Below are 105,777 nucleotides of genomic sequence, written 5' to 3'. Positions count from 1 at the left end.
AACCTACCAGCTGCTTTCAGAAGAAAGGTGAGGCTCTCTGTTATTATAAAGGTTATCAGTCCCAGAAATCCTAGGGAGTTTTATTCTGTTCTGTATGGTCACTATGAGTTGGGAGCAACTTATATTAACAAAGCACGTTTAAGGTATTGATATATGAAAATCAAACTGAACCATAGGAAAGAAAAAAACTGGGCAGATGAGCAGACATTTACTGGGGCTCAACTATAGGCCACAGTAGCCATGTGGTGCAATGGTTAAGCGCTTGGCTGCCAGCTGAAAGGTTGGCAGTTTGAACCATCCTGTCACTCATGGGAGAAACAGTGACAGTTTGTTCTCAAAAAGATCTACAGCCTTTGAACTTCTCTGGGGGCAGCTGGGCTGCTATGAGTCAGAATCGATCCGACTGCAATGGGTTTGGTTTGAACTAGAGACCATGAACTTTGCCAGACACGGGAACACAGATGATACAAAGACACAATTGTCCTTTCAAAGAATTCACAATCCTGGAGCAGGTACCTGGAATGCAACTCAAAGAAAAGTGATTAAAAACAAAAAAGACAATATTCAGAAGGGGGGTGAATGACTACTTCACATGTGAGGAATAAATTCAAACACATTTTGACTTAAATTCAGAAGTGGATTCTGATGAGTTAAATAGGAAGCCGTGATTGTTTAGAGTTAGGCATAGCTGGAGCCCTGGTGGTGGAGTGGATTATGTGTTGGGTTGCTAAGCACAAGGTCAGCAGTTCAAACCTACCTCCCTTTCCTCAGGGGAACAATGAGACTAATGAGCTTTTCCATTTCTGTGAAGACTTACAGTTTTGGAAACCCACAGGAGCAGTTCTACTCTGTCGGATAGAGTTATTATGAATAGGAATCAAATAGATGGCTGTGTGTGTGTGTGTGTGTGTGTGTGTGTGTATTTAATTGCTGGATAATCTGAGGGTGAAACTAGGAAAATAAAAGAACCTGAGTTAGAAAAGGATTGTAATCAAGTAAATAACACAAGCCGAGGCTATCTGTGCTTAGCTTTTATCCTGAGGGCCACATCACCAGGCAGCTTCTATCATAATATCATCTCCAACCCATATGAAAAAAACATTTCCTCCTCGAAGAGTTCCTTTCCTGCTTCAAGGTCATAGCTGTTTTCAAGCCCAAAACTTGACATCTATTTTTATCACCCTCCGCCTTTCATTTCTAGTCTCTGGATGTTTCTCCCCTGCCCACCCTGACTTGCCGTTGCACCAGAACACTCACTGCCTCTGGGGCCACACTCTTCTTTGTCTCCTTCGCCTCCTTCTTAGAAGAGCATAAATGCCTTTGGTTTTTCGGTCCACCTGGCTAACCCAGGATGGTCTCTTCATTTTAAGATACTTCATTACATCTGCAAAGACCCTTCTTCCAAATAAGGTAACATGCACATGTTTTAGGGATTAGGATGTGGTCATCGTTTTTGAAGGACTTCATTGGACCCATTACGAAGATCATCCAGTCTACCCCTGCCATCTGTGTCCAGGGTAACCTTTTAAATTATTTATTAATAAATCATTTTATTGGGGGCTCTTAAAGCTCTTATAACGAACCATGCATCAATCGTATCAAATACATTTGTACATATGTTGCCACCATCACTTTAAAAACATTTTCTCTCTGGTTGAGCCCTTGGAATCAGCTTCTTTTTCCCCTCCCTCCCCTAACCTCCCTCTCTCGTGGACGCCTGATAAATTATAAATTATTATTTTCATATCTGACACCATCTGTTGTCTCCCTCTGCCCACATTCCTACTGTCTCCCTGGGGTGGTGGTGGTTACACATTCATCATTGTAATCAGTTCCCCGTTCCTCCCCCTTCTCCCTCCACCTTTCCCCTATCCTCATGGTTTCACTACTCCCATTACTGTTCCTGAGGGGTTTATCTGTCCTGGATTCTATGTGTTGAGAACTCTTGTCTGTACCAGTGTACATGCACTGGTCTAGCATATTTGTAAGGGAGAACCGGGGTCATAATAGTGGGGGTGGGGTGAGGGTGGGGAAGCATTAAAGAACTAGAGGAATGTGTGTTCCATCGGTCGGTGCTGGCCTGGCCCCTGGCTGACTCAGTCTTTCCTGTGACCCTTCTGTGAGGGAATATCCAATTGTTTATAGATGGGCTTTGGGTCTCCACTCTGACCCCATCATTTGCATCAATATTTGTTTGTTTTGGGTCTTCTGATGCCTGATCCTATCGACACCTCATGATCACACAGGCTGGTGTGCTTCTTCCATGTGGGCTTTGTTGCTTCCCTGCTAGATGGCCGCTTGTTGTTTATCTTCAACCCTTTAAGGCCCCAAACACTATATCTTTTAATAGCTGGGCATCATCAGCTTTCTTCACCACATTTGCTTATGCACCCTTTTGGACTTCAGTGGGCATGTCAGGAAGGTGAGCATCACAGAATGCCAGGTTATTCGAAAAAAGTGTTCTTGTGTTGAGGGAGTACTTGAGTAGAGACCCATTGTCCGTCTGCCACCTTAATATTTAGCATTTAAATATATGTACATAGACCTATACCAGGGTAATCTTTCAATGCTATTTCCACCACATCATGCTTTTATTAGAACCATTCATGGTTTCTCATTTTCTATGTCATCAAATCTTAACTCCTCTACCTAGCAATGCAAGGCTTTCATGCTGGCTTATATAACTCAAGCTTAATAACTCACTAACAAATTACAAATGCCTACTTATGTGCAAGATACTCTTCTCAGCTTTTAGGGACACCAAGGTGGATTACAGGCCACCCCAGCTCTCACAGTGTGTGTGGCTCAACTGCACAGACAAATGCACACGGAAATTCTGTTATAATTATGGTTCTCTGTCAACTTAGCTAGACAATGATTTTCAGACACTAGTGAACACCGTATGATGAACTTTAACACATTCCCCATTTTTTACCAGGCCAACCACTACAATACATTTATTCCTACTATGATTCTAAATTTCATTCATAGTGTGTCACACAGTTTGGTGTTTAATGACATTACCATACAACTTCATTACTGTATTAGTTTTTAATGTTCTTCCCACTGGCTCCCAAATGTTTCTTAAGCTTTTTTTTTTTTAACTTTTACAAGGGTTGATTATAAAAGTGCTAATAATAATGCGGAACATGCCTTTGAATGAGCCTTTGCTGAGATTAAGTAGCTTATTGCACTTGAATTCACTCGCTGAATATGGGAGCTGACCCTGTGAAGAAAATTTAGAGAAAATGGAAGATGTGATGAAGGGTTTTCTACCACCCTTTTAAGCAGTGGTGGTTATGGAGGAATTGGATGCTGGGCATCCCCTCCATTTCCTTTTACACGATTGCAGCCAGAGCAAACCAACCGACAGTGGGGAACATGGCTCAAGGTCTGTGAGTGCAGCTGACAGAATTTCATACTTATGACACATAGCACTTAGACTGCATAAATAACTATGGAAGATCATTTTATTTATATATATTGAAGCTTTAAACACACCAAAGTCACATATAAAGAAAGGTTTACCAAATATACAAAGAGTAAGAGAAAAATACATATCTTTGGGAAGTGAAACTAAGAGTGACGCTGTTTTACACTTAAGTTTGCAGGAATTTATCTCAAATTTCTCAGGATAAGCACTTTTAAGAATCTTTGAATTCACAAAGCTACAAAGATGAAACTTTCACAAGCAAATCTGTAAACCTTCATTCTAAGTCAGACCAGGTTGGAGTGTCTCTCCCCATAGGGTCACTGTGAGTCAGAATGTACTTAACGGCAGTTTGTGATGGTGATCTCACTAGTATTTTCTCACCTATGCTTATATTTGCTATATATTTATTTTAAAATAGCAAAAGCTACCCTATTTTTCATACTGTTTGGTAGCTAATTTCCTTACATAAAACTATTTACTTTGATAACATTCTTATAAAACTTACATTAATTGTACAATAGTTCATTTTCTAATGCACCAAAATTTAATGAATTTATTGCTATATATTCAGATTATTTCTATTTCTTAATAGTATAAGTAATGTTACAATAGTAATCCTTTTACTAGGAGCCCTAATGGCATAGTGGCTTTGTGTTGGGCTGCTAACCACAAGGCCAGCAGTTCAAAGCCACTAGCTGCTCCATGGGGAAAACATGAGACTTTCTGAACCTGCAGAGAGTAATTTACAGTCTTGGAAACTCACAAGGGAAGTTCAACTCTGTCCTATAGTGTCACTATGATTTGGAATCAGTTTGATGGCTGAGAGGATCAACTTTGGAAAAAAAACAATTGCTTGGAAAAATAATAAAGTCCTTTAAGAGTTCCTTATTAGAGCGATCCAAAGCATTCCGTGTACATCAGAGCAATATACCCATTGTCGTCGAGTTGATTCCAGCTCAGTGCGACCCTAGGATAGATCAGAACTGCTCCTTAGGGTTTCTGGGACGAAGTCTCTTGCAGTAAGCAGTGCGTGTAGTGGGCGTAAACTGCCGAACTTGCAGTCAGCAACTCAAAGCGTAACCCACTGCACCATAATACATAACTTCACCATCGTGCATCCTCTAAATCACAACCCCACTCCTAAATCTTGTCTTGATCTGTGGTCATGTTTGAGAGGCACCATATGCAGAAACGTACAAATTGACAGGGTCCAGTATGAGAATGAGGCCCTGTGGATGTCCAGGACAGAAAATGAGAAGATATGTAGAATTATTTTAATTGTTTAACCATTCCCATTATTATTTAAATGAATTAACATTAACACGTGTTTTTCAGGTCTCCTTCCTCCCCCAATAGTTTTTTAAAAGTAGAAACAATCTGCAATATTCCAATTGGGAAATGATATTTTCACAAGCTTTTGGAAAAGATTACCCTAGTTGAGTGCCATGAAAGTTTGACTATATTTAGGTGCCTCCATGTGAACATTTCAGTACTTCTTGCTACTTTTATTCCCTTAGCACAAGTTATGGTCCTAATGAGAAAAGAGAAACAGAATTACAGACTTTATTTTGAAAAAATCTACTTTGAATTATTTCATAAATGTTATAATGCAGTTAAAACCATTCTTCTCCCCCTTTGGTGATGTTTGTCCATCTGTTCCTTTAATTATGAAGTCTCTGAAGATTCAGAACTTGGCAGCATAATCTTCAATTATGTAGGAAATATTTTTTAAATGTAACTATATATTTTTTCCAATAAGTACTTGCTTCCTAGCTTCGATTAAATGCCGTTATTGAATGCATTAGAAAATATTAACATCTCATGTGATCACAGTTCACAAGCGCTTTGCTCCAGCCTGAACATTGACCATGGAGAAGTAGATGCCTTTCTGCGCCAGCAGCTGCTGGTGCGTGCCGTGCTCCTTGATTTTGCCATTCTGGAACACCACGATCAAGTCTGCGCTCTGGATGGTGGAGAGGCGGTGGGCGATCACAATGCAGGTGCGGCCTTCTCGGGCTTTGTCCAGTGCCTCCTGGACAACCTGTTCAGCAATCACAAATTAATTCTGATGCAGAGAGCCCTCTCCCTTTAATTCAGCCTGCAGAACGAGCTAACAAGCATCAAGCTCAGGAAGCCTAAATAAAGGCTAATAAGAGAGGAAACATCTCGCCATGTTTGATCACCTCTCCTGCTTTGTACAAGTTGTTTGTCTTTGAGCCATCTCGATGCTGCCTTTTCTTGACCTGGCACAGCCACATTTTTAAGATGGACTTGCCCTTGACCTCATTTCTATATGGCTACTGAGCAGACACCGTCCATATCAATAAGGAGGCCTCCTGAATACAAATTCTTAGACCAACACAGAGAGATCCAGGGCTCTCTGAGGGTGCTTAAGTGCTACAGAACCTAACTTTTTTTTCATGGCAGCTATAAAAAAGTTGTTTCAGTATAAATTGTACTGAAACATGACATGTTTAACAATCAACTTATCTGACTAAATTTTACCCTCTATTATAGAAGATAAAGTTATAAACTAAAACCTTTGAACGATAACAGATTCAAACTGTGGATGAGTCTAATATACATCCTTACCTTTTCACTCTCTGTATCCAGAGCTGATGTCGCTTCATCCAGAAGCAAGACCTGCGGCTGTCTAACGAGGGCACGGGCTATGGCAATGCGCTGCTTCTGGCCACCAGAGAGCTGTGTTCCTTTGTCTCCCACTTTGGTGTTATATTTCTGTAAATAAGGATTTGGTGTTGTTAAAAGTAAAACTGAAGAAAAGTAGGGTAACGACATCCACAAAAAAGATAGATTCCGTACCTAAAAATGGGCTGGCTTATAGAAAGTTAAACTATGAAAAAAGCTTTCACATAGACTGTTCAACATTTTTCTTAAAAATATGTCTGAGCCTTAAAAGTATATATTTTAGTGAAAATAAGCCAACGCATTTATGAAGAACATCATTGCAATGCTTGGCTCTCTTGGAGATCTGGTTTCTGATGTTTGGGAGAAAAGTTAACACATACAATAATAGAAGACCCTTCTACCTATAACCAGCAGGTGGCACTCTTTACCTTGTTTGGAAAGGAAAGGAAAGGAAAGGAAAGCAAGCAGTCTTGGGATGTAGAATCAGCCTTCAGTATCTGTTTTTATAAACCTATCTCCAGTGCGTAAGAAAGTTTACTGAGTGGGGGAAAAAATTCTATTTTGGTATATAACTCTAAAGGCCTTTTTCTTTAACTTTTAGAATTCCTCTTGAATGTCTCATAAATTATGGGCTGGGGCAGCGTGTGTAACCTAGGAAGCACTACTCTCTTCTTTTAGTTGTTGACAGGCTGAAACTTTAGCAAAATTGTGGGCTCTGCTTCTCACACCCAGAGACTGACTTTAAAATCTTCATGTTGTTGTTTGGGGCCACGAGTCAGTTCTGACTCATCGTGACCCAGAAGGCACAAGAGAAGGAAACATTGGGACCCGCTAGGACAGGGTAGTACTACCCCTGCGAGTTTCCCAAACTGTCACTGTCAATGGGAGTTAGAAAGCCCTGTCTTTTCCCCGTGGACTGAGCAGTCCCTGGAACAAGACACCATTGGGAAAGAGGATGCCCCTCAATGAGACGGACTGACAGAGTGGCTGCCACGCGGGCGCCGACATAACGCTGCAGAGGATGGCGCAGGACTGGGCAGTGTTTCCTTATGCTGCGCCACAGGGTCACGAGGAGTCAGCCTCGACTCCATAGCAATGAGTTTGGTTTTGCTTGCTGTAAAGAACATCTTCTTTACAGGGTTGCCTCTTTTTAGTTGCTACTTCTGGCAATCCTTGTTCTATGGCACTTAGACTGAGATCAATACTTGTAGATGGCACGAGAAGATGCTAGGTGACTCTGGCTGATGCACAGGCCTGGCTCTGTCTAGAGCTGAGGTGGCTTGAGAAGTCAGGAGCACCAACGGGGGACAGTCCTAGTTGCTGGGCTGTCCTAGCACAGATACCCGGTTGAGGCAGGTAGAGCAGGGCTATAGCCTTGTAGGAAGGTTTCCAGAGCAGCCTTCTGAAGACTGAGGTGAATTCTGACACTACTCTCTCAGGAGAAGTGATCTTTAGAAGCAGGACATGGGGGAGCTTCCTCCTGAGAGGGAGGGTACTGATGTCTACAGGGGTGTTCTGGTGATGTGTGCAGTCTGGGAGCCTAGGACACGGGACTGGGAAATGGGTGTGGTGGGGAAATGCTAGAGGACAACACGCCAAGTTTAATAAGCAAGATTGACCATGACTCTTCGTGTGGGTCTTCTGTTACCTCGACAACAGGTGCATTTATTGAGTCAATTCCAACTCAGGGTGATGCCAGGTGTGTCTCGGGAGACATGTGCTCCACGGGGTCTTCAGGGACTGGCTTCTGAAGTGGATTACTAGACTTTTCTCCTAAGATGCTCCTTTGTGAACTCATTCCTCCAACCTCTTGGCTAATACTGATTGCCTCGCCCAGGATTGCACTCGTTAGCCGAGAGGTTTGCCAATGTTTAGTCGGCAGCACCCAAGGACTTGTTAAAACCGTTTGCTTCACTGCTGATTCACCAGGTCTGGAGAAGAACCTGTAAACGGCCGTTTCTCAGGTCTTACTGGCATGCTGAGCCACACCCACACATGGAGGCATGGATGGGACCCACTGCCAGGTTGTCGTTCCTGACTCAGGGAGTGACCACAAAATTCACCCGCAGAGCTGTTACACGGTTCCCAAGGCTATACATTTTTACGGGAGCACATAGCCTCATCTTGCTCCCTCAGAACAGCTGGATGTTTTGAACAGCTGACCTTGCAGTTAGCAGTCCAATACTTATACAACAGCACCACCAAGCTTTATGAGAGAGAAACTCTTGGTCTCCTTCCTAGCACACGGGATTGATTGGAGCTTTGCTGTGTTTCACGTGGTCCAGCCTCCACCAGGGTTAATTATCTCAATTACTTACAGGTGGGCTAGCGCGCTGGGGCCGGGAGGACAGTGCCTGCTCCCCAGGCATGAATGATACAAGCAGACTGGAAGGAGAAGGTGGATTTTAGGCAGCTGTGAGGCGCCTGGTGTTGCCGCTCTTTCCTGCCCTCCCCCTGCAGCACGGTGAGTTCCTTTTCGGGCAGGGGTTTCTCCGGGCACTAAGAAGCACACTGGGGAGCGGACTGGAGACGCACTTAACACACATGCACGCAACCCCTCACCTAAAGCACCCTAAGAGAAGGTGAGGGGCTACTTTCCTAGAAGCTTCTTAGCGGACAGCTAAGAGACAACCAACGGCTCAGAGCCGCAGGGAGACTTTCAGCAGTGAACTCAGAAAGCAGGGCTTGGGGGGCCACCAAACATGTCATTCCATTTGCCACGACAGATGCCGCGTCACTCCGGTGGCTCAGCTCTATTGAGAGAGCTTTTTTCTGCTGGGGTGCTGCTGCCTGGCCTCACTTCAGATTGGGTTTGGGGTTCAGGGGAGAGCTTCAAGGGGGTGGAATGAAAGTCTGGAGAGAAGGGCTAAAATGGCCCTGCCAGTTTCCGCAGGAGACCGGGGGCTGGAAAGTGGGTGGAGAGGTGGGGTCTGAGAGGGAGAAAGGCCCCCAGGCCAGGCCAGCTTTCCTCACATCTGAAGGAAGACAGAGCTCCCAACGCAGAAGCCTGGGCCTGGGGGCTTCTTCCTCCGCTGCTCCTCGAAGCCCCTGCCGTCCATGTCTGAGTGGAGCTAATACTCCCAGCCTTCTCCCAGGGAGAGCTGAGCAAGAGGGTAGACAGGTCCGAGTGTGTAGCTGCATGCTCGTATACGTGAGGGTCTGTTGTGGATTATTTCCCTCTTCTCCGTCGGGAAGTCGGTCCTTTAGAACTGAAAGGATAAGGCACTGAGGGATCCTACTTTGGGAGAGACTTACTTCAGGCAGCGTCTCGATGAAGGGGTGGATGTTGGCTGCTTTGGCTGCGCTCACAATTTCATCGTGGGCTACAGCGCGGCTGTTGTCTCCGTAGGCGATGTTCTCGGCAATGCTGCAGTCAAAGAGGATGGGCTCCTGGGACACAATGCCCAGTTGCGCTCGCAGCCACTGCACATTCAGATGTTTTATTTCTTTGTCATCAATGAGCTGAAAACACAAGTTTATAGATCGACTTTGAGTCAGGACACTAAGGAAAATTAATGGTATTTCTCTTATATATTAAAATTGCCAAGTTACTGTGATACAGAAGACAATTTTGGTTTTCTCTAGTCTGGCTTGGCAAGGCTCCTCGGACTGGGTCACAGCATTGATGACTGGACGAGTTCCCCAGGTTTAACCCTAGTTTCCTGAGAGATGCATGTGGTGGACAGAATTAAGTCTCCCTTTTCCTCCCAACATAATCCATGTCCCAATCCCTAGGATCCCAAATTAAGGAAACAACAGTTCACAATAGCAAGAAGCTAGAAAGAGTGCAAATGCCCATCAGTAGAAGAACGAACCGAGAAACCCCGGTACAGACACCCTGTGGAATATTATGCATCCATGATGAGACCATGGGGTACGTCATAATATGGAGGGGCCTGGACGCTATTATGCTGCGTGAAGTAAGTCCATCACGAAAGGACAGCTACTGTACGAGTCCATACTATGAGATCAACACAAGAAGAAAGCAGGCCACTGCTCCAGAACATGCAATCTTCTCACCTGGTCTCTTGAGCAATGAGGGAGAAAGCCTGCCTAGTGTCCATGAAACACATGTCACCTCCTCTACGATACAGACATGTTAAGAACCACATTGACAGGGGGGACCTCAGCTGGGGTCAGAGAGAGAAGACCAGTCGCTGCCATACCAAACTGTGCTAAGATCACTCCACCAGGGTGATCAGGAAACCTTGCTGGCAATTCCCGTCACCACAGGAGGGGGACCTGTACACCGCAGAGAAGGCAATTACCTTTCTGTTAGTAAGAAAATGGGGTGGAGCAACCTGCCATCTGGAAAACGCTTAACAATGTTTACATAGAACCCAAGGGGATAATATGCCTGGTACCAAGTTCCTCATTAGATACTTTTAACCTAGTTTCTATCCAGTCCTTGGTGACCCAGGCTGTGTGCTACAGACTACCGGGACTTTAGACTCTGTTCTTTCAAGACATGCAATGTCCTTCATAGGCCAGACCAGAAGGACTCAATATGGAAACCCCACTGAGTGAACCGGACTTGACCTCACACTCACCTGTAGCTCTTGGTTTTGAGGGTAAAACTCCCTAGTGTAAGAAGCAGCAGATAACGGCCAGCCCAAAGACATAGAACCGGCAGAAGATGGACGTTGGTTCACAGTGCTCTGTCTCGAGGGTGCCCAGTGAGTGGAGGCCCGGAATCACCATCCACGTACTATTTTAAGGCTCTTCTTGCAGCACTGTGACATGTGTCAGTCTAACAAGCATGGCTTTGCTCTTGTGAATGATGATTACTGCAAGATTTGCCCTGTCACCAACCCCATTACTTGTGTAAACAGTGAGTGCCCAGTCACTTAAGAGTTTAATCTGTACAAGTGGACAATTCATGTACTGCAGTTCATAGCTGGGTGAGCCCAGCGTCATCACAGTTCTTAGCTGGGAAGGAGGGAGGGAGGGAGGGAGGGAGGGGACCGAGTGTCTCCTGCAATGGAATGGCCAGTGCTGACTTTGAAGATGAAGAAAGGGGCCCTGAACTAAGTATGTGCACAACCTTCAGAGCAGGGGTTCTCAACCTTGCTAATGCTGCGACCCTTGAATACAGGTCCTCATGTGGCGGTGACCCCAACCATAACATTATTTTCATCACTATGTCATCACTGTAATTTTGCTACTCTTATGAATCGGGCGACCCCTGTGAAAGGGTCGTTCAATCCCCAAAGGGGTCACGACCCATAGGTTGAGAACCACTGCTCTAGAAGCTAGAAAAATGCAAGGAAACTGATGATCTCCTGCAACCTCCTGAAAGGATCACATGTCTGGTGCCACCTTGCTTTTAGCCCAGTGACCTGTAAGAACTGTAAGATAATAGATCTGTGCTGGTCTGAGCTACTTAGCTTGTGTTAATCTGCTACAGCAGTGAAAAACAACAACAACAACAATATAAAATGCTTCCAGTGAGATATGCCCTAAAAACCTCATTTTTACATCTCACTAGGCCACCAGAAACGTGTCCAGGGTTGGAGTGGAAATAAACAAGAGCTATGGTCACACACTAGATAGGAAGTTCAGGTTTCTGATATGACTTATGTTCATTAGGTAAGATCAGGTTTTGAGAAATCAGTAAGAGTGTGGGAGAGTGACTGCAGTCTAACAAGTTTTTGAACTTGGGATACTCGAATTCCTCTAAGACTTGGTTCCTGGTGTGTAAAACGTGAGTGATGGCGAATGCTCAGCACGCAGATTGGAGCATTAAAAGCTGTACTTTTTACACATTGATAAGATACCCCATTTAGTCAATGCCAGGCATTCAGTAACTCCTCAAGGATTATCAGCGATTTGTAGCTGTGTGTATGATATAACAATTGAATATGTGGATGGGTGGATAAAATCAGGGGCGGGTATCTAGAATTCTGGGCCAAACGAGTGAGAAGAGGGTGCTGTTCTTTCTCAGGCGACCTGGCTCTCTGAATTGTCCCGCAGCCTGAGGACTGTGCTTACAGCCTTCCTCTCAAACGTCCTGCTCTCTGATGGTGACATGTCTGCCTAATAGCTCCGTGCCGCCACAGAACGTTGGCATTCGAGTGAGAGAGCTGCTCGCCACTGTGAAGGAGACGCCACTGACTCAGCATCACCTCGTTAGGCACCACAAACTGTTTTCCCTGGGAAGGGCGGTAAGCCAACATGCTCTTTGGATCCTGGGTGTGAGGCTGGGTGCCTCTGGGAGACAGCTGGCCAGGGTCAGGGTACAATCTGTGAGCAGTCACAGAGCTTCTGTTTGTGAAGCTGACAGATGCAGGGATGGAAAACACAGCCATCACCTTGCTAGTACCAAGCTCAGTTGCTAAGGAGACTATTCTGAGCATCTATGCTCCAGGCTGCTTTACGTCGCTAATGAGTGAGAGGGAAAAGTAGAGGGGGAGGGGGGAGAGAGGTGGTGACAGCCAGACATGAAGTGTCTGCGCTGCAGATCTTAGATGGAATGCTGAGGTCGAGAAATGGAAATCTGAGGGGAGAAAGGAGCTGGTTTTTATTTTTCCAGGCACATATCTCTGGGAGGGAAACAGACACTGCTAAACTAATAAAATCAAAGACAAGTCTGAATTAGCCTAGCAAGTTTTCCTGAGCTTCCACATCACATTTGATATGATGCCACTTCGAGCCTTTCTTATCCCAGCCTGACACACTTGAACGGCAAGCTGCAGAAAAACCTGTGCTAGTGAAAGCACCCTTTATTCAGAGAAAGTACACGGAGAAGCCCAAATGTAAAACAGAAAAGCAGAAGTTCTTTAGCCAGCGTGGGGGTGGTGGTCTAGGGTGGGATCCAGGAAAACCACTGAAAAGCCACTGGCCTAAATGAAGACGCACGTGATAAGTCCTACATTGATAAGCATTCTGTTGCTTCATCTTTACATGTCCTGGGAGATGGAGAGTATTTCCATTTTCATTTTGCAGATAATGAGATGAGCTGAATTATATAACTTCCACAGGGTCATACAGTAATTGTATGATCTAAACATTATGAGTCGATTTTAGGAAACACAAAAGTCTCATAACGGCTATGTATTGTCTGTCTTCTTTCATAAGAGTGCTGTTGGTCCAGGCATCCATTGGGTTATATTTACGGTGACAGCAGACTTCTAATTATGTCCTAAAGAGGAAGATGGCCCTGACAGTGGTGTCTGAGATGGACCAGAGAGGGATGAATGGGAAGATTAAGGATGACTCAAAGGAAGGATGTAACAGTGAAGCTATATAAGTACTAGGGGTACAGCAGTGTTCTGGGTCAGGCAGGTGAGCAGGCTATGATCAGGAAGCTCTCCCACTTAAGCATTTATGGTAAATTGCCTACAGCAAGTGCCTAGGAAAGGAATGGGTATCTGTATGCTTCCAGTATTTTGTTGTGATTTCTCCCCCATTCTGTGTTGAGTATTAGGAACCCTGGTGGCATAATGGTTCCCACAAGGTAAGCAGTTACAAACCACCGGCCGTGCTCTGTGGGAGAAAGACAAGACTTTCTCCTCTCATAAGAAGTTACAAGTCTCCACACAGTCATGAGCCATGACCTGTCAGTCTTGCCCTGACTGTCTTGGTCAGAAAGCCCTGGACTGATCTTGTAAGCCCTTCTCTCTAATAGTGTTGGTGTCTCAATCATGGTCCTGTTCCTGCTTCTGTAGTCTCACCTGTCACTGTCATGTACTGAAGTGCCACCAATCATGAGTTTACGACAGTTTCCTTTGTCCCATGCCCTATGTTTCTAGCATCTCGATTGTGAATCCTTGGACGCCATTTTGACCTCATGCTACTGGCCTCCCTCATCCGGATGATGTGTCTGTGTCTTTGTCCCTTTAAGACTTAATAAATGTTCTCCTTAAATTATTAAAAAAAAAAAAGCCAAGGTCTCAGCAACTCACATGGGTAGTTCTACCACCTTGCCCCCTAGGGCCATTATTAGAATTGACTGGATGGTGGAGAGTTTTTTATATAAGTATTAATTTTTATACTTAACTTTAAAATTCCTACTTTTACTAAAAATAAAAAAATAACAACAAAACTGTACCGCCTTTGGATCCCACACACCTTGGACCTTCACCTTCTCGTATATAGTTCAGGTCTTTTGTTTGGTTGAAGACTCTCTACCATTTATCTCAAATGTCTTCCTCCAAACCTTTAGCTCAGTTGTTTTCATATGATGGTTAGCTTTAGAATTTCTTGGGGGAAATTACAAGAGGAAAAGTCCAGGCCCTAATCCGAGTTAGGATGACTGTATTCTGTACAGGCTAGTTAGGCTATTATGCTACCGACCAAGTTTGAGGACCCCCCACTCCAGGCCAGTGTTTCTCAAAATATGATTCAAGGGCCCTTTTTGGTTGTGAGGATCTTCCTGAACTCAGGATGGTCCTTAAGGTCAATTGCTTTCATTCTTATTACGAAGATTCTTTTTTTTTCATGATAATAATAACTAATTCTTAGCAACTAAGTAATTTATCAAGGGTTATTAATAGATATTCACTAAAAATTTGGTAGACTGAGAAATGGGAATTTGCGCATTGGGACCATTTCTGTTGATGTTGTCGTGGGCTGTGCTAGGCACTGAGCTGCTGCCTACATGATCAGCGGTTTGAACCCACCAGCTGCGCGGAGGGAGGAAGAGAAGGTTGTCTACTCCACGAGGATTCAAAGGAAACCCCAAGGGTTGTTAGATGGCAGTGAGTTTGGGTTTGAATCTGCTCCATAAATCAAGTCACGGTGCACCTTCTTGGTAAATATTTCAAAGTTCTACTGAAGATACACAGGAGTAATAATGGGTATTTTGCAATAGATGAGATTTCAATATCAATGTTTTCTTGAGATGGCTATTTTTCCATATTCTTTTGGGTCTCTGGAAACTGGAGGGCTAAAAATATTTCCCAGACTCCCTTATTTCTAGAACTAATTTATGTTCTACCAGTGAATTATGCAGGGAGGTAGAAGCTAATCCTCTCGTAGAACCAGTGCCGGCTACCATATAGCCTCTGGAAGATGGGACTGTCTGCATTGGCAAGAAGATTCTGGTTCTGTTTCTTTGGGTTTGGAACAGCTATGGCTAGAGCAGCCAGTCCACAGAGAGAACAACATGGCTGGCCCTAATATGAGACATGATGCCCCTCAGTGACTAAGGGCGATACAGGGGACAGCACCGGAGACAGTGTGGGAATTGCACCTGACCTGATCCCACCACACCGAGGCAAATCACTGGGGGAGTGCAGCGGAACAGCAAGGGAATGGAGTGGCAAGGTCCCCAGGGAATGCTGAAAGTGGACTTTGGGGCCAGGGCGTGGTGCCCCAACAGACTGGACTGGAAAACGCTCCTAAGGACCAGCAAACGATCCCTGAACTAACTACAAGCTTTTCTCTTGTGAACTGTTTTGTTCTGTTCTTTGTCAGTGGTTTGTTTTTGTTGTTTTGTTGTCTGGTTGTATACTGTTGCTTTGTTTTCCTCTGTCTAGTTTTCGTGCATGTTAGTGACTCCACAGGTCTGTCTGAATAGGACAGGCTGGATGAACTATCTGGAGGAAAAACAATGGGACCGACAGTTCTGGGGGGACTTGGGGTGGGGGGGTAAGGAAGTGGTGTTAACAAACCCAGGGACAAGGGAAAAACATGGGACCCCAAATGGTAGAGAAGGGGGAGTGGCAGACCTGGTGGGAAATGATCAAGGGTAAGGTTGCTTAGAGAAGAGGTATACTCTAGCCCAGGTGGCGATGAAGCATGGTAGTAGGGCAGGAGGAAAGTCAATGGAACAGCTATGGCTGCAGGTTCTGTGCTGTGGTCTTACCTTGTAAGAACAGCCCTCCTCTTCCAGTCCTTCCAATGCTTTTGTAGGTGCTTGATTTTCCTCAATACTTAACAGCTCAAAATGCCTAATCTGTTTCCTTATTGTCCATGCTCTTAATTATGTTCTTCTTGTATTTAAGTATTTGTAGGACAATTATTAATTGTTACCTTTATGTTTGTGTACTGTTTATCAATTTTATTTTCAATTTTAATATTTTACTACCACCAAGTGATTTTCAGCCAGTAGAAAGTAATTATGAGTGCAGAACAGTCATGAAATTTTTTTTGACTTTTTTTTCCATAGATGGGTTATGATCACAAAAGTTGAGAATACTCAAATTTCCTATTTCAGTCTAACTGACCCATTCTCTGCATTGTAAACTAATCACTTACTAACTGCAGCTCTTGCAAAGAATGCCTTCTTGAAGGCTCACCCTCCTGTAATTATTTTTCTTAAGAATCAGTTCTGGGCTCACCGCTTTCTTTAATTAAACTCATGGAAGTCTCTCTCCTAGTCCGACAGGACCTCCTCACTCATTTGGCAGGGAACAATGTTGGATGTCATACACGGGGGTACTCAAAAAGATCCGGATAAAGCTCCACTGGGCGGAGCTTTTATAGTATGCATTTTTTCCCTGCTAGGCGGGCATCCAGTGCACCCAGTGGCATCTCCAGGGAAGGTTCTCTCTGGTCACAGTGAATTTTTTCATGAAAGCAGTTTCCCTTGAACCTCATTTTTTATGATAGCCAATTGAAAAGAACAGCACGTGACTGTGACATTTTGTTTCCTGCTCAGAAAAAGTGTCGCAGAAACTGTTGTGATGTTGAACACAGTTTACAGGGACAGCACTATGGGAAAAACTCAAGTGTACCAGTAGTTTTCTTGTTTCAAAAAAAAAAAAAAAAGGTGAAATGTCGACTAATGACAAACCTCTTTCTGGACATCTTTCAACTTCCCCAAAAAGGCAAATGTCAACTTGTAGTGCAGTTGGAGTTCATTCCACCAGGTCAGACTGTTAATCAAGCTTTCTCTTCAGAGCAGTGGTTCTCAACCTTCCCAATGCCGCGACCCTTTAATACAGTCCCTCATGTTGTGGTGACCCACCAACCATAACATTATTTTCGTTGCTACTTCATAACTGTAATTTTGCTACTGTTATGAATCAGGTGACCCTTGTGAAAGGGTCATTTGACCCCCCCAAAGGGGTTGCCACCCACAGGTTGAGAACCACTGATTTAGAGGTTCTGAGAAGATAGCCTAACAGTGTGTGACAAAAAGGCCTGATTTGTGGCAGACAGGGGACTGGTTTTGCCACCACAACAATGCACCTGCTCCCATAGCCCTCTCAGTGCACCAGTTTGGGGCAAAAAAAAAAAGTAGCTGCCTCTCTTGCCCCACACAGCTGACTCACCTGATCTCACTCCATATGCCTTTTTTTGGTTTTCGCAAACAAAGAGGGACATGAACGGATAGCAATTTGGTGCCGTTGAAGAGGTGAAGGAAAAATGGAGGGAGGTGCTGTCAGCCATGCAAACAGATGAATTTGAAAACTGCTTTCAAGAGTGGAATCACCGATCTGACAAATGTATTAAGTGGAATGGAGTGCTTTGAAGGTGATAAGGTAGTTTTGTAAAGAAAAAAATTTAAATACATAGCTTTGAAAAAAGATCGTGGTTTTTGGGGGTACTCCCTCGTACGCTGTGTTGTTAGGTACCACTGAGTCTATTCTTACTGTCAGCAAGCGTGTGCACAGCAGAACGAGACACTGCCGTGTCCTGTGCCATCCTCACCACTGTTGCTATGTTAGCTAACTGTTTCTCAGTTCATCTTGGTGACGGTCTTCCTATTTTTGGCTGACCCTTGACCAAGAACAATGTCCTTTTCCAGGGATTAGCCCTTCTTGATAATAAGCCCAAAGTACATCAGACAAAGTCTCTCTACTTTTGCTTCAGAGGGGCATTTTGATTGCACTTCTTCCAACATAGATTTGTTTGTTCCCTCCCAGTCCATGGCATACTTAACATTCAATATAACATGTATATGACTTATCTCCTCAGCTAAGTGCAGGCACCATGCCCTATGCCTCAGAATAACATTTGACACACTCCCTGATGTATATCTTTTGAGGACCGTAATCAGTATTTAAGAAGTAAAAAAAAAAAATCCAAACTAAACGCGCGAAATTAATTCCAACTCACAGTGACCCTATGCAGTGTTCCAAGGCTGTAAATCTTTATAGGAGAAGACAGCCTCATTTCTCTCCTATAGAGTGGCTGGTGGGTTTGAACTGCCATCCTTGGGGTTAACAGTCCAACATTTACCCAAGAAGGCCACTAAGGCTCACCTCCTCTAATTTCTTCATTTGTCAGTGAAGCCTTCATTTAGAATCCATTGTTCAAACTTTAATCCCAGAATTGAAGCATGAAAGCAGAATCCACAGAAAATATAGAACAGGGTAGCTAAAAACTAGGAGCAAGACTGATATCATTTTTAAAACGATAGACTGAGCATAGGCATAACTATCTTTAAATAAAATGGAAGGTCTTTATGAGCAAAGGATTGTTGTAGGAAAGGCAAACGACCCCTAGCCTAGAGTTTGAAAATTCAATTTCTACTTCAATCATTATTGCAACTATGACTCTTAGCAGCCAATTTGCACCGTAGAGACAATCCTGAAACTCGGCACGAATTCTGACGGGTTGCTGTAGAGTCTGTTCTGAGGCATAGAGTCTACAGAGTAGAACTGCCTGATAGGCTTTCCAAGAGTGTCAGCGTGACAGGAAGAGACGACTACGTCTTTAGCAGTGGAGAAGCTGGTGGGTTCAAACTGCTGACCTCTCTGTTAGCAGCTGCACTTTTAAGCACTGTGCCACCAGAACCTCTGCCATGCCATACCAAACAGGAACCATTAACAGTCTACCTAGTATAGCCAATCACAAAGTGCCTGCTTAGTGAACATGCCTTGCTCCAAATTCTATTCTTTCTAGTTGGATTCTTTTCCTATTTGAGACTATTGTTTACATTTTTCACTACTCCCTTCAGTCCTCCTATCTTGTCCCTGAGTACCTGAGATGGCCCCTGACAGGCTCTCATTAAAGGTTTGCTGTGTGTTAAATAAAAAAATCTGACCACTCATCCCTTGTAATTCAGGAGACAAAAGCGAAGTCACCCAATTTTTTTAACCTACCTCCTAAATGTGTTGATGTCATTCTTTTGTTCTTAGAAGTTATTTCATGGTCTTCTGTACATGAATAGTCACTGCTTTTTTTCTCATCCACAGTGATAAAAATGCTCAAAATTCATCTTACTAAAATTTCCCCTAAACTTTTATTTTTCACACAAGCTACTATTCTTATTGTTTTTTTCTTTCACCTTGAATCTTCTTGATAATATTATTTGGCCTACTGCCTCACTTTCAGAAAAAAATTCTACATCAACCCTAGCAATGAAAAAAAATGGTATTATTATTATTATAAACCCAAAACTAAAGCAAACTGACTGCCACTGAGTCGCTGCCAACTCGTAGCAACCCTGTTGAACTGATTAGAACTGCCCTGTGAGTTTCGGACACTGTGTCCTCATGTGAACAGAGGTGTAGGTGACCACTTTTTCAACTCCTCTGGGTTGTCCTAGCCCCCTCTCCCCCCTCCCCCCGCCAAGGGAACAGTATTGCCCACTGGGAAACACCAGTCTATAGTCATGTAAGTCTCTTTTGCCCCCTTTCATATCTCCCTCCTGTTAAATGGTTTTCTATTAGCACCATTTCACCGAGAAATAATTAAATGTTGGAAATATCTTATTAATTATATTCTATATAATATTAATTAAATATCTGAATCTTATCATGAGTTCTTACTTTTCATCTTACCCTCTCTTTCCACAACGTTTGCCTTTGCTTCCTGACATACTCTCTACTATTGGCTTCTACCTTAACTGTCTCTTCTCTTGCCTTTACCAGTTTCCTGGTTCCTTCATAGTTTTTGCTGACTCTTCTCTTGGACACAGACCTAACCAAGGCAAAGGAGAGGGTGGTAAGAAGGCTGCTCATAGGGGACAGTTAAGGAGTCCAGTTAAGAGAGAGGCTGGGGCAAGTGGCGCCAGGTGGAGACCAACTTTAAGATGACAGATGTACTGAAGCAGGGTATGTGACAGTGTTTGAGAAAGCACGGTTTATAGTCAACAGCTAAATACAGCCAGCTAATTAGACAGGCTCGAGCCTATAATGAACTAATTGTGAATGCGCGCTCACCACTCTTCCAGCCAAGGGATCGTAGAACCGCTCCAGGAGCTGGACCACTGTGCTCTTCCCACAGCCGCTGCTGCCCACCAGCGCCAGCGTCTGGCCCTTCTTCACCGAGAGGCTCAGTCCCTGCAGTACCGGAATGTCTGGCCGAGTAGGGTAGTTGAACACAACTTCATTAAATGTCACATTTCCTTCCAACCTATCCTAGAATCAGAGCAACATAAAATTTGATCACTGTAATATTGAGAGCACCTTGTATGCAGCCAGCCCCCTCTACTGCCACGTGTCAGAGGTAGTGAACTTGTGTTATGCCCAGGGCTGTAAACAGGTGATCAATTTGATCATGGCCGAAGAAGCAAATCTGTGATGGGCCCAAACACGTAAAGTCTGGGCAGAGTAAAATGGTAACTCGGAGAGGAAAGGATACAGGCTGAAGCCCTGGAAAGGCTTCTGACTCTGTTGTTCAAGAGGCTTGGTTGCTATGCAACATGCACTCTACCGGAATTTTTAAGAGAGGGAGATTAGCTTCTAGCAGCAGTCAGTTCATAGTCTTTCCCATCTCAGCTGTCTTTTAGCTTCACCCAATTTTTAAAATTCAAATCAGTTTTAATTTTGCTTCATTGGCAGGGTCTCAACTAACGGGTTCTAACAGGTTCCAAGCCCCTTGGGCTTCATGACCAGTCGCTGAAATTTACTGTGCAAATGTGTAACTCCTATCATTCCTTCAGACTCGCTAAGCCTACATATAATAGAACTTGATTAATAGGATTTGCTTTGAGAGCGGGCAGAAGTCCCCCTCACTGGAACTTTGATATACAAAAGGAATCGATGTTAATATCCATTATTGGCATTTTGAAAAATGAACGCATGTTCGGGCAATATTTATTTTGCTACCAGCATTTGAAGACATTTTCATTAGATTTCCTTTTGTAAGACTTCAATTCAGGAGTTGGAAGGGGATTAGAAAAGGCCAATACTGAACTCACTGGCTTCAGGCCTTCTGTGCTGTAGCTGTCGATGAGAGGAGTTTTCTCAATGATCATGATGATGTGGGCTGCTGACACCTTGGCCTTGGCATAGTCGGGAGCAAAGGAACTGACCTGCCCCACTGCCATGGCACCAAAGACAATAGCGGAAAATACCCTGCAGAAAACAAAGGTAAAGCAAGTGCCTGGACTCGTGACTGCAGTGCGTGAGAGCTGACACGTCTACGACCGCAACAGTGCCTCAGATAATTAGAGAGCAGATGTTAAACAACACAAAAACATCTCAAGTTCATTTCAATGTAATAAAGAGTCTGGTAACAAAACCGCCCCGTTTCCCACCACACTCTCTGTGCCCTCGAGTCCTCGCAACGGGACTTCCCAGCTCTGGCATTGAAGGAGAGTTTATTTTCCTCCCTTGGAATGTGGGCTAGCCGTTTGACTCATTTTGGCCAACAGGATATGCGGGAAGTGAATGTTTTCCAACTGCAGCCCTGCGCGCCAGGGAGGCCTGTGTGCTTTGTTCTCTCCCGCTCAGAACTCTGATGCCAAGGTAAGAGCAAACTCAGTTTAGCCTGCTTGAGGCCAAGAGACTCACAAAGAGCTGAGTGCCTGCCCTGAACTGTAGACGCACTTAAGTGAGCCCAGCTAGGACCAAGCTAACCCATGGATTTATGAGTAAAAATAAATGCAGATCATTACAGGCCACTGACGTTCCGTGGTTGCTTATTCCAAATCCACCATCATTGAGTTGATTCGACTCACAGTGACCCTAAAGGGCAGGGTAGAACGGCCCCTTCAGGTTTCCCAGGTGCGTATGGACGAAGACTGTCCGATTTTTCTCCCACAGCATGGTTAGTGAGTTGAGCTGCCGACCTTCTGGTTAGCAGCAGCGCACTCGGACCACCGTACGCCCATGCTTCCTTGCTGTGGATCTGCCCAGCGAAGCTGGCTTACATCCTGAACGAAGTGTACCGTGGGAAAGGAGCTTCGTACAGCATTCCCTGGTTCTTAAGCCCGGACACGGGAGTGGGCCAGTGTAAAGTTGGAAAGGACTTTGTGGATAATCGAGCACCACCCTCTCTCAACGTGTGTGCCTGGACCCTTCACTTACACCGCTTTCATCCCGTCTTAGGAAGTAGCAAGTTCTTTGATAAAGTAATTCAATTGCAAGAAAGTACTTTTTCACGGGGAAGAAAACTCGGCTTCCTTGTGCGCAGCCCTTAGAGTCCCAGAACACGGGTCAAAGGTCTTTTATTTGGACACTCTTGTCACTCGCCATTCTGCTGCCCCCCTCTGGGCATACTGGTCTCAGCACAGTGCCCCTTTCTGTCTGCAACCCAAATATGGAAGCCTCTCTGAATTCCAAGTCCCCTTGCTGCTCTTGCCGGGGCAACATGCCTGCGCCACTGTAGCACAGGACGGCATCTATTGTTGTTCGGTTTTTCAATAGTTCTAAATAAATGACACCAATGATCCCTATTGTTATCATTCAATCCTGTGGATTCATTCTCAAGTGGGCTTGTTATCGATTGAATTGTGTCCCACCAAAATATGTGTTGGAATCCTGTTTGCCTGTGAATGTAATCCTCTTTGTAAACATTTGTGTTATGGTAATGAGGTCACAGCAGTGTGTCCTAAACCTAACTTTTCTGAGTTATAAAACCAACACACTAGACACAGAAGCAAGAACAAACGAGAGAAGACAGGTGCTACATGAGTCTGACCAAAGAACGAAGCGATGCCAGGACTACCCAGGCTGAGGATCATGTAAGGCACGTCGCCTGGAGCTGACACACTAAGTTCAGACTCCTCAATTTCTGTGCATTACAGCCGCCCACTTGTGGCATTTCTGTCACGGCAGCACTGGAAACTAAGGTCTCTTCAGGAAGATTTCCTCCCGACGCTTCCAAATCTATATGCCAGCAACATTCAGCAATTCAATACTTCTCTTGGAAAAAACCAGTATCTCAAAGGATCGTCTATTCAGAGACCCAGTACTCAGGATGCCTGGCTTTGATCTCTTCACGAGTTAGCCATGACGCTAAACAGCATGTGCATGTTACACCTACATGTTGAGCACACAATTTCTATCTAGTGGGGTTGCCTAAGCAAAATAAGATATAGAAATATTGTACAAATACATTACATTGCTAGGCCTATGTTACTCTGGCTTAAATATAAAATTGCAACTTGTTCTCTATTATTACTAATTATGGGAGGCTATTGGGGGTGAGGGGTGTTATTAAAGCCTAGAATCTTACCCATCACCAAATCCAGACGCTTAGAAAGATATCCATACATTTCGCTACCAAAGTGCATCTGTGAGTACTTCAGGAGAATAATTCAGCTCAGCTGCGTTCTCTTTCTGCTTGACGGCTAGGTAGCAGAAAACCCAGCCTTCTCCTGCTGTTCCTTTCGGATTTCTCCAGTCCCACCTTTCACCTGTTCTCTTATCAAGGACATTTATCTGGGAATGGTACAGGCTGGAAGGACTTCGTGTTCCACATTCTGTTAGCTCCTTCCATTGAGGAAGCTCTTTGAAGGGAGTCAGCTTAGAGTTACACTCCTTCCCAAACAAACATCCAAGCCTCGGGAAGCCTCTCAATCACCCCACCCAGCCACAGACTCCGAAAGGCCAGACATGTGTGTCAGACCTGAGGAGAGGACGTCACTCCTCCCCGGACGAAGCAGAGGTGCTTCAGCAGCCCCTGCCAAGACGCACCTGAACCAGGAGATGCCATGAGTGGGCTTTCACGTCAAGGCTTTCCAGCCAAGCATCAGCACATTTACGTCAGCTTTGTTGCTAGAGGTAGAGGAGCATAAATGTGAATCCAATACTCACAAAAGAACATCCTGATATGCCATGTTCTGACGTGCCACCAAATAGGCACCAAACCGGAAACAGGCAGCATAGGAAAAATACATCATTGCCTGGGTGATGGAAAAGGTGATGCCGAAGATCTGCGCTTTCCTCAAAGAGTTCCTGAAAAGAAGACATCTTAAGATGCACCCGACTATCTTGCCTCAGCGTGGCCGGAGGTGGGTGCTGCAGGCAAAACGGCATAGTTTCCCAAGAACTGAATCGGGTTCCCTCTTTACCGCGTGCTGCCTAATCTCGGAGGCTGTGAATCTTTCATGTGCATGAACCATAGTTCCAAGGTTGATATAAGACAAAGTGAGCCTGGTAGGAGCTTAGGAAATGAAGGTGCCTGTCCTTTCTCATGCTGTGCATATAGCATGTCTATATTCCATTGTGCACCTCCATCAACGCATTTGTAAAACTCTTACAATCTGTAGGGCCTAAGTGGCCCATTGTTGCTATCAAGAGAGTTATGGTGTACATCCTTGCTCTGGAGGACTTGGGAAAAGAGTTGGCCACAAAAGAGTTTTTGTCAAGGAAGTGCTTTCTGAATAACGTGTTATGGGAAGCAAAGAGGAAGTTCGGGAAGGTGTGACTGAGAGCTTGGCCATCTTGGGCTGGTTGACCTGGACGGAACTCAGTGCTCTGTTGCTCTTGTTAGGCAGGTTTCAAGAAGCGGATTCAAACACACAGACTCCAGAGAATCCCAGAGAACTGTCCCAAATGGGTTTCCAGACTACCATCTTTGTGATGACAATCTTTGGTTCCCTCACAGAGCTGGTGGGTGGGTCCACCACCATTAACCTTATGGCTGTGTGACGTCTGCACCTGCATGGCTCCTTCACTGCTGTCTAAGGACGTGTGAGGGGCAGAGTGGGAAGGCGCTACGCTCCTCCTGTGGCTTTAGCTCAGCTCAATAAAATTTCTTGAGAACAAATGGCTCCTTTTTTACCCAAGATCCCTGCCTGAAAGGCTGCAGTTGGAGCCCCCAGAGGAGCCTCCGAAGAAATGCCTGACTGACGGACTTCCAAAAGGTGACAGCATTGAAAAGGCTGTGGCTTATCGAGTGTTGTTTACTCTGGGACATTGGGTTGCCAGGGTCGGAAATGACTCCAAGACAACTGTTGGTTAGATTATCTTTAACTATAACCCAAAAGGGGAAGAAACATGTGAGAACCCAGAGTTGAGGTTCAGCCTCCTCCTTTCACTGCAGAAGAACAGACTCGGAGAAGTGGGGCATCACCCATAAAAGGTCCCACGAGGATGGATTCACTGGCGGAAGAACTGAGGGTTTTCCGTTGGGAAAAGGGTAAAAAGAGGCAGAAGGAACTGCATGTCCATGAAGCTCCGCCTCAGTGGCCTCAAACCCCCAATTTCATGTTATATTAAGAACTCTTTCTGACCAGACCCCCACACTCTTGTATTCCCCATTTCATGATATGGGATCATCGCTCCAGCTCAAAACCAGGCGATCATTTCTCGGTCTCTTCTCTTCCTCTTGTCCCCATTAGTCTTACCTTTTCTGTGGCAACTTAACAACCATGTCCGCATTTAGCTCATGGTCTCATCGTTTCTCTCTGGGACAATGGCCAGGGCTTCCCAGCTAGACCCTTTCTAATACTTTCTCCACCTCTTTATTTTTCAAAGTCGTCTTCCTGACAACAACTCTGATTGAAAACTCACTCACTTTCCATGTCGCTCTCCAGTGATGATTACCTGTATGGTACCTGCAAACTGTGTCCGTACATATTTTCAAACTTTTCCTCCCGAGTCAGAGAAACAACAGTCCGGAAGTTTTCTATTGCTTCAGTAGCAATCTGTAAGAGAGATCACCCGTCACTGAGATCCCCAATGACCAACAGCAGCAATTAGTTTAACCCCCAAAATATATAATAATCTCTTTATTTTTATTATGTATCATAACCTATGATCTTCTGCATGAAAAAGATATTAAGTAATTTATCAAATAACTTTTATACTTTGCAGGAAGATCTGTTCATTCAACCTCCTCTTGGCATTAAAGAGAACTTATGGGTTATTTACAAATCTTTCGAGTAATATTTTTATTGTGTTTCAGGTGAACTTTTGCACAACAAATTCATTCACATTTAACAATTTTATACAGTTTGATCTCATCCATGGGCTCTATTTCTCCAGTGTGCCGTTAATACTCTCAAATTTTCTATTCTATTCTGTTTCCGTTAATAAAGCTTCCCGGCCTGCCTTCCTTTCTCACGTTTGCTTTAGGGTAAATGTTGGCCATTTGATTTCTCACTGTGGATTCTTTAAAGGAATACAGTACTCATACTCATGGATGACACTGCTTATTTCAGAAACCGGTCTAGTCTGTGTTGGAAGGTGACCTCCCGGAGTCACGTCAGCTCCAGATTCAGAGGATATCTTAGAGAGGAAAGTTCAGAGGTTCTTATCATCTCCATCAGGCTGGTAAGTTTGGCTTTTGAAGGGAATTTCAGTGTTTTCTTGTACAATGTTTCTCCCCTTCTGTCTGGGACCTTCAACTGTGCCCCTGACCTGAATGGTACTTGGATAGCAGCTAGTTCTTATGGTCTCAGGAGACTGAAGGCTGGGGCTTGTGTCGATTTTACATATAGTTTTAACATGTGACGTTAATATTTAGTGTTTAATTCATGATTATAGAAGACTATTTGGAAACATTGATAAGACTAAAAAGCTAAAAGTTACATATTGGTATATTTTACATATTTAACTTTAAGATGTTTTTTCTAAGCATATAGAGATTTAGCAAAAATGGGATCAAAGTATTTTTGGTTTTATATTTCCTTTAACCTTAACATGAACACTTTCCAAAGTCATTAAGTATGTATTAATGGGATATTTCATGAGCAATTTAATACTTTCATCATATAAGCGTTCCTCAATTATTGAACAAAGGTTTCAATTCTCTTATTACAGTTTTTCGAATGACATATTCTTGGATATCAATTTTGTCCATTTTGAAGAATTTTCTAAGGAGCTGTTCCTAGAAATGAAATTACTAAATCAAAGATGATAAATCCTTTTTTAAAAGGAGTGATAAGTATTACAGTTTGCTTTCCAGAAAGGCTCTCTCGCTCCATTCCATGTTAACCGCATGTAACGTCCATCAATGTAACGTCTATTAATGTAACGTCCATCAATGTAACATCCATCAAGGCTGCAGGATTTGTACATGCACATCCTTCGACACGTTCTGCAGTCGGGGTCAAGGGTAAGAGTGAACCCTCCTTACTGAGGAAATAGTTAAGGGGGCTAAAACTATGATCTCTTCAAAATAATAGTGTGTGGAAAAAGGAAAACTGAGACTGGTTAACTGACCATCTTTATTGTATGATCTCAGGCATACAATTTTAAAATAAAAATCCCACAACAATCAGTAGAAGTGGAGAGAAAGTAACCGAGCAGTGTGCAGTGCGCTTGTGAAGGCCGAGAAAGAACACAGTTAATGATAGGGCTGGCGGGCTAACTTGAGCAGACGACAGATTAAAGGCCTGTTGTTAAATGCTGCCAAGTTGGCTCTGAACCGTAGTGACCTGTGCCCGACAGAAGGAAGAACTGCCCGGCCCTGCGCCTGAGCCCAGTGCAGCTTCGGCGTCCATCCATCTCATGGAGGGCCTTCCTCTTTTTGCCTTGCCCTCCACTTTACAAAACAGGAGGTCTTTCTCCAGGGACTGGTCTCTCCGGACAAAATATGTAAGATGAAGTCTTGCCATCCTTACCTCGAAGAAGCATTCTGGCCTTAAAGAGCTAAGATTCTTGTTATCAAGATGTTTCTTGCTTCTCAGGAAAATGTCTACGTAGATTTTTTAAATTACATATTAGTCTGTCACTTATAAATATAGTCTGACCTATGAAAACGCTAGGGAGTGTGCAGTTCTCCTCTAACAAAGGGTCACCATGAGTCGGAATTGAATCAATGGCACTAGTTTGGTTGTTTTTGTTTATAAATGGTCTGTATATAACATGTTCTCAGGTGCTGTCCAGTCGATTTTCAACTCACAGCAGCTCCATGTGACAGAGTCGGACTGTCCCACAGGGTTGCCTTGGCTGGAATCTTTAGGAGAACGGATCATCACCTCTTTCTCACATGCAGCTGCTAGATGGATTGGAACCATTGGCCTTTTGGTGAGCGACTGAGAGCTCAGCCACTGTGCCACCAGATGCCTGTTGTCAGGCCAACTTCTAACTCACGAGACCCTGTAGGACAGAGAAGAACTGGCTCATAGGGTTTCAAGGCTGTAAGTCTCCTCTCTCCTTCACAGGGCAGCTAGTCTAGGTGGTTCGCAGCTGAATGCTTCACCATTGTGCCAACTCATGTCACCAAAAACCACTAAATATTCAAAAACCAAACCGCTGCCATGGAGTTGATTTTGATTCATAGGGACCCCACAGAGGACAGTGTAGTACCGTGCCTTTGAGCTTCTGAGACTGAAAATGTTTATGGGACCCCAAAGCCTTGTATGTCTCCTTTGGAATAGCTGGTGGTTTTGAACTGCCAGCCTTGTGGTTAATAGTTCAACTTAAAACCCACTATACTACAGGAGTCCTAAAGTCAAGTTAGTGCTAGTGATATTAAGGGGCCATCCTATTTCATAGCATAAAGGGAACATACAACAGAGATGCAGCAATGCAAAGATGAGATCTCAGCCCCCAGCGGTTACTATATATAAACCGCAGAGCCAAGGAGCCCCAACTACCCGTGTCTCACTCTCTTCATCTTGAAAATGTAGAGGTGGGCAGGCTACATAAGCTCTAATGTCTTTTTTAAAACTCTGTGATTCTAGATATTATTGTTATTGTTTAAGATGCTCTTCTTGCTTTTTACTGGTTGGAATTGATTCTAACAAGCACATGGTAAAGGCAGAGTGACCTACAGCCTATAAATCATGAACACAAAATCCTACTTAGTTTTCACATGATTCTCTACAAAAACTTACCTAAAAAAACAAAACATAAAATGTTTTGGAAATGTTGATGGCAACACATGTCCAAGTGTGCTTAATACAATTGAATGAGATTGTCATAAGATTTGTCAGAGTCCCCCCCAAGAAAATGATTAATAAACAAAACAGAACATATTCTCTTCCTCAGGCTCTTACTCTATTACCAAAAGCTAATTATAAAGACAGAATCGCTCAGATCCAATTGATGTTCAAATACTTTATAAGATTCTTTACATATTATGAAAATAACACATACTCATTTTAGAAAAATCCTAAGCAATCAGACACTTACGAGGAAAAAAACTTGCTTTTAGTAAAAAACACCACAAAGGTAATCCTTACTTAGATATGTTAGACGTACTTACAACTCTTGGTAAATAAAAAAGTAAATAGAAAAAGATTTTCTGGATTAGTAAGAAAATTCAACAAACTCTAACAGTGTTTGTTGAAGAAAACAGAAATACACTGCATTTCAGCGTAACTGCTTTAAAAAGTATTTTCTGTGCATCATCATTGAAGGCAAGAATATATTATTCATAACATGTTTGTAAATACAGTCCCTTTTTAATGTGTATAAAGCCCAATAAAAGTGACAGGGCCTTTAACTCACAGATTGTGCTTAGTGAGTAAAACATTATAATCATTTCACAATTAGACTCTTCCCCTCATCTCACAATGAAGTAATTAGGAAGGGGATTGATTAGCTCCCTACATCCTCACAGCTTCATTTATTCCAAGAGTTTTAAGTGGAGACTCAATAACTACTGAGAGAGAGAACTTCTTTCTGGAAAAGAAATAAATGGCATAGAACTTCCCTCAGAAACGTATGCATTGAATGACTTTGAAGAAAAGAAAATACATATTCACATTTCTAGGGTGGGAAACAAATAAATCTCCTTTATCTTCCTACCCTCAAATAAATTGGAGTTTGATTTATGACTTTCATTTCCTAAAATGAAAAAATATCCCCTTTGTTGACATGCTGATTCACCCATAATAACGTGACCATCAAGAGCAGACTGGGGATCACATGCGGGCTGTGGCCTCACAGCGTCCCGAACCCGGAGCCCACCCTGTTCCTCTGTGGGAAAACTGATCGACGGACGGGGTTGTTTGAGGACGGAAGGTAGACCATGAATTAATAAATGATAAAGAAAAAAGAATGAAAAAGCAAGTGTTGAGAGATGGCAGGAATGAAGTCGAGTGCCAGAGAAGGGCTCTCTGAAGAAGTAAAGACTGAACAGGTCATGGGAAGAGCCGAGTGAATCAGCAAGTCAGACTCTGAACGGAAGAAGCAGCAGGGACCAGAGAGGGTGGGGATGGGAAAGCACTGATACACGGCAGCAGCTGGAGGTCGCCAGGGGCTAGAACAAGCAGTGGTATAAGCCAAGGGGAAAGGTTAGGTTTTATTCCAAGTGTGACCAGAAACACTGCTGCAGAGTATTACATAGGGAGTACCAACTTCTGATTTATTCTTTAAGAGATCGGTCTGGCTAGTGTAAGAAAAATGTAGAATTTAAGTGGACAAGCATGGGAAGAGTGGAAGCTGGGCGACCAGTGAGGGGTGTTCTTGCATGAATTTGGTCTCTTGTCCTCTCTGAACCTCAGATCTTAGTATCTGTGCAACAGGAATAATTCAGCAGGCTTGCTGAGAGCATTCAATGAGTCCATGTATGTAGAACACGCAGGATCCCTAGCATATAAATACTCAATAGTAACAGAAGGACGATGACCAAATGGAGGATGATTTTCAATATTACACGGACTAGTCAGTGCACTTTCCCGACCCACCGAACCCTCTCAGGAAGCAGAGCACCACGAAGCAGAGCACTGATCACCCACCTGAACCTGACTCAGAGAATCTGCCATAGCCATCTAGCAGGGAAGCAAATAAGCCCACATGGAAGAAGCACACCAGCCTGTGAGATCATGAGGTGTCAACAGGATCAGGTAACAGGATCAAAAGATCCAAAATAACCATATCAATGTGAAAGAGTGGGATTGGGGTAGAAACCCAAAGCCCATCTGTAGATGATTGGACATCCCCCTACAGAAGAGTTACAAGGAAGGGTCGGTTCAACCAGGGTGCAGGACAGCACCAACAAAACACACATCATTCCTCTGATTCCTGAATGCTTCCTCCCCCACTACCATGACCCAGTTCTACCTTACAAACCCGGCTAGACTGGAGAACACACATTGGTGCAGACAGAAAAGAGCTCTGGACACATGGAATTCAGGACAGATAACCCCCTAGGGAACAGTAGTGGGGGTAGCAATATCCTGAGGGTAGGGGGATGGTCAGGGAGGGAAAAGGGGAGAAAGGGGGAACCCATTACAAGATTGGATATATACGCCCCGCCCCAAAGGGGATGAATAACAGAAATGTGGGTGAAAGAAGACAAAGGACAGTGTATGACACAAAATAGCAACAATAATACATAATTGATCAAGGGTTCACAAGGGTAGGAAGGGAGGAGGGAGGAGAAAACAAGAGTAGTTCCTACCAAGAGCTCAAGCAGAAAGAAAATGTTTTGGAAATGTTGATGGCAACATATGTACAAGTGTGCTTAATACAATCGAATGACAGATTGTTATAAGATTTGTAAGAGCCCCCCCAATAAAATGATGAATAAAAAAGGAATTCTGCTGTATTCACCCACATCCACGTGCCCCCGCCCTCCCGCTCTTCTGTAGAACTCCGTGTTCTAAGTCCAGTCCACCAACTCAAAAGTGCAGCCTAGGGTTTGCAACGAACCAGCCTAGAGTCAACCATCTTCTTCCTATAAACAGCTTCCTTCCTATCAAATGATTCCTTTCTAGGACATTTAAAACTATCATTCAAAAATGATATTATTAAACAGTAATGTTTTTCTTTTTTGATATTTTGTCCAACACTTTCCCACCTCCTCCTGGTAAGAGCCTGGCAAGAACAAAACACAAAGTGCAGTGTTAATTGAAGTTATTGGTCACAGGGTGTGGCCCTGGCAGGGGCCAAATCTATCTGGGCCAGCTCACTAGATCCTCGTGGGCCCCCATCACCCTGCTATCTCTCCCAGACCAGGTCTCTAAGCACAGTCAGCGCAGCTTCACGTGAAGTCAGGCAGTAAGAGATGAAATGGTTGGAATTAGAAAGGACTTTCTTGAAAGCCAAGTAAGGAGCTAAGAGGATCTTGGCTCTAAGGAGGAAGGAGGCAGTTACTTTCTTCCCGTGAGGTTCCTCTCCCAGAGGCAAAACACCTCAGATGACACCCGACCTACTGAAAGCTAAAGCCACAATGGGGGTGGGGGTGGGGGTGGGGTCGAGCCTGTCTGACCTCTCCTTTGCAATGATACACATTTGTGATATGAGAATATACTCTGCAACAGCAGACTTCTCCAAATCCCAACTGAAACGTGGAAGCAAGGAAAAAGGGAAGGTCAGGGTAAAGGAAATATCTGAAAGCAAAAGACATGCTAAAACGAAAGCAGTTGTCAGTCTGTCAACCTGAGGATTGGTTCTGTTCATTTTCTCCAGTTTCTAGTGTGCTGGGCAAGCATAAGATAAGATTGCTTTGCGGAATGGTTCTGAAAACCTTCTCAGCACATCAGTGCTGGTGAGTAACTGAACCACACTGACCTGTTTCAGTCCGTGAACTACTTAGCCAGCTGTCACATCCTGGTTGACTCACCTTCCCAGCGCCTTCTAGCTCTTTCTTATCTTTCAGTGCATGTCCAGAGAGCATTTTCATTTCAATTACTCCTGCTATGGCAATGATGGGCACAAGTGCTAAGAGTAAAAGTGTCAGTTGCCAGCCATAGATCAGGGATATAACAATGCCTGTCCCAAGGTTGGCTATATTCTGGGTTATTACGGCAAGCCTGGACCCAGTAGCCTGCAAAACAAACAAAAACAAATTAGAATGACATTGTTGTATTTTTAAAAAACATTTTATTAGGGGATCATACAACTCTTATCACAATCCATACATATACATACACACACTGTATAAAGCACATCTGTAAATTCTTTGCCCTAATCATTTTCAAAGCATTTGCTCTCCACTTAAGCCCTTTGCATCAGGTTCATGAAAATCTATATATTAAATACCTCCTAAGACATGAGTTAAAAAGTAAAGGCTTACTTGGAAGGGGTTTTCTGGGCTTCTAAAATAATTTTTTTTCTTAACTTCAGAATAAATTCTGAAAGCACAGATCATTAATCCAGAGCTCAACGATATTTCTATCTCCTCTGATTTTCTATTACCAAATAAAGTCTTTCTTTATAAATCAAAGTGCAATCACTAATGCAAGTTCTGCAAATTAGGGAGGCAAAAGGGTCATTTAACCACACTAAACTGCGAGGAGTGAAAATTCCCAGTGTTAGGTAGGTATTTACTGATGTTGGCGGTGTGATTATTTGCTAATCTCTCAAGCTCTGATTCTTGGCAACACTATGTACAGCAGAAAAAGCAGTGCCTAATCCCCTGCCATTCTCATGACCATTTAGTCCATTGTGCAGGTAATTGTAACAACCCATCTTATTTTGAGTTTCTTTCATATTCACTGGCTTTCTATTTTATCAAATATTATGTCTTTCATTGTTTTTCTTTATGATGTGTCTGAAGGTAAGCAAGCCAAAATCTTGCCACTCTCAGTACTAAGGAACGTTCTCGTTCTATTTCTTGTAAGACTGACTTGTTCATTCTTCTAGAAGTTCATGACATACTCAATATTCTTTTTCACTTTCCAGCACTTGAATCCAAATGGATGATTAAAAACACCATTTTTGGATCAGGCACACTTTGGTCATCATTGTGACATCTCTGCTGTCTTAACACTTTAAAGAGATTCAGCCAATGAATGCTGTATGCCATTTGATTATTTTTGGCTACTGTCTGTACACATTGTTAAGTGAAGTAGAGAGAACTTGATAATTCCAGTCCCCCTCGATTTATCGTAATGTTGTTGGTTAGTCCAGTTGTGAAGATTTCCTCAGTAAGTTCTTCACGTAGTCTTCATTTTTGGCAAACAAAGTTGTGTCATCTTCCAATCCTGATGCCATGTCTTCTTCCTAAAGTCCAGCTTCATAGATTATTTTTCCATAAGCAGGCTGACTAAGTAGTTTAAAGCTACAACTGCACGGCTCATCTCTTCCAATTTTAAACCATGAAACATCCCTTTGTTCTGCTGAAAGGCATGTCCCTTGATCAATGGTCAGTAGCACATCCAATTTTCTATTAATCAAGCATTAAAATAGACTGATCTTGCATGGTAAGCTGATTAATACTTCTTACTCTGAATAATTATTCTTTTACTTGCTAATGGATGAATAGCTGTGAAAATAACTAAAGAGAACTTAAAATGTCATTTTTACAGTCTACAGTATTTTACATTTAAATAGTTGACATTCTGGCCATATACCATGTGATAGAATCTGAAGCTTAAATTCTATTTACTGTTTTCTTAAAGCTGATGAGCCCTAACAACTGTGATGAACAATAGTTTCACCCTGAGGTTCAACGTGGCCAATCAGGACAAACACCAACAGCCAAGGCGAAGCTGGTACGCACCCCTTTCACTTGAGCAGCGTCATTGGCGAGCCTCGTGGTTAAGGCTCCGGTAGTGTTTTTAGGGTCATCAAACCAGCTTACATCCTGTGAAGCAGGAAGAGATTTTTATTATCATAAAGCCATATTTATAAAACTCTGACTTCTACGAGGCAGTGACGGGGCAAGTTTTACCGCTGTGTCCGCTGCACTTTTTAAGCACCGAGGAACCGATACAGATTAGGGACTCCGTGGGTTTTTGAACATCTCAAAAATAGATAAATTCACTTGACAAAATTTTTCTGAATGCCTAACTTGCGCTTCAGGCATGGTTTCAAACCTGTTCAATCTACACAACAGGGAACAATAGAGACAACAACAATAACAAAAGACAACAACAATGCTGCTGCTTTCAAGAACCATGGAGTGTAGTGATTAGAAGCAGAGGAACACATAAATCTATCGCGTCAGGAGGAAGTGCTCCGAAGAAAAAGAGAACAGGGAACAAAGGAAAAATAAGCAGTGAGCGATGGGGCTGTTTTACAGGTTCAGAAGGGGACAAAGAGGCCCTCCCAGAGTGACCTCTGACCAAAGACTGAGAGGGAAGAAAGGGATAGTGAGAATATAAGGTTTTTTTTTTTTAAAGCTGAGGCAAAGCACTCTAGATTTGTACTTCCACTAGAAAGAAACGCCTACAAGGATGCTGCTGGGCTAAAAATGGACACGTGTGCGTGGTCTTTTGGGAAACTGTGATGACTCCAGATTCCCCTAGAGAGCTGGGTAGCGTAGCTTTTGAAAAGCCTTAGGCAGAGGGATATCATCTAAGTTTTATTTAGAACGATGACTGGCTGCACTGAGGTGAACAAACTGGATTGGGGCAGTGAGATAGGTAAGAGGCTACTGTGATATCATAATAGTAAACAGAGAAGGAAAAAGAAAATCCAGCTACCACTTACTGACAAGAGGGAGACAAGGGTAAGGAGCAAGCCCTGTAGGAAGGAGAAAATTGAAAATTCAGTTCTGAGACTATGAGGTATGACGTGCTTATTGGACATTTAACAGGTTGAATAAGCAGTTAGATAACTTTAGTTCATGGTAGAAAAAATGAATTGGGTTGAAAACAAATCAATAAAAGCAACCCAGAGAAAACGTAATATCCAACACAAAATATTAACATCTAAGTAATTGTAAAATATAGAAATTCTAACAAGTTTGTGAAGCAGAAGTACAAATGGATGCCTGTTATAAACCAACCATGGCCTAAGAAGCCATCAGAACTGGGGATCGGTGCTCAAACAGTAGCTTTGTCCCTCCCCAAATAAGAAAAAATAAAGTATGATAATTTATCGTAGTATGCATCAATTTGCTTTTTAATATACTTAACTATTTGTGGGGTGTGTCTTGTCGCCAAATCATAACTTCCTTGAAGGCAGGGGTTATTCACGTTGGAGTGATTGACAATATTTAGTGCTATCTTTTGCAAGCAGAACGAACTTAATAGGTGTTTGCTGTACTTCCTAATTTATGGAAATGGCCTTATACAAATCATTAGCTCATCTGCCGATGTGTAATGAACCTAGGAGCTAGCCTTGAGGTTGGTAATGGGACATTTGGCCCCGGACCAGGGTTGATCTGGAACCCAAGTGGAATCTCAACTATAAATAAAGTTTGACCTGAGCATTCTCTGATAAGATCCCCATTAGGTAGTGGTCTCTCACCCATCGGACTGAGTCCTGGTTCTGTGGAACATTAGCTAGCAGGCCCCATAAATATGAAGGGGACTTCAAAAACCTCATGGAAAAATGGAATGAGAAGATCATGGAATTTTCCTACAAACTTTTTGAAGCCCCTTCCAATGTCGTCTTTTTGGGTGGTGGTTGTAGGAATGGGGAAGGAGGAAAGGCACAGAGGGAGCTTGCCATTCACTGTCGGCAAGTCCATTTCAAACCATAGTGACCCCACAGAACTGCCCGGTGGGTTCCGAGACTGTCAGTCTTTAGGAAATTATTTTTACCAATGACACATCAAAGGGTTAAATACAAAAAGAGACAGTCAGTCTCCACAGGAGTAGAGAGCCCCATTTTTCTGAGCAGCAACTAGTGGTTTCAAGTAGCCCACTGTGTAACCCTCTGTGCCACCAAAGTTCCCTGGCCGCTGTCTAGAATCCTCATTCAGAAACCTTCTTAGCCAGAGTTCAAGCACCACCAACATGCCTGGACATCCTCCTGGAGCTTCACTGTATTCACTGGCAAGTCGTTACTGGGAAATATGGGAGGCATTCCATTCATCATTATCAGCGAGTGATATTGTGGCTGATATGAGTTCATCAGTGTAACCCAGCAAAGAAACTGAGCAATAAGGAAACGGCCACAGGGATCAGTTCTGGCATGGAGAAAGATAGGGCCCCGAGTTCATTCCTTGGTGGGAAGAGACAGTATGTCCTGGGTAGTCCAGGGGAAAGAAGAGAGAGAGAAGGAAGAGAGAGATGAGAGATACTGAGGATCACTTCTGCTTACTCTCCCTAGGGCTACCCAGGAAGCTCCGTTTGACTCCCAGGGATCAGATCGTTCCCTGTGTTCATCACAGCAAACAGCCAGCCAGTTTCAGCACGAACCTGGATTGAGGGACATGGGGGGCTTGCTAGTTGCCACTGGGGGAAAGGCTACTAAGACAAGGTTTCATGACCTGAGCAACTCGGTAGTGTCACCTCGACCTGGTCCACGTAGAACTGGGGATCCCTCATACCCGGCACACTCAACAGACTTACCTGTCTCAGCATGGATTTGAAAACCATGTACCGAAGCCGCTTGGTGAGGATCTCTCCGGCTTTGCCAAATGTGAAGCCCTGGCAAGAAGAGAACAGCTTGAGTCGGCAGGGTTCCCACGGTTAGGTGCGTGTCTATGCCTGCACCCACGGCGGAAAGTTGAATCTGAGGCGGACGTGCATCGTCAGGCTTCAGTGAGTTGGAGGACTAGCTGAGATTTATGAGTAAACGTGCTGCTTTATCCCTACTCCTACTTAGTGTCCCAAGGAACCAGAGTCTGGCATTCAGGAAACTAGAAGCGTCCCCAGGGGGGCGTATCATGAGTGCGTGGCTATCCTATGTCTATTAGATACGCCAAAACCGGCTGCTTGTAGGGAAAAGCCACTGGGCCCGAGGTCGACTCTGGGACTGTGTGGACAAGTGGTGCACATGGTCACCCCAGCCATAAGTACACAAAGAACGAAGATGTCTATGCTTGGCTTTCAAGCTCACAAAGAGAAGAAGCAAACTGGGCTGAGGAAGAAGGCTTTCTGAGCAAGAATTTCTTTGCTTTCCCTCTCTATTCCATGAAAATCCAGTCTGTGTCTGGAAAGGGAGTTATAGGGAAAACACACACACACACAGTAAGATATGAGTGTGGACAACCTGCAGTGTGCTGCCCCATTGGACCACATCTGGGGAGGAAGAACTGAGCCCCTTCCCACAAAATTAGATGCAGGACTAGGTAAGAGCAGTTCCTCCTTCCTTCTGGACCCTGGCAAGCAGTCGTTTGTGTGTGCGGCCTGCTTATCATGGCATGAGGAGAGGAGAGTGGGGACGGCTGTATGGCTCTCAGAATGCTTCCCCCAGAGAAGCGGAGCAGGGCCACCCTGTCTGTTCTGGATATTCTCTGAGAGACGGGGAAGAAACACAGGCAAAGAGTACAGCAAGGAAAGAGCTGACTCTTGTAAGTGGTTCTGTGGTCCTGGCAAAGGGGAGAGCTAGGTAGGGATCACGTGAGTAAGCCAGAGGAAGCCGTGGGCCCCGCAGGTTGCCTGCATGCATCAGGAGAGGGGAGCAGACAATGTCCACCGACAGCATCCTTCTGCCCAATCCTATACTGTATGAAGCCTCTCTGTGTTCAAGGAGGGAGGGGACTCTCGCACTTTATTGAGACTAATCCTGAAATTACCACTGTGACGAAGTCTTCTTGGAAATGATCAACGTATGGTTCCTGTTCATAAGCAGGATGAATGTGACATAGCTTGCCTCACACCAAAAGTAGATGCGCTGCTGTAGACTCAATTCCATCTCACAGCGACCTTTAGGGCAGGGTAGAACTGCTCCTCTAAGTTTCTGAGCTGTAACTCTCTTAGGGAGTGGAGAGCCTCATCTTTCTCCAGAGCAGCAACTAGTGGTTTCAAACTGCCGAACTTGTGGTTAACAGCCCAATATATAACCATCTATTATTTTTAAAGAAGTGTTTAATCTGTACCAGATGCCATACTTGACAAATATTATTATCATTACATCTTTTTTATGAGCTTATACAAAAACAACAACAACACTGTAATTGTCACTTGATAGAAGACGAGAGTAGTTGGTCAGTTGCTGAAGGTCGCAGCTCTTACTGCGGCAGAATTGGAATCTGGGTCTAATAATAATCCTAATCAGCTGGGTCTAATAATAATCCTAATCTGGGTCTAATAATAATCCTAATCAGGCTGGGGACTCACAGGCTGAGTTTCTCATCCCCCATTAAGCTCTCTCTGCCCACCAGTCCCTGTCTCTAAAATGAGGGGTTGGGCATTCAAACAATATCTCTGGACATGATGTCATCTCTAGAATTCAGAATCTTTGTTCCCATCTCAGTTTGCCAGACAACTCATTTTCCAGGTCTTCAAAATACCATCAGGTCTGTAAAGGTGCTGCTGCAACATCCTTCACGTCACTAATCCACCTCTCCAAAGTTAAGGACCCAGGTCAGAGCTTCCGCCCCTCGAAATTTCTAACCAACTGCAGCATTGAGCAATCTTTTGTAGCATGGATGACTGGGACGTCAACCATGGCAGCTATGAAAATGTCACGTCATTTCTAAAAGACAGAGCTATATCTTAATTTCCCAATGACATTTTAAGAACTTAGTAAAGGCTTCATTTTTCTTTCACACCTCCTTTATTGTCCAAAATAGTTCATCTATTAAAAAATGTAATGTGTTCTTAGGGAGTGTTAAATAGACTCATTCAGAGTTTTGTATTGTGGTGAGATTTGTGACATTAGCAAATCCGAGTGATCCAGCACTCTCCTATCTGCCGCTCATAGGCCTGTGCCCTTGTCGCATGATCTCTTTTCATCCTTGCAGCCACTCTGAGAAGCAGGTACCACTACTCCTGTTTCACAGACGGGATCAAGGACAAAAGTGAGTGACTAGTGGGGCTGGTCCTTGAACCTCGGTCTCCTGCTGCCTCCACCTGCTACACCTCACAGCACGTGTCCGTTCCTCTGCAATTTCACCGCAGCCAAACCATCGACGAGCCATACACTCGGATTGTTTACAAGTGGTTCATATCATTTTGTTCGGAGGTTGGCATTCTTCCATCATTGACAAGAGCCATTTTTCCCTTAGCCAAAGTTGAAGGATAACAATATTTTTTTCAAAAACAATTTTAAACTCTATGTGACTCATTTACGGGGTCTTGTTTGTTGTTACTTTTAGAAAACAGGGACACGTTTCTTTCAGTATTGAAGTTGACTGGAAATACTTATCTCCAACCTCCCTGGGTTGACCACAAGCCCAGTTTTGGGTCCCACTATTCCTTCTCAGTCACTTACTCGGTCATAATACTCTGTTCCTTTTGATTTTAATCATGTTTCTAGTGGTTTGAAATGAAGGGGGAAGGAAGCAAACAAGGGAGCCAGAGAAAGCAAACTACCTTTGCTTTCAATCCATTAAGGAATCTGGCTGCTAACAGACAAGGTGACAGAGGAGCAAGTCTACCAAAAAGTCAAGGATGTAACCCAAAGCTAAACTCACTGCCATCAAGATGACTGACTCATAGTGACCCAAGAGACATAGGAGACTGCCCCTTCGAGAGTCCAAGCATGGAGAGCACTAGGCCCCAGAGCGCCTTGACATTCTATAGATGCGTATCAATTCCAATGGCATAGGAACACATGCTCCAACATGAAAAGAGTGAAAATGTAGACATTTACCTGAAGGAAAAATGTAATGAAAGAAATAATTCCAAGGATTAGAAACAATACTGAGAATAAGTTACTCTTGCTCCGTCGTGTGATGGGATCGCTAGCTTCTGTAAAAATCTGTAAGAAAATATTCAAAAGATTTCAGTTCCACAGCAGAAGCAACTATTCTGGGTCAGACCCTTTGCCCACCTTGCACAGTGTTCAGCAGTCAAGCCTTAGTGCCCTGATGCCAACCTAAAAGATACCCTCTGTCTGCTTTAACGTCCAAGGAGGAGTCTGTCATTCATACAGCAGAGCCAGTACTTTTTCTGCTTGTATCCTCCTGAAGGAATGCCAGCTACTAGTGCTCTCACATACTGTGCACAGTGGAAGCGAGAACGCATTCTTTTCTCTCCTTTTAGTGGGAAACTACTCTAGAGGGCAATTTGCTGCCTTGCAATGTGGGTATGTAAAACGAACACCAGGTCCCTCCCGGCAAGAAATCTGTGGATGTGATTTTGTTGAATCAGAGCGATGGTCACTCACTCAGCTCCGCCATCTCGTTTCTTTCTTTCCTTTTGATTCTCCGTCTCTTTTTATTTGTGAAGTCAGGGATGACAGACACCATCCCCGGGGCGTTTTGAACGTGTCTATTGCTATCAAGGGTTCTCTGAGCACTGTTTTTCGTGTGCCTTGGTACGTTGTGTTTTCATTCTCATTTGCTTCGAGGAATTCTTTTAATTCATTTTTTGCTTCTTCTATGACTCATTAGTTTTAAAGTATAATATTATTGTTTCCATTTATTTGATTTCCACCACCAGCCCGATCTTACTATCAGAGTTTTCTAATATTAAACCAATGTGGTCTGAGAGAATGCTCTGTAGCGTTTTAGTGTTCTTAAATTTGTTGATGCTTACTTTGTGTCCCTGCATAGAATCTATTCTAAAGAACGTTCTCTATGTTGGAAAGGATACACAGGGTGCTATTGTGCTATGGTTACATCCTTCCTTATTCATTATTCTGTTTTATCAGAAGTTACCATCATTTTACATAGAAGGAAACCAAATCCCAGACAGCCTAACTCCTTTAAGGTAAGGTAGTTCACAATGAGGGTCCCAGAATATAAACAATCTGATCCAGAGCCCACATTATTGGCCACTTTCGGACACATCTTCAAAGAGGCAGCTGCCTGGTCACCCACCCAATATAGAGGAGCGAAGGCTCACATTCCTGATTATCTACTTCTAGACTTCATTGCTATATGAGAGAAACACAACATCCAAAAATTAAGCTTTTGTGACAGACAAGTTCAACTCTTCAACAAGACAAACATTTCCATGGAAAAGTGGATAGAGGACATGAACAAACACGGCCAAAGAAGACATTCTGGTGGCCAACGAACAAGCGTAGACATGCTCGCGGTCATGCCACCCACCGCGTCCAGTCTCCTACGGGACTCGGTGCGATTGTTCCTTAGGATTTCGGAGACTGGGAATCTTTCAGGGAACAAGTAGCCGCATTTTCCCCTGTGGAATAGCTGGTGGGCTCCAACTGTCACCCTTGCGGTTAGCAACCCCACATAGAGCCATTGGATGCCGTGGCTCCTTCAGTAGCCATTCGAAAGCTACAAACCCAAACAACACAGACAGACCGTCTCACTTCAGAATTAATAGCGAAGTTAAAAAAACAAATCAATAGGGACAGCAAGTAGGATATGGTTTTGTCAAGGGGGGTATCTCGGTGTATACAGTGTGTGGTGGGAAGTGGTAAAAGGGAGCTGATGTCAAAGAGTTCAGGAAGGGAAAGAATGTTTATTTATTTTTATTGAAATATTTTATTGGGGGCTCTTGCCGCTCTTATAACAATCCATACGCAATCGCATCAAGCACTCTTGTACATGTGTTGCCATCACTATTTTCTATTGAGTCCTTAGGATCAGCTCTTTTATTCCCTCCCTACCCCCTGGAAAAGAATGTTTTGAAACTGATTGTGTTAGCAATTGTACAATACTGCTTGATGTGATTGGACTATGGAATGATACGGTATCTGTATTAACTCCCAATAAAATGGTTTTGGAAAAAGAGAAAACAATAAACACTGGTAATGGTGTGGGGAGATTAGTATCCTCACACCCTCGTAAACCAAATAAACTTCACTGCCCTTAAGCCGATTCTAACTCATAACGATGCTGTCCATCGGGCAGAGTAGAACTGCCTCTGTGGGTTTCTAAAACTGTTTCTGTTTACAGGAGTAAAAGCCTCTCTCTCCCCCACAGAGTGGCTGGTGGTTTTGAACCGCTGACCTTGAGGTTCGCAGCTCAACACATAACCCAGCTTCTTTCATACACTCCTAGTGGTATTGTGATATGGTGAAACCACTGTGAAAAGCAGTGTGACACTTCCTTAGAAAGGTAGAACTAGCAATACCATGTGACCAAGCAATTCCACTATAAGGTAAATATCCTAGGGAAGAGTCACGACACAAGCAGCCATAAGAGCACACCCCTGTTAGTCACAGTATTATTTGTAAAGTTAGAAACAATCTAAATACTTAGCAGCAAATGAGTAAATAAAAACAATTACCAGGAGAAACCTAACCCCTAACCCTAACTCCAACCCTAACCCTAACCATAACCCTAACACTAACCATTAACCCTAACACCTAACCCTACCCAAAAAAAAAAAACAAAAAACAATTACCAGGCTCTTTATTGGTAAGATAGACTATTAGGCCCCCTAGCCCACGGCCCTAAGTCACCCTTCAGGTCTATAACTGCACTCACCCCAATGACTCAATCATCCGCCAAACCGCAGACAGGTTTCTAGGGTAAACAGTAGCACTAGCGAGGTGCACACTCCACAGAACAATCACCCGCACACATCAACAGGGCAGCACTTACCAAGGCCACATTGGGAAGATAGAAACGGTTAGAAAAGAAGCAGCGTCGAGGACAGGAAACACAAGGAATACAGAGGAATGAGTGATGTTACCTTGTAGGGATTACAATCAATAGCAGGAAACAAAATGTGTGCGAACTGCTGAATGGAACACTTCCGTGCTTTGTAAACTTTCACCCCATTCACCATAAAAAAATAAAAACCCAAACCAAAAAAAAAAAAAAAACCACACCAATTTACTGCCTGTACAAAAGGACGTCCAAAAATCAGCTTTCCTATCACAAACCAGAAATCTATTCTTACATCTCCAAGCTTCCTACTTTCAAAGAAAAGATAAGAATTTTTGTACTTTTGGTACACAGTCACCAATATTTCATACTTTGGTCAAAATTCTCACATGAATTTAAGTAAATGAACCTAAATACTTACTCCGATAATCCTGGAAAATATTACTGAGAACGCTGGTTGCAGACCTCCATTCACAATGGCACAAAATATACCAACCACAAAATAAGGCCATTCAGTTGCATTCAGTTTTAGAATTCTCCAAAAGGAAACAGGTGGTACATTTTCATCCTGGAAAATAAAAAATATTGCAATAGATTAAAAATAATTGATAATTTATTTTAAGATATACTTCTTCAACATGTGGAAAAATAAGTTTAAATGCAGATAACCAAATCCCGTTTCCTAATCAATTAATGGCTATTTAGCCTCAAATAAAGGTGTTAGTGGAGTCATGACTCTTTCATTTTTTTAATCGATAAGAGTGTTTCCCCAAACATTTAACTCTTTCTGGCATTTGGAAGGTGATAATATTTCCAAGTGGGGATAAACGGAAGAAGACACGATATTTTGGACCCATTAGAATCTCTTCACATGACAAATTCTAATTCTAAAATGCTTGTCCAAAATAAGATCACTTTCTAAAATTCTAAGCTGATTCTGAATCTTGAGTTTTTGTGCATTGGTTATTCTGAAAGATAGGACAGGGAGTTTCCAGACTACCCCTACTGGTTCTAATCCCACCTAGCACCCAGCCCACCAAGCTAGGAAACACATGTGAGGGCTGAAGGGATGAGAGTCTACACAGTGGGTCTCCACCTTCCTCGTGCTGCAACCCTTGAATATAGTTCCTCATGTGGTGGTGATCCCAACCATAAAATTATTTTCCTTGCTACTGCATAACTGTCATTTCACTACTGTTGTGAGTCGGGCGACCCCTGTGAAACAGTCATTCAACACCCCCCTCCAAAGGGGTCGCGACCCACAGGTTGAGAACCACTGTTCTACATCCTCTCCCTACCAGGTCGTCTTTGGAACTAAGCTTTCGGTCTTCGGCTTGTGCAGATGCACTCTTTCGAGTTGATGTTCTTCTTAACAGACTTGATTTCGTATCTTTTGAAGACGTTTCTGCGGTATTGCTTTCACTGTGGGATCCACTAGCTGCCCATCCTTCTTCAACTTCATGTCCTGTTGTCTAAAACAAACAGGACATAGACGGAAGCAGGTTAGGCTCAGGTAGCCAATGAAAACCATGAAAAAACATTGGATAATAAATGATAAATGGCTTAAATACTTATGGAGGAGGATAAAGCTGAATTGCTGTTTCTGTTTTGTGCCATAGTCAAAATTAAAAACCATTAAATAAGAAAAATACTCCGTTGAGGATGCTGGAATAATATGGCATCCATTCCATGTAGTCTAATATTGTATATAATTTAAGTTGTGTATTTTATTTAACAACTTTTAAATTTATATATTTATGTAACCCACTAATTTTAAATGTACATTTTTATTTAACGCACTGTCCCACAAATATCATTTCAACATGCATGAATGTAAAAATGCTTCCTGAGATACATTATATTCTTTTTTTACTAATTCTTTGAGATCTAGAGTATATTTTTCATTTCTCTCATTTCAATTCAGATGAACTATGTTCAAGTGCCCAATTTTGGCTAATGGCTACTTTACTGAAGTTCAGCTTTAAACATTTAATTTTTTTTCTTAAATTTTCTTGAATTATTCATTTTTCTTCCTCTCAAAAGAAATAAAATTTTAAACACTGACCTGAGTTTGTATTTTCCCGGTATTTCCCCCTCCACTTTCCAAGGTAATGAAATCCAGTAACAGTTATAGTATTAAATATAGCAAAATCAACATATGCCTGAGATTATTTGGGGGTAAGCTAAAATATACCTGCATTGTAACAAGTTTGAAGTAAATGCCTTTCTCTTTCATGAGTTCATCATGATTTCCTTCCTCCACAATGACCCCATCGTCAAAACCAGCAATGACATCGGCATTTCGAACTGTAGATAAACGATGTGCTATCACAATGGTAGTTCGCCCTTTTCTGGCCTAAAAGGAGAGACAATTAGCTTTTGAATAAATTAACAATTACATTAAAAATATTCTCAGTCAACTCCTATTTGTTGGACTTCGTTGCTTAGGCCACTGTGATTTGTCAAAGTTCTAGAGGAGACCCTCTATAATTATAGTTTTAGTAAACATACAGTCGACCAACATTGTTTTACCTTGATGTTTTATTACAGGGACTCAAATATGGTTGTTGCGCAGTGCCACTGAGTCAGCGCCAAAGGATGGCAACCTTATGTATAACAGATGAGACCCTTCCCAGACCTGCACCCTCCTCACAGTTGGTACGTTTGAGCCGCTGTTCCAGCCACTATGTCAGCACATCCTGTTGAGGGTCTTTCTTTCTTTCTTTCTTTTGTTGCCAACCCTCTATTCCACCAAGCTTGCTGTTTTCCAGAGACTCTTCCTCCCCATTCAGGTCTAAAGTACGTGAGATGAAATCTTACCATCTTCGCTTCTAAAGAACTGCTGAATGTACTTCTTCCAAGAAGTAAATTTGTTTGTTCTGGCAGTCCATGACACCTTCAGTAGTCTTCATCAACACCATAATTCAAATGCATAAATCATTCTCTAATAGTCCTTATTCATCATCTAACTGTCACATACATCTGAGGCTTGGGTCAGGTATACCTTAGTAGACTTGCCCAATTCAATCAGTAATTTGATTTCTCGATTGTTGCTTCTATGAGCACTGATTGTAGGTACAAGTAAAAGGTAATTCTTGACAACTTCAATCTTTTTTTCCATTTATCATGACATTGTTGGTTCAATGGTGAGAATTTTTGTGTTTTTACAGAGTTGTCATCCAGACTGAAGAGTGTAGTCTTTGACCTTCCCAAGTAAGTGTTTCAAGGCCTTTTTGCCATCACCAGTGTTATGTCATCTGCACATCCCAGTTTTTTAATGAGCCTTCCTCCAATCCTAATGCTGAATTCTTCTTTATATGGTCTCTGATTATTTGCTCAACATGCAGATGGAATAACTGTGGTGAAAGGATACATCCCAGCGGGACCGCTTCCCTGATTTAAAGCCACACAGTATTCTCCGGCACTAGTCCAACAAATGACTCCTGGTTGTACAGGTTCCACAGAAGGACAACGGAATGCTATGGAATTCCCATTCCTCACAATTTTATCCACAGTTTGTTATGATCCACGCAGTCTAATACCAATCCATAGTCAATAAAACCCAAGGAAATATCGTTCAACTGTTCTCATTCAGCCAAGATCCATCTGGTGTCAGTAATGATATCCCTCATCTCATGGCCGTTTCTGAATCGTCTTGAATTTCTACCAACTCCCTGATGATTTACTGCTACTTCCCTTTTGAAATTTTCTTCATCAAAATTGTACTTGCATGCGATGTTAATGATATTGTTCAATAATGTTCTGTATTCTGCCGGGTCATGTTTCTTTAAAACCTACATACATGTGGATCTCGTCCAGTAGCTGTCTGCCAAGCTTCTTGGCATAGAGTAGTGAGGGCGTCCAGCTTTGTGTCCATTTGTTGAAACATACTAAGTGATATTCTGTCAATTCGTGGAGCCTTGTTGTTCGTTAATGCTTTCAGTGTATCTTGTACTTATTTCTTCAAAACCATTCATCTCTTGATCATATGTTATTTCTTGAAATGGTCTAATCTTTACCCATTTTTTTTGGCTACCATGACTGTATATTCACTCTATCTCCTTTTGATACTTCCTGTATCATTCAACATTTTGCCCATACAATCCTTCAATATTGAAATCTGAGACTTGAATTGTTTTTACAGTTCTTTCAGTCGAGATATGCTGAGCATGTTGTTTGCTTTTTGTTTTCTAATTCTAGGCCTTTGCACCTTATAATACGTTCCTTTGTGCATGATATTCACATATTAATATTATGTAAGCCTCTAAGCATTTTACTTAACTTCCACCCACCTACATTTCCAGTAAAGGGAGGAACTTAAACCAATCCTGGACAGTGAACCTCTGGTTCCTACTGACTATAATCAATCCTGTAAATCAACAATGTCCAGCCTCACAGGAATGTTAAGGTGACCAAGACAAAACATAAATACAAGGCAGCAAATTCCAGACTTCAATGTCACTTTGACCTGTGCTCAAATTCTGGTTTTACCATTTATGAACTCCAGGCCTTATCGAAGCTCTGTCATTTGTGTGAGTCTCAATATCTTCTTGAGTAAAATGGGACTAATAATAGCACTCACTTATAGGGCAGCTCTGATAACAAAATAAAACCATAGCACTTAGCACTATAGTATACAATCAAGGCTCAATAATCGAGATATATTATGAAACGTAAGCATTCTGAGAAAACAGAACAGCTACATAATATTTTAAGTGTCCAGTATTGTTTATATTTTCATATAAAACAGTGCCAACCATAACCAGTACCATGTGATATTTTGCCTTTATAATTTTCTTAATTTTTTTACTATAGATTTATCTACTCCCAAATAAAATGATCAAACCAACCAAACAAATAAGCCAAAAAAGACTTGTATCAAGACCAGTATAAAGATGGAAGTGGAGAACTCAGAGAATAAAACAATACATGTAAAAAAAATTAGGAGTCAGTCACTATAAAGTATAGAATGGGTCAGTTTTTGGATGTTTTAGAGAAAAAGAAGAATATGTGAAATCTTCCAACAAATTTACATTCTAAAGTATTTTTAAATAAAAATCTTCAAAATGGGTTTTATTTATAATTCTCTTCTAAAATAAGGAAACATGGGAAAGCAATAAGAAAACATAAATATAAAATTATAAATAAGTGAAACGAAGGGGGGAACAGAACTCCTGATCCTACCTACTTCGGTGTTGACTCATAAGATGTGTAGTTACTCTGACTTTTGTGTCCTCAAAAATCTATTTTGCACATTGACAGGATGTTTAAAAGAATGTATCGTATTGTTTCATCATTTGAGAAAGGGAGAACTGAAACTGCTGTGGGTTCATCTTTGAATTATACTGTGGCACTCTGAACCTTTGGTTAAAAGGTCTGCCAGTTCTCCATCCTCACACATCTAGGCTGGTTGTCACGTCTACTGGAAGCCAAGCACATAGTGCCTGCAATAGAACAAACCCTCGAATCTCCTTGGACAAATGAGTTGCATTGCCCCAAACTGGCTGCGAGGTCAAACTCTGTTGATAGTCAAAGACATTTCATGAGTCGGGTAAATTTCCAAAATCATAGGCCCTCTCTGCCCCTCTCATGGGGAGAAGGGGCGCCTCACTTCTTACTGAGTATTTAACAGCTTGGAGATCAAATGTGGGTGCCTAGGTTTTCCTTTTCTCCTGTTGATAATATACCAACTCCTCACTTATTGACAACCTCATTACCTGCCATTTAACCTCGATAAAAATAGTTGCTGTGTTTTAATCATTTTATTAGGAGCTGATACAACTCTTATCACAATCCATACATACATCAATTGTGTAAAGCGCAATTGTGTACATTCATTGCCCTCATCATTCTCATAACATTTGCTCTCCGTCGTAGGCCCCTGGTATCAGCTCCTTGATAAAAATGGTTTTTAAAACCCAATTTTTCTCATTTACAGGAAAATGGGCATGACGGCAATGGCTGTGGAGTGTCTTGTCTTTTGAGAGGGGCCTGGGTAGCGTCCAGGAAATTTACAGTGCTATCTGTAAGCTCTGCTCTGGCCTGCCAGCACCAAGCCAGTTAGCACGAGTCCTGGATACTCAGATTCGATGTAGCTGGAGGCTGCTTAGATAATACACATAGGACACAGGGAAAAGAAAGACAGGGCCTCTGAGAGGGTGTTGGAAGAAATGTGTGTGACTTTCATGACATCCCAGAATGAGCTGAACTGGGCCAGTAGCCTCTGCTTTGGCTCGGCCAGGTGCAGAGACAGACCATTAGCACCCTCAAGGGAAGCACTGAGCATCTGTGATTTGCCAGGCACCGAGATCAGAGCAAGCCCTAGGATCCTGGAACCATGTGGGAGTGGAGCCCTAGAGGAAGCTCTTTGAGGGACACAGGAGGAGGTTGAAGCCCTCTAGTCACCCAACTCAGCTTTACTCGCTTGGTTCATCCTTCTCCAGAGAGGAATAATCCAAAACTAGGCTGTTCACAGTGGGAACCATTATCAGTAATTATTAGCTGTTCTTATTTCTATGATTTTATTTCCTTTTTAAAAATCAGACAGGTGGATAAGCTGAACACACACACACACACACACACACACACATGCACTCCTCCATTTCTGGCTGAAACAACATGGTCTTTAGAACCTAATCATGCTGATAGATGATGAGTGGGTACACTACAAACCCACAAAGTCTAGCTATAACAGGATTGTCCATACAGCTGAAATTCTGAGCTCTCAGGAAGATCAAGTCTTCCCTTCAAGTCTACAGTTCTTGTTTCATTTCAAAGATTTGCAAGTCCCTGCAAATAAATGAACATTTATTCAACGCTCCTTAAACAGGAAGGACTCAAAGAAGCCTGGTGCCTGTATTGAACTCACTGAGGAGTTACCAGAAATGTCCTTTTCTTTTAGAAAACTGTGGAAGAGCCCCAACTCCATTCTGTCTTGTGCTGATATCCTGAAAAATAAGAACCCAGACTGTCTCAGGGGGATGAGAAGGCAAGACAGCACTAATGTTGCTCTCCGAAAAAATGGTATTGACACATTGTTCCTATGCTTGATAGATAAGTCAGTCCAAGGTTTGGGGGGTTTGTTTGAGATTTTTTTCAAAATACTTGTGGAAGCCAGTTCAGGACAGGATAGCTATGGATAACTTAAAGTTACTTATATTTGACCAATATCTTTATATATCTTAAAGTTACTAATATATGGCCAATAATTACTCTTTGCCTAAACTTCTCACTTTCTGTACGTTGGAGCAACTTGTAATTTTGCAAACTATCGCTCAGATGCTGGAGGAGGCATCTGGCTGATCAAGGTGTTTACTAATGGGTGACTATTTAGTCCCCTGCGCCTCTGTGTCTCTGCAGACAAAACCACTGCAAAATGACTGTTGTTTGTGACTTTGCTGCTAAAAGTATTGAGGGATAACTCAGTTATTTATGATCTCTTTGAGGCTCTCTTGAATCCTGCATATCCTTGTGATTGTCTTTGAACTTAGTGCTTTTATTATTCTAAGGTTAAGAAACTGTGACTAGTTAAGTAACATTTGCATAGATAAGAGTTTGGTAATGTTTAAGTTCTTTGATGTTTGTCTTGTAACCAATTCCCTTGTGTAAGAAGAATATAAAAACCAAGCTTCAAATACACTCGGGACTTCAGTCCATCAGATTGGAGTCCTCCCGATCCCATGCTTTGTATATATCTCTTTCTTTTCCTTTCATCCGCACGCCTCATTTCGGACCCAGCTTGATGCGGGATAGCTGGTCTAATCCCCGCAACATGCCATTGTAATATCCTTCATTAGTTTTCTTTGCTTGAAATTTTTCAGACTCAGTTTTGCTCTTTGACAAGGCCAGAGTTCAGACGGGGACTAGCAGTGAAATCGCCTCACACTTAGGAATCAAGTGCATTTGAGCTGAGGCTCACCAACCTTATCCAGAGCCACCTGAACCACGGCCTCGCTCTCCGTGTCCAAGGCTGACGTGGCCTCGTCCAGCAGGAGGATCTTGGGGTTTCGAATCAGGGCTCTCGCGATGGCGATTCTCTGTTTCTGCCCACCACTCAGCTGGGCCCCTCTCTCTCCCACCAGGGTGTCAAACTTCTACAACAAAGAACACACAAGAGTAGATTTAGCTGAAGAACATATTTCTCAGTTCACATTTTAAGATGGGAAGCAATCCTGTCAACAGCCCCAATCTCACAGGGTATGGGCCTGTTCTTTAAAACGCAGCAGCAACCAGCTTCAGTAATTTTTTTAATTAAATCTACTACTAGTTGATGCTGTAACTAGTCTCCTCACTGCCACCGGGCGATTCTGACTCACAGTGACCCTGAAGGACAGGGTTGCGCTGCCCTTAGGAGTTTGCAGGACCGTGGCTCTATATCGGAGTAGAACACCCTATCTTTGTCCTGGAGAGCAACTGGTAGTCTCAAACTATTTTACCTGCGGTTAGTAGTCACCCAGCACGTAACCAACCACGACACCACCAGCACTCGACTGAAATAATCTTGATTGTACTTCTTTGGAGGTTCCTCCTGTGTTGAGGTTGCTCCCTTACTTCCAATGGATTAGGCCACTACTATTATACGCTCGGAACTGTCGGCGTCAACACAGGTGACGGCCAATTACCTGAGGCAGTTTCATGATAAAGTCATAGGCATTGGCTTCCTTGACCGCTCTCTCGATTTCTTCCATGGTGACATTTTCACGGCCATAGCGGATATTTTCAGCTATTGTGGTGGCAAATAGCACGGGCTCCTGACTCACCACACCAGTTATTTCCCGCAGGTACCTTACATTTATGGTCCTGATGTCCTGTCCATCGATACAGATCTGAAATTAAAAAGGGTGATGTTCATACAGTTAGAGTTTAAATGCCACCATCAGCAAGATCTGCAGTCATAACTTCTGGTGCCTGCGTGCGGCCGTCTCACCGTGCCCTCTGTGGGGTCATAGAGCCTTTGCATTAGCTGTACCGTTGTGCTTTTCCCACAGCCACTGTTCCCAACCAGGGCCACCGTATGGCCACTCTGAACCTTCAGGTTGAGACCCTTCAAGATCTACCAGAACAAATGAGAAAGAAATAGACAGGCAGTCAATAAATATATACAGGTCGATGAATTGACAGTTCCAAACTTGGGTTACATATGCCTATTTTACAACCCCCTGAAGGAACTTATCAGAAACTCTATGTCCCATACATTGTTTAATACTGTTTTACTGTACCTTAACTTCTTTTCGAGACGGGTAACTGAAGTGAACATTTTTGAATTCCAGATTTCCTTTAATGTTATCTGGTTTGTGTCCATCCGCAGAATAGCTGTCAATGCTTGATTTCTACGGAGAATAAATATTTACAAGGTTACCACCCTATCATCACTACTTTTCATGACATTTTTAAGAGAGCTGGGTAAAATGGGAAGGAAATGGATCCTCAACTAGAAAGACTTTTAGATAAATGGAAAACAATCAACTTGGACTTACATTGTCAATGATCTTGAAAACTTCAAAAGCTGCTCCTCTTGCATTTGCAAAAGCTTCGATGCTTGGAGAAGCCTGTCCAATGCTGAAAGCTCCAATCAGTACAGCAAAGAAAACCTGGGGAAAGGAACAGCGAAATAACAATGCTCCAGCACCAGTGGCTTGCGGTTGGTCTTCTAAACTGCCAAGACCACATAGGAATACGAGATGGTGAAAAAAGAAGTTTAAACCTTCTAGAGTTTAAAATGCAAGATTGGTCTTAACTGCTCAGTAAAATCATCAAAAGAGTTCCACAGAACCAACATATTACAATGAATATTTTTAGATCATTTCGATGGCTACAAATTTCTATTGAAGCCATCAGCAAGGTATAGTGAAAACAGCATTACAAGAGTCAGAAGACCTAGATTCGCACTACCTGGCTGTATGCCTTTAGACAATTTCCATACAATTTCTGGGTCTCACTTTTCTCATTTACAAGAATGGGCAAGATTTCATCTATTCCCCCTACCTAGCAACCAAATGTAGCAGATCAATCAGAACCTGTATGAAAATAGTGTGTAACTTATAAAGCACATACACCCAAGGCATTATGGTTTCTCAGGTTAAGTCTTTTTCCCATAGTGTACTATGAATTTTGATAAATAGACTTTTGATTTTTTTGACTTTTGATTTTGCACAAATAATTTTCTTATTGGCAAAGACTTGACATTGTTTCACTTCTGGATTAAAGAAGAATTATTGTCACTATTAGCATCTTTTAAAATAAATGGGAATAATACTCCCCAATATTTACACAGTAGTCACTTTGCTATGTAATACTATAGTCATTAGATCAAATATTCCTTATAGCAATATGACAAGTTATGATCCACTATCTTTTTATTTCCATTTGGCAGGTGTCTTGGGACACCCCCTCCCCAAATCTTATAGCTAATGAAAGTGGCACAGTTTGGAATTGGACAAAGTCAGTCGGATCCCAAATCCTGCACTCTAAATGAACTATTCTGGATGTCTCCTCGCAATGAGGCACACTTCGATTCAGTGAAAAGTGGGTATAAAATCTCGTATCAGAACACAGGCTCACCCACCGCACCACTATCTTAGTAGAACCTTTTCTTCAAAATCGACCTCACACATTTTGGATGAGGCACAAAAGAACAATTACTGACCTGGCTAACTAAACAAGATATGGTCTCCTGTTAACTTAATACACTGTGCTTGACCTATGAAAGAGGAATTGGTAGACTGTCTTATTATGTACGTTATTTGATCAGGATGCAAACTGAGCTTGGTTTGTCTACGTGAGAGAGGGCAGTACCACCAAGCAAGTTTCTCTGCTGTGCAAAGGCCTACATGGTGGAGAAGCTCTAAACAAAATATTCTTTTTTGGAAGACTACAGATTAATGAGCCTGTAATTTGGGATATGATGAGTTATCTTTTCACAAAATTTGAAGTTAACCTGTGTATTTTGACACGCACAGACTATGGCACAAAGGAACTACCTCAACAAATGAGAGTTCATCTTACAAAGGTGGGTAACATTGCTATTATTTGGACATCAGGAGAATTTGTGCAAGAAATAGGCAAAAAAAGACAATAAAATGATTAGATGAATCTAATTTCTTTACCACTTTTTCCTTTTGGCTTTAACCTAATAGTGACTCTCTTTGTATTATTCAAAAATATATATTCCTGATGTCAAGCTCCAGCCACTCAATTTCATTAGCATTTTAACATAATTCATTTCTGAATAGGACTTACAGTAAGGACTTTTCCAATAGTATACTTCTCTGAGAGGATCAAAGTGGTCCCGTACCAGAAGGCAAGAGCATAAGATGCATAGATCAGCAGAAAGGCAGCACCCATAGAAATGTTGGCTGTGATAGCTTTCTTTATCCCAATTCTTTTAGCTTCTTCTAAATTTTTGTTGTACCTAGAAGAAGGAACAAAAATGATCGCACACTCTCATTAGCATTATGAAAATGTATCCGGGCGCATACAGACACACCAGTCTAACATGATGGTTAGATAGTGCTTAGAGTGTACCGAGCCCTATAGTAAATGGAGTTACGTGCATTTTCTCTTTACAGCAACTTTTTTTTTTTTTGTAGAAGAGGAAATTGGGGTTTTAGAGATTAAGTAATTTGTGTGGGAGTCTTCTAAAATGTCTTACTCACACATTATCCATAGTGAAATCAGTAAAGGTATATTTAGCAAAAAGCCACAGAACCATTTGTGTCATTTATTAACATTTACTGTGGCTCTAGAATGTGTCGAATATGCGTGTATCATTTCGTTCTCTGAGCTTTGGGGAAGCGTGGCAGACAGCTTCCTCTCTGCCTGTCTCTTTCAGGGGACAGCTGGCAGGGTCAAATTAGAAGCGTTCTGAGAGCTTCAAATAGTTAAGTAATACTTTTTATATTTTAAATAACTAAGCATTATCTTACTTCCATGGGCCATTTAATAAACCTGTGACCTAAAATAACTATTTGGCTGAAAATATAATAATCCATCATCATTTCTCAGTGTCCTCATTCCTTCACTCTTCTACGCATGGCTTATAGATCATCCCCTCTGTCAAGGCTTCCCAACATTATTCATGTCATAGCTGCTCATTGTGGAAGTAAGGAACGCTGGCTTGGCAGTTCCAATCACCTTCAGATTTCCCAGCCACCTCAAAGCAGAGCGGCTCAAAAAGCACATCTAATATCTGTGACCCACTCATAGCACGAGGCTATGCTGTCTTTTACCCAAACTTGGAGAATATCCATTCTTAGAACAAATACAATGAATTTCACAAAAAGCAGAAAAAGCAGGCATGCAAGCTAAATCCATGCTATAATCCAAGGAAAAGCTTCCTAGCTCAGTTCTAACAAAGTAATGCTTATTTCCAATGTGAATTAAAGTGCTTTTAACCCCTTGAGAATAGCTAACTTCTGCCATCGAAGTTAAAGGAGTTGCTGATTAAGTTAACTGTAATTTAATCAGCAGAATATTCTGCTTGAAGAGATGTAGAGATAAATTAATGGGCTCAGATGAAAAGGAAAGATCTCTTCAAATACTGAACAAAAGTAAAATTATTAGAGGAGTAGAATAGATTATAAGATAGCCTTTATCCTTTTAATCACTACTCCCTACAATATCTAGGACATTGTTTGTTGAAAGAAGGAGCTCATAATTAAATATTGAAATGGAATAATGACTTACATGCTGTGGTAGTTACATAATCTGGTGTCAATTTGGGACTTGAGAGGATTAAGAGTGACGACGTGGGGTCTAGTCTGTCAATTGGGTCATAGCCAATGAGGCCTCTATGTGGGCAAGGCCTTCTCCTGAGGATTCTGGGAACTCCTGCATTTTCCTCCTTGAGGCAGGAGACACCTTCTTTCTCTGCCACTCCCTTGGAAACCCTCTCTCTGCTTAATCTCTGCAAGACATCCCTGAGGAGAAGCCACATGGACCTACCCTGATGCAGCCAGAGCACTGGACTTGGAGAAGCCATGTGCAGACCCCTGCCAGCGCTGAGATCCTAACAACGCCACTGGATCCACAAGACTTCCCACCCACTGGCGTGTGATCTTCCTGCGTCCAGCATCATTGCATGTGTTTTGTGAGTCTGAAGAGGACTTTATAGATTGGTGTCGGACATATGGGCTGATATTGGCCTTAGGGACTTGCTTTGGACTGGCCTAGGATGTTTTCTCAAATACTCAACTGCTCTTGTATATAAACCTCTTTCTTATACACTTGAGTGTCTATGAATTTGCTTTTCTAGTCTACCCAGACTAGCACACATGTATAGTTCCTATTTTGATGTCTTCGGTCCATACAATTCATGACTATAAGTATTAGAGAAATTCATTTCTTTTCTTTGGTGAATTTATTCTATTAATTTGTAGTGTACTCATGTGGCAGAATTCAAGCAGTGCCCAGATAAGAGCACCAACTCTTTCCTGAACGACAGCTTTTGAAAGCTCGTTATGTTATACATTTATAATAGCAGCCCCACGAAACTTATAATGACAACCTTGCTCAGAAAGATCACATTACCATGATCAAATATTGATACATTTTAGAGCTTTTCCTCTAGTAACACTGTAAATCCCCCATTTGCCAGTTTTAGTATTTCAACAACCCAATCATTTTTGCGAAACATGTTTCAATGGTTAATAAGTACTGCCTCCTTTATAAATAATTTATCAGAGAGGAGAAATGAATTACTAGCCATAAATTATACATGATTACATTTAATGGACTTTAGCATTTATGACTCGCGTCCTTTTATCTCCTCTCTTTAGTTCGCGCTTACCCAGACTACTGCAGAAATCATTTCATTGATAAGATGTCCCATGCAGCCAGAGGAAACATTAGCATAGAAAGAAGCAACAACATGAAAGAATACGAGTTAGACACCAGAAAAAATAAATGAAAGAAAAAGGATAGGGAGGGAGGAGAAAGCAACAGTACTTTTATACAGGCATTTTGAAATGCAAATCAAAACCGCAATGAATTATAGCTTCACACTGGACTGTTCATCAAGAAAACTATGTTTAAAAAAACATAATAAGATTAAATTTGTAACCACAGGGGCTTCAAAAAGCTCATGGGAAAATTCCATTATCTTAATTCCATTTTTCCACAACCCCCTCATACTTGTTTATTTTATATTTTTTTCCCAAGGATTAGTTTATAGATTTGTCAATCATCAACTTTCTAACCCTACTTGCTCTTAATGTTTGTTCCTCTGTAATTTCTTCCATTTATTTATTTACTCCGCTGATCGTTTTCTAACTACTAAATTTGGACGTGTATCTCATTGATTTTTTTTTCCCATTTCTCTTACCAGAAATCCTAGTGTTATCACTGGGTTAGGTCTGTCTCTCTCTCTCACTCTTTCTTTCTCTTTAGGCCCCATTTTTAATGTGAAATTCTCATCTTTGGGAAGAAATAGTTCCATAGTTCACTTTCACCACTATTGAGTTGATTCTGACTCATAGTAAGTCTATAGGACAGTATAGAATTGCCCCATATGGTTTCCATACCTATATAGAGTAAGACATGACAACTGTGACATCTTTCTCCCAGTGAGCAGCTGGGGGTTTTGAACCGCTGACCTCTAGTTATCAACTGAGCTCTTTAACTTCTGTGCCACGAGAGTTCCTTCTATAATTCATCTCACTAAACCTACTCCTGTCAAGGAATTTCTATCTCATAGCAATCCTATAGGGTAGAGTAGGGCTGCTCCTTAGAATTTACAAGACTATAGATGTTTATGGGAGCAGACGGCCTTATCTTTATTGAAAGGAGTGACAGAAGGGTTTGGACCCACAGCCTTATGGTTGTCATCCCAATGTCTAACCTCTGTGCCACCTGACACCTCAGAGGAGCGCATACTCAGAGCCCAAGTGCATATGAGGCTTGGCGCTGAGGTTTTGGGTTCAAGAGGGGAGATGTAGCCCCTGCTGAGAAACTAGGAAGCAGCAGATAAGCTTTCTGATTTGCTCCCTATGCTAATAGACATATTCTATTTCTGATCCACTTTTTTACTGAGGAACTGACAAGGCATCCTAATTTTAAAACTTCACTCTGATCTTTGCTCAGATCTCAACTTACTAGCGAGAACTTTCCCGAATAACCTCTAAATAAAACCCCTTCTTGTCTTTTCGTAGAGTCCTTTATTCCTCAAATAGTATAGATCCCACATGATGGCTGAGGTTTTTGCTTGACTGTCTGTGCCCTACCCCTCCTCTTGTTGGCATTTAATCAGATTACAGCAGATGCTTTATTGGATTGTGTGTACATGATCACTAAGCAAGATTTCTCACTTAATGATTGTACATATTTTAAGACAAAAGAACAAAACCTAAGAAACATTGCTCTAGAGCATCAATACTTTCCTTTGAATAATGATACTTAAACATAACCAATTATTCCCAGAGGACATTTTCGTCCATGTGAAATATAGCATACGGTTAAAAGAACACCATAAACACATTTGTACAGGCTAAAGAATAATGAAAGAGTAACACCCCTGTAAGCACAACTAAGGCCAAGAAACAGAGACCTCCCAAACCATAGAAAGCTTCCTGCTATGTCCCACTTCTTTAGCTATACAAGGCCTCATCCCTCCAATTGTTTTACATGTCATCAAAATGTCCTTTGCTCTACAGTTTGCCACCAAATATATCGGTGGTTTATCTTACCACCTAATATACCATCCCAAGCAATATAGTTTACTTTCCCTTCAACTTTCATATATGAACAGAAATATTCATAGTTATATACTTCTTAGAATATTATCACAATATATACGCCATGTTTTAAAACTCTACTGCTGTTCAGAATCCAAAGGATCTGGCAAATATTATACATTTTAATGCAGCTACCATCCATCAACTCAGAAATCTCATACTCAAAATATCACACAACACATAATAAAAATAATTTTGGACTTTGTATGAATATGCATTATGGTTATATTTTTATCTGCCCAACTACAATGCATGTTTCTACTGATTGGTGGCCTAAGCAAGAGCAGAAACTCAACCCCCATTAGAATACACCCATAAACTTTATACTCATTCCATCTTAGAGAATTAAGAATTGGGTGAGAAAGATTATTAAAACTCTAAAATGTGTCTCAGCCTTAGTAAACTGGTGGTTTGTGATTGTTCCTATCCATCTAGGAGCCCCTTAAATATCCTCTGAGACAAGTACAACCAGAATCACTTCTCCAGAATGGCACACACGCTAGGACTGAATGCACAGGCAGGAGTAGTGGGGGATAACAGATCCATTAAACTACGGAGGGAAGCCTGCATCCTGGAGAATATTCCTATCCCTGACACTGAGATGCATGGAATGTATCAGCGAATCTATCATTCAACATTTCTATGCACGTGAAAAAGAGCCTCCAACCTCTCCAGTTCTTTCTTTTGTCCTCCGAACGCAATCACCGTGCGGACTGCGGCTAAAACTTCTTCAGCCACTGCTCCAGCTTTAGCGTAAGCCAGCAGTTCTTTATCGGTGAATGAAGATAGTATCTGTTAAAAAATTAAATTTACGATCATTTAAAATTTTTAATATGTTACTTTAAAAAAATACACATGACTACCAGGATGTTAGTGTATCTGTAGAACAACCTCTTTACTTGGTCTTTGGTTTTGATACCTTGCTGAACACACACACACACACACACACACACACAGAATGAGCAAGCACTCAAGTGGGGACACAGATTTATACATGCTTTCATTTCTTTAAACCACCTTAAATTCTTTTTAGACTGAGATATAAACTAATTAAAATTTTTATTTGTCACTTGAGTACCCAATGGATTCTCATCTAAATACAAATACAACTATATGGGAGATTGCAAATTCCAGAAACGATGTCAATCATGTATGACACTCCAATTATAACCAGTTTTCTTACGATAGCATGCTATCAAGGATTCAAAAGTGTCCACATGCTAGACAGAGGAACGCAGCAGCCAAGCACCGTGTGGCGACCGGACTTCACGAAGGTTCCGCCTGCAGAGGAAGCAGCTCCTGAACAAACGCCCGCAGAGCTGCCGGGGTCTTTGCTGCACGGATGCTCTCTGATTCATCGATGTAGTTCCTGAGTGTTTCATCTGTGGAAGTAACAGTGCTGGGACTTGTACACACACAGAAGTTCCATTCTCTTTAAATTCCAGGGCTTCAAACCTGTTCAGGCTGGTTCAGTTATGGCCTTCCACAACGAAGCTGGAGGAGATCTGGATTTCTAAAATTTGGCTGAAAGGGTCTCGGCAGCTCTCGCTGCCAGGTGCTTTGAGTTCTTCTTCTCGTAGACTCGGATGTGCCAAGGTTTCAGGTATTACTTTTGAAGGGTTCAGAAAAGCCCTGAAAATCAGGCTGCAGATGGCATGTATGTTCATCATGAACAAAATGAATTCCCACAGCAGTCATTTCACTCCTTGCCAGTGAATGGTCCTTGGGATTGTTATTCTCCTACTTGCTGAAATGATGAGTTCACTCCACATCTTCATGCGACATTACAAGCCATACTTTAGCATCTCTGCAGAAACATCTGGTCCACCCATCTCGGGCTTTATTATTTGGAAGTACAACTGGGTCCAAGGTTTCCAGGAGAGCATTCTACTTTTGTGTACCTCTTACAGACAGCAATTTTAATTGGCTGGGCAACCCCACCTGAATCTCTGGGACTTTTCTCATTTCCATCACTGGTAATCCTCCTGTCCCTCCTCTTCCTTGAAGTTGGTAACTACTATTACGTTTGTAAACGCCTGGCCTCGAGAGCGGTTTAAGCGTCAGAGCCTTTGTGTAATTCCAGGGCTGCCAGGAGCAGACTTTTTTCTATGAGTGGGTCCCTTTTTCTCGCTCCTGCTGTTCAGTCCTGTGTTTCTAAAGAAGAGCCTCACACTGGTGGAGACAAAGATACTTCCAAAAGCCACATTTTATAATGGGGTAGACAATCGGAAGATTTAAAAGAATTGTCTGAAATCATACTTAAAAGTTTACAGCCATTAGAAGGTCAAAACAGGTTTGCAGACAGAAGATACCCTGGGGCCTTTTTTCCCCCCTTCAATCTTTTAACTAAATAAATAGTAGCCAAAGTAATGAATAATTAAAGATTAACTATGGGCTGTTTTCCCACATTAACTAGAATGGAGGTCAATATATTTCAACATGTATTGAAATGAGGAATTTGCTGCTTAGCTTCTTTATTTCTAGTCACTAGAAAAATCATTAATTGGAGAACCCATTGCCAGGTATTTTAATCAAAGATACGATTAAAATATGATGTAAACCCTATGTTACCCTAAGTACCAATTAACTAACAATCCTTGGAACTTTGGTTTCTCCGTTTGTAGAATTCCAAATTACTTACACCTACAGAAAATGACATAAATATGGCTTGTACACCAAGAGACAAGACTTTGATGACAATGACTAGGCCAGGGGCAGGGGACAGGTACAGAAGAGAGGAGTGATGGGCTTTGGAGGGGGAAGGGCGGTGGGATGGGAGGGAGAAACAGTACCACATATACGAAGGTTTGTTTGTTTTTTTTAAATCATTTTATTGGGGGCTTGTACCATTCTTATTACAATCCATACATCCATCCATTGTGTCAAGCACATTTGTACATTTGTTGCCATTATCATTCTCAAAACATTTGCTTTCTGCTTGAGCCCTTGGTATCAGCTCATGTTTTCCCCTCCCTCCCTGCGCCCCCTCCCTCATGAACCCTTGATCATTTATAAATTATTGTTATTTTGTCCTATCTTACACTGTCCAATGTCTCTCTTCACCCATTTCTCTGTCGTCCATCCCCCATGGAGGAGGTTATTTGTAGATACTTGTAATCAGTTCCCCCTTTCCACCTCACCCTCCCTCCACCTTCTCAGTATCGCCACTCTCAGCACTGGTCCTGAAGGGGTCATCTGTCCTGGATTCCCCGTGTTTCCAGTTCCTATCTGTACCAGTGTACATCCTCTGGTCTAGCCAGATTTGTAAGGTAGAATTGGGATCATGATAATGCGCAGGGAGGACTCATTTAAGAACTAGAGGAAAGTTAAATGTTTCATTGTTGCTAGATTGCACTGACTGGCTCATCTCCTCCCCATGACCCTTCTGTAAGGGATGTCCAGTTGCCTACAGATGGGTCTTGGGTCTCCAATCTGCACTCCCCCTCACTCACAATGATTTGATTTTTTTGTTCTTTGATGCCTGATACTGATCCCTTCGGCACCTCGTGATCACATAGGCTGTTGTGCTTCTTCCATGTGGGCTTTGTTGCTTCTGAGCTAGATAGGGCTTGTTTACCTTCAAGTCTTTAAGACCCCAGATGCTATATCTTTTGATAGCCGGGCTCCATCAGTTTTCTTCACCACTTTTGCTTATGCACCTGCTTTGTTTTCAGCGATCGTGTCGGGAAGGTAAGCATCATAGAATGACAGTTTAATAGAACAAAATATTCTTGCATTGAGGGAGTACTTGAGTGGAGGCCCAATGTCCATCTGCTACCTTAATATTAAACCTATAAATATATGCACATAGATCTATTTCCCCATCCTCATATATATTTACATATGTACAAGCCTTTACTTAGACCTATATGAATGCCCTTTGCCTCCTAGTTCTCTCCTCTATTTCCTTTTCCTTTCCTCATATCCCAGTATCATGCTCAGCCTTATATGAAAGGCTTTATAGAATATTTTTCTTTTTTTCATTTCTTCCAATGGGCTATGTAATCTATGTTTCTTTACAAACAAAAACAGACAAACAAAATCCTTCTAGGTTCTTGAGATGAATTTGGAGTCTAAATAAGTTCATCTCAAACAAAGAAAATTGACCTATTTGTCTGATATTATAGATGTTCAGTAATTGGTGGTTACTATTCACAACAGTACAATATCATTTATTCTATAGGGTAAAATTTGTAAAATTATTTAGATACTTTTTGATGTGTGCGGCCAAGTTGTTTTTGAGTTGTAGTGATCCTATGTAACAAAGTAGAACTGCCCTGTAGGGTTTCCTAGACTTTAATCTTTATGGGAACAATGACCAGGGCATTTCTTCCACAGAGTCACTGGGTAGGTTCGACTCTCTAATCTTCTGGTTAGGAGCCAAGCACTTAACCATTGTGCCACTGGCTGCCTTCTTGGATACTTAAAGCTTATTTATTCTATCCCAGCCTGGGATTTCGAAGATCTTTCCTTAAGGAGCCCTAGTGGAACAGGAGTAACACATTGGGTTGTTGGCCACGAGGTCAACAGTTTGAGACATCCAGCCACCAGTGGTCCAAGGAAGAAATACAAGGCTTTGTGGTCCTGTAAAAAGTGCTGTCTCGGAATCCCCCATGGGCAGTTCTACCCTGTCCTGTAAGGTCACTAGGCATTGGAATCCCCTCAAGGGCAGTAAGTTGGGCTGGTTTTGGTTTTTTGAGTCTTTTCTTTATATCATTCTGCTACACAAATTCATTGCCTTCTCTAAATTGTATCAAATCCTAACAAAGCGTACCTACTGAGATAGCTTTCCTCGAGCACCTGGAAAGACAGTGTTAGTTTTACAATGTCGATCAGAGTGGTGTGTGCAGAGGAAGGGCCACGTCTACTGCCTTTGCCCTCTGGTTGGGTCTGCATGGATGTGGGGCTTGAAAGTATGTTTATTTTCTTAAATCTGTTTTTTATAATAATATGTTTAAATATGGATAAGCCTGGTGCCATTTGCAATACTGACACACTGTATAATTAACTACAAACTAAGCAAAACCTAAAAGTTCAAAACATTTTAAATTTACCAATGTTAAATGAAAGGTACCCAGGAGCATGGTACTCAATGTTGTAACTGGATTTGAACCCTTCGTGATTTTGGCCTTGTCCACTTGAGAACATAACTCTTCAGAATTCAACATGTCTTTAGCAGGTTGCTTTTTTTTTTTTTTTACGGAGGGCAAGAGATGAGGTGAAAGCCATTTCTATTTTTCTCATCCTTTTCCCAAGTAACCATGTGACCAGCACCAACATGGAGTCCTGACCAAGGTAGGACTCAAGAAGGCTGAGTCTGTGACAGCCCTCAGATTTTGAACAGGACATTTGAACCAAATAAAGTATCAGTACCACATCCTGGGAATCTTTTAAAACTTTCTTTCACTTATAATGGAAAATGTTTTACAACCTCGCTCCACAGGCCTTACCTACCTTTGCCCAGATAGCAGCCGACAGCCCCAGAACAGGACTGATGGCCAAAATGACCAGGGTCAGCTCCCAACCGCGTGTAAATCCTACGATGAAACCGGTGAGGAAAGCTGATATCGACTGAAAGAACATTCCGATTTTATCACCAATTCCATCATTAATTTTGGAGACATCACTAAAAGAAAAGAGTTAGAAATAAATGCTAGAATTGTAAACCGTTTTCTCCTGAGTCTAGTGTCCCCCACCCCCACCCCCATCCCCTTTTGGATGCAGTACCAGAGGACTTCAAAAAATTCATGGAAAAAAAAGGAGTTTTAAGAGATAATGGAATTTCCCCCATAAACTTTTGGAAGCCTAGTTTATTTCTGTGTACACAGGCTCTCTCGTGCTTATTTTGTTTGGCAGAATGCAAGTTTCCAGTAGGATAGTTGTCATTAAGAACAGTGATCTGCAGTCCACAAGGCCCAGGAGAATGGGCAGAAGTGTACATAAAAAGTGTCCACTTTAGAAACTTCAGAACTCTCATGTGGTTTTTCTATTGCACATTCTTGGAGAATCTCTTTGAGTTTACGTCTACTCCCTCATTCATAGCCAGTCATGCAAGTCCCCTCGTGCTCTGCCAGGGAATCAGGAACAAACAGATCTATAAGACACAGTTGATGCTCAGAAGGCATTTGCTCTCAGAATTACTTCTGAGTAATCTACTAAAATCTTTCAAGAGATCTGACGACATATTGCTTCATTTTGTAAGAACCACAAGTGAGTTAAACATAAAACAAGGTACTTACTCTATGAGGCGGGTGTTGAGTTCCCCAACATCATGCACATCAAACCAGCCTATCTCCTGTCGCATAATAGCATGGAAAAATTGTTTTCTAATTTTATATACTTGTCTTCCAGCTGCCAGGCACCAAAATGAAACCTGAAAGTAGGCAGCCACAAGCACACCAGCACCAATCCCACTGTAGTAATAGGCAAACCTGAAAAACAACAATAACAGCGCACACATTCTATGTGTTTGGAAGTAGCACATCTTCCCCCAACACACCACTTGCTCTCAGTTCTCTGAACATCTCACTTCCCTAACAAATCAGAAGTTACAGCAAAAAGAGTTGATGGTCAGTATCCAGCTATCACTCTACTGGAGGGATTGCATGCTCTTTTCTGCTTGGCTCAAATCCCAGTTCTCTGCTAAAATGTTAGGCCAGTTGCTTAACCCTTGTAAGCTCAGTTTTCTAATTGATAAAGTGAAGATAAGAGTTGTAATACACTGGTGCATGAAATAGACTTGAACCAGTGCCCGCAGATGGCACGTAGAGTAGTACGTTATGTGAGAGACTTGTGTGACACAACGGAGCATCACAGTATCAGGTTTAAAGCCCTATTATTTTCATCCTGTCTCCTTTTATTTCGTCTGCATCACCTGACGAGCACTCAGACATGGTTTCTGCACACTGGGGAGTGGAAATAAGTAAAAGGGCTGGTCAAAAAATAAATAAAGCCAAGAGACCAAAATGATTCTTTGGCTTTCTGAGATACGAATTAGGCAGAGCTTGAAGGTCAAAAGGCAAGGGAAAATAAAATCATTCTTTGTCATCTGCCCAGCTGACTAGCAGCAGATTTTTAAACTGCTTACTCAATCAATTAAGAGTAGCCCTTAACGTTTAAACTAGAGCAAAAAGCATATGCATATTCTAAAACTCTTGATTATCTAGAAAAGTTACACCAATGTTTTTTGCTCTGAACTTTCATATTTAAAAAAGCACACATCTCTTGGGTTTTATTACACAATTCAATTTTAAAAGCGAACATTCCAAAATTAAGTGGAGGATTTTAATCTTCCCGTTTTCCAAAGTTCACAACTCGCCTTCTTCAAATGAAAATGTCAGCATGAACCATGCAGAAACTATAAAGTGGCTAAATATTTTATGATACAAATAAAAGCCAGATAGTCGCTGGTCAGAATATTAAAACTCTATGAAAATAATAATCTATAACTTTTCAAGTGTTCATGAGGGAAGGGGGAGAGGGAGGAGGAAGAAATGGGAAGCTGAAATTAGGGGCTCAAGTAGGAGGAGAATGCTTTGAAAATGATGGTGGTGGCAGATGTGCAAATGTGCTTCACTCACTTGATGAATGTAGGGATTGTGATAAGAGATGTAAGAGCACCCAATAAAAGTATTAAAATATATATATTAACAACTCAGTGCTCAACCTATCGGGAATCTTGGCAAACATATCTTCCCCAAGCTATACCTAGTAGTTCACAGTATATTTATCTGGGAGGATGTACTTAAAACATGGAATTTTAGTTGATGAATAACTCAGTAATTAATTATTATCCAGTGTTAGTGAGATAGCAGATTGCTAAGAAAGAAATCTCACTTAACAAGTAGAGCTCATGCTTTAACCATCAGGTAAAACCCCAAACCAAACTCACTGCCATCGAGTCCACTCGGACTCAAAGCTGCCCTGCAGGACAGAGTTGCACTGCCCTGTGGGTTTCAGAGGCTGCAGGAATGGACACTCTTTACAGGAGTAGAAAGCCACCTCTTTCTCCCAGATTGGCTGGTGGTTTTGAAATGCCAGCCTCTCGTTAGCAGCTCAACCTGTAATCATTATACCACCAGGGCTCCTCAGGTAAAGTATTTTGAAGGTATTTAAGATATTTACTCAAAGAAAACATACTGATATTTGAGTATTTACAAGACAGTCTGTTTCTTTTTTCCTTTCTAATATGAAAATAATACTGCTCCCTAGGACTACCAGATGGGTATGTGTTTCTCATTTCTGAATATATTACCAAGGCTCTTCATTGTCTTTACACCTACCAGGTCATCTACAAAATGATGTGTAATCATTACCTTTTAATTTACCCACACATGATCTTAGACATCTGTTATAAACTGTGCTGGGATCAAACTTCAAACTATGTAAATCATTCAAAAACCTTTCCCAGGTGAGTTAAGGTTAGAGTGATTAAATTTACTGTTGCTGTTATTTTATTTCATTGCTTAGAATCTAGATATTGAGTTTGAAAATATTCGTTAGCATATCTCATCATATCAGGACTGAAAACAGCCACAAAACAAACTAAACAAATAATTACAAAGCTACTGAAAAAACTCATATGAATCTTAGCTACATTTTAAATGGCCACTTTGAACACCTCCAATTTTCTCATTTATGATATCCTATATTTACCCATTCATATATCAGTCTAATTTAGACTTAACCTTAATATTAGTACATTTTATGTAACAAAGTATTTTCTTAAAAAGAATCTACCCTGTATCTTCCTGGAAAGTCACCAACAGCATATGGCTCTGCTCAGAATTTCAATTCTTTATTGTAATCATGCAAAGTTTTAACCATAGCTACAACTGAATTAGTACAACAAAGTTTAAAACTAGTAAGAAAAATGTCTAATTACTCAGTCATATCTTTCTCCAGCTTGCTGTAGATATCTTCAGTATTGTTCATATATCCTGTAAAGTTAGGATTACCTAGACCAACACACAAAAAAGCATGTTATTTTTATATCTTTGTTCTCCAATTAAAAATAATCATATGCAAATTAATTTTTACCTAATAATTTACATAAATAGTTAACAAGTCAAGCAGGGCATCTACCCAAATACTTAACTGCTAATCAGGTGCAAACACATACACATACACACATTGAGTTTGATAATGTTCAGTTGTAAGAAACAGCCCACACTTAGTGAGAAATAGTCTATCAACTCATGTCCTGGAAGTAAAATAAAAACCTATAACCATATGAAGGGGTAAAAAGCTCCACTGAGTGGAGCTTTTGTAGTATGCATTATCCTAAGTAGGCAAGCATCAAGCAACTCTGAGTTAGTGCACCCAGTGGCATCACCTGGAAAGGTCCTCTTTGGTCATAGTGAATTTTTTCATGAAAGCAGTTTCACTTGAATCTTTTTTTTTTTTTTTTTGTGACAGCCAATTTAAGAGAACAGCATTCAACTGTGAAATTTTGTTTCCTGTTCAGGGAAAAGTGCCACAGAAACTGTTGTGATGTTGAACACGGCTTACAAGGGCAGCGCTATGGGAAAAACTCAAATGTACAAGTGGTTTTCTCATTTCAAAAAAGGTGAAATGTCGATTGATGACAAACTTCATTCTGGGCCTCCATCAACTTCCTGTATGGATGAAAACGTAGACAAAATCCATGCACTCATGCTCAAAGACCAACGACAGGCTATTGAAGAGAGGGGGAAATGATCTGGACTACCTTGGAGCTTGGTTCAGCAAATATTAATGGAAGATTTGGGAATGATAAGGATGTTGTGGAATTTGTGCCTTGGGTTCTGACTGGCCAGGAAAGCAAGTGTTGAGTGGAAACATGCCGTGCTTTGGAAGAACAGCTCGGAAGAGACCAGACTCTTTCTGTCAGGTCATTTCTGTTGACACGATGTGGTGCTGTTTTTACAACCCCAAAAGCAAATATCAATCAAGCCAGTGGAAGACACCATCGTCACCTCGTCCCGCAGAAGCTCATCAAGTGAAATAAACGATCGAGATGATGCCCATTTGTGTTTTTATGAAGAGGGACAATGCCGGTGGAGTTGGTTCCACCAGATCAGACTGTTAATCGAGTGTTCTATTTAGAGGTACTGTGAAGATTTCATAACAGTTTGCAACAAAAAAGGCCTCATTTGGGGCTGACGTGTGACTGCTTTTGCCACTACGATGATGCACCTGCTCACGCTGTCATTTCAGTGCACCAGTTTTTGGCAAAAAACATCATGCCTCTCTTGTCCCATGCACCTTACTCATTTTGTTATCGTGACTTCTTTTTGTTATCATGAATGAAGCAGGACATGAAAGGACAGCGATTTGAGGATGTAGAAGAGGTGAAGGGAAAAAATGAGGGAGGTACTGTCAGCCATCTAAACAGATGAGTCTGCCAAATGTTTCCAAAAATGAAATAGCAGATTTGACCAATATATTAAGTGTAATGGAGAATACGTTGAAGGTGATAAGGTGGTTTTTAAAAAAATTAAATACATAGCATTGAAAAAAATTCCATTTGGGGGAGGTACCCCCTCATAAAATCAATTCTGGGTTTTCGTCCTAATCAATACCTTGTCCTGACAAAATCCAAATCATACTTGGCACTGACGTGCATACTTTAAATCCAACCCTTCATTTATACCGTTTAAATCTTTTTTAAAAAATCCATATTGGCTAATGCAAGCATTTTGTCTGATTTGGTTTAGATTTCTTAAAATAAATAAATGTAACCTTATAAATTGACCACTGTTTTGTTTCATCAGGTCCCACTGTTCTACTTCTCTCCCCAAATGCAACCACTGTCACGAAGGCCTTCGCTACCTTCTAACCACGCGTTAGGCAATTCTGTGTGGGATAATTTCTTTTTAACTTTATATCTTGCAAACTTATTTTTCATGTAACATTTTTGAGGCATACAGACCTATTTTATTCTTTTTAACCTCTCTATATTATTTTATTATATAAATGTGCCACAGCTTAAGAAGGCTGAGTGGTACAAATGGTTAAGTGCTCAAGCACTAGGGAAAAGGTGGAGGGCTGAAATCCACCAGAGGAGGGACCACAACACACAGGCCTGGAATCTGCTTCCAAAAGATCAGTATTCAAAACCCAATAGAGATGTTCACCTCCAACCACACAAAGGGACGTTAGGAGTCCCAGTGAACGCAACAGCTGCTAACTACAACTTATCTCTCAGTGGGCCATCAAATCAATTCACACTCATAATGACCCTGAAGGACAGAGTAGAGCTGCCCCTTAGGGTGTGGTAGTTGTGATTTTTATGGAGTAGATTACCAGGCTCTTCCTCCTGAGGACTGGCTCCTGGGCTTGAACCTCTGACCATGTGCTTAACCAGTGACCACCACCAAGGCTCCTTGTCAGGTCCCCTGCTGATGGAAATTAGGATGTTTCTCTGTGTATAGGTGCATTTTCAATTTCGCGACCCTCAAGTCGATGTCAACTTGTAGCGACCCTCAAGGACAAGGTAGCACTAACTGCCCCTGTGAGTTTCCAAGACTATCACAGTGTAAGGCAGTAGAAAGCCCAGTCTTCCTCCTTAATTTCACTAGATGCAATCAAATTATACACCAACATGATGATATGGGTAATCATTCCACTGGCAACGTATGGCTGTTTCTCTAACATATCTTTAAATTATCAATAAACTTTTTGATTCCTACAATCTGATGGATTAAAAATAGCTCATGTTAAATTCCTGTGATTACTAGTGAGGTTGACTTGCATATCTTTATTGACCATGTGGGTTTCCTTTTACTGTGAAATGTTTAGCTATATTATCTGATAATTTTTTGTTCTTGATTATCTGGTTATAAAATTGATTTATAATGGATTATATCAATATAAGTCACATATCTTAGAGATACTAACCCTATAGTTGTATAAGGGGGCTTGAAAAAGTTCATGGAAAAATTGAATAAAAGATAATGGAATTTTCCCATTTTAAGGTACTATACATATATAGTAAATGTCTTCTCGCTTGTTTTTTAAATTTAGCTTATGGTATTGTCCTGTAAATAGTTTTTAATTTTGTATGAATTAATTCCTATCAATCTTTCAACCTTGGATGAAAAGCAGGAGCAGTAAGAGATCCAGAGATGTAACAAAAATGCAGAAGAGAACAGTGACCAAAATGTAACATTGGTTGCGGTGGGAAAGCCACAACTTGCTGGGTTATCTAAAAATATTAGTCAAATCATCAGTACTAGAAAGTCAAACATCAGAATATAGACTTTTTTCCGTGAAATAGTTGCTTAGACTCTTAATCACTGTCTCTTCTGTGGCTTCCACAATGCCCATCTCTTAGCTCTCTCGTCACTTGATCCCTCCTTCTAGTCTCATTCACCAGCATTCCTACATGTTGGCTCCCTCCTTCCTTAAAGGTGATTTTTCCTAGCATTTCCTGTACTCCCTCAGGTGATCTCAGCCACTTCCCAATGTCAGTGACCCCCTATCAGTCTAGTCAAACCCTCTCCTCATGGTCATTTCTGTGTCCAGGCCTCGGTAGCCTTGTGCTTCTCCTTTAACGAGAGCCCCCTAACGGCTCTTGCTGCTTCAGTCAGGCCTTCAGTATTGCCACTGGACTTTCCCTTTGGGGAAAAAAGCATACTAATATTGCTTCTGTTAATCATCTACAGTGATAGTCCCCTGGATACAGGATAAAGTCCAAGCTTCATAAAATGTCATAGTAGTCCCTTTACAATCTTGCCACAAAATCGATGAGACAGGATAATATTTTTGAAATGTCAACCAGTGATCTCCAGTGACTTTTTTACCCCCATGAGTTGTTCCTCATTCGAGAAGCTGGGGCATGGTGCCTTCATGCTCTCGAAAGGGGGTTTCTACAGCAAAATGCAAATACAGTGCACATTTCTCCTCGGCTTTTGTAAACTCGGTCTATATTCTTGGGAATGGCGAAGAAGTGAGCATGACAAAATATTTCAAATTTCACAAAATTTAGCACTGCTCTTATGAACTGTGGGGAAAACATAAATGCTGAGACTATGCGGTGGAGGACTGACGACAGTGTAGACACTGGGTCCAGGAAAGGGAATCTCTTGTGTCCTGCCACCTGAACAGACAGAAGCCTAGAGCACTGCTCTGGAAGTGAAATGATGACATAGTAAGTTACATGGGAACTTGAGCCAGATAGTCCCTGAACAGCTTCCAATAGACACCTAGGACATGGAGAGTTGTTAAAGGAACGCACTGCACTGCTCCTCATCCTCCTAAGAGAGGGCCACAGAAAGGGTATCAAGAGACCTTGATGTCTATACAGAAGATGACACTGTGCAGTGCTTGGCCTTTGCTCTCTTTACGTACTCGGTAGATCTCCCAGACCTACTACAGGGGAAGATAGGGCAACCCTGAAATAAATATGAGATTGCTGGCTACCATACTGGCTGGTGGTTTTGTTGGATAGGCATTGAACTACCAACTACAAGGTCAGCAGTTCAGACCAACCAGCTGCTTCATGGGAGAAAGATGAGTTTATGTGCTCCTGTAACAATTTATACCTTCAGAAACCCTTTAGAGGGTCACTATGAATCACAATTGTCTTGATGGCATCAGGTTTATATACATATATGCCACCGCTCTGACAAAAGGATGGCAATTACTCTGCACCATTTATGCAACACACAGCGTTTTTACCTGACCCAAATACCTCTGGAATTCTCGTAATTTTTACTACTGAGCATGTAAATACAATAGGAATAAAATAGGCACGTGGCATAGATGCATTTGTGATTCCTTCATGGGTAAAATAATTATTTTCCAAAAATATTTCCCACATTTTGTTGTGTATTATAAATAGCCAATATAAATGGCTTTAAAATCTGTGTTGTTTACCAAAAATAAAGATAAAGTCGAGTAGATTCAGGATCCTAGTTGGGGATAGTCCTATAACTTGGCAGTGGGTATAGGGTACTCATGGCTGGCCCTGATATAACATTGCACGGGTGGCTTTTAAATGCACAGATGTGCTTGACACAATGGATGGATGGATGGGTGGTGCTAGGAGTTGTATGAGCCCCTCATGATACGATTAAAAAAAATAAAGGTGTTTTAAAAATAGTTCAAATGGCATATATTTCACATATTGTACATTTTAGTCATTCAAGCATATTAAAAAGAATTGTGCAATCATCACCCCAATCAATTCAGAATATTTTCTTGTGATTCCTCCCCATCCTCCCCTGCCATGCCCCTAGGTAATTATTAATGCAGTTATTGATGAAACTGTATTACAATGGTGGTTTTCAAGCCATCTCTGACAGAGCCTTAGTGCCAAGTGCGATTCTAGGCAATGAGGACACAACTGCAAACAAGAGATTCCAAATCTCATCAGACTTCTGTCCTGCAGAAAACTCATGCCTACGATGCGGTCACACTGCTGAAATATCTAACAGAGTTTCTCTCAGTTCCACGCAAATCCCTCACCCATTTCTTTCTTCTCATCCAAGCAGCTGTTAACAAACAAGTGAACCACTGAAGTAACAATATAACTCTAACTATAAACACAGTGAATAACACAGTGATGGTGACTATGAGGTGAGGACAGGAAGGCTTTATGATTTCGCCCTCTCTCCAACCCTCTTTGTGTAAATAGTGTTCAGTCACCTAAGCTTTTGATATGTACAACTCATGTATTGTGGTCTGAAAAGATGGCTTATACGTGTATAAATTCCTTTTCCCAACAGTGCTTTAAATTTTATACCATTTCCAAACTTAATACTATCAATAGAATTAAATACTTATGCCTCATGGAGATGATTTATAGTGTTCTCTATTATAAAATGATAATGTCTCAAAAGTGAAGCAAAGAAATATGCAAACCACAAATATATGAATGGATTTGGAGCTTATATTTAAGCATGGCCCTAACCTAAGAACAATTAGTTTTATGACATGGCCCTTCTCTATATGCACCCTTATGAAAATATCACTGAAGATATAGGTGCTACAGCAAAGTGTGGTGAAGAGGTCAGATCATCCCTGGCTATCAGAAAGAATAGCATATGGGATCTTAAAACAAGTAGCTATCTATGTGAAGCGACAAAAAGTCCACCTGGGGGAAGCACACCAGTATGTATGATCCAAGGACTGTAAATCATAAAATCCAAATCCAGAGGAGGGAAAGGTACCAGAACTTAAATTTTGAACACCCAGTTTGTAGAAGGCTATGGAGGGCAGGAGAAGCCCCCAAATGCCCTTTTCAGGGTGCCCATGTGCATTGAGCCTCAGGTGCTTCCCTTTGACCATAAGTCCATGGATGTCACCAGCCTTGCTGTCAGAGCATTGTAAAGTTGATTATGGCAAATGCAGTTCGGTTACAATATAACACCTTATTATTTGATCTCCCTTTTGACCCACATTAAAGTTGTTTCAGTTTTTAGTATTTTCTGCTTTATTTTTAATTAAGGTATCTCTCTTTTTTTGTCATTGGTTTTTTTTGGTTTGCTTCTTGTTTTTCTTTTATATGATTTCCTGTATATGAAATCCAGGTTATGTAAATCTATAGCGACAGTAACTAGTGGCATGGCAGGAGAGGTTGGGGGAACAGGTCACTGACAAAGAGCACAAGAATGAAGAAAATGTTCTGAAATTGACTGTGGTGATGACTGCATGACTCTTCTGAATAGTAGTGAGCTGTTAAATGGTATGAGATGTGAATTATATGCCCATGAAACTTTTAAAAGTTTATTCTGAGGAGGTGGTACAGGAACAATGAACTGAATGGTAAGCAGCAACTATTACTGAGACAGGGAAGATTCTACAAGACTTCAAGTCAGGACAGAACTTGCTGTTTATGTTTTCAAAAACCAGAAAGAACACAGGGCAATGGACTTCAGGGAGTAGACAAGTAGCAAGACTGAAGAAGCCCAAGACAGAAGAAGCCGGCAGGGGTTTGTTCATGTGGGCTCCTGGAGGCCACTGTATTTTATTTCACAGTATGGGGAACTATTAGGAGAGATATTAGTTGGCATGTTTTAAAAAGTTCACACTGACGGCCCGCGCCCAGCCCCGACCCGCCGGGCTCCCCGCGCCGGACCCAGCACCTGGGCTCTCCTCGGTGGACCGAGGCCACCAGCAGCCCGGCGGGGTGCGGGGCGGACGCAGGAGATGAAATGACATCGTCAATCCTCCAGAAAGCCATTGATCTGGTGACGAAAGCTACAGAAGAAGATAAAGCCAAGAACTATGAGGAGGCGCTACGGCTCTGCCAGCATGCTGCGGAGTATTTCCTGCACGCCATCAAGTATGAGGCGCACAGTGACAAGGCCAAGGAGAGCATCCGCGCCAAGTGCGTGCAGTACTTAGACCGCGCGGAGAAGCTGAAGGAGGACCTGCGCAACAAGGAGAAGCGCGGCAAGAAGCCGGTCAAGGAGAGCCAGAGCGAGGGCAAGGGCAGCGACAGCGACAGTGAAGGGGATAATCCAGAGAAGAAAAAAATTGTAGGAGCAACTGATGGGTGTGGTGGTGATGAAGAAGCCCAACATTCGGTGGAACGATGTGGCTGGGCTGGAGGGGGCCAAGGAGGCCCTCAAAGAAGCTGTCATTTTGCCAATTAAATTCCCACACTTGTTCACAGGCAAGCGCACCCCTTGGCGAGGAATACTGCTCTTCGGCCCCCCTGGCACAGGCAAGTCCTACCTGGCCAAAGCTGTGGCAACCGAAGCCAACAATTCCACCTTCTTCTCCGTGTCCTCCTCAGACCTGATGTCTAAGTGGTTGGGAGAGAGCGAGAAGCTGGTGAAGAACCTGTTTGAGCTGGCCAGGCAGCACAAGCCCTCCATCATCTTCATCGACGAGGTGGACTCGCTCTGTGGATCCCGGAATGAAATTGAGAGTGAGGCTGCCCGAAGAATCAAAACCGAGTTCTTGGTGCAGATGCAGGGGGTGGGGAACAACAACGACGGACGCTGGTTCTTGGTGCCGCAAACATCCCCTGAGTGTTGGACTCGGCCATTCGTAGGAGATTTGAAAAGCGGATTTACATCCCACTGCCCGAGGAAGCTGCCGGTGCCCAGATGTTCCGGCTGCATCTTGGGAGCACCCCGCACAGCCTCACGGAAGCCAACATCCACGAGCTGGCCCAGAAGACGGAAGGCTACTCAGGGGCGGACATCAGCATCATCATGCGGGACTCCCTCATGCAACCCGTTAGGAAAGTGCAGTCGGCAACACACTTCAAAAAGTTCTGTGGCCCTTCCCGGACAAACCCTAGCATTATGATCGAGGACCTCCTGACCCCCTGCTCCCCAGGGGACCCGGGGGCTATGGAGATGACTTGGATGGATGTCCCCAGCGACAAACTCTTAGAACCTGTGGTTTGCATGTCGGACATGCTCCGGTCTTTGGCCACCACCCGGCCCACTGTGAATGCCGATGACCTCCTGAAAGTGAAGAAGTTCTCAGAGGACTTTGGACAAGAGAGTTAAAAGCTCCTTCACTTTGTGTTTCAGTGAAGGTCCGGGGCAAATTCACAGCATTCCCCGTGACGGTGGCCAGGCGGCCTCAGGGCTCGTCCTGAAGTCATCAGTGTCCCCTCCAGTCTGGCCACCAGCAGGGAGCAGACAAGAAGGGCCCCAGCCCTAGAGAGGCCCCGATGCCCTTTGGGCCTGCGGGGTTCCCAGGTCCTCCGCCTCTGGATGCTCACAACTCCTGTTTTCGTTTTTTAAACCTTTTTGTTCCCCTAAGTTAATGCTGCTTGGAAATTTGTCTTGTTTATAAATAAAAATCATCTGGAAAAAAAAAAGTTCACACTGACATTATATGGTGAACTGGACAGTTGGCCAAAAGTGCTAGTGGGGAGATTCCCCTGATATGAATTATCCAGAACAAGATCAACACAGAAAGTAGGTTTGTGGCTTCCAGGAGCTGAAGGAAGACATTGGAGAGTTACTGCTTAATGGGTACAGAGTTTCTGTTTGAGGATATGAAAACGTTTTAGAAATAAATAGTGGGGATAGCTGTACAATATGGTGAATGTAATTAATGTCGCTGAAATATACCCTTAAATCGCAGTTTACACAATGTGTTTTTACACAATAAAAAGAAAGCAATTGGATGGCAATGAGTTTCTGTTAAGAATGGCGGAGTAACTGTACATAAGATAGTGACAATAGTTATACAAGTTGAAGATACTTAATGTCATGAAGTAATTCTATATTTGTAAATATAGTATAGATATATGTAACATAATTTGACATATGGAAAACTTGTGAATTGGAAAATGTTGTTATGTATAGATATATACATATGTATGTATGAACTTAAATGGAAACGAAAAGGGAGGGAAAGAGCAGAGAGGAGTTGGGAAGCTACAGTTGCCAAGGTAAGAGATGAAGAAGGCTTTCAACAAGAGTGGTAGCCACAGATATGCAGCACTGAACTCTGTAGAGTGACCTCAACATAGTTGGCAAGTCGTAGGAGAGTGGACAGCTAGCAGAGACCCGGCTGTCACATTCGATCAGGCAGCCTTGCTTTGGGCTGCTTAACTCTATGAGTTTGTCGGATGGACATTACTTGCACCAGGAGCATTCGCTAACATAATAAACTACGGAGTTAAATGATTCACCGGGCCCTTTAGAGGTCAAGAGTTATGTGATTCTACTTCCATTCGTGTGCAAGAAACTTTAATCAGCCACGTTGTAAACCTGGACCTTTCACCTAAATGTCCTATCTTCCTGGCTCTTGCCCAGGCTGGTTATGGCAGGTGACAGGGGTGATTTCACCTCCACGTGTGCTTTCACACCTCCGGCCTTCAGAGCAATGCCTCTTGGCTGACCTGCCTGACTGACATACCAAAAGTAAACCTACAGGAAGGCACCGAACCGAGGAAAAAGGCCAAGTGGAACTTGCTGGAGTTCTTTGCCTTCGCTCAGAATTTGAAAACCTCTAGTGGAGTAGCAAGAATCAGACTGAAGGGTAGGATGCCTGTCCTAGGAATTCAGCTCTGCCAACTAGCAAGCAGGTCTGTCCTGGTCACATCATGTCAATTTCCTGGTTTCTACATTTGTGCAATTATAAGGTTTGGCCAGATAATCTCTCGGCTCCTTTTCACTTATAAAAGTGTTCACTGTTCCACTCACTCATCCCATTTCCTGAGCACCACCTGTGTTCAATTACTCACAGAACAGAGCCCTGTTCTTGGAGCATTGTTTCCCAGGCTGAACTTCCTTGGTATTCTGCTCCACAGCAAACCTGCCAGGTCCAGATTTGGTTTACCCTAAGACTATCTCCCAAACACAAACCTATTTCTATGCTCACCACCTTGGTCTGAGTTTTCATCGTATTCATACTTTAAACGACTTAAATGGCCTCACACTAAACGACATCCCTATTTCCATTCGCGTCCTCTCCTCCATATTCGGAGCACGGCAGCCAGAGTGGTCTTTTTCAAACAGAAACCAGATCACGTCACTCCTGTTGAAAGCCCTACCATCTTTAACTCCCCCCTCTTTTCTTTTCCATTGTAATCTATATGTGTGTATACATGCACACACATCTATACAGAATACATGCCAACTTACAATTTTACATATGTAAAATTAAGTTAAATATATTTGCATATATAGAATTACTCCATGACATCCAGTATATTCAACTTGTTGTATAACTATTGTCACTATCTTATACACAGTTACTCTACCAATATTAACAGGCTTCAAAATAATCCATTGTCTTTTAATTCCATTCTTCGACGAACTTTTTGAAGTCTGCTTATAGATTTTTTTCTATATATCCACAATATAGTTGCCATGCCTGAGAAAATGAACAATAATTCTCTATTACCTAACCCTTGATCCATAATCAAATTTTACTAATTAACTATTATATCTTTTATAATTTTGTTTAAAAATTGGATGTTCTTTTTAGGGGTGTGCTTATTGATCATTAGTCCTTCTTTGGAGAAAAGTCCTTTATCTATTTTCAATTGGGTCATCTGTCTTTTTCTTGTTGAGTTGGAGACATTCCTTATATATTCTGGATAAACTCAGAATACATAAAGAACTAAATACATGTATCTCATATATCTAATAAATATTCACACATACACGGCGGTTAGTTGTTTGACTCATAATGATACACTCTGTCCTGTGGGGTCGTTATGATATATAATGTTTATATATCATGTAATGTTTCCAAGGTTGTAAATCTTTACAGAAGCAAACTGCAGTTTTTCACCATGGAGTGGCTGGTGGGTTTGAGGCACCGCCCTTTTAGTTAGTAGCTAAGAACTACTTAACAACTGCACCAGCAGGGAACACTGAATCTCTAAATCCTAAATACTGTATATACTTGTGTATAAGCTGAGTTTTTCAGCACATTATATATATATATATATAGTTTCACTGTGGCTCATACAACTCTTAACACAATCCATACACCCATCCATCCATTGTGTCAAGCACATTTGTACATTTATTGCCATCGTCGTTCTCAAAACATTTTCTTTCTACCTGAGCCATTGATAACAGTTCCTCATTTTTCCCCCACCCTCCAACAGCCTCCGTCCCTCATGAACCCTTGGTAATTTACAATTTTTTTTCATGTCTTACACTGACTGATGTATCCCTTCATCCACTTTTCTGTTGTCATCTCCCTGGGAGGGAGTTATAGGTAGATCATTGTGATCGGTTTCCCCTTTCTCCTCCTTCCTTCCCCTTACCATCCTGGTATTGGTACTCTCATGATTGGTTCTGAGGGGTTTATCTGTCCTGGATTCCCTGTCTTTCCATTCATCACATTCTTAATGCAGTTTTTGTGGTAAAATTAGGTGCCTTGGCTGATATTTGGGTTGGCTTATACTATGAAGAACTGCTATAATTCAGGAAAAAGGCAAATCAATTTTAAAAAAGCAGACAAAGTTCTTGAAAAGACATTTCTCTAAAGATGATGCTATTGTTGTTAAATGCCATCGAGTGGTCTCCTTATAAACAGCAGAGGGAAACACTGCATGGCCCTGCACCACCCTGACCATGGTCCCCGTACAGCCACGGTGCCCGCCCACCTCTCTAAAGAGGCACAAAAGCCAACAAGCACAGGAATAAAAAATTTCCACTTAAAAAAGTTATAAAAGACATTGTGGGCAGTTGAAGAAATTGGAATATGAACCGAGGTTTGGATGGCAGCACCATTATTTTTAAGGGAAGCAGGATAAAACCCACCACACTCACTAGGGTGGTTCTTGTACAGCTACCTAAGAAATATAAGGGTTGGTGAGGATGTGTTGAAATTGGAGCCCTCCTCTGTGGCTGGGGGGAATGTAAAAGGTACAGCACTGTGGAGAACAACTTAATATTTCCTCAAATATGGGACTACCATACAATCCAGCAATTCCAATCCTAGATATGTGTGTAAAAGAACTGAAAATAGGGCCTCGAGAAGACCTTTACATGCGGTGTTCATAGCAACGTGATTCACAATAATCAAAAGCCAAAGCAATGCAAGTCCTATCGAGAGTAGACAAGCAACATGTGGCGCATGGTAGAAACAGTATCCAACCATAAGAGGAACACAAGTGTTATCATGTGCTATGGCATAGATGAACTTTGAAAACATTATGCCAAAGGTAGTAAGTCAGACACAAAAGAACAAACAATACATAAAACTATTCTAAAACTATTATATGACTCCACTTACATGCCATAGGAAGTTGTTTAGACATTGCCAAGGGCTGGGGACATGGCAAGGGATTGCCTAGTGCCACAGAGTTTCTCTTCGGAGTGATAGAAGTCTCAGAAATAGTGGTGTTAGTTGTACTACGTTGTGAACTAAAGACATTGAACTGTAAACTTGAAAGTGGAAGAAATGGCATTTTTATGTTGTATATGTCTTATAACTTTAATTTTTTTAACATTAAAATAATCTAATCATAATTCTCATAATATTCTTGATTGTATCTTTCTAATCCCTTTTAATCTGGAAGGGGCACGTCCTTATTATTTTGTAAAGTCTTCCATAAAGTTCTCTCTCCTGAATTCCTATTACCTTTCAGCATAATCCCTCCACCACAAGCACACCAGGCTGCTCCCTGTTCATTGTTGTTTTCCCTCCCCCCTCCCCTTTTTAAAGGTCTTCTGTTCTTCCTACTTAATATTCAAGGTCCACATTAAGTTCATATACCACTTCCTGACGCTTCATTAGATCTGTCTGATGCCACAGAAGTCTCTTTTCTGCACTCATCTGTGCTGTACTTCCGTCATATACACCAACGCTTGCAATACTGTGTTCTCTCAAACTCATGAAAAACATAAACTCTGGCTCATACTATTTCCCAAAGCTAATACATATTAATCAACATTTAATAAGGGCTTCTCAAATAGTTATCAATTGATTTTTCTTGATTGATTGGTTTTTCTAAGATTCCAATAAAGTCAGTAACACACACACACACACAAAATACTTACTTTGCTCAAAATCACTACTGTTTTTTTTCTCTGCCAAATCTCCAAAGCTATCCGTCATATTTCCAAACACCAGCATCATGAGGGGGAGTGCAGCTCCATGGATGATAGCAGCCAACGTCCCCAGCAACATATACAACTTATCAAGCCAGTTCGAATAGCGAAACTAAAAGAGAGAGAAAGCCAATAAATAAGAACAATTAGTTTCTTTGTTGTGTGTCTTCTGATGCCTATTAACCGGCCCCGAAAACATGGGGGAAGGGAGGGTGGTCAGTGTGAGATATGAAAATAATAACATTTATAATCTATCAAGGGGTTATGAGGATGGGGGAAGGAAGTGGGGAGAAAAGAGGAACTGATACCAAGGGCTCAATAGAAAGTAAATGTCTAGAACAGAATGAAGGCAACATGTATAAATTCACCCGATGCAAGTGATGTATGGATTGTAGCAAGAGTTGTTTTAGAGTCCCCAATAAAATGATCTTTTAATTAACAAGCAAACAAAAATCAATCAGTTTCAAGGATGATTTTTTTACTCTACCTTCAAGCTACAACCAAACTCCAAACATTTTTCTCCTGCTATCCCCTGTCTGAGCCCTGTCTTTCTCTGCTGGACAATAGCAACTGCCTAACTAGACACAACATAAGCCAGGGGCGGCCAGAAGAATGACCAAGTCTATCTTGGACGAAGCACGGCAGAATGCGCCTGAGAAGTGAGGATGCAGAGACTGTGTCTCATACGCATTGGTCATGTTATCAGGAGGACTCCGTCCCTGGAGAAAGACATTGCGATTGGCAAAATAGAGGATCAGTGCCAAAGAGGAAGGTCCACTGTGCGAAAGATGGGTTGGCCCAGTGTTGCGATCACGGGTTCAAATAGAGCAACAATCGTGAGGATGGTATTAACTTTGCAGTGTTTTGTTCTGTCGTATCTGGGTGACTATATGTCAGAACCAAACTTAACAGTAACTAACAACAACAATCAGAAATGGGTGTTACATTCTTCTATTTTCTATCAACTTCTTAATATTGAATTCAAGGACTTCCTTTCTAACACCGGAGGTTTGAATGAGAGAAATGGGAAATTGTGAGTTAGTGTGTATCTAAGTCGTTCATGGGATTAAAGTGGAAGTAAAGTTTCATTGCTCTTAATAAAGACACTATCTTGCTTGAAAAAAAACTCGAGTCAAAGATCAGCATAAGGGAATTAGCATAAACGTAACATTTTTTAATGACATTAAGAAGGAAAAAACCTCGCTCTCTTCAAGTTGCTTCCTTCTCATCGCGACCCATTGAGACAGCGCGCAGCTGCCCCTGCGGGTTATTGAGCCTGTAAACCGTTACAGGGACGGGGCCTCCTCTTTCCCCCAAGGGGTGGTTGCTGGCACAGAACAGTCGGCTTTCAGGTTAACAACCTAGCTTGTAGCCCATGATGCCACCAGGCGTTGTGGCACCCCTCAGTAATGAGAAAGAAAATGGGGAGAATAGGTTAGATGTGGACTTCACAAGGAAAATATTTCCTGGCAGGAGAAAATCTGGCTGTAAAAGTGTAGACCTGTATAATGTTTTCATTGTAGATAAGTCACAGAAGGAAAGATAAATTCTGCACATCCAAAAAGTAATGGGAACGTGACAGCGAAGGATGGGCTCAGAGCTCTGCGACAAGACCGACAGTAAACTTCTCCCATGGGACTCAAGGGCTAGTTGAAGCTTAAACAGAAGTCCAATGCCAGGTAACAAAAGCAGTAGCAGGATGAAGCCAGAAGTGGGGGTCTGTGGGTAAACTCCAAAGACGCACCAGGTAGAAATAGGATGCAGGGTTGTAACCTTAGAGAGGAAGACTACGTAGGAAGTCGTAGGCCTAGAATATAAACACAGAGAACGTCAGTGATACGTAAGAAACAGCAACAGAGAGCAAGTGTTCTGAAATTGCACAGAGCTTTTCAGGAGACAGAAACTAATCTTAAAGTTAGTTAGCAGGGAACTTACAGGAATTGTAAGTAATGAATTGACAAGTGGAGAAATGAACAGCAGAACAATTATTGACAGTAGTGAACGCTAGTCCTTAAAGTAAGAGAAAAAGCCAAGTCATGAAGTGACAGTCAACCAAAAAACTTTCTCTTCTTGGTGTCTGGTTTTTAAGCCTGTTCCTGGGATTATTTGGGCACCAACTCAGAAAATTGCATTAGATAGACTGCACCAGGCCTAGTTTCTTAGATATGTGCCAATATATTTTCATCTATTAAGTTATATTTTATATGAGAAGAATTCAGATCCATTATAGGATGAGACAAAAAGACAATACGCATTTGAAAAAGAATTATGTATTAAGGGATTGCCAAAGGAAGCTGTATATGGATCTGTGGTTGCTGGTTGGTTACACATTAAGCTGTCAATCATGAGGTCAGTGGTTCAAACCTGCCAGTCACCCTGCAGAATTTAAAAGATTTGGAAACCCAAAAGTGAAGTTCTTCTCTGCCCTATACGGTCACTATAAATCAGTTAGATGGCAGTAGGTTTTTCTTTTTGCTATGGGAGACAGCAATATATACAAATTAGATACTGCAACACTAGAACGCAGCCCGAGAAGAGTAAAAAAATAAAAAGAAAATTTAAAAGACACATATATGGAAGGTGTGGGGGAAATTTAGAGTGTTGAAAATATAAGACTTCATAGCAATTTTCATAAATAGTTTGAAGATCTAAATGGTTATGCAGTAGGCTTTCAGACATATTTTAGTATATAGAAGCCAATGGATTATTCACATTTAATGTTTCAGAGGTGAATTGGACTCCAAACTTCCTTATAAAAAATTCTAATTTTAGGAATGTTTGTGTACAGATAGAAGGGTTGTGTCATCTTATACCAAGACTGGAACATTTTGAACTCTGACAGACCCATTTTGGGTTTTAGAACATTTGAATCTCTGTTTATTGTACCAAATTCACTACCAGTCAGTCGATTACGACTCATAATGAGCCCGTGGGGAGGAGTGGAACTTCGGTGGGGTGGAGGCTGGAAATCTTTGTGGGAGCTCTCTTGCAGAGCGGGGGGTAGGCTCAAATAGCTGTGCGTGTTCTCAGCAGTCAAACATAACCCGCTGTGACCTCTTATTTCTGCCCCCCGCCTTCTTTCCAAATACTTTTATTGGGGGATTTTACATCTCTTATCACCGTCCATACATTCATGCAGGGTGTCAAGCACATTTGCACATCTGCCACCATCATCATTTTCAAAACATTCTCCTTCCACTTGAGCCCCTGATGTCAGCTCCCCATTTCTTCCCCCTCCCTCCCCACACCCTCCCTCATGAACACTTGAAAAGTTATAGATCATTATTGCCATATCTTACACTGTCCTCCGTCACCCATCACCCACTTTTCCACTATTTGTCCCCCTGGGAGGGGGTTCTAGATTGATCCTTGTGATCAATTCCCCCTTCCACCACCCCCACCCCACCATCCCCTAACCTCTACTGGTATCTCTACTCTCATTGTTGAGGGGGTTATCCGTGCTGGATTCCCCGTGTTGTGGACTCTTATCTGTAGTAGTGTGCATGCTCTGGTCTAATCCGACTTGTAAGGTAGAATTGAGGTCATGATAGTGGGGGAAAGGAGGCACCAAAGAACTAGAGGAAAGTTTTATGTTTCATCAGTGCTATACTGCACCCTGACTGGTTCATCTCTTCCCGGTGAGCCCTCTGTGAGGGGATGTACAGATGGGCATTGAGTATCCATTCCATGCCCCCCTACTCCAATTCACATTGGGTATAGTTTTGTTCTGGGTCTTAGATGCCTAATACCTGATCCAATCAATATCTCATGATCACACAAGCTGGTGTGCTTCTTCCATGTGGGTTTTGTTGCTTCTGAGCTAGATGGCTGCTTGTTTATCTTCAAGTCTTTAAGACCCCAGACGCTTTATCTTTTGATAGCGAGGCACCTTCAGCTTTCTGCACCACATTTGTTTATGCACCTATTTTGCCTTCAGTGATCACGTCGGGAAGGTGAGCATCACAGAACGCTGGATTGTTCGAGAACAACGTGTTCTTATGTTGAGGACTCCCTTCATCTGCAACCTTAATTCTTAACATATAGATATGAGTACATAGTTCTATTCCCCTCTTGATTTATATATATATATATATATATATATATATTCCCCTCTTGATTTTTATATATATATATATACAAGCCTGTATTTAGGCCTCTATAAATGTCCTTTGCTTCCTGGTTCTTTCGTCTATTTCTTTTTATTTCCCTTTTGTTCCACCATCATGTTCGGCCTTCATTCAGCTTTAGTAATTCCTCGCTGCTACATTGCCCTTGATTAAGCCCCACTAGGGATCCTACAACCTTCCTTCCATCAATTTTAGTTCACTAGTTGTTCCCTGGTCCCTGGGTTAGTCCCCCACCCCCTTCCTTTCTCCTGCCTCCACTTGGAACCATTGGTCCCATTCTTTTCATCTCCGAATTATTTATCCCGCCTATCTTAACTAGATAGACATGCAGATACATTAATAAGTGCCAAAAACAGGCAAAGCCAAATAAAACAATGAAGGAAGTCAAAACCAACAAAACAATAACAACAACAAAATAACAATAACAAAAGAAATTCACTGACAAAAATGGAAAAGCCTATAAACAGTTCAAGTTCTGTTGTTGTGCAGCCCCTTTTAAAGATAACAAATTGGAACTGCCTGCTAATCCATTCTTAATTAAGGTAAAATGAGACTTGGGGGAAATTCCAGTTCATAGGCTTTGCACTGCTCAAATATATCTTTGAATCAAAGGGCACCATAGGAAGTGTAACTTGACCTAAATATTTAATACAACACAAGCTACTTGAAATAAAGCTGGCGCACACATCCGCTACCTCAGGCTAGCTAAGACTACATTAACCTATCCTGATGTTGGATGGGCATCAGAGTGAAAAGTAGGACATGGCACATATTCTGTATCTCAAAAGCTGGAGCTACTAGGAGAAAGCGGGTGCCATTTTTGGAATCAGCGGGTCAAATATATCCACAAAACAAGTCTCACTTTTGAGGCACGAAAATGTGTATTGGCTAGTGTGATGACAGAAAGTTGATGCTTGTGGTTGTAAGCATACCTCGTACATCCATAAAGAAAGAAACCACATGATCAGTTGATTCTGCACCTCATAAAGACTCCGTGTGCATCACAGTCAGATTGTTCGCTAGGTGAACTTGTAGGCAGAAATCATCAGATCTTTCTTTCAAAGTACCCTCTGAGTTGACTCCAATATCAGTTACCTGTCAAGTGCACTAACTGTTCACAACACTCAGAGACTTCAATATATTCTTAAGCATTTGCAATAAAAATTTTATTGACATATAATTTTTATACTCTAAAAACATCTCTTACTAGTTTTCAGATTCCATGAATGCAGACAAAATGTCAAACTATTCGGTACAGAAAGAAACTTGGCATCCAGAAATTTCTCTTTTCACCACTGCCACAAACCAATCCTTTTTATTTCCAGGACTAATCATTGGCCATCATAGAAACAAGCAGGTTATTAATGTAAACAATTAGTAAATGCTTGCTAGGAGCCAAAAATAAATAGCAAAGACTTAATAATTGCCTTACCAAGAGTTTACACAGATGGAGGAAGGCAACGCAAAAGTATACACAATATACTACACTCTATGTCAGCATTGTATCACAGTAGACACAAAATTCAGCAAATAGTCATTCCCATCTTTGTGGAAAACCATCTCAGAGATGGTGATTGCTCTAACCAAGTGTTTAGAAGCAAGTAGAGGCAAGAAAGAGGATACTTGTTGAAAATTGGGATTTCTTTCAAGCTTGCAATGTAAAGTGTGGAAGCATCAAGAAAAAGATGAATGACCAAACACATTAACATACATCTATAATATGTATATATGAACAAGTGGGAAACTTTATGTAAGGGCTGGCCATTAAATAACATTGAAGAACTGTGGTTCATTTTACAATGTATGATAATAATAGTATGTTTTGTAGGAAAAAAACTTTACAGGGAGTCTTTAGGTGATATGCAATGAGGTAGTGAAATGTAAAACAGCACATTATATAAAAATTCCATATAAAACATATAACAACAGATGTTAACAAGTATTAGAAACAGATGATAGGTATATGGTTGTGTGAGTATGTGAACTCTACTATCCACTCTACAGGGTTGACATATTTCACAGTACAAAATGCAAACCTGGTAAAGGGAAGACAGTTCTCAAACAGGTGGAAGTATATTTATTCATCTCAGGAGAGAAAGAAAAAGGTAAGAGTAAGCACAAAAATAGGACCAAAGTCAAGAGCGTCCAGAGCCTCACATTTCTCTTTAAGTAAGGCAGGATTGACTTCTGGAAAGGAGTACGGAGGGGACATGAGGAAAGTGATAAATAATACTGAGAAGAGCAGAAGTTCTATCAAATGTCCTCATTCTGTCACTTGATAGGAAGGAGACATCAGGGGCATTGGGAACAAATCCCTTAATATCTGCTCTGTATTTATAAATTGAAAATATTTACAAACCGAGCAAAACTCACATAATTGTTATAAGGACAAAAATTAAACTTAATCCTAGGAATTTTTAGTAAGCATGAAATATAATCTAAGCACTATTAGTTTTGGAAATGTAAAAGAGAGTATGACTTTCAGAAGCTCAAAAGAATAGACAAAAAGAAAGTTGTCCCACATCAGATGAGCTGCAAGATAAACATTACAATTGGGACTAAAAATAAAAGGAAATGAAATACATTCAGTTAGATACTGGCAGGAAATAGACAGCAGGTGAACCCAAACCACATACAAGGAAGGTTGATCTGTGCGGAAAGTAGGCCTAGAGGTAGAGGAGGCTGGCAGGAGAGCAGTTTACTCTTCAGCAGGCCAGAGGGACAATCTCATCTTACCAGGGTGTATGCGTTGGAGAGGAGAGTCGGTGAACTCACCCATTCATTAAGCATCCAAATGAATGTTAAGTCCAGAATCATAAAAAAAGAATAGATCATGTCATTAAAAATCTTCAAACAGAAAAACATCTAGGGCCAGCAGGTTTCATTTGGGGAATTCTACCAAGCATTCAGAGAAGAGTTGGCATACCTCTACGCAAACGATTCCAAAGCATAGAAAAGGACAGCAAACTCCCAAACTCACTTTCTGAAGCAGGCATAACCCTGACACCAAAAGCAGGCAAAGGCATCACTAATATACACCCTTACAGAGCACTGTCCCTTATGAACACAGATCCAAAAATTCTCCACAAAATCCTGCCTGTTGGAATCCAACTTTATACATATATATATATATATATATATATATATATATATATATATATATATATATATATATACACACACACCAGTATGTATATGTATCTATGCATGTGTATGTGTGTGTGTGTGTGTGTGTGTGTAAACATCACCCACTTTGGGAACACTGGTAGAGGGTGTTGTTGCCCAGTCCTGCATCACCTCACAATTATTCTTATGGTTGAGCCCATTGTTGCAGCCACTATATCAATCCATCTCCTGGAGGGCCTTCTTCGTTTTCACTGCCCCTTACCTTACCATGATGTCCTTCCCCAGGGACTAGTCTCTCTGACATGTCCAAAGTATGTGAGACTAAGGCTTACTGCCCTTGCCTCTGAGGACCATTCTCACTGTACTTCTTCCAACACAGATTTGTCTTTATTTTTGGAAGACTACATTACTCTCAGTACTGTCTTCCAGCACCAGAAGTCCAACCCATTGATTCTTCTTCCACCTTCCTTATTCAGGGCCCAACTTTCACACGCATATGAAGTGACTGAAAATACCACAGCTTGAGTCCGGCATACCTTAGTTCTCCAAGTGACATCCTTGTTTTTCAACACTTTAAAGAAAACCTTGTGCAGGTTTATCCAATTCAATGAGTCATTTGATCTCATACTGATGCTCCCATGAGCACCGATTGTGGATCTAAGCAAGATTACATCTTTGACAGCTTTAAGATTCTTTCCATTTATCATGATGTTTGTTACCTACTGGTCCAGTTGTGAGGATTTTGCTATTCTTCACATCGAGTTGTTATCCATACTGAAGGCTGCAATCTTTGAGCTTCAAAAGCAAGTGTAGGTCCTCCTTACTTTCAGAAAGCAAAGTTGTGTGATGTGCATATCACAAGTCGTTAATAAGCCTTCCTCCAATCCTGTTGCTGCATTTCTCTTCATGTAATTCAGCTTCTCTCCTTGTTTGGTCAGCATACAGATTGAATACGTAAGATGAGAAGGTACAACTGTGGCGCACACACCGTTCCTGATTTCTAAAAATCATTTTATTGGGGGCTTTTACAGCTCTTATCACAAGCCATACATCCATCCATTGTGTCTAGCACATTTGTTGCCATCATTTTCAAAACATTTTCTTTCTACTTGAGCCCTTGGTATCAGCTCATTTTATAAACCTTTTCTAATTTTAAACCATGCAGTATTCCCTTGTTCTGTTCATACAATTGCCTCTTGATCCATGTACAAGTTCCACATGAACGAAATGAAGTGTTCTGGAATTCCCATTCTTCTCAAAGCTATGTGTAATTTATAATGGTTTACACAGTTGCACAAGTAAACATCTTTCTGGCATTCTCAGCTTTTAGCCAAGATTCATCTGATATCAGCAATGATACTCCAAATATATGGAATGTCATTCAAAATGTTTCAAAAAGCTGATGAGGCATTAGAATCACTCACCTGTGCCAGGAAATTGGGAAAATAGCTACTGGGCTAATCCTACTGAAAGAGATCCATATTTGTGTCCATTCCAAAGAGAGGTCACCCAACAGAATGTGCAAACTGTAATAAAATATGACTGACATCGCATCGTTCCACGTCCTCTTCTGAAACCAGCCTGAACCTCTGGCAACATACTGCTGGAACCACTGGTAGAAGAAGCCAAATGTAGAGGCAGAGAGTAGACAGGTGGTAGAGGGTAGACAGGTAGTAGCGTGAGTGATGGGAAAGCAAGTGTTCCAGAGAGAGAACAGACATTTATTGTGGAGGGGAGGGTAAGCTATTGGGGACTTTGATAAGTATTCTAAGTTGTTGACTACAAAATTGATGATCTGAAATATAAATCACCATGTGTTTCACAATTTTAAACACCTTTTCAAAAAGAATGTTAAACAGCTAATAAGGGGCAGGCTTAGTTCTTAGGTACTGAAAACAACAGTGAATAAGACAAGTCCTAAGACACAAATAATAGAAAAGAGATAATATAGATCCATTCAACTGTCTTTGAATATCTCAGTACTTATTAAAGTTCTAGGGCCTTAGTACACACAAAAAAAGACCCCAACTCACTGCCACCAAGTCAATGCTGACTCAAAGCGACACTATAGGACAAGCTAGAACTGCCCCGGTGAATTTCTGAGGTTGAAACTCCTTAAGGTTGTAGAAAGCCCTGTCTTTCTCCCAAGGAGCAGCTGGTGGTTTCAAACCACTGACTTTGGAGATCGTGGCCCAATGCATAACCCCTATGACGCCAGTGTTCCACTTGGTACACAACAGTGAGTAAAACATATCGTCACTCCACGGAGCTTATATACAGGAAGTAGACAGATGAACATATAAACAAGCAATCAGACAACGGTGTGCATTCAGAAAAAATATCACATAAGGTACCTCGTCACAGCGATGGGCAGGGAGCGTTGGTTTCAAGTGACTGGTAAAGGAAGGTCTCCTTGAGAAAGAAGCATCAGAGTTGACAACTCAGAGGCAGGGATGATGCAGGAAGTCAGGTGAGATGTGGAAAGAGCAAGCAAAGATACAGGAGAGAAATATACTTGGTGTGTCACAAGGACTAAATTAGAAGGGCCACTATGGAAAAGGTAGAGTGAAGCATGGATGCAGGTTATTGGAACTAAAGAGGTCAAAGAATGCTAAGGCTATGATGATGACTAGATCATTTATAAGGTTGCCAACACACCTAGGACACCCAGAACTTAGATGAGGGAAGTAGGAGCAATCAAATGCCAAAGTCCTTAAGGGAAGATAACGATGAATGATTGAGGGTTCCACCAGAAATAAAATCAAAAGTAGCAACATTATTCAAAATGAATAAGGCAAGAGGAGTTCTTTATGAGAGTCAATAAACAATTTGTACATAGCTGTGTGGTGCTAGAAAAATGTCAATACCATTACTGAGTCCTACGATGAATGTTTGAGGAATTCTAACTTCACAGGTAAAAGTGACCCAGAACCAAAGGAAAAGGCAGAGTGGGGAGAAAGCTCAGTACATTGGGATATCACTGAAGCAAAACGAAGGAGAAAGATGGTGGGCAATCTCAGTGCTGCTGACAAGCCACTTCAGAGTGCACACTTAATGTGATAGGTAGTGGGAGAGTTCAGACCACCATAGGTTGGGCATGTGACAAAGCACAGGTGAAAATATGTTGTTTGGGCAAGAGAAAACTAAAATGATCTTCCCAATAGTAAGCCCAGAAAGAAAGATAACAAAGGTGGGAAGAGGTTGGGGAGAAGAGAAGGGTCCGTGGACTGAAGATCCCAGAGAGAACAGTGAGCACACTGAACGGGGAGGACATGGCAGATGCCACAGCGCTGGCAATTGAAGGGGTCACTTTGGAAGTTACATTAGTTTCAAATAACAACAAAATCCAGGATGTAAGCATAGGAGTGGGTGGCTAGGGTAAAGAGGGTAAGAGATAAGGTCAAGGAGTGGTTTTCCTATAACTATAAAAGTCCAACAAGATGGCAGGAGCACCCTGGGTAAAAAGGGAGACTGGGAGCCAGGTGGCAAAATCTTCAGTGACTAAGGAACGATGAGGTGGCCAGAAGATAACAGTGTCACAAACAACTCTTTATTTCCAGCAGGTAGCAGTTGAACCATCATAAACAATTTAGGTTGTTAAAAAGTGCTGCCTCTAGAGCAGGCAGGTCTGGACAAGTCTGTGGTTGCCCCTTATTAGCTGTGTGACTCTTTGATTCTGAGTACATTACCTACCTTCTCTGGGTCTCTCTCTCTCTCTCTCTCTCTCTCTCTCTCTCTCTCTCTCTCTCTCTCTCTCTCTCTCTCTCTCTCTCTCTCTCTCTGTTTAATTTGAACTAAAAGTAATACAAAGTATACAACCAAAGGAATTTTGGAGTGGCACAAATTGTTCAGAGCTCAGCTCTTAAGCAAAAGCTGAGTGGTGTGAATCCACCCAGAAGTGCTTTTGGAAAGCGGACCTGGTGGTCTCTGTCAGAGCGAGCACAGCCTTGGAAAGTCCCATGGAACACAGTTCTCCCCAGACACACCGGGGGGCTGCCATGAGGCGTAGTTGGCTCAACGGCAAGTAGTTGAAACTACAAAAGGCAGAAATGTTTTGGTCTCCAAATGTTAGAAAGGAAATTCAATTTTAGGAACAAATCAAGCTTTAAAAAGAATAGTTTCTTTCCGTTCCAGCATAAGAATGAAATCTGAAACAAACACACTGTCACCTGGTCATTCAACAAATCTTTTGGAGAATATAAAAAGTATATAATCTTGTCTCAAAACTCCCCAAGGGGGTGGAAGCAGAATAAGAGAATATCTGTATCAGGAGCAGCTATGGCACTGGATGATCCCATGAAGACATAGGTCCCCAACCTTATTTGACCTTCTGCCCCCTTTAAAGTAAGAAAGAAAACAAAAAGACTCAGTGTTCTCCAAAAAACATTTGTACTGAAGTGCAGAATCCAGGATCAAGTGTAGGTATCTACTTCTGTATCCCCCCTGGATTGTTCCAGTGTACCCCAGGGGGTGGGAGGACCTACTTTGGGAACCACTGATGTAAGACAGACACCAAGTGCTCAGTGTGAATGTCACATGACTGTTGTTTCCCACTTAACTGATTTTATATTGACTTCACCAAGTTCCACCTTACAAGGCAGTATACTCGCCCCCAGCCCCCTGGGAAGTCATGACTGGATCACAGGATGCGTTCTGCAAGACTTAGCTTGGTTCATAGTCTGCCAGGCTCTCATCCCAATAATGCATGTAATTATTCACTCTTAGAGAGAGAAAAAAAGCAGTAGCAAGAATCCAGGTAGATAGAAGTAATCAACCAGCCACAAATGAGATTAAAGAAAAATTTTTGTAATGACTAGAAAATTTCCACACAACTAGAACGTGAGATCAAGAATTCTATTAAGGTTACCATATTTTAGAATTTCAGCAATTTGCCACCCAGAAGCTATGGCATGAAAAAGAAAAAGGAATAAATAAGCCATTGTTAACATTTACTCTCATGGATGCCTGGGGAGCTGAGGGGCCCCAGGAGAGCCTTGCGTCAATCCATTGCCTCCATTTTCTCAAGGGCATTCCTCTTTCTCACGGCCCCTCCACTTTGCCAAGCATCATGTCCTTCTCCAGGGACTGGTCTTTTCCTGACAATATGGCCAAATTTCGTGACAGGAAGTCTTGCCATCCTTGCCTCTAAGGAGTATTCTGATTATACTTCTTCCAAGACAGATATTTTGTTTGTTTCTCCTTTACTGTCCAGGGAACTTTCAATATTCTTTGCTCACACCATAGTTCAAATACATTGATTTTTCTTTGGTCTTCCTTATTCAGTGTCCTACTCTTACAGCCATATGAGTTGATTGAAAATACCATTGCTTGGATCAATGGTATTTTCCTTAGTCCTCAGAATAATATCCTTGATTTTGATATTTTAGGGGCAACATATTTACTTCATACTACGATTCAGACTCATAGAAACCCCAAAAAGGATTTCAGAGACAGTAAATCTTTAGGAAAGCGGACAGCCTCAACTTTTCCCCAAGGGGTAGTTGATGGGTTTAAACAGCCAACGTTGTGGTTGGCAACTCAATGCCTAGCCCACGGCGCCACCAACACTCCTCATAAAGATCATAGCCTTGTAAACCTATGGGGCAGCTCTAGTCTGTCCTATGGGGTGACTGTGAGTCAGAATCAACTGGACAGCAGCAGGTTGATGGGTTTGGCACTTTGATCACAAACTTGCCAAGATTTCACATTCATTTATGACATAGTACTTTGCACACATGCCCTCGGCTGAACTACACGCATAGTGGCTGGTCTCTTCTCTCCATCCTCTCAAGATGATCCTTAGGAGAGGTGCTTGTCTGGATAAACGAATGGTGGCTACATGATCAATTAAAGAATACTGAAATCTAAGTCAGCACGGGTAGTTGTTGAGACTCAGGCCATGTGGCAAGCTGTGATTGACATAAACTCAGTTTACTTCCTCTCTCCAGAATATATTTTCCATGTAAAAGTATCTTTTAGATAAAGGTAAGTCAAATTTCCAAATCATTTTAAATTGTGCATAAATTCAAAACTCACCATTGCAAGTACACTGACAGTTGGTCTCTTTTCTTTCTTCTCATCTTTTTTACTGAAAAAATATAAAAACAAAATTAATAATACAAACTTTAAATATTAACAATTTTTAAATTACCAAAATAATATATAGTTTATATTATTTAATAGTATAGTGCTTAGATTATAGAGCTTTAATGACAAACTGGGCATAGAGGGATATATACAAATATAGTCAGCACAAAAACATAATAGTTTTCCCCCATTTATGAAGTTTAGATATAAATGTTTACGTATATGTATGTGACTATTGGGAGCTGGGATTTCAATCAACTTGTTTTCTTTATTGTGCCTTTCATATTTTTTAATTTTCTATGATCAACAGCACACACACCCTCTTGCAATTATAAAAAGTATGTACTAAAATTAAGTTTCCTGTTTGTATTCCAATTACAAAGTCATTCATGTTCATAGGAATTCATCCCCTAAATTGTCATCTGAGCCATTCTGAAGGTAGATGTCCTACCTACATGCCTCCTACATGTTATCCAGAATCATTCCCTCTTCTAATGGAGAGTCATGATGATCTGATTTGGGGATAAATGAGAAGTAATCAAATCACCCTCGAGGAGCAAATTTAATTTAAAAAGGATGTCTGGAGCTATAAATGGGCTATTATGCCAATAAATGCAGTCCAGAGAACTATGGTAGAAAAGCGATGTCCTCAGGCATAGAAAAGTCAACTATTATTTGAGACCAGAGTCAAATGAATCTAACTCTGTAACACATGTTTTCTACAATGTGTTTCTTCCACCAAGGACAAGAAAGTAAACCAACTATACCAGACCAGCCCTCCTCATTTATACATCCATATTTGTAAATTAAAGCCTAGTTCATGGAAAAGTAACCTTTACACGGATTTTTCTTTGTTCTTTATACTACACAAGGCCGGTAGCGGTGAAGTGACTTTAAAAGAAAACAAAAGTTCAGAGTAAGCCCATATTTGGCTTTGGAGTGATGCTAGGTGGGCATAAACCCACACAAAATAGACAAACACAATGCTTTAGGTTTGGCTCCACCCTGCTCCACGTAACATGGTTTCAGTATCTCTGGAACCAGCATGAGAAGAGAAAAAGAGCCATAAAAACTTGACTTTAGCTCTTAGCTTTTTATTTACATTTCTTTTCTCTAAAATTGGGCTATTCTAGGAAGTTACAATATTTCAACACTGGCCAAGTAAGCACTTCCCATGCACGATTCCATTTACTCCTTTAAACAACTTTATGAGACAGGTGCGCTTCTGTCCTTTTGTGGAATAGAAAAGTGCAGACAAGAAAAGTTAACCATTCCAAGGTCACCCACCTGGAACAAGTACAAGTGCACTTGTCTGTCCCCCTGACCACAAAGCTCTCCTGAGGTGTCTGCGATCAAACACTGAAAGAGACCCCACCCTGCAAGGTCATTGGTCTCCCTCCATCAGCTAGCACCGCGGAGCTTACAAAGGGAAATTGCTCCAACATCATTTTAATGATGACTCTTTGCAAAGATGATGTTCGACACAGTACTATTACACCAGAATTACACATTGTAGGCAAGCCACGTTGCTGTAGAATCCTTTAATTTAGTAGCTGTAGCTTTAAGAATAGATTAAAATCCAAAGTGATGTGCATAGTTTAATGTTTAACTAAAAACTAAACATTTAAATACTTGCATAAAAATACCTCCTAGCTTGGAAAAGTCTGTTGGCCATAACAAGAAACAGTAATAAAATGAAAATGTATGTAAACTTTTACAATGTTCTTTACCATTTAATCCACATATACTCGATACTTCTTACACCTAAAGCTCTCTTTGTAAAATTAAACACACCATCAGTTTTCATCTGTGAGTCAGAATCCACTCAATGGCAGTGAGTTCGGTTTTTAGTTTTTCTAAGTTACCAAATTTATAAAAGGAAACATTAAAAACAAAAAGAGGGTTAGCTATCTTCCATTGTATAGTATTTTTCTTTATGGGAAATCTTTATTGTGAAAACTTTTCAAGTAAAAAAATTGGAGGAATATAGTAAATATCTACATCTTAATCATCCAGATTCAGCCATATTTTCTTTATCTACATAAGCAGACATATATTATTATCGTTGTTATTATCTTGTTGTATTATGAGAAAGTAACTGAAAAGTATAATGGTGTTTCATATTATCTTGCCGTTATGACATCTAAAAAATTAATAGCAATCCAATATCACCTAACATGCCACACATTTTCCAACAGTGTTTTTATAAGGATTTTCTATTTGAACCCTGATATATTGAAGGTTCACAAAGATATCAATCTCTTTAATCTCTTTTAGTCTTGAGTTAGCTCTGCTTCTTCTTGTTTGTTCGTCTGATTGATTATATGACTTTCTAAAAGGAACCCTTACAGTTGTCTTACAGAATGAGTGTTCTAGATCCTGGATTTGCCAGTTTCCTAAAGGGTCATTTCGTTTCTTCTTTCATTCCCTGTTATTTACTACGTTGAAAGTTAAAACCAGAGCTGTGATGTCCAATAGAGTTGACACTACCCACACGGGGCTATTAAGCACTTGAAACGTGATTAGTATAGAGATATGCAATAGATAGAAAATACACACCCAATCAAAAGACTCCGTATGAAAAAGGAAATGTAAAGTATCGCATTTGAAATGATAGCAATTTGGATGTATTGGATCCCACATACCACATTTTAAAATTTAAGTTAATTTCTTCTTCATGTTTTTTACTTTTCTTAAAGCTGGTACCAGAATGTGTTTGTGTGAGCCCCTGCTTTTTATTGGACAGCACCACTTTAGAGGCTTCACTGGGCAAATGGTTTTTGCAAAACTTATTCCCAGGTATACCTCAGTACTATCACAGTAAGAGCCTATTAATATAGGCCATTCGACCTGGACGGGCAATGCCAGGTGTGAACACTTGGCTCTGATTGTAAAATTTCACCAGTGTCAGAGCATAGTTCCCTTTTTATAACAAATAAGAATTTTAAGGGTGGGAGAGAGAAATTCCGCAATATAACCTTTTTCTGAATGGAGTATAAGCCATTGATTATACTCACATGACCCAATTATAACCGCAGGTTCCAAAATAATGGCAGGCACTGTTCTGTAAAGAGCATTCCTTGATTTTTCTCTCCTCCCTTCTCTAAGCACACCATGACGGCACTCAATGTTCACAATGAACAGTCATTACTACTTTTGACGCTCAAGCTGTCCTAGACGTTCAAGGCAGGTCCAAGTGTACTTTGACAACTCCATTTGAAAACTCGATTTCCTTGTTTTCAGGCACTACAAGATTATCCTGGCTCACTTTGTATTTTCCCTCTCCGAGAACTGGGTACCATTTCTCTCTCTAGTTCTGGTTCGTTTTAGTGAAAAATGGTACATTTTAAAAGCCAAGACATGGTCACTAAGTCAGCTGACTGTTAATGTCCCTTTCTGTAGACCAGAATAGAACCATAAAAAAATCTCTAAGTGCGTATTGAAATTTCCAATAAAAACATAAATGTAATATTACTCTTTAAAATCTGGTTTAATTTCCATATTTGAATTTCTGTTCTCATACACTGAAAATGTTGGCATATACAAATATCAATATGAGCAACATTTATTTTTAACCTTACAATTTCCTACAGCCAACGAAGCTACTGTGAAGCTTCGTATTTCCTGTATAGACCACAACATTTAAAAAAATAGCCCCCCCTCCATATCATTACATTACCAATTACCAGGGATTCTCACAGCCTTTTAAACTAACCCGTTTGGTAGTTCCCAATCTCCCCCTTTCAAGAATTCTTTTACAAGTGCCAGACATTAGTTATCCTGTTAAAAATAAATACCACCTAAATATAGCTTTGGCCTTCTCCACTTGTCCACAAACACGCGATGTTTATGTGGTTTTGCTTTACCAGAACCATGAAAGTGCAACTCAAAGAGCACCGAGAGCAGAAAGCTGAGGGTGCAAAGTCGCTTGTGAAACAAGTTTAAAAAAAAAAAAAACGGACCAAAAAGGATGCCAGCATTGGCCTGTCTAGGGCGGGCGAGCTAAGGGAGGACGTAGTCTGTGCTGTGCACAACTCGGCCATGGGACTCCTGCTCCACGCAGGGCAACCTCTTCCCAAGGCTGGCTTTCTTAAAAGAAGAGTCGTGAGATTGTTTCCGAGCTAAAAGCTAGCAGCCCATGGTCTCTGCAAGTCATCGAAGCTAAGAAAATGAAACAAACCGGCTACCTTTTCTTGCCCAGTTCCAAGCCCCCTGCTCTTCCGTTGTGGCCCCCTTCAGCATCCATCGGGTCCTGCGGAGAAAGTGCAGATGGTTAGCACGTCGGGCCCCCGCTTCCCCACGGAACCGGGCCAGCGGGGAGCTGGGCTGTCCCACCCCGCGCCCCGAGCTCCCTGAGGGCGCGCCCTCCTCCCACCTCGCGGGCAGCCAAGTCCGGGAGCCGCTGCCCGCCGCCCGGCTCGAGGTTCCCGGAGCGCTCCACCAGCCAGCGGTCCGCCGGTTCCGAGACGACCCGGCCCCGAAGGTGCTCCTTGCGAGCCTTCTGAGGACGATCCAGCACCGTGAGTCTCAAGGCGCTCTGGAAGCGCCCAGAATGACCTGCGTCTCAGTCCCCCTTGGCCACCCAACAACTTTTCCAGGGGAAATCTAAATCCCAGACGCGCTTTTCTCCTTGGGGATCAAGCTCAGGAAATTGGAGAGCCCGACCCTTCCTGGGAACCGCCCAAACTACCTCTGCCTTTCCCTGGGATCATCCACCAAGACTTGGATTTGGGGAGAAGAGATTTTTGCCCACGATCCCAGCGGATGTGAACTGCAGCGGCAGAGGGAGGGAGAGGGGTGGTGCGTAGGCAGCACCGTGCTGCGTAGCCAACACTCAGCCTATCATCCTGTCTGTGCAGGATTAGTCAATGTTATATTGAATGTTCATTGCAAGAAATGTCCAAAGAGGTTGTATATCTTAGAGGAATGCCCTTGCTTCCGATGCCTTTCAGCTGGCCTCTATTGGGATCATCAGGGACACAGTCATTTAAGGGAGCGTGTATACGCTGTGTCCAGCTCAGCCGTGGGACTTCTGTCCTAAGATGTTGTGTGTTTACATAGGTAGTTGATCTCCGGCACACACTCACTGCCATTGAATCAGTCCTGACTCATAGTGACCCCCGGTGGGTTTTCCAGCTGCAACTGTTTGCAGGAGTAGAAAGCGTAGTCTTTCTCCCGCAGAGGAGCCGGTGGTTTTGAACTGCCGACCATGGGGGTGGGGGCGGCGGAGAGAGAACGAGAATGAGCCAAGGCATAAGTCATTACATCACCAGAGCTCACTATGGTCATAAGTGAAAAAGAAGAATGTCTGATACTTACATAGAAAATAATGTGTCTCTTTAAATGGACATTTGGGGGCAGATGTTTTTAAAAGGGTATGTGATATTTTTTAATTTTAGCTGTAAGATCAATGCTCATGTTTTCTCAGAAACATTTCAATAGTTGCTTGTTAATCTAGATTATTTAAACAACCGTAGCCTATTTCGCATACTATTTCCATTTTAATTTTTCCCCTTATTTTCTGTCATTTTTTCTTGTCCACTCGTTTTCTTCGAATTGACAGAAAGTCACTATTTTAATTTACAAAGCCCAGTTAGCTCACCTCAGAGGTTTGGGTAGCTATACATATAGGGGAAAGAGTTGTTTTGTAACCTTTAATCTACGTTCTCTGATCTATTCAGCTTCTCCGAAGTTTACTACAAAACTTTAGATGAAGGAATGTTATTTTATTTATTTATTTACCCTGCAGAGCATGAGGCGAATTCTTTAAACAAGTCGTGTTTAAGAACCATCCTTTCTATCCTTGACTGAAATTTTCTTGCCTTGGCTTTTTTTTTTTCTTAGCCATACAATGAATTTTGGGGTGTTTTTCCTGTATAAATTGCTCGTGAATTTGAACAGGCTACTAATCTTCCCCCTGTTTTAATGGGAGATGCATGTTCCTTGGAGATATTGATTTCTTGCTGTGGGGCCCACCTGGGGCAAATGTATATTAAAGGCTTCATCTACATCACAAGCGTTTTTAACCCTTCACACCTCTGCTGTCTTTTTCCATTTATATTTGGTCCTTTCTCCTACCAATAATATAAGGTGCTTTAAACCTTCCCTAAAAAATTTCAGGATAGGAAAAATGACATTATACTAATAAAATATTTCTATAGGCTTCAGCTTCGAGTGAAAATCTCTAGGAAGGACATACATTGTATAAGGATCAGAATAGTCATAGAAATATTATGTACAACAGAACAATGCATGGCCCAGTCATATGCCATGCCCCAAATTGTCAGTATCGTTGGTCCCATTGTTGCAGCCACTGTGTCAATCCATTTCTGTGATGATCTTCCCCTTTTCACTGACCCTCTTTCCCAGAGACTAGTCCTTCCTGAAACGTGCATGGTGGCATAATGGGTTAGGAGTTATGCTGCTTGCTAATCACAAGGTCAGTAGCTCAAACTTACCAGTTTCCCAGAAGCAGAAAAATGAAACTTTCTGATTGAATGGGGCTTTCTAACACGCCCTAGGATCATTCACCATTCGTTGAAATGGACTGAATGGCGGTGAGTTTTTGGTTTGGTCCCTTCTGATGATATGTTCAAAATATATGAGACTGAGTCTTGCCAGCTTCCATTCTAAGGTGCTTTCTGGCTACACCTCTGTCAAGACAGATTTGTTTGTTCCTTTGGCCATCCTTGATCTATTCAATATTCTTCACCAAAACTGTAATTCAAATGCATTGATTCTTCGTTGATCTTTCTTATTCATTGTCCAGCTTTCACATGTATATGAGGTGATTAGAAATGCTAGCCTGAGTCAGGAGCACCTTTGTCCTCAAATGCCATTGTTGACATCTTGGCTCTTTAACCTTCTAAATAGGTCTTGTACACCAGATTTGTCCAATACAATATACCGTTTGATCTCTTGACTGCTGCTTCCATGAGCGTTGATTGTGGATCCAAGTAAAAGAAAGTCCTGGACAATTCCAATACTTTTTCGTTTATTATGTTTGTTGGTCCATTCATGATATTTTTTGCTTTCTTTACATTGAGTTCAGATCCATACCGAACTCTGTGCTGTAAGCTCTTCAAGTCCTCTTTGCTTTCAGCAAGTATGATTGTGTCACTTCAAAGGTCATTAATGAGCCTCTTCAAATAGTTGTGCTTCTTGGATTATTTGTTGAACACACAGATTACATAAGGATAATGAAAGAATACGACTGTGATGCACCCCTTTCTTGATTTTTGAATCATTTAGTTAGTGTCCCTTTGTTCTTTTGAAACCACTGACTCTTGGTCTATGTACAGGTGGTATGTGAGCACAACGAAGTGTTCTGGAATTCCCAGTTTTCACAATGTTAAAATAATTTGTCATGATCCATTCAGTTGAATGATTTTTGTGATCAATAAAACACAAGTAAACATCTTTCTGGTATTCTCTACTTTCAGCCAAGATCCATCTAATGTCTGCAGTGATACCCTTTGTTCTGCATCCTTTTCTAAATCTAGCTTGAATCCACTTTATTTTAGAGTCCATTAAAGAAAGCACAAAATTCATCTTACTTCCACTTCCTTATTGTCCAATTTCTATACATTTGTGGCTAAAAATATCTTTATTTAATATAGAATTTTCAGAACGGTTCCATTCTGGCATCAAATAGAAAAGCTATCACAGTATTTTAATCAATCTGAGCAATTACAGACTAAACATATGAGTATAATAGGAATCTAACACCATTTTAACTTCATGACTTACATTAAAGATTGTTTGCTATTTTAGCCAAGGTTGATAACTAGCCTTTCTAATTGTGTGTTCAGATCTATGTTCTGACCTCAGCTTCTTCAGCCTATGTTATTTTGTCACGTCCCTTTTACAATTACCTGTTATGCTTCACACCTACTTTTCCTTTTCCCAAGATGTTTGCTTCCACAGGAGATTCTTCATTATGGGCATTTCGTTCCCAATCTTATGTGTTTCTTTTCCTGATCTACATGGCAGTTAATTACTGCTATTTTTTCCTATCTCTATTTAGTTAGCCTAAGTTTTAATTGAAAGTTCAGTATCTTGAAAAGAAGGCACAAAAGTTCATAGGAGTGAACTTAACTGACCTGAGTCAGAGAAAGAATATACCTGAGTTTCCCAGTCCAGAGAGCAATACAGTTGATTCAATTGTGTCAACAGAAATAAATGACTCACACACTCTTTACCGATTTATGTATAATTGACCTTTATGTATGAAGGACACGTGACTATCTTAATGACAAGAGACTTTGAATGACCATATTTGAACTCTCATCAGATTAATCAAATATTCTTCCTATGAAACTTTGTCTTTAAACATACACACACACACACACACACACACTATATCTTTCAAAGTAAATACAGGCATTTCCAAAGAGGTTCTTTCATTTGCCATCATTTAGCCTATACTGTAACAGCCACATTTGGACAAAATTGTGATCAAATGGTAACAAATTAAGTTAATTTAAAATTAAGAGACTTAATGCCTTAGCCGTGTACAATGTCTTCGGACTAGTGATATTAATTGCCTTGGAACGTGTCTAAATTCACAAAGGGGAAGGAGGAGAAAACCTTCGGAACAAAGCTGACTCCATGAAATGGAGGTGAGACACTTCTATCCTCTAACCTTTTGATAAATGGGGCCGTCAGCGGTTGCTCCCACAACAGTTTCTCCTTCTCGTCTGTGATAGATAAGCCATTGCAATGACCATAGCCATTGTTCAGTGGTTGATTAAGGTACAGGACAGGGACGCTCGGGTCCTCTCAACTGCAGGCTCCACCTGAGCCTCTGAACACAGGGAACTCGTGGTCCCTCAGGACAGGCTCCTTTGGGTCTTGCCCTCTGTCACTGCCAGCTGTACTGCTGAGTCCCTTGCGGGTCTCTCACTGTTTGGTAGTACAGCTTTGGAGCCACATTACAGTTGTTTTAGTTGCCCCACCTCTCTCTCTCCTCATTTCCTTCTGCTTCCTTGTGTCTCCAAAATCTCTGTGAGCCTGGCAGCTTAACTACACACATTCAATTGTAAGGCATGGCCCCCTCACCAGGCCATGAGCTAACCAATCCCCTCCAATTAGGCAACAGATATTTCATTTGCATAGAAAGGTATAACTCATTTCCTTTGCATAATTTATCGCTAAACAAAGATGGCTTAATAAATTCTGCTTGATGCATTTACCCAATCAAACTGAACAAAAGTAACAAAATCTCTGGAGTAGAAAAGAGGGCTCAGGACTTAAGGGAAACAGCTCTCAAACGATTTTTCTAAGAGACCAAAGCAGAAGATCCCGCACAACAATGGAATGGTAAATAGAGCTGAATCTACTCTGTGAACCCTTGTCTGTTGGCCAGAAGAAATTATTTCTCTCTCCGATCCTACTGTCCATTTGGCATCTGTACCTCTCATCAGGCAATTATTACACTTTTGTATGATTAAATTTTATCTCTAATTTGACAAAATGACTTATTATACAGAATAAAGATCCAGTGAATGTCTGCAGAGGTATGAAAATGTTAAGGGTATGATATCAGAGAAAGCTTTATGACTAGTTAACTAACTGCTTGGTTTTCATTAGGGTGAAACTTTCATTTTCAACTTTCATTGGAAAGTTCTGTAACCACTAGAAGCTGAAGGCTGCTATCAACTTCTAGTACAAATTTCATTAAAGAATCACCTCTCTGAGCAAATCATTAAATAAACCTACCCAAATCACAATTTTTTAAAAAAAAATTAATTTTAAAAAACTGCTCCCCACCCAAAAAAATACTAAAAAATAAATTAAAGTGTGAGAAAGGACAACAGTACAATCAGGGGAAAGTAATACGTGGTAGCTTGGTGGGGTTTGAATTAGAATCCTCAGCTGAATGGCTTTGGATAAAGTATTCAGTTCCCAAATCCTTGATTTACACATCAAAAATAGAGAACATAACAGTATCCACCTAGTGTTTTTAAGAGAAAGTAATAATTTAAAAGTGTATGACATAGTTTTGCCTAAAAACCCTAGTAAAGCTTTTTAAAATGGTCAATAAAAAAATAAGACACGAACAAAAATAAAGAAATTGAAGATAAAAGTGTAATGACTGGAAAGAGCTTGTGTAGGGCACCTACAGTAAATGATATGGACATAATTATAAATATTTATTTTAAATAAAGCTACAAAATAAAATGTTACAAAGTAAAAGCTAAAAATAAAATAAAATGTTAACTACAAAACTGAGACTATCATAAAACACAGTAAAAGATGGGAGGTGAAAATTACTTAAATGAGTAGCAGATGGACATTGGACCTCCACTCAAGTACTCCCTCAATGCAAGAATACTTTGTTCTATTAAACTGGCATTCCATGATGCTCACCTTCTTGACACAATCGCTGAAGACAAAGTGGGTGCATAAGCAAATGTGGTGAAGAAAGCTGATGGTTCCCAGCTATCAAAAGCTATAGCCTCTGTGGTCTTAAAGGTTAGAAGGCAAACAAGCGGCCATCTAGCTCAGAAGCAACAAAGCCTACATGGAAGAAGCACACCATCCTGTGTGATCACGAGGGGTTGAAGGGATGAGGTATCAGGCATCAAATAACAAAAAAAATCATATCATTGTGAATGAGATGGAGTTTGGAGTGGGGACTCAAAACTCATCTGTAGGCACCTGGACATCCCCTTATGGAAGGGTCGCAGGGAGGAGATGAGCCAGTCAGGGTGCAGTATAGCAACGATGAAACATAGAACTTTCCTCTAGTTCTTTAATGCTTCCTCCCACCACCCCCACTATCATGATCCCAATTCTACCTTACAAATCCAGCTAGACCAGAGGATGTGTACTGGTAAAGATGGGAACTAGAAACACAGGGAATCCAGGACAGATAATCCCTTCAGGACCAGTGGTGAGAGTGGCAATACCAGGAGTAGAAAGGGGGA

The 105,777-nt window shown here is 41.5% G+C and overlaps 1 protein-coding gene and 1 pseudogene across 2 annotated transcripts; one reads left to right on the top strand and one right to left on the bottom strand.

Annotated features, from left to right (window-relative positions):
* Window positions 1-3,468: 3,468 nt before the first annotated feature.
* ABCB1 (ATP binding cassette subfamily B member 1) lies at window positions 3,469-99,624 on the bottom strand. Of its 2 annotated transcripts, none has more exons than XM_075558459.1 (28): window positions 99,537-99,624; window positions 99,034-99,098; window positions 94,796-94,847; window positions 81,456-81,618; window positions 67,913-67,985; window positions 65,268-65,459; window positions 64,483-64,654; window positions 59,696-59,820; window positions 54,539-54,710; window positions 52,777-52,890; window positions 52,519-52,629; window positions 52,227-52,352; window positions 51,922-52,125; window positions 51,223-51,393; window positions 45,495-45,656; window positions 44,599-44,772; window positions 43,722-43,868; window positions 40,426-40,533; window positions 37,236-37,313; window positions 34,493-34,576; window positions 32,612-32,815; window positions 25,696-25,796; window positions 23,962-24,102; window positions 21,120-21,276; window positions 20,140-20,337; window positions 9,338-9,544; window positions 6,026-6,172; window positions 3,469-5,474 (listed from the first exon to the last, which is right to left on the bottom strand). In XM_075558459.1, exons 2-28 carry the CDS (start codon window positions 99,090-99,092, stop codon window positions 5,268-5,270), a joined length of 3,849 nt encoding a protein of 1,282 aa, XP_075414574.1. In that variant the 5' UTR covers window positions 99,093-99,098; window positions 99,537-99,624; the 3' UTR covers window positions 3,469-5,267. The 2 variants fall into 2 exon arrangements, with proteins under 2 accessions (XP_075414574.1, XP_075414573.1); XM_075558458.1 differs by having other exon boundaries at window positions 99,222-99,612.
* On the top strand, window positions 75,122-76,739 carry LOC142457101 (vacuolar protein sorting-associated protein 4A pseudogene; annotated as a pseudogene).
* Window positions 99,625-105,777: the final 6,153 nt, after the last annotated feature.

The sequence above is a fragment of the Tenrec ecaudatus genome, chromosome 9, assembly GCF_050624435.1.
Source record: "Tenrec ecaudatus isolate mTenEca1 chromosome 9, mTenEca1.hap1, whole genome shotgun sequence".
Taxonomy (NCBI): domain Eukaryota; kingdom Metazoa; phylum Chordata; class Mammalia; order Afrosoricida; family Tenrecidae; genus Tenrec; species Tenrec ecaudatus.
The sequence above is the reverse complement of the archived record's forward strand: the minus strand, read 5'-3'. Positions and strand labels throughout refer to the sequence as shown.

Excerpts from the sequence above, each read along its gene's own strand:
- ABCB1 (XM_075558459.1), bottom strand. The coding sequence starts at position 99,092 with ATGGATGCTGAAGGGGGCCACAACGGAAGAGCAGGGGGCTTGGAACTG. Across the intron at positions 64,655-65,267 it reads CTCAACACCCGCCTCATAGA|TGATGTCTCCAAAATTAATG; the intron begins GTAAGTACCTTG and ends CTTTTCTTTTAG. Across the intron at positions 20,338-21,119 it reads GCACAGAAGGCCTGAAGCCA|GATAGGTTGGAAGGAAATGT; the intron begins GTGAGTTCAGTA and ends CTCTGATTCTAG.